The 116858-nt window shown below is 41.2% G+C and overlaps 3 protein-coding genes across 9 annotated transcripts; all 3 read right to left on the reverse strand.

Annotated features, from left to right (window-relative positions):
- Window positions 1–1071: 1071 nt before the first annotated feature.
- On the reverse strand, window positions 1072–30425 carry IMPDH2 (inosine monophosphate dehydrogenase 2). Of its 3 annotated transcripts, none has more exons than XM_039326584.1 (15): window positions 30230–30425; window positions 26290–26338; window positions 25358–25459; window positions 18816–18890; window positions 17749–17955; window positions 16112–16199; window positions 14262–14461; window positions 13560–13650; window positions 11519–11614; window positions 11027–11098; window positions 4450–4593; window positions 3614–3758; window positions 3201–3344; window positions 2864–2947; window positions 1072–1355 (listed from the first exon to the last, which is right to left on the reverse strand). In XM_039326584.1, exons 1-15 carry the CDS (start codon window positions 30325–30327, stop codon window positions 1334–1336), a joined length of 1617 nt encoding a protein of 538 aa, XP_039182518.1. In that variant the 5' UTR covers window positions 30328–30425; the 3' UTR covers window positions 1072–1333. The 3 variants fall into 3 exon arrangements, with proteins under 3 accessions (XP_039182518.1, XP_039182519.1, XP_039182520.1); XM_039326585.1 differs by having other exon boundaries at window positions 2853–2947; window positions 30230–30327; XM_039326586.1 differs by lacking the exon at window positions 11027–11098 and having other exon boundaries at window positions 30230–30327.
- Window positions 30426–33123: 2698 nt separating this feature from the next.
- On the reverse strand, window positions 33124–63673 carry QRICH1 (glutamine rich 1). 5 transcript variants are annotated; one of them, XM_039326600.1, is made up of 11 exons: window positions 63567–63660; window positions 59690–59802; window positions 57941–58273; window positions 54908–55930; window positions 43275–43452; window positions 42114–42268; window positions 40788–40902; window positions 40486–40594; window positions 39557–39708; window positions 39038–39128; window positions 33124–37187 (listed from the first exon to the last, which is right to left on the reverse strand). In XM_039326600.1, the coding sequence occupies exons 3-11, from the start codon at window positions 58250–58252 to the stop codon at window positions 36995–36997; spliced, it is 2328 nt and encodes a 775-aa protein (XP_039182534.1). In that variant the 5' UTR covers window positions 58253–58273; window positions 59690–59802; window positions 63567–63660; the 3' UTR covers window positions 33124–36994. The 5 variants fall into 5 exon arrangements, with proteins under 5 accessions (XP_039182534.1, XP_039182535.1, XP_039182537.1 ...); XM_039326601.1 differs by lacking the exon at window positions 63567–63660 and adding an exon at window positions 63067–63371; XM_039326603.1 differs by lacking the exon at window positions 59690–59802 and having other exon boundaries at window positions 63651–63673.
- Window positions 63674–72616: 8943 nt separating this feature from the next.
- Window positions 72617–105392, reverse strand: QARS1 (glutaminyl-tRNA synthetase 1). The gene is made up of 24 exons (XM_039326669.1): window positions 105199–105392; window positions 102379–102526; window positions 100104–100213; window positions 99008–99083; window positions 97613–97677; window positions 96668–96721; window positions 94805–94862; window positions 92953–93024; window positions 91582–91667; window positions 90483–90569; window positions 87174–87273; window positions 86598–86676; window positions 86279–86387; window positions 85265–85395; window positions 82739–82831; window positions 81319–81456; window positions 81121–81208; window positions 79571–79717; window positions 79370–79474; window positions 76377–76469; window positions 74610–74737; window positions 74012–74078; window positions 73259–73384; window positions 72617–72858 (listed from the first exon to the last, which is right to left on the reverse strand). The coding sequence occupies exons 1-24, from the start codon at window positions 105340–105342 to the stop codon at window positions 72808–72810; spliced, it is 2355 nt and encodes a 784-aa protein (XP_039182603.1). The 5' UTR covers window positions 105343–105392; the 3' UTR covers window positions 72617–72807.
- Between the last annotated feature and the right edge of the window lie 11466 nt (window positions 105393–116858).

The raw sequence follows: 116858 nt of genomic DNA on the forward strand, positions 1-116858 counted from the left end.
TTCCTAAAGTTAGATTGCAAGAGTTGTAGGCTACTATGACAGCAGCCAGATGTCTGTGCATTTCTTACTCTACTGTTTTGTAAAACCGTTAAAAAAGAAACACAGCCCCAACTGTGAAGAATAAAGGACCTGGGTAATGGACCAGAGAAGAAAAACATTATTCCAAGATTTTGAGACTTGAACCTGCTTAGTTCATATTTGATAATATGTAAAAATATACTATATTTACACAATGTTAAGGAATGCTCTTCTGTGTAATAGCAATGATCTGCATAAAAAGTATTTTTAAGGTGTAAGCATCATCTTTTTGTAGGAAGTATTCATGCATTTATTTCGTCATTTTTAGTTAAGTAAATTTAATTTTGCTAATGTTTTCTTGTTTATTAATACCTACCAGTATTCATGTTTGAAGTTACATAAAAGTGTGAGATCTTGCCCACACAAGCAGATAACTAGGCCTAAGAATGTAACATAACCAACAGTCCTCCCACTAACATTGATCTTGGATAGTGATAAATCTTTCTGCTTTGAAACTAGAAAAGAATGTTCTCCTTCATACCTGAACATTGGGTTGGAGCACCAACAGATGCCTTTTTCATATAAATCTGAACATCCGCTATTTTAGACATAGTTTGGGGTGGATAAAACAATCTCTGGAAGCTGGAAACTCTTTGCTTCCAAAAAATAATCTTTCATATGGAGCAAAGCAATAGCTGGAAATGAGTTTAAGAAGAATGTGACAGGGAGTGTGCATGTTGCAACGTTTGCATAGGGCAGGGGTTCTCAACCTTGGCAACTTTAAGACTTGTGAACTTCAACTCCCAGAATTCCTCAGCCAGCAAAGCTGGCTGAGGAATTCTGGGAGTTGAAGTCCACAAGTCTTAAAGTTGCCAAGGTTGAGAACCCCTGGCATAGGGGAATGGGTGAAAATCATTTTTAGGAAGTAAAATGGATGACTCTGTGTATATAGGAAAGGTTTTGTTGACATACGTTGGAGAGTAGCCGATCAAATTCTCCTTTAGAAACTACCAACAGAAAAGACAGGCTAAACTGATCCCCAGATGCACTGGAAAAAGTTAAAAGACTCGTTCCTCAAGTTTTATTGTAAAAATAGTGTAAGAACACAGGTCTACAGGGCTTCCGTCGGTATACAGCACCATCTCTGGAATAAGTTCTCTTCAGCCTTGGTCAGAGCAGCTGATGATTTGGAAAATGGCACGTAGCTCTGTGTCTTTAGCAAAATGGCACTTCTGTGAAGGGAGCAGTTCATGATCGTGGCTGCATGAGCCCCGCATGACAAAAGAGGCTCTGGAAATGCGCAAGGGACCCATCATCAGAAAAGACGCTTCTCGTATCTAGGAAACAAAAGGAATTGTGTTAAGCAATGGCAAAATTTGGCGGAGGGAGGGAGGAAATGGGGTGACAGCTGGTTACTTGGAAATCATCTATCTCTTCCCTTGTTATTTCACATCCAGTTTATGCCGATTTCCTTTCTAACTGAACCTTGGGCAGCAGGAGGACCATATTATGGCCCTAGTAAAAATCCAAATTCATCTCAACAATGAAGGTTGACTTCAGGTAGTGATGATGTCTGGCTGGCTAATGGGATTTTTTTTCTTGACACAGATTTCTCCTTTTCTTGACCCCCATCTGGTAGAAGTTATGGTTATCAAGAATGCAATTTTCCACACTAGAAACTCTAAAGCTGACTTGCACTAGAGTTCAAACAAAACTTGGGTTAGGGCTTAAATCTCGCACGATGGAGAGTGGACAGTCTTAGCAGGGAGCCCATCTCCTTTTGGGAGGGGAGGATGGGCTGAGAGTGGCTGGTAAGACTGAGGAGAGCACTGCAGAAGGTGACTACTAGTATTGGATGCAGTTGGGTAGACCCATAACGGTGGCTCCAGCAATTTTGGTCCCTGTGGGATGGGTGTTCACTATCCAAACAAGTTGTGGACTGACTAGAATTTGTGTGTATTTCCCTAGAGGTCTTTCAGAAGTGGAAGGTTGGGGGAGGGGGAGGAATTCCCTACGGAGACTGCAGTGAATAGAGCAGGGATCCCCAACCCCCAGTCTGTGGAACGGCACTGAGCTGCAGCATGCCAAAAAAACGGGCCACGCAAACAAGCAAGCCCCATCCGTGGGATGTAGGCAGCACACAAAATCAGGCCCCCTCTGGCCTGTGGAAAAATCCCTCTCCACAGAACCAGTCCCTGTTGCCCAAAGGGTTGGGGGGCAGGAGGTGCTGGAACAGAGCACCTAGCACAGCTGGTTTCCATTAACTCCAGTACTCATGCCCACTACATGCCCCAGAGGAACAGCAATGGCTCTCTGGCAGATGTGAGATTTGAGGTCTGTGGCTGGCAAACCAGGGCTGCAACGTTAGCTAGCATCTCCTAAAGATAGAAGAATGGGGAGGCAAAAAGGTAAGCTGATGTGTTGCTGGAAACTGGTCCCACGGCTAAGCCCCAGATATCGAGAAGGCTTCTGACTTATTTATATCACTGCATTGCTGTCGGCTTGCCAATCAGGCAAGAAAACTCACTGTGCTTATGTAAGACAAAGAAGTAGCAAATTAAAAAAAAAAAAAAAGGAAAGTTGGGGATCTGCCATAACTGAGAGAGTCCTTGGCAGAGTGGATGGACATGCTTGATCTCTGGAAGAAGACAGAGCCAGAACAAGGAACGATGTATCTTCTGCCACAAAAAGCAATGCAAGAACCTTCCTAAGGGCTGCTTCAGAACGACTGGAAGAGAGAAAGAGCTAGGGTAGAATGCCCTGCCTCCACTGTAGGATATGTGGCAGAATCCACAATTTGAATTCTCCATTTATTCAAAACGAAAGGTGCGCACGATAAGCTTACGAGTGAAGGCCATGAACCCCTCCTTCCACTTGAGCAGATGTTGTCCTCTTCTCAAATTTCAGCTCTCCGGAATACATCATGGCCCTGGCAATCAAAGGGAGGAAAAAGTAACATTTCCAATTTTGCCACAAAAATCCGCACAGCACAGACGCTACAACTGTGGAGTTGCAGGACAGGCCCGAATCAATTTGTACCAGGAATTGAAGTCTTGCTTCATAGATTTCCAAACACCACTTGCATTCATCACACATGCGTACAGCCAATGCCACCAGCAGCTCCAAAACAATATTTGAGCTACAGAGCAGGGTAATGACGGAGAAACTGTTCTTGCCCTTACCTCAGCTGCGTTAAACTCTTTGAGCCAATGTCTTGGCAGGAATGCTGGATGCCAGCAATCAGGTATGGCACGAACTTATGGATTGAGCCCTTGTCCTGCACAGCCCCAGAGACCCCCTGGGCCACTTTAATTTTATCCGTCTCGCTGAGAAGAACAAACAACAGAAAAGCCTATGAGAACTGCAGAACTGTGATTGTTCAGTCCATTAATTACCTCAAAAAAGAGAACATATTTTAAAGGAGAAAAACTATTAAATACCTGTCCAAATATATTAAATCTATTCAGAAACGCATTCGGACAACCTTCTAGAGGAAGGCAATTCTATTAAGGTGAAACAGTCCTGTAAGTTCAGCTTTGTACATAACTTGCCTTTTCTGCATGGACTTGTTTGCACAGTATTCGATTCCTCTTACCTGAAATATCTGTTCTGGCTGCCTAGGTTCTTGTCCATTGCATCCAGAGAGCCCATGCCACGGTATTTCTTCAGCCTGATCCCATCAGAGAAAAAATACTCCCCGGGGGCTTCTGAGGTAGCAGCTAGAAGGGACCCCATCATCACTAGAATCAGGGAAAACAAATGCAAGCAAGAGTGTGTGAGAGAATGTGGAAAAAAATGAACAGGAAATAGGACAGGAATTTGGGAAAGTAAGTTAACTTAGATATCAGCATCTTAGATAAAGCTCAGATATCAGCAATTTAGATAAAACTTAGATAAATTAGCTTAGATAAAGTTAATTGCATTCATGTATGTACACATAAAACTAGGTAAGCTTATAAAGACACACATATTGTGAAAACCCATCATTTTTTCCCAAAAGTAGATATATGGATGTAATATACTGCATTTTTCTGAAGCTGTAATAACACAGTGCTATCTATATCTCTATAGGTATCTGTAACTGTTCTTCCCAACAAGTTCTGCAATGTAGGCATGGCTTCTAGCCCTGCCTTTGAGCCACAAACATGGTGTATAGTACAATACAAGATCTCTCTATGGCAGGGGTGTCAAACTCGCAACGTCACGTGATGTGTCGCGACGTATCGTGGCTTTTTTCCCATTGCCGGCAATGGGGTGGGCACGGTTTCGGCATGATGCATCCGGCCCGCGAGCTGGCAATTTGACATACCTGCTCTACGGTCTTATATCCACAAACAACTCCACTCCTTTCTAAAGACTATGACTGGAAATTATCATGATCCCATGAGCCGAAAGTACGTATTAGAAAGTAGTTTGTAATTCTAATTTCACCTGTAGAAGCACCAAGTGCAAGGGCCTTGGCAATGTGTCCAACCGTCTGGATGCCTCCATCTGCAATCACTGGCACACCAAATCTTCGAGCATACTCAGATACTTTGTAGACTGCTGTGGCTTGGGGCCTGCCACATGCTAAGACTAAACAGGGCAGATGAAGATAAAAGAAGCAAAAGAAGTCAATTTTATTCTACAGCAGAATACAATGGGGCAAAAAAGTATTTAGTCAGCCACCAATTGTGCAAGTTCTCCCACTTAAAAAGATGAGAGAGGCCTGTAATTGTCATCATAGGTAGACCTCAACTATGAGAGACAAAATGAGAAAACAAATCCAGACAATCACATTGTCTGATTTGGAAAGAATTTATTTGCAAATGATGGTGGAAAATAAGTATTTGGTCAATATCAAATGTTCATCTCAATACTTTGTTATATATCCTTTGTTGGCAATGACAGAAGTCAAACGTTTTCTGTAAGTCTTCACAAGGTTGGCACACATTGTTGTTGGTATGTTGGCCCATTCCTCCATGCAGATCTCCTCTAGAGCAATGTTTTGGGGCTGTCACTGGGCAACACGGACTTTCAACTCCCTCCAAAGGTTTTCTATGGGGTTGAGATCTGGAGACTGGCTAGGCCACTCCAGGACCTTGAAATGCTTTTTACGAAGCCACTCCTTCGTTGCCGGGCGGTGTGTTTGGGATCATTGTCATGCTGAAAGACCCAGCCATGTTTCATCTTCAATGCCCTTGCTGATGGAAGGAGGTTTGCACTCAAAATCTCACAATACATGGCCCCATTCATTGTTTCCTGTACACGGATCAGTCGTCCTGGTCCCTTTGCAGAGAAACAGCCCCAAAGCATGATGTTGCCACCCCCATGCTTCACAGTAGGTATGGTGTTCTTTGGATGCAACTCAGCATTCTCTCTCCTCCAAACACGACGAGTTCTACTTTGGTTTCATCTGACCATAGGACATTCTCCCAATCCTCTTCTGGATCATCCAAATGCTCTCTAGCAAACTTCAGACAGGCCCGGACATGTACTGGCTTAAGCAGGGGGACACGTCTGGCACTGCAGGATCTGAGTCCCTGGCGGCGTAGTGTGCTACTGATGGTTGCCTTTGTTACGTTGGTCCCAGCTCTCTGCAGGTCATTCACTAGGTCCCCCCGTGTGGTTCTGGGATTTTTGCTTACCGTTCTTGTGATCATGTTGACCCCACGAGGTGAGATCTTGCGTGGAACCCCAGATCGAGGGAGATTATCAGTGGTCTTGTATGTCTTCCATTTTCTAATTATTGCTCCCACAGTTGATTTCTTCACACCAAGCCGCTTGCCTATTGCAGATTCAGTTTTCCCAACCTGGTGCAGGTCTACAATTTTGTTTCTGGTGTCCTTCGACAGCTCTTTGGTCTTCACCATAGTGGAGTTTGGAGTGTGACTGTTTGAGGTTGTGGACAGGTGTCTTTTATACTGATAACAAGTTCAAACAGGTGCCATTAATACAGGTAATGAGTGGAGGACAGAGGAGCCTCTTAAAGAAGACGTTACAGGTCTGTGAGAGCCAGAAATCTTGCTTGTTTGTAGGTGACCACATACTTATTTTCCACCATAATTTGCAAATAAATTCTTTCCAAATCAGACAATGTGATTGTCTGGATTTGTTTTCTCATTTTGTCTCTCATAGTTGAGGTCTACCTATGATGACAGTTACAGGCCTCTCTCATCTTTTTAAGTGGGAGAACTTGCACAATTGGTGGCTGACTAAATACTTTTTTGCCCCACTGTATGTATGTATGTATGTATGTATGTATGTATGTATGTATGTATGTATGTGTACACACACACACACACGTCCTCAAAGTGCATGGCATTTTCAGCATGAGCCCAAAATAAATAAATAAATAAAAGTAAATCAATTTTCAGAAAAGACATCCTTCAGCTATTTCTTCCCTGAGTGTATCAAGGGAATTGTATGTCTTTCCAGTTCTGGCAAACCTCGGAGGGTATCGCCCCAGAGGCAGATATAAATCCATGCAAGTATGATGATTAATAGTTGCTTCCAGTCAACCTACTTGCAGATAGCAGTCTCCAGCTATACAGTAATAATCACTATCTCTAATAAAAACTTGATTTTTACTGGATGATCAGAATCCAGTATCTCTCACTGAAAGTTTTCATCAAGCTGGCTACCTCTGGCATGCAGGGTGACTGAAACCAAAACAGGATATCATCTGCATAGAGCTCACAATGAATCGGGAACGGAATAAAAGATCTCCGAAATATATCAGCAAGGGCTCTTTTTCACTTTGCATCAAATTGTGTGCCCTAGATTTTCCATTATGCCCAGATTGTAATTGATACATCATGGATAGCCAAGGCCATGCACAGAGATTGACATAAATACCCCTCCCTCCCTCCCTCCCACTAAATAGGACAATCTCCCCAGTTGGCTTTTAATTTAAAACCTTTTTCACCATTAGTTAGAACAGTGATTCAGATTCATTCAGAACCGTGCAAAATTAGAGTACAAACTTCCTGTTAAATGCAGAGTTTCAGTATTGTCTGCACTGCCAAAGTCAACTCAGTGCTTCTCCAAGAAACTGGTCCCCACACAAATCACTTTTAGACCAACTCAGCTGTTGTGTTTCCTTTCAGTTTCTAGGGCCAAGTACAGGCAACCCAATCAGTTTGACTTTTAACTAACAGCAACTGCATTGAACTGGAATTCAAATCAACCGTGAAATGGGCTGCCAGCAAAATCAAAACAGTGTTAGTCCTAAAGAGACGGTCTCATTTCTGCAAAGGCAACATCAAAGCTAAAAAAAAAATGTTAAAAAGGATTTTTCTATGTTAAGAACTTTTAAAACCTATCAAGCGATGTACATAAACTCACACTTCAAAAATGGTTTGGAATTACTGCTTTAGGTCTTGCTTGAATCCAGTACACTTCTGCTATTCTTTAAAGGAGCCCACACTTTCTTCATGCTTCCATGAGAGCATGAAAAATGATGCAGCTGCTTGCGTCAATAGCAGACAGACATCAGGTCGTGCAAGGCCCGAAGCATTTTTTTTTCCAAATAATTTTTAAAGCATGCAGTTATTCTCTGAAATAGAAAAGCAATCTCTTGAGTAGCTGAGTTTTGCAAGCTGATGTCTATATAATTGTATACTTGAGACCAACCCTTTAAAAATTAGGATATGATACCATGGAGTGAGAGAATTCAGTTCTCAGCTTCATGATTCACACAGGTGGCATTGGCTTCAAAGCAGGGTTTGAAATTTGCTATAGTAATTTGGCACGAAACTGCTTTAACCTTTTACGTTTCCCAAAATAAGAGATACAAAATAGGTAGATGTAGTCTTCTGTTGAACGTAATTGTCTAAAAGGTTACAACAATCCCCTTTAAGGTGAGGCACAGCAATATATAAATAGAACTTGGCTTAATTGGGAAAACAATGGTTTAAGCCAGTGGTGGCGAACCTATGGCACGCCTGCCAGAGGCGGCACTCAGAGCCCTCTCTGTGGCCACCTGTGCCATGCCCCAGAGATGGCAACCGTCCCTCTTCAACCAGCCGCCTGCTAACTCGCCAAGGTCCCACATGGCCGGGTGCATCCCAGCACCCATGCGCTCACTGCCCTCTGTGTGCAGGGGCCGATGGTGTCAGGCAGCAGCCGCCCCGGCCTCACCTTGCCCTGTGACAATGGCTCCCCCGCCTTGCCTTGCCTCACTCCGCAGGACAAGCCTCCTGCCCACCGCCCCACCTGCCACAGACCCCTTGGATCTCCCGCAACCCTGCCCAGTCCCCACAGGCGTCCCTCCCCATGAGCAACATCGAGGTGATCACGCCCACCTTGGCCATACCCACTCAATCTGCCATGACCACCACAGCCATACCCACTCAGTGGACCATGTCCACCTGGCACTCCGGCGATAAATAAGTGGGTTTTGGGTTGTATTTTTTCCAGCCCAGCGTCTCATAATATTTAGGCCTATCCACAGATCAGGCTGAATCATAAAATAATTAACTGGTAAACATGTTATGCATGTGTCATTTACATGGCCTCCAGCTTCTTCTGCACAAGCTTTTGCACATCCCAGTTTGTGATTTGGCAATGATTAAATATGTAATCCGAACCCAAGAAGATGTTACATTACATTACATAATGTAAAACAAAGCTGTTTCAAACCAAAAGAACTTATGATTTGTGGCATGCTTCCTCTATTCATATTTAACCACTGTCAAAGCATGGCTAAAAGTTTGGAAACAGTGTCTCTCCACCCATTCAAAGGATGAGCCAATGGCCCTCCACATGCAGAACATATTCACTCAGTTTAAATCAGGAATTTTGTAAATAAGTGTAATATACGCACATAATTCAGTGGGGGATAGCTGAATCATACTTTGAATTTGTGGGATATTTAGATATTATTAAATAGAGCTTTGAAGTATGGGTAGGCGGGAGAAAATGTAGTACTTGCCTGCAACTTCTTAAACCAAACACATCTCAACTGGTTTAATATACATCCGACATTAAATTCAAAACTAAAAAAATACAGTACCAAGTTAAAAAAAATGTACTGTACCTATCTTACATCACAAGAATCTACAACATTAAAAGCAACTGAACAAGGGGAAGATACATAATTCAGTAATTTAAGAGTTCTTCCCTCCTGGAATTATTTCCACAACTCTCGCATTCTCCAGGGTAGATTTCTAAAATCAGAAGAAAATACGATGCCAGGGTTTAAGAGATCCCATAGTTTCAGCTGTCATCACTCAAACATCACAATCTTTCTACGTGTTTTTAAAGGCTACAAACAGGCTGGGGAATTCTGGGAGTTGAAGTCCACACACAACAGAATAACAGAGTTGGAAGGCATCTTGGATATCTACTCTAACCCGCTGCTCAGGCAGGGACCCCTATAACAGACATGTCAAACTCGCGACGTCACGTGACATGCGCAACATATCGGGACGGTTTTGCCATTGCCCGCAATGGGGTGGGTGCGGCTTCCGGATGACACACCCGGCCCGCGGGCCGGCAGTTTGACATTCCTGCCCTATAACATTAATGGAGCTATCTCAGATAAAGGACAGTTTCAGGAAGTCTTGGAAAAACAAATGACTACTTTTTTCAAGAAGTCTCTTATTGATCAATAAGAAGCATCTATGATGTGATACAGTTCCACTGAAAAATAGGCTGAAACCTTGTTTCATACTGGAAGATAATTTCTTAGAGGAAAATGTATCCTGAATGGGCAACACAAATGTTTAAGGCAGGGGTGTCAAACTCAATTTCACTGAGGGCCGCATCAGCATTGCGGTTGCCCTTGGGGGGGCTGGGTGGGTGTGGCCAGGGTGGGTGTGGCCTACTGGGTAGGCGTGGATAGAGTAGGTGTGGCCTACTGGGTGGGCATGGCCAGCTCTACATCGTTTGCCTCAAGGGTGCCTGTGGGGTCCTGGGCAGGAGTGGGACACATCTGAGGGTCTCTGGCAGAAGGGGGTGGGACTGGGGCAAGCGCCAAGGCATGGTCCATTTCTTCATTCCTCACAAAGGGTGACACCTTCCCAGCATGCGCCCAGGGGGCGGGGCTGACACGACAGGGGCTGGTTCCTCATTGTTTCCGGACAGCCTTGTGGAGCTAAGACTGAATGCGTTTCAGCATAGATGGCCACCACAAAATTGTACATTGGCTCCCGGCCAGCCTGGGCCAGGGCCAAGGCAGCGGGGGCCGTTCCCTACTGTTTCCAGGATGGCTTCGCGGGCCACATGAAACCACTTCGCGGGCCACATCCGGCCCCCGGGCCTTGTGTTTGACATGCCTGGTTTAGGGTATTTCAAATATTGAAAACATTGCCTACAAAGGATTACTTAACTGAATAAGGGTTCATTTGAAATTACAGAGGTAGATATTTAGAGCCATCATTCATCAAAAGTACTCTTCCTGGCAGGCATAAAACACCACTTGTGTAGCTCTAAAAGAAAACAGCAAGATGGGGGCCACTTTTTCCCTTTGGAACTGGCCTGCATAACATACTGGTAATACATATCCAATAATCCTAAACTGTATGTCCATAAATCATATTTTAAACATAAACCTTAGTAGCTGGAGAACTTAGACCAACTCATACTACAGCCAATTTAACATCTGAAAGAGAAAGCACATTACCTATTTTGCATTTCATACAATGAAAATTAAACCCATTTTAACTTTTAGTGTCAAGAGATTCAAATTATCGCTGAACTGTGTGCAAGTAATTATAGAATTTGGCTCTATAAAGAAGAAAAGGAGGAGAGCAAAGGAGCCATTTAAAATTTCAGTTCTGGATTTAAGGAAGGAAATCTTCATTTGATAGCAACGACAACAGTAGAACCCTGCTTTTGGAAAAACTCAGGGAAAAAAACGACAACTCCGCTTTAACCACCAGTGTCCAAAGCCATAAGACCCCGAGTGTGTCTCTAACCAGATTATTCTCAAACAAGCAGAAAGGTAGGAGGAAATAATGGGCAGCCAATCAGAGCCTTCCTCCAAGCCACAAAATTAAGGGGCAGGGAAGGGGCAATGACTTACTATAGGTGCCAGTGACCGCGGAAGGGCTTTTGGGGCTGTGGGACTTTAGGTCTGGAGGGACCTTTGGAGCAGCTAAACAAGACAAAAACACACAGAGTTTAGAGATAAAGAGGGAGGAACAAGCAAACGCTCTCCTGAACAGTGACATTGTGCAGCCAGGCCACACTCCAATTGCTGCAGGATAGGGGGTGGGGCAGGAAACATGTCCAACTATGAAATTGCCCTGACTTTAGCAGCCCACAAGCCTCTCTTTGTTTTTTTTTAATGTGGATTTTACGCACAATTCAACTGCAACGTGTTCACAGGCTGCCTTCTACCTCGGATGCTCAGAGTAATACCTCAGCCGCTACCCCCGGAATCAGGACAGATCAAAATGGATCTAATCACCCATTCGACCGGCACCCCTCCCTTCCCAAAAAGCTGTACGTATTTTTCTCCAGCAATCCATAGGGGTCAGGTCAGATTGAGAGTACGTGCAACGCTATCGTTTACCTTCTTGGGTGATGCAGATGGAGCCGCTGCCCATGCCGACCCTCAGGGCATCGGCCCCGGCGTCAATCAGGTTCTTTGCCTGGGCTGCTGTCACCACTGAGAAAAGGGAGAAAAGATGTCTAAGGGAATTGGCCTCCATTAATGGAGCAGCTATCGTCACTCTATGACAGGGGTCTCCAAACTTGGCAGCTTTAAGACTTGTGGCCTTCAACTCCCAGAATTCCTCAGCCAGCCATGCTGGCTGAGGAATTCTGGGAGTTGAAGGCCACAAGTCTTAAAGCTGTCAAGTTTGGAGACCCCTGCTCTACAGCAAGAAATGGCACCTCCTTTCAAACAAATAGATTTTGTGCAAGGCCATTTTTCAAATTGCATGTGGTCCTTGGCTTATGATTACTCATTTAACAACAGTTCAAAGTTACGACAGCTTTAGAAAAAGTGATTTACAACCTGTGCTTTCACCTACAGCAGTGGTTCTCAACCTGTGGGTCAGGACCCCATTTGGGGTCGAACGACCATTTCACAGGGGTCGCCAAACAACGCAGTCTGCCATTTTTTTCCCTTTTTCCTTAGCTGTGCTACTCCCTTTTATTCTATTGGCTTTTGAAAGCCAATAGAATAGACTCTCTTGAATAGAGTCCAATTCTATTGGCTTTCAAAAGCCAATAGGAATTGTCCAGGCTGTCTCTGCCCTGCTGAGCCCACCAAAAGTCCCATTCTGCAAACGGTGCTGCACCAGTTGAGTAGTCCTCGACTTACGACCGGTTGAGTAGTCCTCGACTTACGATCGGTTGGGGGGGGGTCGCGGCATTAAAAAGGTTGAGAACCACTGACCTACAGCCTTTGCACCTCCTCAGCGATCACAAGATTAAGTGCTTGGCTTACATCTATGACCGGTTGCCACATCCTGCAGTCACACTATTTGCAACCTTTTTTTGCCGGTTTCCAGAAGAAGAAAAAAAACACCCATTGGGAAAGTGCAGGGGTAGGCAACCTCGGCTCTTTTATGACTCGTGGACTTCAACTCCCAGAATTCCTGAGCCAGCATGGCTGAGCTTGGAAACCTCTCCTTTTCCCCTCAGCATGGCTGGCTCAAGAATTCTGACACGACTTCTGGGAGTTGAAGTCCACGAGTCATAAAAGAGCCGAGGTTGCCTACCCCTGGGATAGTGGATTCACTTAACGAACATGGTGATTTGCTTAACAACTGACATAAAATTATCGTAAAATCAGGTCACAACTGCAGTGACTTACACAGAAATTCCGGCTTCAGTTATGTCCATAAGTTAAAGACTTACCTGTAGAGAGGAAGCTATTACATCAGACAAAGCTACAAATGTAGGCTCAAATTTCAATTCTTGCTGGATTGTGTTGGACAAATCTGCTTTAACCACTAAAAATTGGGATGATTGTTACTAGGACAGAGAACTACAGTGGAGCCAAGAATTTTGGTCATAAATCATTGGGATCACAATTGGAGGTACCACATGACTGAACCTGATTTTACAATGGCCATGAAGTAAGCTATTGACATTGTAAAGCAACCTGCATGTCATTAAGTAAATCCATTCTTCTAGAAACTGGCAAAATACACCGCAAGTCACAGTCACATGATTGTGGGACCCTCCGACCCCTTTATAAATGAAGCCGGTAATCAAGAACCTGAAATGCGATCACATGACCACGGGGGGGGGTGTAGCAGTTGTGATGTCAACACTGTTAATATAGGATATTATTGCTTTGACAAAATATACTTATGAGAACGGGTCATAAGTAGCTTTTTAAAAATCTGTTGTCACTTTGAATGGTCAGTTAAATAACTGGTTGTAAGTAAAGGACTGCCTGTACATTAATAAAGAAAAAATACTGATCTTTATTACAGCTACCCTTCAAGATACTGTGATTTTCTATCTTTCATTTATCAAATTTTAGTAATTTTAGGATATAAAGCTATCCATGGCAAACTTTATGAACCCAGCATAATCAGCAAAATGTTCATCAAAACACATACAGGCTTCATTACAAGCCCAAGTTTAATAATTACCGTTGCCTCCAATGACTTGCAGATGAGGATATTTCTCCTTGATGTATTTGATCATGTTGATTTGAAAAATGGAGTTCCCCTGAGATGAGTCCTGAGATTAAAAAGAAGAAAAGAAATTTCTCTATTGCTCCTTAAAAAAAAATTGGTAGGATTGTAATGACAAAGAAATTATTTTAGTGTTAATTTCTTTCTTCTTTTTCTCTTTCTGTTTTTCATACATATTGGAGTTAAAGTACTTAATAATTCGTTTATTGAATGTAATCATATTTGTTTGAGGTTTATTTGAGTTTAAAAGTTTTTCCTTTTAAGTTCTAGTTAATCCTGTATTCAGCTCTGGGAAGAAGGGGGGGGGGGGTTTGGGGAGGGTTGGGAGGGATTGGGGAAGGGGTTTTTTATTGTAAAATTGTAAAAATTTATAATTAAAAAAAAAATTCAAATCCATTTAATTTGGAGTCTAGCGTTCTGCACAAATACTTGCCAAGTTCTTCTTTCCAGCTACTAGTCAGTACTGAATTTAAACTGAAGCAACTCAGCATAACATCTCACTGAATCGATCAGCGACATTCAACAATACAAGCCCTAATCCCCCAGAGCACCTAATTACAGTAATTTCACCTAATTACCAAAGTGTGTCTCACATAAAGTTCACCCACACCGCCCTTGCTACTCTTCGGTGGGATTCCCATTGTCTCTAACACTTACCAATACAATGACATCAACTCCAGCTTGCACCAGCAGATCAAGACGGTACCTATCGTCTTCATGAGTCCCAATTGCTGCCCCACCGAGCAACTGTTTCTTGGCATCCTTTGAAGCCAGCGGATAGTCCCGGTTCTTCTTCAGATCTGTGCGAGCAATTATGGCCACCAACTCTCCTTTTTCATTAACAATTGGCAATTTTCCTTGAAATTTAAAAAACAAACAAACAACCTGCTGTTATTTCCGAGGAACGGTTTTGGTTTTTTTCCCCTCATTATATAGATGGACAATTCCAGTTTTCTTTTCAGTTTAATTGGCTATATTAACATTTTTTCATAACATGGCAACTAAAGTTGCACAGCCTAGTACCTTCATTAAATAGAAATGATTCAAAAACATCCGATTCCTAATCAGCTAAGACTATAGAAGGTAATTAATTAACGAAGGAAAAAAGAAAATATATGCCTATTAGGAGCTGAGACTAAGAATATTTCTTTTTCTTTATAATAGTAGTCATAGGTACAGTGCAACATCATCATTTATTCAGTATGCTTTTCCTTTATTTTGACCTAGATGAACCCAACTGTTATGGTTTAAAGACAGTAGTTTACTATCGAAACATTTCATGATGGCTTATTCAAACCTGGCTTAGCCAAGGGTATGAACCTATTAAAAGTGAGGATTTGACTAGGACTTGGGCACAGAAGCTACATATTTTTTTCCTAAATGGTTAATGGATTTATTTATTTGTTTATTTGTATGTATGTATGTCACCAGTACCAACAATCTAGAGCAGGGCTTTTCAACCAGTGGTAGGGGTACCACCTGTGGTACATTGGCACCTGGCAGATGGTACGCGACTATCCTAGAAAAATGGTAGCGGGGGAGGGGGGGGAATGAGCTGAACCGGTGGCAGCACCGCACAAGCCTGAGTGAGAGATGGCTGGAGCCGCAGGGCTGTCAGGGCTCAGTGGAAGTGCCAGGATCAGTGCCAGGCTCCAGCTGGAGCTTGGCGCTGATCCTGGTGCTTCTGCTGAGCCCTGAAGAAGCACCAATCAGCTGGAAAGCAGCACTGATCCTGGCATTTCTGCTGAGCCCAGAAGAAGCACCGATCAGCTGGAATGTTGCAGCATCCCCAGGGTCTTGTGATTTACATTCAGATGCTTGGCAACTGATACATATTTATTACGGTCATAGTGTCCCAGGGTCATGTGAAGTGACCAAAATTTGCTGCAACTACCCAACAGACGGGGGGGGGGGGAAATAAAAACCAAACACCCCCCCCACCCCATCCCTGCTGCCAATCCTCAACAGAAATGCTCACAACAATGATAATGTCGGACAGGAGGAAGAACGCAACCGGGCGGATAGGCATTTTGCTTGGCTGTGGCTTGGGGGGAGGGGCACTTTTTTCAGTGCCATTGTAACTTCAAACAGTCACTAAGTGAACTGTTGTAAGTCAGGGACTACCTGTACTTTATCACTTTTTCCTTTCTTTTTTCTTTCTTTCTTTCTTTCTTTCTTTCTTTCTTTCTTTCTTTCTTTCTCTTTCTTTTTTTTTTTTTTGGTCAACAAGTTTTTGACACCTTGCTAGGCAACTGGTGGTACTCGGATGTTGCCATATCCTAAAAATGGTACAATGGGTGAAAAGGTTGAAAAGCCCTCATCTAGAGCTATACTAGAAAATGTTGATACTGCACAATGTAGCATATTTACTTATGAAGTTAGCAGGATTCATTATTATTAGAGTGACATCATATTAACAAATTAAGCCCTAAAGTTAAGCGCAGGATGAAAAATATACTAGTGCAATCTCCAACACCTAAAACTATTTTATAGCTATTCTCACATACCTTTTTTACTCCTTTGCAAGATTTCATTTGCTTCTTTTAATGTAACTCCTGCAGGAGCTACAACAAGATCTTCCCGTTTGGTCATGATCTATGAAAAATAAAAAGCTTGAAGTAAGACAGATGCCCTTCCCATTTTGGCTGAGCAAAGAAGCACTGCCTAAGAGGGAAATGTTTGTCAGCCTAGAGTAATCTAATGTATTGTATTTATTATTAGGGAACAAGAAAGATGTTTCAGTCAGACTTGATACAATTAGCTTAATGTGGTAAAGAGCAATTTACCATAATGGAAGGAAAGCAACTTAGTGCCAGACATTATTATTGTCCCCAAATCAGGAATTACACGGCTCAAAGTAATTGTCTCTATCTGGCTTCTCAACTATTGTTAACAATCAGTTTTTAAAGATCGGTTTCAGACGTAACAGTTCAGTTTCCAAATCACAAGTTAAACAAATCTTAAAAATAAAAGAAAATCCATCAGCAGTATTCTTCACTTCCGATGTCCCTCCCAACCTTATGATTCTATCATTATAAACAATATAAACAACATTAGGAAACACTTAGGCTAGTGCTATTATTCTGTATTTATTGCTTACAAATCTTATAGCCTGAAACACTAACAGAGAAAGTGCTAGAATTGGCTTTCCCCTCTGGAATCTATTTTAGATGGGCTATATGTGTCAGTGTGTTAAATAGCAAAGGTTTAATCACAAGTGCCTCCAGCAACGAACTGAAGCAGTATAACCTAGACACGGGCCTACATTCTCATTTGCCTACAGATGCAATGTCAAAGACTGAACGATTAAGATGTCTTGACCTCACAGAAATTCTATCTGGAGCTGTTTCCGGGTAATCAACTGTAGCTTCTCCTTCTCCCTTTTCCATTTTATCAGAAATCCTTTAGTAATGAGTTGTAGGGATTTCTGCCTGAGCTTTAAATCATGCTATTAGCTGATTTTGTCAGCACAAATCTAAAAATAGCCAGATAGGTTGGAAGGCTGCAAGGCTAAAAAACTCCCCACATCCAGTTACGGTTGGCTAAATGCGTGCTAATTCCAGAAGGCTCTCATCAGGTAATGGGAAAATAGTCGGCTGGCTGAACAGGGAAATATTAACAATTGCAAAACAAATGCTGTGCTGCATGCTCTTTGGAAAACAGGGGCAGGTCTCAGAATATATTTTTAGAAAGCAGTTCCTGAGGGAAAAAAATGCCGCAAAACTAAAAAATATGTAATGTTTAATAGTGACCCCTAGGAGGCCTTAGCTCAAATTCAAGACTTCCTCAAAAGCAACTGTCACAAAACATGGCACGGTATCAATAAAGACATCAGAATAAATCCTGTCTTTTATATAGTGCAGGGGTAGGCAACCTTAGCTCTTTTATGACTCGTGGACTTCAACTCCCAGAATTCCTGAGCCAGCCACGCTGAGGGGAAAGGGAGAGGTTTCCAAGCTGAGCCATGCTGGCTCAGGAATTCTGGGTGTTGAAGTCCACGAGTCATAAAAGAGCCAAGGTTGCCTACCCCGATAATCAATGCTGTCTTTTTTTCTTATCAATACATTGTAAATCAAAAAGCTTTTGTGACTCTGGTCGAGGACTAAAAGCCCTTTATTTTCTTTCAAGGAATCCTTTCACTGACCTCACTAAGAGGCAGGTCATGCTCTTCCTCTTTCAGGAAATCAATGTCTCGGGATGAGATAATCCCCATGAGACGGCTACCCATTTTCCCATTGTCTGTTATGGGGATGCCACAGAATCCATGACGGGCTTTTGCTTCAAACACATCTCGGACACGATCACTAGGGCTCAGCACCACCGGATCCGTGATAAATCCTTGTTCATATTTCTGGAATAAGACACATTTAAAAAGGAGAATGAGAGACTTAAGACATGAAAAGAATAGTCGCATCACTCCTAGGAGAGTGAAGTCTACCTACACCAGATCCTCTGAAATTATTTATTTATTAGATGTTTATCATGCCTTTATTACTTCACAAGAGAGTGTGAGTGGCCCAAATTCACCCAGCCAGCTTTCATGCCTAAAACGGGACTAGAACTCACAATCTCCCGGTTTACTAGGCCAGCACCTAAAGCATTACACCAAACTGGCTTTCCAGTTTGAATAATGAATAATGAACAATTATTATTGTAGCACGTGATGCTATGGCTTTGAAGCACAATGGAAGATTCTCCTAAAGTACCAAACACAGATGTACATGTAGGCAAAGTTAAGCAGCCTGCGAATAACAGTGCACAGTATGATTTTAGCTACACAGTATGGGAAACTCCTATCCCTGTGCCTAGGGAGGCATCAAAGAACTATAGTTTATACATCTATCAAATTTAGATACCATGCATCTTACTCTGAAATTGATTCTGGGCAGCTTACAGCTAAAAGGTTACTGTAGAATTATAGTAGTGTACTGTACTATATAAGTTAGTTACTGTAATGCCAGCATAATTAGAATCAGTTAAATACTGTATATCCTGCTTTAGGGCCCACCAGTTGCCAATCTTAACTCTTATCATAAGACTTTAATTAGCTGTAATTAGATGCAGCTACTAAGTATTATAAGCAATTAACTGTCATAAGACAGGGGATATGGGAAGAAGGGAAGAGGAAGTATGCAAACACTTATCAATTCAACTTGTCACCAGATCTTTCATTCTAGCGACAATAACTTGCCCAGACGTTTGCGGTTTTACCTTAACTTTCCGTACTTCGTTGGCTTGGAATTCTGGAGTACAGTTATGATGGATGAATCCTATTCCTCCTGTGAGCTGAGCAAATGCAGAAAGAAAAACATGTTGAAACTAGAGTAAGTTCCTTCATTACCATCTGCCAAGAGGCAACAAGTTCAGCAGGAATGCTTCCCAGATTGATGCAGTTATTTAAGGAGAAGATTCCTTCTTGGAAAGACATAGTGTTCAAGACTGATATGACAGAAATACATACTTTGGAGAATGTGTGTAAAATTCGGCTTTTTAGTTACATATTTCCAAACAGAAATAGTTCATTCCTGGCAGTCAAATTCCCAGGTCTCTGGTAGAAGACCTGAGATTGTGGAAGAACATACCACCCAGAAGGATGGGATGGATAGATAGATAGATAGATAGATAGATAGATAGATAGATAGATAGATAGATAGACAGGAAAAACGGGAAGAAATGTTCAGATCTATAGCATTAATCAAATCATTTTTTTTTTAAAAAAGGCATTTAATTTGTAATTGTGTCACTAAATACTCTACAGATGCTTCCTTCTTTTTCTTGGGACTTTTGTATCCTGAATATTGAACTGCCTTTGAATATGTTCTCAGAAAACCAGGAGATAGGTTGATACAAGGAAAGTGGCATGAAACCTAGACAACCGGGGAGCAGCAAAGGAATGCAAGTAGAAGTAGTGTATACCTTTTTTTAATGAAAATTATCAGCACTTTTCATCAGTGACGTCATCAAAGTAAACAAACCCACGTGCTGATTACGTCAGCAGATCATGGCCCTAAACCAGCGGTTCTCAACCTGTGGGTCGCGACCCTTTTGGGGGTCAAACGATCCTTTCACAGGGGTCGCCTAAGACCATTGGAAAACACATATTCCCGATGGTTTTAGGAACCGAGACACCGCTTCTCTATCTCTCTCCAGGCGAGGGGAGCGGGAGGCGGAGGAAAACCCAAACAGGTAGGGATCTGGCCCAGGGAGGGTGGAGCCGCATTTGGGTGCTGCTTTTGGAGCTCGCTGATGCTGGCCCGGCTCTGGCGTGCTTCAGGGTAGAGGTTGTCTGTTGCGTTGCCGCCGGGAGCCTCAGCTGGCTAAAGCGCCTTTCAGAGAAAGAGCCCTGCTTTCCCCTGCAGGGTGACCCAGCCAGCAGCATCCTACTCTTGTCGTTTCAGGGAGGAGGGAGAGGAAGAAGAAGGCATCCGCCCAGAGGGCTGCTACCTCTGCCTCCTCCTCCCCTGAGACGGAGAAGTGCTTTGAGGCAGATGGCAGGTTATAAAACTGACGCTCGGCTCAAAGCAGGGATGGGCAGGCCTATGAAGCCACTGCTCCTCCATGGGCGGAAGGATAGCTGCACGGCTAGGAAAATTTCCCGACTCTTCTGCTGTGGAGGAAGAAAACCAAGCTTCGAGATCTCGCGAGCAGGTGCACAGACGCGACTGAGCTTGCAAGAAGCCCGGCAAGCTTTACGTTGAGGTGGGTGGTTTATAAAAGGAAGGAGCAGTCTCCTCATGCTCCGGAGTGGGGGAGGAATAGTGGTATGTCCGTTCGCTTCCCAGAAAAAGCTGCTCGGGACATCTCCATTGCTAAAAGATAATGCCCTTGCTTTCCTATGATGTCGAAGGTGTCCTACGTTAGGAAAAAAGCAAAACACAATCCCCAAGCAAAAACAGTCCACCCATGATAATGCAAAACCTAATGAAGAGCGTAGCTGTTTTTATTACTCTTATCACAACTCTGAGAAGTAAGTTGGTGGCAGTTGCTGCACAGGAGTTAACTGAGCTCCCAGATAACCCATCTTCACACAATTGGAAGTTTGCATTAGATCCCCTAAATTCCCAGTGATAGATCACACTGATGATAAATGTGGGAGCTTTGTTCCTACTTATGTGGTGGGCATAAAAGTATAGTAGCTTTTTCCTCTCTTCCCATGGCAGCTGATTTCCTCCCCCCTTGTCCTCTCCTCCTCTGAGATCCCTGCAGCCCTCCATAAGACAGCACATACTTTTTGATTCCTGCTGCTCAATCCCTCCCCCCCCCCCTTGATGGCTTCCTACTTGTGGGATGCAGGGGAAGGGAGCGCCATTTCATTACAGGTGGGAGAAGGAAAACTGGTCTAGGCAGAGAAAAGGGAAGAGATCAAAGGGGGGGAGGGGCTTTGGAGAAGAAAGCTGCTTTGGGTGGATGTTTTGGTCTGCAGCATGTGTTTCCCTTTCCCCTCCTGCCTGCCTTTTCTCTATTTCCTAGTGTGCCTCTGGAAAGCCGGGAAGAGGGGGGGGGGGCAAAATGAATCTGCTCCTAGTGTGGAATCAAGAAGCTCCCAGAGGCCTTTTCTTGCAGTTGCTGCAGTAATGCCCCCCCATTCTTCCTGCCCTGGCTGCTGCACCAAAAGCAGTTGATTATTGCTCAGTGGAACCAGCAGTGGGGTGGGAGGAAGGAATGGATTTCCCTTCTGCTGCCTCTGCCTCAGTGGACAAGACCTCCTTCCAAAAATCTCTAAGATTTTGGCAGGCACAGCTCCAGAATTGAGCTATGCTGGCTCAGGAATTCTGGGAGTTGAAGTCCACGACTCATAAAAGAGCCAAGGTTTCCCTTCTGCCTTCTTCAGAGAGAGAAGCTCTGAAGGTCATTAGGATCAATTGTCCTGGAAGGACAGGGGTCCTCTTCCACACCCTCAGTGAATTTCAGCTGGAGGTAGAAAAACGGGTAGCGGCTCAGGCTGAAGAGGCAAATTGTGTGGGCCACATCACACACATGGACAACAAATGCTTACAAGTATAGCTCCCGTTGAGTATCACCTCAACTAATCCTTATTTTCTCCCACCCCATAAGCACTCCCCCCCCATACACAATCATATTAATTTTTCACAGGTCATGCTTAACCTAATCAGGCCACTTCAAGGGCTCATTTAAAGAAGAGAAAAGGTCAGGTCTCCCTTCAGAGCCATAGGTGGAGCAGCTGAAGGTGTGATTCAGCAGCAATGCTTCAAGACAAAATTTCATTTATTTGTAATTAGAAATAAATATTTCACAATATATAATTACATATTGTCTTTGTGATTAACCATTATGCTTTAATTATGTTCAATTTGTAACAATGAAAATACATCCTGCATATCAGATATTTACATTACAATTCATAACAGTAGCAAAATTACAGTTATGAAGTAGCAACAAAAATAATTTTATGATTGGGGGTCACAACATGAGGAACTGTATTAAAGGGTTTCAGCATTAGGAAGGTTGAGAATCACTGCCCTAAACGGAAGTGACGTACTCAGCCCCCACCCTCTGGATGTGACATGTTGGCCTAATCCCATCAAGATTGGCAGTCAATCTTCTGGGTACATGATTAGGTTAACCCTAGATCAGTGGTTCTCAACCTTTCTAATGCCGTGACCCCATAATACAGTTCCCCATGTTGTGGTGACCCCCAAGTGGATGTGGCCACCAATAAGAGGGAGTAGGACAGCTAGGGAAAAGGGGAAAAATGGCGGACAGCGTGGTTTGGCGACCCCCATGAAATGGTCATTTGACCCCAAATGGGGTCCCGACCCACAGGTTGAGAACCACTGCCCTAGATTAATTCTATGGACATTCAAAACCAAAAAAAGCTAAGTAAAATGAATAATTAGCAGAGGCCTGTGTTTTTGGGAAACAAGCCCTACTTTGGGGAGCTGTGAAATAAAAAATAAAAAAGGCTTTTTATTTCTAATCATTCTAGCCCAGTGGTTCTCAACCTTTCTAATGCCGCGACCCCATAATACAGTTCCCCATGTTATGGTGACCCCTAACCACTTATACATCACCGGGTGCCAGGGGCGTAGCCAAAGAAAAGGGGGAAAAAAGGGTGGACAGGCTTGTTTGGCGACCCCCGTGAAATGATCGTTCGACCCCAAATGGGGTCCCGACCCACAGGTTGAGAACCACTGTTCTAGCCTAACAATGCTTTTAATTTTTGTGGAGTTTTAAATATCAGTACTTCAAATGCTGGGGAAAAAGAAGCCCCTGAAAGGCAGCCAGAGCCTTCATTTAACCCCTTTTTTCTAAAAGGTATTTTTTTCTAAAAGGTTTTATTTCTAGGCAACTTTAAAATCATTTTCTCGAATGCAGGGGAAAAAACAAACAAACCACAGCCCCTTTTAAAACCTAAAGCTGGTTTTTACCTTTGTAAAAATCTTAAAGACACATATTTTGCCATTTGCACCCTGAATAAAATTTATTCTGCCCCCCCCCATAGCAAAAGACAAGCAATATTAACAGGAATTAAAATGCTCACAAGAGGCAAGCAGCCAGGCGGCAAGTAGGGGTTTAAAACTTGTTCAGGCATGTTAGGACCACGATTCCGGGCATGCGTGTTTCTGTCTGCTAGTAAAAAAGGGGGTTAGGCCTTGTTTGGGACATGCCCGGGCATGTCATACTCCCCGTAATCTGGGCATGCGCAATGCTCAAGGGCGTGTCATTGCAAGGGGCAGGGGAGTTTGTGCAGGCAGGCCTGAACAGCTAGCGATTTAATTCCAGCAGTTTTTTGACGATGGTGATGAGAGTTGGACACCCCCTCCCCAGCCCAATTAAGAAATAATCTAGGAACACCCCAACTAAACTGGGTCAACAGCAGCCTGAGGCTAAAACAGCAAACACTTGACACACACAATGAGGAACCAGCTAGCAGCAATCAGGACACAACAATAAAAGTAATTAACACCTTTTAGGCAAGAAAAAGGAACTAACAATAGTCACAAACCAGCAAATCAAGAAAGACAAATTTTAACTCACCAATTAGAAATGGTAAGTTTGTTACCAATCAGAAATGACAAGTTTGGAAACCACAAAAGGGTATAAAAACCCCTGTTTAAAGATCACTCTGTCTAGCTAGCCGGGGACTCGAGCTGAATTGTCACTCAACGCTGATCCTCGAAATAAAACCTCTTTCTGGTAGCTGGCTTCACGATCTATTTCTTCTGCACTGTGCCGTCAAGGAGAATCCCGGCTGGAAGAACCGAACGGGGGAGTTCCTCCCAACAATCGCAACCTCTGATGGAGATTTGTTTGATGTAAATTTGACCCCCAAACCTCCCAAGCGTGGGCACAGAATAAGAACAGGACCTGAGTTATACGGCTTCATTGAAGAGAACAAACTTATAAAGCCTTGTTATTGCAGATTCTGCAAAACATCAAATGATAAGTAAATATAAAAAAATTAAGAAAACAGTATTTTGCTTGGTTGAAACAGCTAGCCTAAATCTATCTTATTTCCTGCTTTAGAAACGGCGGAGTCTCAAAATGTCAGCATGCCTCAGATTCTGAAAGTGTGTATCATTAAAATATTACACCACTGCTTAATGGGATGTCTACAATCAAATGATCATATAGATAATATCGGTGAAACAGAGCTTATTAACAGTTTATGCTTTAGACTTTCTATGCCTCATGTTCTCTGGATCATCATCAGTATTTCTGACAAAACAAATAACTTATATTTCAACCGGGATTCCCTTGGTGACCTCAAGACATTCATACAGTGTATCGAAAAGAGCCGTAAACCACTGTCATTAATGTCAAAGATTGAATTTGAATTGCCATTGTCTCTGAAGAGATTCATATGCCAAAATGTAACAGAAATTAATTACAAGAAGCTGTTAATGCTATGAAATTTATAATAAAATGTGCTTTACAAATCACATGAAAGATATATTATGTTTTTTCTTTTGTTGACCCTTGTTTTAACCTTGGCAGATGTTAAACACAATTTAATCAAAGCTCATGTGATATTATTCAATTGGGTTTTCCTGATGAGGCGGGGCTAGCCAGTTTTGCAAAAGTTGTGAAGAACTCACCAACTCTGATGTCACAAATTAATCACATCAGAGGAAGTGTGTTCTTCACAACTTTTGCAAAGCTGCATTTGAATAGTACCTGATGTTACAAATTAATCACATCAGTGTTGTTTCCCAAAAACACAGGCTTCTGCTAATTATTCACTTTACTTAGCTTTTTTTGGTTTTGAATGTCCATAGAATTAATCTAGGGTTAACCTAATCATGTACCCAGAGGATTGACTGCCAATCTTGATGGGATTAGGCCAACATGTCACATCCGGAGGGTGGGGGCTGAGCACGTCACTTCCATTTAGGGCCATGACCTGCTGACATAATCAGCCCGTGGGTTGGTTTACTTTGATGATGTCACTGATCAAAAGTGCTGATAATTTTCATAAAAAAGGTATATGCTACTTCTACTAACGCAGTACCTAGAAGAACCTTAAATAACAGAAAGTGATAGTCTCCTTCTGCCAGTAAGATTTATATAGCAGTAATTCTAAATTACTAGCACCATCTCTTGTATTTTTCATGAAAAACAAATTCTGCTGAATTTCACAAATCCTAAAGAGCAGCATTTAGAATTGCAGTCCAAATGACAGAAAAGAAAATGCTCTCCGTGGTAACCTATCATAATATCCCTCTGCATTTCCCAAACATAAACAACCCCACTTCAGATTACGTCAGTCCTTCCCTCTCTCCAACACTTACCGCCACTGCAATAGCCATGCTAGCCTCCGTTACAGTGTCCATAGGGGAGGATACCAAGGGTGTTTTCAAGCTTATCTTCTTGGTCAGAGCAGAAGTCAAGTCCTTAAAATAAACAGAATTATTCAATAACAAAAAGTTACATCATTTCAAAGTATTTCAAGATTCTGATTTTGCTAACATGGATACTAGATATTTAATAATAATATAATAATGATAAAGTTAGAAGGGACCTTGGAGGTCATCTAGTCCAACCCCCTACTCAGGCAGGAAACCCTATACCATTTTGGACAAATGGCTGCCCAGTTTCTTCTTAAAAACTTCCAGTGTTGGAGCATTCACCGCTTCTGGAGGCAGGTTGTTCCACTGGTTAATTGTTCTAACTGTCAGGAAGTTTCTCCTTAGTTCTAGGTTGCTTCTCTCTTTGGTTAGTTTCCACCCATTGCTTCTTGCCCTGCCTTCAGGCGCTTTGGAGAATACATCAGCTCTTTTCCAGTCCTCTGGTAGTTCCCCAGTGCTCCAGGATCCTTGAAAAATATAGTTCAGTGGTTCTGAGATCACATCTGCCAGTTCCTTAAGAACCTTGGGGTGTAATCCATCTGGTCCTGGTGAGTTGAACTCGTCTAGGCTGGACAGGTGTTCACTTACCATTTTCTTGCCTATCTTAACTTGTATTTCTATTTTGTTTTTTATGGCACTATTTTTGATAGGTTGGTCTGTTTTTTCCCTTTGTGTAAAGACAGATGCAAAAAACGAGTTAAATAGTTCTGCTTTCTCCTATTTAAAAAATATCTAATTTAACAAGGATTTTAAAAGATTTTTTTTAAAAAGAATCTCTGGGGCTACGAGGCCCTACATTAATATTATTAAAGAAGAAAGCAGTTGATTCAGAACATTCATTTAATATGCTACACAAACTTCAATCCCATACTCACCACTTGGTCTGCAGTAAAATCTATGTAGCCAGGGAGTATAAGGAAGTCACTAAATAATGAAGGGAAAAAATGTTATTGAGCCTGTTGTGATATAAATGCAGTTCTTGTTAACATATAAATATAGCTTCTGTTTTGTGAATCTTTGTAGCATGTTTGAGAAATTGCTTGCTATAATTCATATCCGAGAAATTCTGATGCAAAGGTCCAGACTCAAAATACTGCAACTAGAAAGGTTATTTCTTAAAATGAACAATCTAACAACCCCCATAATAATGACAGAACTTAATCCCATCCCCTCAAAAATGATTTCATGATGACTTGTGTAGCTTATTTTTCTTTTCAATTCCATGAGGGTTTTTTATGGTAATTTTCAAAGAAGATAATGTCACTCCCAGAACTTCAACGTAATATGTAGCTCCATCCTGAGAACTATGCATGTGCATTCAAAGCCAAAACTGCCCAATCTAAAACATGTGAATGTTCAAACTAGAAGGCTTCATCAAATCTCACGCACACCTATGAAGCCATAACGCTTCAGCCATGCTCCTATTCTAACACTACTCTCAAAAGAGAAGGTAAAATGCAAGAACAAAAAATTGAACTATTTTAAAAGATTTTTAAGGATTAAAAACAATTGTATCAGCAAAAGCAAATATTTATCCTTAGCATTTACATAAGCTACAGTTTCACAGGAAGTCAGGAGCAATATATTTTCCAAGAAAATCTCTCTCTGCAATTCAGATATGGGATTTTTTTTTTAGAACCTATTATTTTCCACAGTAGAATTCAGCCCACAGAATTGTTACACAACTAAAACCTCTTTAAAAATACACACACCCAATTAATATAGATTTGGGGTGGCTTCAAACCTATTAAGAGAGAATAGGCTACCTTCATTAATTCCAACTATTTCCAGGACTATACTTTTGTTTTTTCCTTTTCAAAGGAGAGTCTGTAATTATAACTAGCACATATATATGGAGATTAGTCCTTGCTTTGTGGGGGGCAGTGCTGACCAATATTTTATCTCAAGACCCTGAAAACTATCTATCTATCTATCTATCTATCTATCTATCTATCTATCTATCTATCTATCTATCCATCCATCCATCCATCCAGTGCTTTTTTTCTATAAAAAAAAAAAAGGTGCCGGAACTCACACACGTCATACAACCCGCCTTGCCTACCCTACAAGGTTTCATCCAAAAAAGGTGTCGGAACTCCGTTTTGGGCGTTCTATGAGAAAAAAAGCCCTGTATCTATCTATTAATAAAATTTACTGAGTGTCCATCTTACCATAGGGTAACCTAGGGCAACTTACAATCTTAAAAAGATAAAAACTATGCAAAGTTAAAAGACAAATTAAAAAATACTATTTTAAAATACTAAAAGAACCAAATATTTTGGCCTAATTAAAAGATGGGGAAAGTGGGAGCAGGATGGGCGGGAGGTGGGATCTGTTGTCAATCCATTAATCATCTCCACCAGGATGCTCCCCCATTGGAGCCCCAAGCTAACTGACAGCCAGGTTTTTAGGCTCTCACTGAAGATCAGGAGGGTTGTAGCTGATCTCACTCACTACTACCAATCAGGGTGAAAGTACTGAACTAGATGCACCAGTTGTGACAGTAAATATGATCAAGATTTTCCAGTTATAGGGAAACACTTTCAGAAAAGTATGAACATCAGGCAATTAAATTTTGTAAAGTCCCTATAATACGTCTATCTATTGGAGTTTCCTTCTAATCCTTCTATTCCTCACCATTCAGTCCAAACTGAAGAAGATTTTTGGATGAGAAGCAAAATGTTTTCAGGAAAAAAAGAACAAGAAAGTCCAGCTGCCTTTTGAAAAGCACCTTTGGGACAACTATGACCTGGATAATTGAGAATCTCCATACACATTTGGGAGGAAATGCTAGCTAATATTTAACCAAACTATGACTCAAACCTGACCTAAAAAGACCTTCCATTGAACTTCCCATATACACAGATAGCATATCCTGGGTTATGCTGAAAATATAAAATAACTCCTGAGGGATTTAAGCTCTACACACTTTTGTAATCCCAATCTACATTCTATACTATTAATGCTTACAAATAAGTTTTATAATGTTGCCATTTTTACATATAACATTTGTATGAATTTCTTAATCTAACCAGATCCTGCCTGAACTATCTGTACAAACTTTGTGATGGCATTGACAATAATATGTGTAATATACAATTCACTTTCTGCATTACAATGCAATACAATGAGTAGTGCTAATAAGGATATGGATACTTAATGAGAAAAATCTCTTTTGCTATTAGGATTTTACTGTATTTATCAGTAGATAGCAGCTGACACCTATTGCTTATAAAGAATTCAGTGTTTCAGCTGCAAAGCGTATTGCACATAGATATGATTATTTATAGATAGCAGTTTTGTAATGTTGGGATGGGAGTATTTCTGGTAAGAAAAGACAATCAAATTATACTATGGGAGTTGTTTTCAAAGCATTTTCTCAAATTACTTCCAAGACAGAGAAATATACAAAGTACGTATGTAAACATGTGAACTTCCTTAAATGATTTTAGCTATTCTCATGAATTTTTTAACGATTATCATTTTTTACTGATAACTTCCCTAAGTGTGAAAGATAAGACATAAACTATATAAATAAATAGGGCTGTAATAGAGAGGCTTATGGATTATGACCTAAGAACTAAAATTTGTCACATGAAGCAACAGGTGGCTTAGTAATGCATATGCTGTGTCCAAACTCTGTAGAAATACATGTAACCTGAGAAACTATATTAAATGATTCCTTAGGGGGGAACTATCAAATAAAATGGACAGCAATCAATCCAATGGCACAGAGAGTTCACAGCAATCTTTGTGACCACAACATTCAAGAGACACCATTACCTTATAAGCCTGCAAAGTGTAGAATTTTGAGGTATGCAGAATATATGTCAAAATTTAAATATTCAGCATGCCAGGAAACAGAAAGGATAGCTAAAAATGACCAGAGAGGACTCCTCCTTGACCATCAATATGCAATGTAAAGAACGATTCAGCAAATGTTCATTTTGCTCTGAAACAAGTTCTAATCACCCAATGAAAGTAGCGCTATATAGCTGGAAAAGTTCTCTTCCACTACTGCTTAGGAAGAAAGCAAAGCCTATGTTCTCAGGCATGTAACGATAGCGTAATTATTACTACTAGATTATTAGATTATGTCAGGAACTTTTAAATTTAAAAGCTCCTTATTTCATACTATCATTAATATACATTGATCCGATCATTTTATTTCATGCTACAAGTGCGCTTAGTTATAAAAATCCTCCACCAGGGGAAGCTTTCGACGTCTCTCTTCCTTTTACAGACGGCTATAAGGAATCAGAGTAAACGAGAGGACACCAGCCTACACACTATAATAACGCACCACCGGTGATCTTTAAGGAAAAAGCACGGTTTATGTCCCGCGGATTTGGCCTGATGCTTTTTAAAGACTCCGAGGGGCTCCCAAGCTTCCCTTCTGGTCCGCCCACCCTTCAAGCTGGCATCATCCCCGTGTTTCGACGCTTGGCAACTCGAGCAGATCGCCCCAGTCCTGGTCCTGCCCAAGGATCGCACTTCGCAGCAGCTGTCCGCAGCTGCCCCGCCAACCCGTCCCCCCGCCAAAGATCGCAACCGCGCCGCCGTCTTTGACGCCCGGTCCATCTTCACACCTTTCAAACGGTGCTACGGCCACGCAACCTCGGAATGGCGCGAGTGGTGACCACCGCCGGAGTTCCCCGGGTTGGAGAAGCTGGGGCTCGGGAGTCTTCCCCCCACCCCCGTGCGCAGTTCCGTCACCTCCCCGCCGGACCGGGCACCGCGTGGCAAATCGGTTGCCCCGTCGCTGCCACGCTCGTCTGCCTTCCCTCCTCCCCGCTCGCCTCCTCCTCTCCTCACTTGTAAGTCAGTCCGTCCCCAGAGTTCAGCATCTGCTGCGCCGTTAGCCCGTCGTCCGGCACGTAGCCGGTGCCGCCGCTGATCAGGTAATCGGCCATAGCCGGTCGGGTCACCTCCCCTCGACTCGCGGGCCGTCCGCCTGCAGCGCGCACCGCCCAGCTTCCCGCGCCTCCTGGCCTCAGAAAGACTGGGACGTCACCGACGCGAGACAGAAAAGGGGCGCGCGAGGAGCCCCGCCCCTCCGCCCGACGTAGGCCCGGTGACGTCAGTGGAAAGCGGCTTTCTCGGCTCCTGGAGGCGGAGCTGCTCTTCCCTCCCTCCCGCTCTTATTTGAAGCCAAGCTGAAAAGTGAGAAAGGGGCGTGTCTTTTCCTTCCTTCCCTCGCTCGCTCCCCTCCCCCCTTCTGCGCCAGGAGCGTTCTGGTGAGGCGCCCTCGCTCCTTCAGTTTTCCGGGACAGTTGAGCTGTAGGGCACCCATCGACGTGATTTGCCCTATGCAAGTGAATCCTCTGGGCTTAAATAGGAAAAAAGTCTCTTGAGAACCGAAGGTGTATCCCACGAATGGGCTACTTCGGTTTATTTATTTATTGTAAGGCGCGTTCACATCCTATTTCAGTAAAAAGGAACACAGGGGTAAAATATAAAACGTAGAATATAAAATTTGAAATCTGCACAGGAAGATTATAAACGTATTATCTGTTGCAAATTAATTTTTTACTTCATTTGTGGCAGCCAGGAAATCGGCGAAATCTCCATTATGGGTTCTGTTTTGACAAGTCTCTATGCGTTGGATAGTTTATTTTTCAGCCCCGCAGTCACAATTCGGCGATAGTATTTTGCCCCACTTAATAGAGGTGCCAGGAAAAAAAAGCGAGGCTCAGAGAGGGGCTTTTGAAGGTTTTTTTGGGGGGGGGCGCAGAAATAGTAACCAGGTAATATGCGTGAATCGCCGGCACCAGTCTCCTCGGCTTTTCTTTAAGGAGACTGGCAAGGTAGTACTGTGTATATGATTCGCTCCCTCCCCTTTCTGGCGATGGTATCGTCTCCAAAATTTTACGATCCCGTTCAACGGGTGTAATCAACACGCTTAAAGCTGGTTTTCGGTGTAGTTTCCGTCTCCCTCATTTAGAGCCAGAAGGGGGCCTCCGAGTCAACCCTACCGCACCTACGAAGGGAGTCAGGGAAGTTAGCCCAGAGAAGGAAATATTAAAAGGGCAGAAAAATATATTTCTCCTCAAAAGGATTTTTTAAAATGCAGATATAAAACCATCAGAAAGATGAAGCCAGAGCAATCAAAAAGACAAAGAAAATCTGCATGCCCCACCCAAACTCTAGGGAGTCATTAACCCCATCACCTGGGAAGCAGGATATGATAATAGGATTAAACCACAGATATCAAGGCCTAGAAAAACACTCAAAAATAGCCTCAAGGTTCATGCCACAGGAACAGGAAACTATTCCAAACAAGGCTAGAGGGGGTGTAAGAACCTACTGCCCATGTGCTCAATTCCTCTTTCCTCTCCTCTTTCTTGCAAGGACCATCTTTCTGCTTCTTCAATAAACTGTAACCTTCTTCCCAAAGCAGTCGCCATGTTGCTTATTTATCCCCGGCTTGGATGAACCAGGATGAAGACTTACTTCTGATAGGAGTTTTTGTTAACTTTACTGCAGTCCTTTAAAAAAGATCGTAATCCTGGACTACTTTCAGTTGAAAGGGGAAATCAAGCCACCACTTCAGCTTTATAGCTGATGATTAAAATGCTTACCCTTATCAACATTTTGATAAACCAGAGTGTCTCAATTCAAACTTGATATATAGACAATGCAATCTCTTACAAGATCTCAGACTGCTTCAAAAGCTGCTTCCTAAGCTATTTATTTATGAAAATTTGTATTGTTCCTCTGTTTTGTTTTTTAATTCTCCGACCAGTTACGCATTGCCAGATGAGCACAGGATGTAAACTTAGTATTAGGACTGTGTAGTCATCCAGATTCAAACACTTGTACCTTAAAAACAGCTACATTTTTCCCTCAACTTTCCAAACTGGTACATCTGCACCTGAATGTGGTCTAAAATTAGATTCATATTTCATTCCATAAATGGAAAGAATCTACTCTTCACATATACTTCCTTACGAAACAAAAGTTATTCACTTTGAAAAATTTTGCATGAGAAATGCTAGAATACATGAAATTCTGTTAAATAAACTACGTAGTCTATGGTGAAAGTTCAATTTGCCTTTCAAAATGCAACCTTTCTGGCCAGTGACATTTGTGGGAGAGAAACAAGAATACTTTTAAGGCCTTAGAACAGTGGTTGTTAAACTGAAAGTGATAGAGCTATTTCTAATTTGCGTGTATGTGAGTTGAAGATCCCATTTAGGATGACTGCTGCCAAAATACTTGTGCAGAACAGTTTTTGTAGAGATGACATTATTCCCCACTAGGAAAAAGAGAAATTGGGTCAAATGTTTAACAATCATTGCCTTAGAACAGGGGTATCAAACAGATGGCCCGTGGGCCGGTTTTGTCATACTGAAGCCACGCCCACCCCATTGCCAGCAATGCAAAAAGAGTCGCGATATGTTGCGACACGTCACGTGACATGGCAAGTTTGACACCCATGCCTTAGAAGTAAGGGATATTCTGTATGACTCAAAGTACTTAGATCCCTCATATTTTATATCTTAAAAAGAGAACTTAGGCAAACTTTCATAAATAATTTACAAAAGAGCTGGGAGGACATTTCTGAGTAACTTAAAATATTAAATCTACTTAAACACAGAAATGGCATTGATACCAAGGTTGACCATGTATGATACATATATATTCCTTATATTTTTATGTTAAGTTGCACGTATGGACATGTAAAAAAGTGCACGCCTATTAAAATATTTTTCAACATATAGCTGGTCTTCATTTCAACAATATTGTTAAGAGGATATGTTAATATAACCATTTACATTTTGTAATCCATTGCGTAATTTAACTGTAAGTAATCCCCAATTTACAATAATTCATTTAGTGACTATTCAAAGTTACAATGGCACTGGAAAAAAAAGTGACTTACAACTGGCCCTCACACAATCACTGCAGCATCCCTATGGTCACAGGATCATAATTTACGTGCCTGGAAAGTATTTATGATGGTTGCAGCATCCCAGGGTCGTGTGATCATCATTTGCATCCTTCCCAGCTTGCTTCCAAAAAGCAAAGTCAATGGGGGAAATTGGATTCACTTAATTACCATGTGATTAACTTAACTGTCACAAAAAAGGTTGTAAAATCAGGTGCAATTCATTTAGCAACTGCCTTGCTTAGTAACAAATTCTGGTGCCAACTGCAGTAAGTCAAGGACTACCTATAAACAAATTCAAATTTCATATATAGAAAAGCAAATACATCCCTATATTTATCACTATTCAAATATCTAAAACTAGAATCAGGTGCACTAAATCAGGTGCAAATGATTAGAGCATCTTAGAGAGAATCTGGTTGGAACCTGCCTTATTGAAAGTATCCAACTATACCTATTTCAGAATTGTACTTTGATTTGCTCTTTGTTGTTAAAGTGTGTACTGCTACTATGTCTAATAGAAAAAGCTCTCCGAGGCCTTCAGAAAAGTAAGAAATTCCTTAGAGTATGGGAAGAGATTTTAAAAAATTGCCAAACAGACACCAATTATTCCATTGCCTGTAAGATCATCTACAACTAAAGAAGATTTCAAAGAACTGCTAACTTGCCAGGCCAGGTTACCCCATTAAACTCAACCCAAGAGCAGAATGCAAGATGTTGAAGTATGTGAGCCTACTGTTACAAAGCAGTTGCACAAATTAGATCTACATGAGGGGTGTACCAGGATGAAACTTTTGAACACTTAGGCAAAGTCCAAGACCTCTGGTACAATGTGCTTTGGATAGATAAGGCAATGATAGGGGTCATTTGGCAACAGGATCAAAAGACGTATTTTATAAAAATCAAAGAACCTGATACCAACTATAAACCACGTTGGTGGAAATGTTATGGTTTGGGCTGCCTTGCTGCATAACAGCCTGGATAAACCCATCATCACAGAAACTACTATGTGTTCTTCGTTGTACTAGACAGTGCTTGAGGATAATGTGAGGCCATCTGTCAGAAAAAAAGGCTGAACAGAAAGTGGACCTCACAACACAACAACTCTAAACATTCCAGTAAATTAACCAAGGAATGGCTGAAAAAAATAAATTGAGTGTTCTAGAATGGTCAACTCAAATCTGGGATCTAAATCCCATCAAAATGCTGTCAAGTGATTTTAGAACAGGCTATGTATGCAAGAAATTCCTCAAGCATTACATAGCTGAAAAAAAAATCTCCACGAAAGAGTGGGAAAAAATTACTCTCAGTGGATGTCAGAAACTGGGAAATGGTTGTAAGAAACATTTGAGGGTGTTTCTGCCAAAGGAGGCAATACTTGGGATAAGAACCAAGGCTGTTGGGTTCACCCTCCAGAAAGAAATGGCATGTGTTATTTAAATAATTGCCAGCTTTTGCCATCCTTGTTTCACTGGATTGTTCTACACTGTCCATTTTCTGTGAGATACGCTGCTATATAAATTTGATTAATAAAGTCAATTTTTCATTTTTTTGTTCAATTACATCACAATTTGTCTTTATGTATTGTTTGAATGAAGATAAAACACTGGTATGTCCACAAATATTAAAAAAGAAAAAACTTTATATGGGGTGTACTTATTTTTTCACATGATTGTATAATAGGTCGGCATATGTCTGTGTATACACACACTCATGTAAGGAATACCCAAGTACCTATTTGGAACACAGTTGTGGATTGTTATCTGGAGCAGTGTTACATTTCCTTGCCTGAGGGAGAGCACCACTTTTCCTGCAATTCTGCTCCTTTCTTTTTATGCAGAGCTACTTTTCTTCTGAATAGGGATGAATGTACTGATCATAGCTTTAAAAAAACAAAAACAAATAGCACTTTTTCTCATGCAATTTTCAGGAAGGCATCAAGTAATTTTTCATACATATCTTAAGTTACTTGCCCTCTTCTATAATATTGCTGTAATAGTAGGCTTAAATGCAGAAAAATGTGTTCTTCAGAAAACCAATGCAGAATTACACAGACTTTGATTCTAATTTCAATCCAGCTGCTTTATGAGAAAGGAAAAAACGTGTAACGTTAATGCTGAACTGAACAATCACACCAGTTTTAAATTCTAACTGGTGAAAATATGGTGGAAAATCTGAAGTCATCATCACAATATCTTTAAGTAGACAATGGCCCAAAAATAATAAGTAATGCGAAAAAAGCAAAATACTGGGCTTGGTCCCAGCACAACATAGTTCCTATGGTTCAGTTCTTAAAACAAAAAAAAAAACCTGTCGGTTCAAACAAAACAGAGGTCAAACGGATGCATAAATATAATTTAGAAAGCTATAAGGACTGGATGTTTTTGCTTTTCCTCTTTCTACAATCAATGTTACACACAACTGCTGCCAGCTGAGATAATGATGAAGGAATGTTCTTAAATTCTGATGGATTAAAATCAGTTGTCATAAAGTTATGATAATGCTATGTTCAAGAAGAAAGGGATTCTATGCTCTCTAAATCCCAGTACTAATAAACATCTGCAGTAAGTCTCAGACTTTCAGGCAAGTAGGTTAAAAAGAAAAGTCCTGGCCTCAAATACCGGCTATCCCAATTCTAAATTCATTTAATTAAAAATTACAACAAAAGCAACAAGTTAGTATGCTAATAAACAATTTCTCGCACGAATCCCATAGAATCAGGTAACCAGGAAAAAAAAATAACCCTTCTTTAAATAGGCTAGCAAATTTGTAGAGGAATAGTTAAGACATTCTGTATGTTACTAATTATGTCTTTTGCTCCCCCAATAAAGACACATTGTTCAACAGCATGTTCAAAAGACGTGCTTGTCATTCTTAATAAACAACTAGCATAAGAATACATAAGAGAAACAGGGTGGTATCTTTATATGATACACAAGTGTATGTTACAAGAATTCCATTAGGCACAGGAGCCTCAAGGATTTAAGGCCTCAACATCAGGCCAAACAAGAGAGAGAGAGGCAGAGAAACAGAGAGAGAGAGAGAGAGAAAGAGGGGGGGGGGAGAGGGGAGAGAGAGAGAGAGAGAGAGAGAGAGAGAGAGAGAGAGAGAGAGAGAGAGAGAGAGAGAGAGAGAGAGAGAGAAGAGAAGCAAGTGTTGTAGTTTGTACTTAACATCTAAAAATGTCACTTTTAAGGTCTTAATAGAAATTGATTTTCTTCTCCTTATAAATCATAATTGCAGGACATCCCCCTCTAGGACATGTTAGTGTCCAAGCACAAGGAAACTGCAAACCACCTTTTTCTTTAGGTCAGGCAGATATCCACCGTTTTCTGCTTCCAAGTTCATGAGCTTGAATGTAGTGGCCCACCCAGGCCAAGTCCACCAATTAAATTTGTTTTTTTCACATCATAAAAAATCCCAAAGTCAACCTATGGAACTTCACAGCTCCTAAAGAAAGAATGCAGCCTTCAATGTGTCCAGAAAGCTGATGCAAAAGGGTCAGATACACAATGGAAAGGGTCTCTTATTAACCAGAAGAAGCCTAAAAGGGCTTCTTAACTACACCAATTAAAAAAAAAACTTAGGCATCTCCTTTAGTGTAAAAGGCTGTACAATTGATCCTGGCCTCGCTGTCACCCCACCCAGTTCCACCCTGCACCCTTTTTTCTGAACTGGGAGGGATGCCTTTAGTGCATGGTGCTAACATTGGCCACCGCAATAGCTTCTTGAATTTCTCGTATCACCAGAATCCGGGTAAGCATTTGCTCCATTTGCTCTCGACTGATTGGCTGGATGGAATACCAGATGGGGCTATTGGGAGCCACCACTGGTTCAGGAGTCAAATAGAATGTATCATTTCTGCCTTTCACACTTTGCGGGCTACAAAGAGAAAAAAAAACACGTTAGTGTTTGCTTTGGAAATACTATTAACACTATCTTAGGAACAAAGGCTGTTTCCTCTTCCTCTTCATGAAATTAATAGGCAAAATGAAATCTGAAAAGCGCAAATGAATCTGGTCTATTGTATATAATGAAATCAGATTAAGATAATCTGTAATTAGAATAAAATAGGAATAATTCTTATCAATGGAAACTTTAAGCATATGCTATACCAGTGATGGCAAACCTTTTAGAGACCGAGTGCCCAAACTGCAAAACCCACCTATGTATCGCCGAGTGCCAGGTGGGTGTGGCCCACTCGACGGGTGCAGCTACAGTGGGCTTGGCAGACTGGGTGGGCGTGACCACTGGATGGGTGTGGCTGCAGTAGTCATGGCAGATTGGGTGGACATGGCCAGGGTGGGCGTGGCCACCTTGATGTTGCTTATGATGCCACCTTGATGTTGCTTATGTCCCTTATGGGGAGGGACACCTGTGGGAGCCGGGTAGGGTTGGGGGAGATCCAAGGGGTCTCTGGCGGGTGGGATGGTGGACTCCCCAATGGCGGCTCCTGGCTGGCTGGCCTTAGGCCAGTGATGGTAAGCTTTTAGAGACCACGTGTGCTGGGGCGATGGCACATGCCCAGAGAGGGCTGCGCGTGCCATAGGTTTGCAACCACTGTGCTATACCTTTCTTACTGTATTTTTTTTTTTTTGCCTCTTTCTACCTTTTGGTGACTCACTTAAAAGAATTTGAAAAAAATATGGATATAGCATATATACACCATATTTGATATAATCAATTGCCTATGTTTCCTTTGTATCATGTAGCAAGAAATCCCATTTTAGTAACTGGAAGACTGCCAGTTAGCTTGGTGACTTCACAGGACTCTCAAATGAAGCTTACTTAAGAAACATTCCCTACTACAAGCAACTGCTTAAACATATTCAGCGACTTTGTTCAGCAAATTAGTACTGAATTAAGCCCGGACTAATTAGTTTAAGAAATTAGCTAATTAACCAAGAAAATAATTAAGATTACAGGCTTGATATTCCTATTTGCAGGCCTTTAATGTATATTAAGCTTGTTCAAAGACTGTTTGTTTATTCATTACATTTAGAAAATGCTCAGCTCCAGTTTTTTTACCATTTTCCAAAGGCCAGGAGACCAGGGACCCATCTCACCTACTAGGTGGAAAGGTTCCAAAGAGTGAGGGCAACAGGAGGGTAGGCTCCCTTCCTTCTGCAAGTTGGAATTCTTTAACTGACAGGGTCTGCAACATACTTTCCTTGCCACATAGTAAAATATATGAATCAAGCATTTCTGTGATTGCAAGTAGTCCTCACTTAATGACAAGTGGGACTGGAATTTCTGCAACTAAGTGACACAGTCGTAAGTCTGATGTCACGTGACTTTACTGCTTAGCAATGGAAATTCTGACATTCCCAACTGACATAATTAAGTGAATAGCGGTGGGTCATTAAGCAAAGATATCAGGTGTCGCTACTTGTGACCTTCTGCCAACTTCCCCACTTACTTTTCTTGTAGGAAGTTGGCAAAGAAAATCATAAATCATAAATAACAGTAACAGTAACAACAACAACAATAATAAAGTTGGAAGGGACTTTGGAGGTCATCTAGTCCAACCCCCTGCTCAGGCAGGAAACCCTAGACCATTTCAAACAAATGGCCGTCCAGTCCCTTCTTAAAAACTTCCAGTGTTGGAGCATTCACAGCTTCAGGAGGCAGGTAGTTCCACTGATTAATTGTTCTAATTAATTGCTGCAGGACAACCTGTACCAAACTACCTGCCCTTGAAGGTAATGGACAACTGTGATGGGAAAACTCACCATTTGAAGAGGTAGAAGTCGTAGAGTTTTATAGGACACCTCAACGGGTTTTCAGGATTCTCTGTCTGCTCTGCATACATATCATCTGTAACTGCAAATCAACCCCAAGAGATACAGAACCATGAAATACTTTCTTATAGCAGATGAACAGACTGTTGTCAATGTTATTAATGGAACAAAGAACACATATTTTGTAATCTCTGCTATTCTTCATTGTTGCATATACTGCCAAATACTATGTTCCAAAAGAGTTCTTGCAAATAATTGGCCTTCTTAATAAGGCATTGCATGTAAGAGAAATGTAAGTTATGAAAGGCTTGATGAATGACTACCAGAAACACTTAAAGTGAAAGCAGCAATTTCACATATAGCAAGGGGGATATTCATATTTCCAACAGATCACATTCGTGTCTTTACAAGACACTTTATATTCAATTTATTGCACAAAGTCTATGTAGTGGACCTGAAAAAATGAACATAGCTAAGTATTAGAAATTTTCATTTTTTCAGAAATTCTACCTTTTTGGCCTGCCTGGTGGATGCCAAGAGCCTTTAGATATCGGATGCTTGTACTTTTATCTTTAGGATTAGAAGAGTTCTTCTTAGTCTGCCTCAAGACTTTTGAAAAGGCCAGTTTCATATGTTGATCTACTGTTTTCAACAGGAAATATCTGCAGACACAGGAAAAATGCCCATTAAATTATATTCTCTATCCCAAATCTGGGGAAAAAAAAAACATGTCCCCCATATCCATCAATGGTCAAACATTTATGGACTATGGACCTAGGCATGGAGTATCTAGATTTCAATAATCAAGGACATTCGTATATATAGTTAAAAACCTGGTTAAACAAAAGATTGTTGCCATACTATTGTATCTAGATAAAATCATTTTCAGCAAAAAGATATTGATTTATCGCAGCAATTTGGTTCAACAATTAGGGGAAAGATCTATGTTCAAAATAAAGAATTAAGTGCCCTTCAAATGATATAAAAACACTGCAGAAAAAAATATATTCTTAAAGGATTAGGATGGCCTTTTCAGAAAACAGAACGTTGGACTGCAGTCGACATTTCTGAAACATGTGAAGCCACTTGCCATAAAGAGCAAACTTCCATTTCTTACTGATTACAGGCTGATCATCCTGCAGACAGAGGATTGACTTAAAACCACATATGGTTTATGACGAAGCAGAATTTGAACTAGAAAATTACTGGTCCATAATTTCTTTGTAATTGTACTAAACCAACTTTAGATTTAAGTTTAGTCTCTTTGCTTGCTTATTTATTTATTAAACTTTATGTCACACATCCCCCCTACAAGGTAACTCTTCCATATTCTGCTGGAAGTTTGATTTGCTCTTATTAATTCAAAATTCTTGGAAAAAAATAGGATTCTAAAATAATTGGAATGGTTTTATTTAAGTAATGCTTCCATTGGTACATACTTTGTATTAAAAAACATGAGAGTGGTTAACAAGGTAGCAGGAGAGTGAGCTCCCAGCTGTTTACACTCCCACAACATCTCTTCTGTCACATGGCTGGGAAGAACATATCCTGTGCAGATAAAAAGAAAGCATCAATACAGAGATACCAAACTGACACTCCTCAATATTGTAATGTTAACAGAGCAAGAAATAAAATTTCAAAACAAAAACATTTGATTTGTGATAGCAAATTCAACCAATCGTTTAGTTATTGTTAAATATTTATATACTTCTCTCAACTATCTGTTTGAAGATTCTCTTACCCAAAGAAGTGATCCTAGGCTGCACATCCTTGAGAACTTCGTGTAACCATTCAGTGAACCGTATGTAATAGAGATCTGAGAAAATGTCATCAACTCGCCCATTTTCAAATAAGTACTGCAAGAAACAATAACACAAGGGAGAGGGGGAAAAAACTTACCATGATGTTCATTAATGAAATGAAATGACGGGCTGTATGTTTAATTTTATATTCAAAATCCCTACCAGTCTGAAGTAAAAAGTACCTTTAAGTGAAAGCATTTCAGTTCAGATTCAAATAAATTAATTTCAGAAAAATGGACTCAACAAATACATGTCCCCTACTTTCCTCAGACATCCAAACATTTACGTTTAATATAATTTTAACCAGGGCTTTGAAAATCTAAAAAAAATATTTCTACCATATGAAATCAAGAGTATTATTCATCCAAGCAGTCTGCAAGTCTCAGACACTACTTGTCTCAAGCTTGAATTAAACAGGGCTAATACCCTATTCAGCTAAATTTCCAAAATTACATTCACAACGATTAAAGCCAACAGTTGCAGTAATGAAAATTGCCAACATCTGGTATTCATTCAAATATACAGGGACTGTCCTCAACTTAATACCACAACTGAGAATCAAATTTCATCACAAATCAGTAAAGCAAGTCATATGAGCAGACCTGATTTATGACCATTTTTACCATGGTCATTGAATGAATCAGGTGGTTAAGTAAATCATACAATACATGGTTAGCGATTTTGCAATATTTTAGGTGTTTCTCTGAACACCGTTTGAAATACCAATACTCTCTTAACTATAAAAATATAGAAGAACAAGTTTTAAAATACTGACATAAAATTTCAGTAGAATCTAAATTCTGGTATAACAAATACTAATTCACTTAAAACCTAGGTACGTTTATAAGGCATACATCCAGCTAAAGTTAAAGTTTCAGTTAAAGTTTCAATTTCCTTTTCACAATTTGCTTATCTTATTTGCATGCATTTCAAAACATGGATTATGGAATTCTTTCTCTCCCCCCCCCCTCCCCTTCAGCCCCACACATCACTGGAGTCATTCAGGAAAGATTTGAAGTCTTAAACTTAATAAAAATAATATTAAGGGAGTTTTTTTCTGTAAACCTTACTAGCAAAGTTAGATGATAGTTAGGTAAGGATTTTATAATTGTATTTTTTTTAAAGAAAATATAGTAAAGTATCATGGTATATATTGGTTTTATTGCTTTTGTGTAATTTTAAGCCTAGTATTTCCACTCAAAACATGCCTAAAACTATTTGTGGTATTAAAACTATTTGTAGCAAGACTTTCCATGATGGCACACCTTTTGAATGCACAGAAAGATATAGTAAAGAACATCTGGATCATAGGGCTCGCCTTCATTATTGCGAGCTTCACGAGACATTAAGCATAATCCGTAATTTAATTCTGCTACAGCTGAAGATATGAGATCTTCTTGGAATCTCAATAACTGGCGTCCTGCAAACAAGAAGATAAGATCATCAAATGGCATTTAAAATCCCCATTTAAATCTCATTTTTCTTGACTATTTAAATCAACCCATTCTGCTACAAAATCACAACCTCGTCCTCCTTCAGCATACTGGTGAATAAGTAACCAATAAATATTTTAAACCTTGATATTGAAGATACAGCCTGTCCTTATCAAACGTTTTGCTGCTAATAACTGTAACTTTTAGTCTGACAGAATATAAAAGTACATGACAACATCAGTAACACTGTTAGCTACAGTTAATAATTCATTAAGTTAACAAATTTAGTTTTTATCTTGCCCCCATAAAGTTTTGGAGTATAGGCCAATGCAGGTAATCCTCTATTTACAACCACAATTGGGACCAGAACCCCTGTCACTAAGCAATGCTTAGTGAATTGCATCAAATTTTACAACCTTTTTTGATGTGGTCACAAAGTGAATCAAATCATGTTAAGTGAACCCAGCTTCCTCCATTGGCTATGCTTGCTGGAAACCCCATGGCAAGGTTGCAAATGGTGACATGATTCCACAAATATGTGCCAGTTGCCAAGCATCTAAAGTTTGATCACGTGACTGTGGGGACAGTACAATAGTTTTAAGTGGGAGGATTGGTTATATATTACCTTTTGCTGCTGTAAATTCAACTGGTCATACAATGAATAGTTGTAAGTCAAGAACTACCTGTACCTTACATAAAACACCCAGTATGGCCCTCATCCAAAAATACACCCATGTGTTAAAAAAACTGGGGGATGCACATCAAATAATATATCTCCACTCATCACACTGGAGAAAACTGGGGGACGCACATCAAATAAAATATAGCTTTTGAAACAGCATTTAGGTTTTTTTAAGGTGGTAAGGCTCATTTTATAATGCAAGTCTAACAAACATAATTAAGGTTTACTGTGCTATAAAAAAATATCAAAATTACTAAAATCAATGCAATGCAACTGAGAACATGATCAACTGGAAAGTCTAAGGCACTTACTACCAATGGGTGCAAGGCGGTTCTGTGATTCTTTTTCCATCTCTGCATTTTTAGTCTGTGCCCAGCTCTTCCATACTTCTAGTCCTTCCTCTGGCTTGAGAGATTGCGGAAGAAGAAGTTCAGGAGAAGGCTGAGGCTGTGGCTGCTGTTCCACTTCAGCTACCTGAACAGCTTGTGCCTGTGGAAGAAAATCATTTTAGCAACTCCTGCTGGAGTTTCTTTAAAGTAAAAAAAAAAATTCTTCACAAGTTTGGTCTCAGTTTTATATGGTTATGCTTACGAACACATTTGTAATCTCTGCAAATAATTTCTTATTTCCACAACTTATACAGCAGATTTCACTGATAAATTCCTATTTGCTCTGTAATCAAAAAACAAAAATGCAGTGAACTTCACTTTATTGCAAGAGGTATTCAAGATATTTTCAAGTCCAACACAGAGACTGACACTTCCCATAATTATGCTCTAAAGTAAAAATGATTCCCAGTTCCATTAACATAAATTTTACTTCAATTTAGGCACCAGCTAACTCCAAACTGACTCTGGCCAGCTGACAATATAATAAACAATATAATAAACAATAAAAACAGTATAAAACAAGATGACATGCAAAGAAGAGCAACAAAGATGATTAGGGAACTGGAGGCTAAAACATATGAAGAATGGTTGCAGGAACTGGGTATGTCTATAGTTCAATGAAAAGAAAGACTAAGAGTGACATAATAGTAGTGGTTCCAATATCTCAGGGGCTGTCAAAACGAAAGGGGGGGGGTCAACCTATTTTCCAAAGTACCTGAGGACAGAACAAGAAGTAATGGATAGAAACTAATCAAGGAGGGAAGCAACTTAGAATGAGGGAGAAATTTCCTGACAGAACAATTAATCAGTAGAACAACCTGCCTCCAGAAGTTGTGAATGCTCCAACACTGGAAGTTTTTAAGAAGAGATTGGATAACCATTTGTCTGAAATGATATAGGGTTCCCTGCATGAGCAGGGGGTTGGACTACAAGACCTCCAACGCCCCTTCCAACTCTGTTATTCTGTTGCATGCCCTCACTCTATATAAAGGCATAGAAAAAAAGCACATTCACAAGGGGCTCTATCCATCTTAACCCAAGACTTAGGAAATGTTTTCAAGGCCTTACAGAACCCTAACAGTGTAGGGGCCACCGATTTCAGGGGGAATTTTATTCTAGAGAGCAGGCACAATAGAGAAAATATGTTTCCTGGCTTCCAACAGATGCCACTATTTAATTGAAGGAGCCTGGACTGCACCAACTCTGTCATCATGTACCAGGCAGACAGAAACCACTGAAGATAGGCAGTTCCTCAGATAATTTGGCCTTAGGACACACAGTGCTTTAACAAGCAATAACCAACAGCATAAATCACACTTGGAGGCATACTGGAAAACAGCACAATTCATGAAGCAGAGGTGTCACATAAACATACAAGGCATGCCCGTTGCTGCAAATGTTAACCGCATTTTCAACCAGTTGAAGCTTCCAAGTGGCTTTCAAGGGCAGCCCTATTTAGAACACATTGCTATAGTCAAGCCATAAAATGGCTACTCCAGAAAGGGATCCAATTAGTATATCAGGTAGAACTGTGCAAAAGTTCCCTTGGCAACAGCTGCTCTTTTAAGCTTTAAGCAGGAGCTGGAATTACAAAAGGACTCCCAAATTGCGCATGATGTTTAATGGGGAAGCACTACCCCATCCAAGAGTATGGATGAAAACTATTTGGCTCTAATATTCACAGTCATTCAGTCCTGATAGGATCGAATGGAGTTGGTTACCCAGGCCCACACAGTCTCCAGACACTAGAGTAGATCTTTAATAGCCTTACCTGACCGGCCTGGGGATGAAATATATAATTCATCAGCAACGTACTGATACCAAACCCCAAACAGACGATCACAGTCACCAAAACAATTTCATGTGGATGTTACTAGACAGGAGTGAGCAATTAACCCTGTGGCAGCCTATATAAGACAGCTGAAGGTATGACCTCTCCCCTCTGCTAACACTGATTGGAAATGGCCATGAAATGAAGAACACTGCCATAACATTTTGCACCCAATTCCCACCACTGATCCAAAAAATACTATGAGCAATAGTACTGAAGGTTGCTGAAATATTGAAGCCCACACACCATCTCCAGCCAATTCTACACAGGTCATCGGTAAGCATTATTAAAACTGAAACCCAATTGAAACAGATTTTGATAATTTGCTTCCTCCAGGTTCTCTGCAAGCTGACCACAATCTTAATAACTTTCCCTAAAAAGAGAAGATTGCAGGTAGGACAGTAGTTGGGTCCAAGACTGGTCCTCTCGAGGACTCCCTCCAAGACCAAAAGCATGGCCCCCTCCAAGACCAATTAGTTAGCTTCCTGATGACCTTAATAACCCAGGAGGGATCTGGGCCCAATAAAGAGATGGCCGAACTAACAGCATATAGAAACCTATCCATCTCCTCAGGAATCACTGGCTCAAACTAATCCTGGATCACACTACAATACTGAATCTCAGGTAACTTGATCAGACCTCTTCTACAGTTAGGAGTGGATCTGAGTGACCAAGTAGCCATAATATTCTTCACAGTAACTCTGCCTAAGTAAGAAAGGCAGCTGAATGCTATAGGTAGGGGTCCTCAACCCCCGGTCCGTGGACCGGTACCGGGCTGCAGCATGTCAGAAACCAGTCCGCACAAACAAGCAAAGCCCCATCTGTGGGATGCAGGCAGCACACATAACCATGCACTCTCTGGTCCGTGGAAAAATCTTTATCCACGGAACTGGTCCCTGGTGCCCAAAAGGTGGGGACCTCTGCTATATGTGGATACAATGCGCATGACTTCCTCCTCCTCTCATAATACTATCTGCAGTTTCCCAGAGCAGATATTGCCGAAAGTTGATTACTAAGGCCTAAGGCAGGGGTAGGCAACTTTGGCTCTTTTATGACTCGTGGACTTCAACTCCCAGAATTCCTGAGCCAGCATGGCCTAAGGCAATAACTTTCCTAGAGAAAATCTCTTGAGGTCTCCAAGAGTCAATACCAATATGATAGCAGATAATCAAAGGCAATAACTTTAGTACTCTAGATACATTCATTAAAATAATAGGCCAAATTTTTACTGAAACCTAAACCTTGCTTTTTCATTGTACTGTAAAAAAAATATTTTTTTTTACAGATATATCTATTCCTCGGATGGATGCTCTGGAATGACTCAATTTTGACTGAAAGCTCTTACAGCAATTTCCCCTCTTTCCTGCATATGAATTAACTTCCAAGAAAAATACTTTTAAAATTCTATCAGGTGGAAAGCAATTCAAAGCAAATTCCATTTTCCATTAACCTTCTTTTTCAGTAAAAGTTTAGATGCATAAAGGATTTGGCCTGGAAAAATTCATTATCCTTTTGGGCTCTTAAAATTTTAATTCCAGAAATAATGCTGTTTGGGGGGTTGCGAGGTAAAATCAATAAGGACTGAACTTGAGTGGGGAAGGGGTAGCCATTCAACTAAACTGACAAATGTTTTTCAAGCCACAATGGCCTCTGCATTGTCACCTCTTCCTAAAATATCTGTTTAAAAAGATTTTTAAAAGGCCTATATCTATTAATTTTTCTGTTTTCTATTAATGTAGGTACATACATCGATCATTAGGGGGAAAAAATCTATAGGATGCTTGCCTGCCTTTTACTTACCTACCTACTAAAACAGACCAAGTCAAGATTACAAGAAAACTATTATATTCCCTAGATAATAATAATACACCCTAGATTGGATCATAACTGAATCATTACCTAAAACCTTACCTAAAAATATGTCTTTGATTTACCAAATTAAATGACACTTCAGTCTTCTGAATTTACATTCCTGCAACACATGTAAATTTGAAAATAAAAATAAAAACCCTATGTTTCTTGAAATGTATATTCTGTTGAACACTGGATACTTTTATATAACCCCCCTTTCCTCCCCAATTTACATTGTCTAATTATTCATTTTAAGTAGCTACTTTTTTAGCTCAAAAGCTACAGGACAGGAAAAGCTGTTAGTTTTAAATCCAACAAACCAGGGAAATTAAGGATGCCTCGCTGCCAAAGGTAGACATCTCAGTTCTAACATTAATAAGACAAGGCATGCCACTAGAATATAAACTGAGAGCAAACTCCCCTTCCTACTAGCACTGATGATGTTACCTAGTTCGGGTAATGAAACATCTGCAAGAAAACAACCAAGCTCAGAGAGAAGCGAGGACTCCTCCTGAGTAAGTTGCCTTTCATAATGCCTATTTATGAAAAAGTTTCTGAGGTTCTTACCAGGATATAATGTAACAAAAATTTATGTAACATGTAACAAATAAAAAGAAGTTTGTTGCCTGGCTGAATACTAACATATTAAAAGGCACTTTGTAAGTATCCATATGTGCCCACAAAACAAAAGGAATGATTTCCTTCCCCTGATTATAACAGAATAATAGTTGGAAGGGACCTTGGACATCATTCAGTCCAATCCCCTGCTCAGGCAGGAAACTCTATACCATTTCATAACATTTGTGCTGCAAATTAAAATTCTTTGTAAATTTATTTAACTTCACATAAAAATGTTAACCTTTTCTATAAGCATTATAATCTGCCACTCCAGGTTGCCAAATAGGACTACCTGTACAGGTTATCAAATGAAACTTAAGCTTAGGAGATTTCTATTAATGTAGGTATGTACTTTCATTATTAGAAAAAAATTCTATAGGATGCTTGCCTGCCTTTTACTTACCCTTTACTAAAACAGACCAACTCAGAATTAACAGTACAATAAGCACTATGGTGAAGAAACCTACTAAACAGAAAGAATCTAAAATATGAAAACTGCACAAAATGTAAAAGGCTGTAGCCCAGCAGTATGTGGCAGGCCACAAGTTTTCAACCATTATTACAAGGTAGAAACTTTTCAAATGTTAAGTATTATCAAGAAGGGCAAACAGCATATAGAATGTGGCCTTCTAAAAATCAGAGACATAAAAACAACCAAATGGTAGTTCAGTAAACTTTGAGATTATTCTGTTCAAGCCCGGAAACTTCTCTAAATTTAAAACAAAGTATAGGCGTGATTTTTCTGCATGAGGATGCTATGATTTTGATTATTGTCATTGTAGGAACATTATAATGGTAAATAAGGAAATAAGTTTTCATAAATTAACACTAGCCATAATTCAATAAGCTACAGTTAGCATAGATATCAATGGCTTAGTGCACGGGTCGGCAACCTTTGGCTCCGGAGCCACATGCGGCTCTTTGAGCCATCTCCTGCGGCTCCGGAGCCGCTTCCTCCTCCTCCCCCCTCCCCTTTCTTCCTCCTGCTTCCCCCCCCCCCGGCCTCAGTCCCAGCTGGGGCAGCGGGGGCATCGCTTCCTGGGCCGTTGAGCGGGCCACGTGTCTGCCCAGGCCGGGTGGCAGTCCCGGCTGGGGCGGCGGTAGTGGGGGCATCGCTCCCTGGACCGTCCCTGGGCCTCCGAGCTGGCTACGTGTCTCCCTGGGCCAGATGGCAGGGGAGCATCCCTTCCTGTGCCATCCCCAGGCCGTTCCCTGCTGCTGAGTGAACTAGACACATTCCCCTTTAAGAATTAGCTACTGGCTAGAAAGGGAAGTAAGGAGCGCAGCTGATCTACAACTGCTGTGGAAGAAAAAAAAAATGTAAGTGCTGGCTGCCGGCTAAGGCAGCCTCCCCAAATGGTTCCATTCATAAGTAAAGGAATGCTACAGGCAAACTCCATTCAGGAATAAAATACTTCAAAATCCCTTGCAGCAAAACTTACAGCTAACAACAGCAGAGCAATAGAAGTTAACATGAGACATCAGTCAAATAGAAATTGCCAAACACTCCTTAAGAACACAAAGCCCACAATGCACAAATCCCAGAACTTCAAAGTCACAAAAGCACATAAGAATCCTTCCACCCTCCATCTCCCTCCCTCGTGCCTCACCTCCAGCCATTGCTTCCTTTTTTCAGTCCTCTTGGAGGGCGACTCCTCCCCGTTGCATTTCTTGTCTGTTTGCTGCTGCTAGCATAGGTGGCTGCCACAGCAGTTGTAGATCAGCTCATGGCCAGCCTGCTCGATGATGATGATGATGATGATGATGATAAGGATCATCATCATCATCTCCTCCTCCGCCTCCTTCTTTGCAGCTGACTCCACCTCCTTTCAAGGCTGCTGCTTTTTTTCTCTCTCCCTCTCCTGCCCAAACTGCCTCCTTTTATAGCAGCAGTTCTCAACCTGTGGGTTGCGACCCTTTTGGGGGTCGAATGACCCTTTCACAGGGGTCGCCTAAGACCATCGGAAAACACATATTTCTGATGGTCCTAGGAACCAAGACATCGCTCCGCATCCATCTCCGCATGGCCTCCTCCGCCATTTGCAGAGAGAGAGAGAGGCACTTTCGCTTCCCTTCTCTCTCTCTCTCACAGGCGGACTTACCTCCTGCAGGGCTCCTGATTGACCCTGCGCCTGGGTGCCCCACCCCTGGGAGAAGCGCGGCCAGGGCCTTGTGGCCACCCGGGGAAGCCCCGGGATCCCTGTTAGGAGTGGTCCACTGGAGGCTCCACTGAGCGGGTCAGCCCTCCCACAAGCCGCAGCCCAAGGGAGACCAGCCACTGCAATTCCTAGCCAGGCTGACCATTGGACCCACTGGCCAGGAAGGCGTGCCAGAGTCCAGGCTGCTGGGAAGGAAGAAGGAGATTCAGCAAAGATAGGAGAGGAGAGCCGCCCCCTGGGGCCCAGCGCTGGCGGCGGCTTCCTTGCCATCTTCTTCCTCCTCCCCTTCTTCTTACTGCCAAAGTGGCTCGGGCGGGTGCCGGGGCAAGAGGGTTGCCTGGGGGGGGAGCAGCTGGGCTGGCGGGCCGCGCGGCACCAGCCCCCAACGCAACTCCATCGGATGGGTGGAGGGTGAGGGCAGGCAGCGTGGGGGTGGCGGGGACGGCAGGAGCGGTTTTTTCACCCTTCTTCTCTCCTTCCTCCTGCTGCCCCCAAAGCGGCTCGGGCGGGCACCAGGAGGAAGAAGGGTGCCTGGGGGGGAGCAGCCAGGGTGGCGGAGGGGCTGGCGGGCCAAACGGCACCAACCCCCACCACGGCTCCATTGGATGGACGGAGGGCAAGGCCGGGCAGTGGCAGCGGTTTTCTCGCCCTTCTCCTCTCCTTCCTCCTGCTGCCCCCAAAGCGGCTTGGGCGGGCGCCAGGAGGAAGAGGAGTGGCTGGGGGGAAGCAGCCAGGCTGGTGGAGGGGCTGGCGGGCCGTGCGGCACCAGCTCCCACTGCTGCTCCATCAATGGACGGAGGACAAGGCCGGGCAGCGCGGGGGCGACAGGGACCCCCAATGATGCAGTAGTGGCTACCTCCCATCCTGCTCCCCCTCCCCACCCGTTCAGCTGAGGACATGGTGGAGGCCGGGCTGGGGGCGGCGGGGATCCCCGACGATGCTGCCGTAAGAGAGAGAGAAAGAGAGGAAAGAAAGAGAGGAAAAGAGAGGAGAGAAAGAGAGGGAAAAAAGAGAAGGAGGAAACAGAGAAAGACAGAGAGAGAAAGAAAGAGGAAAGAGGAAGAGGAAAGAGAGAAAAAGAGAAGAGAGAGAGAGAAATGGGAGAGGAAAGAAAAAGAGGAAAGAGGGAGAGAAAGAAGAGAGAGAGGAAAGAGAAAGAGAGGAAAAAGAAAGAGAGAAACAGGAAAAGAGGAAAGAGAGAAAGAGAAAAAGGGAGGAAAGAAAGAGAAAGAGGAAAGAGAGAGAAGAGAGGAGAAAGAGAAAGAGAGGAAAGAAAGAAAGAAAGAAAGAAAGAAAGAAAGAAAGAAAGAAAGAAAGAAAGAAAGAAAGAAAGAGGGAGAGGAATGGTGCTTCTCCAATCAGGCTGGGCGGAGCCAGCAGAGCGACCTTCCTGTCCCCCCTCCCCGGCCAGCTGGATGGGGGGTTGGGGGGTCACCACAACATGAGGAACTGTATTAAAGGGTCGCGGCATTAGGAAGGTTGAGAACCACTGTTTTATAGCCTCTCCTGTCTCCGCCCCCCCTCCTTTCTCATGGGGGAGGGTGAGCCAGAAGTGAGCCTGGGGCCTTTGCAGCTCCAGAGGACTCTCTCACTGCAAGTCCTTGCCTGTGCTGGCTCTTTCCTTCCCCCACTGCACTTGTCTAGGTAGGGCTGTGTACCACCTGCCACTCATTATTGTACCACAAGTGGTAAGCATACCACCGGTTGAAAAGCCCTGATTTAAGCAACCAAATCCAACTCTGTGATATGAGCAAGAACCAAAATTAAAGCATCTGTAACAAATGGCAGTCCAGTCTCTCAATATATTGAGTAAACTTCAGACTATCACCTCTCTTGATAATTGATTCCATTGTCAAATTTTCCTTATTATTAGAAATTTTTAGAAAACTTCTATTTTTCAGACCATTAATTTAACTCTTAAAACTTTAATTTACCCTTAGTTGTCTGATAACATAGATAACTTTCATTCATGTATTATTTTGCATGCTTTTTGACATTTCAACAGGGTAGCCAGAAACAGATTATACAGACGAAATATTCGTTCTTTGGTTTTGTTTGAGTATTTCATATTTTTATAAACATTGGAAACACTACTTTTTTTTCTATGCCATGTTCTATATTACTATGGGAAATACCTAGTGCATTCAGAAAATATTCAGACCCCCTTCACTTTTGTCAGTTTTGTTATACTGCACCCGATTCTACAGTTGTTGAAATTTATTTTTTTCATTAATTTATACTCAGTACCCCATAACGACAAAGTGAAAACACGTTTACAAATGTCTGTAAATTTATTAAAAAGAACTGAAATATCACATTGGCATAAGTATTCAGACCCTTAGCAATAATACTTGAAATTTAGCTCAGGTGCTTCCCATTTCCCTTGATCATTGCTGACATGTTTCTATACCTTGGCTGGAATTGACCCGTGGTAAATTAAATTGATTGGACATGATTTGAAAGGCACACACCTCTCTATAGAAGGCCTCACAGCTGACAATGCATACTGTAGCAAAGCAAAAGCCATGAAGTCAAAGGAACTGCCTGCAGAGTTCACAGACAGGATTACTGCAAGGCATAGTTCTGGAGAAGGCTACAATAAAATTTCTGCTGCACTGAAGGTTTCTAGGAGCACAGTGGCCTCCATAATTCTCAAATGGAAGAAGTTTGGCACAACCAGGACTCTTCCAAGAGCTGGTCTCCCGGTCAAATTCAGCAATCGGGTGAGAAGGGTCTTATTAGAGAGGTGACCAAAAACCTGATGGTCACTGTGACTGAGCTCCAGAGATCCTATGTGGAAATGGGACAGAGTTTCAGAAGGACAACCATTACTGCAGCCCTCCACCAATCTGGGTTTTATGGCAGACTGGCTAGACAGAAGCCTCTCCTCAGTGCAAAAAACATGAAAACCCACTTGGAATTTACAAACAAACAAACAAACAAAAACCCCTGAAGGTCTCTCAGACTGTGAGGAACAAGATTCTCTGGTCTGATGAAACCAAGATTGAACTATTTGGCCTCAATTCTAAACATTATGTCTGGAGGAAACCAGACACTGCTCATCATCTGCCCAATACAATCCCAACAGTGTAGCATAGTGATGGCAGCATCATGCTGTGGGAGTGTTTTTCAGCAGTAGGGACTGGGAGACTGATCAGATTTGAGGGAAAGCTGAATGGAGAAAAGTCAATGAAAACTTGTTCTACAATGTTCAGGATCTCACTGGGCTGAAGGTTCACTTTCCAACATGACAGAGATCCTAAGCACACAGCCAAAACAACGCAGCAGTGGCTTAGGGACAACTCTGTGAATGTCCTCAAGTGGCCCAGTCAGAGCCCTGATTTGAACCTTATTGAATGTCTCTGGAGTAACCCGAAAATGGCTGTCCACTGATGGTTGCCATCCAACCTGACTGAGCTTAAGAGGATTTGCAAGGAAGAATGGCAGAAAATCCCCGAATCCAGATGTGCAAAACTTGTCGTGTCATATCAAAAAAGACTTGAGGCTGTAATTACTGCCAAAGGTGCTTCAATAATGTACTGAATGAGGGTCTGAATTCTTATGCCAATGTGATATTTCAGTTTTTTCTTTTTAATACATTTAGATATTTTAAAATTCTGTTTTCATTTTGTCATAATGGGGCACTGAATGTAGATTAATGAGGGAAAATTGAATTTCAACAGCTGAAGAATCAAGCTGCAGCATAACAAAATTGACAAAAGTGAAGGGGGTCTGAATACTTTCTGAATGCACTGTAAGTACTTCCCATAGTAATATAGAACATGGCATAGAAAAAAAAGTAGTGTTTCCAATGTTTATAAAAAAACATGAAGTACTCACACAAAACCCAAAGAACGAATATTGCGTCCCAGCCTCTCAGTGCAGCATTTTTGTTACTTTCTGTCTTCTAAAAGAAGTATGGTTAGCCTGAAAATTGCACAATACTTTATGTCTAGCACAAAATTTCTACTTGACAGTGATTAAAAAAAAATAAGAACATTATACTAATGAAGAATTGTTTATCTTCTGCAATTCTGTAGAATTGGATCTAACAGTCTAGATTACAAAAATCTATGTCTAATATTTCTGCAGAATGCATTGTCAAAAAAAAAAAAAAAAAAGGACCAGGCAATTGTATCACCTTTGGCTAACTGATTTTATATTCTTGACATTCTCATCACATGCCTACTTTCCCATCCAAGGAAACTAAACAATGTGAAAACACCGTAGTACTTGGTTCAGAACAAAGTGTACAATCCAGAGAAATTCATAAGCCATGCTGACTCATACTTACTGATCACAACTATCATTCTAATTCCCAAAACACACTTACAATCTAAGAAGTCACCAAGAGAAGCAAATGATGGTGTAAATGGGTGCTCTCAGCTTACTCCTTTCCTAGCTTTCTTAAATCCTCTACAGTTGGAAAACTTGAAAGACCAGGTGTGGAACAGTGTCATATAGTAAATCTATCTATGTAGTCACTAAGAGTTGACAGGACCTGATGGAACGTAATCAATCAAAGCTATCTAAATTGGCTGTCATTATTAAAGTTTGTGACCCTGAATGCACAAGATATATGTATGTGGTATGGAATGGCACTTCCATCTATCTGTCCTAAATCTCCCACCATTCAGCTTCATTAGATGATCAAGCATTATAAGGGGGAAATTTCCCTCTCCCTCCCCATGTATTTCCTTCGTATCATGTAAAATGGTATATGCTTCAGTAATTTTCCCTGGCCCCATTTATTCCATTTTCCCAAGGCAAAAGTTCTCAACTATTCCAACCTTTCCAATGGACTCCAATTCCTTACTAATTTTGATGTTATTTTTTTCCTGCGGTATTCCAAGCATGGCTGCACAACAATTTGGACAAAAGCATTTCAATAATTATATTCCCATTGACGTTCTTGAAGAACAGCATTTAAAGCTTGGATATAAATATAAAAGCACAGAATGTAAGTATTCAGAATACAATAAGTAGACAAGTCTTCCCTTTAAAACTATTATCTTTTAGAGATATGACAGACAATCCTGCCCGTATTCAGTTATTCAACCCTACAGACACTTGCCTCATAACGACAGCTTACTTACAGAGCAAGTAACTTGCAATTGTTGCTGTTGCTGCTGCTGCTGTGCCTGCTCCTGTGATGTGGACTGCTGCTGCTGTGGGTCCCATATATGAACCGTCTGTGCTGTATTCTGGTAGGTCCCTGCCACTGCTTGCACTGCCACTGGAATGTGGATATTGCCATTCATAAACTGTGCTGGGAAAAGGGAATTGGCAAGAGTTTGCACTACCTCCTCATGAGAGTTTTTCACTACCGATGCACCTCCTATCATCTTATCCTTATCTTCTTCTAGCTTCACAGTGGCCAAAGTTGTTGGGGAGCCACTAACATGGACGGCATTGTAGGCCTCCTGAGGAATGGCAATGTGGGTAATGTTTTGCTGCTGCAGGTCACCACGTGGCTGGGCAGAATAAACCGGGATTGTCCAAGTCTCCCCAGTGGGACTAGTTATGGTCCCAGTGGCACTGTACAGGTGGGCACTATCCACCGTTAACAAGTCCGGCCTTAAGGACACATAACTCTGCTGCTGGCCCTGGGGGATGGTCAGAACTGTAGCCACCGGCTGCCCTGAAATGGCGTATGACACAGTAATAGGCATATCCACTTTGCGCTTCTTTACTGGTTGAAGGACGCTGGCGGTGCTGATCCTTCGTTCGCCTTCCCGTGGTGAACCTTGTTGAGATGGAGGAGGAGAAAGTGCTCCAACTGTCTGAATTTGGATTTGCTGTCCTCCGGCAATAGCCTGTCCTGCCACAAGCTGGGCCTGGATCTGCTGATGCTGTATGTGTTCCTCCTGTATTTCTGCACCCTGGATTTGCTGAGCAGTCTGCACATGCTGCACCTGGATCTGAGCCGCCTGTAACTGAGAAGGGCTGGGACTCTGAAGGGCCTGACCTTGTATTGTCTGGGATGCTTGCTGCTGTGATTGGCCTTGGATCTGCACTTGGACTTGTATTGGCTGCTCTGAGGCCGGGTGAACAGTGAGCTGTGGAGAGAGCTGCTGGGTGGACACAGATTGAGGGGATTGCTGAACTTGAACCTGCACCTGCAAAAGGAACACATGAGCAGTTAGGGCATCAACTCCAAAATCCCTCAGACACTTTGGGGGTTGGAAGCATATCAAGTCAAATAAATGAATAAACCAGGATTAGGACTTAAATAAGCCCCAAATCAGCTGGGCAGCTACATGAGGGTATCCATAATGGAGAAAAAATGGTTAATACATCTTGGTAAAATCTCAAAGGGAAAAAATACAAGACCACCACCACCCCAACCTCAGTGCAAGATGAGCATCTCATTGGCCAAGAATCACAACTCAAAAATAATCCATTTGATCCTTAACATTTAAAATATCACCCCCCAAATTTTTTTTTCTTCAAACACTCATTTGAGGACTTTAAAAACAGTAAGCACTCTGAGCAGAAAACTTATGTTTAGAAATACACCAAAAACACTTGGTTGAATGTGCACAAACATAATTATATTAGAATTGTCTTTGGTAATGTAAAAACTTTGGAGGATTACTGATTTGATCTTAAAAATCACTAGCATTTTTAATAATATTTTAATGTAGATTTATGGAGAATTTTTAAAAAAAGATGTTAATGTTATATTCCCAAACTTTGGAATCTAACTATCTTTGAGAGGTTATGCTTAAATCAGGCATGTGCTGTCACTAAGAAACTGGAAAAACAGTAATATTCTTATTCTTGAGTTTATATATTCAAGGATGGATAACTTATTATTTTATAAAGGCAATTTTATTATTAATCCCAAAATTAATAATGTAATGTAATGTTAGAAAATCATACTTTTTAAAAAACATGTAATTTAGGAACAGTGACATTTGATGAATATGTGATATTTATTTCTAGCTTTATTAAAGCCCTTTCATTTGAATAAAAGGAAACTCAAAGTGAGGTCACTCAATTTTATCCATATCACTCAACTGCAAACTTAAGACAGGACATCTGAAAGGAGCTGTATTTGGTGCCTAAGCTGCATCCATAGGCATCACTAAATCAAAATACTTTGACTTATATTAATAAGACAGTGATAAGCAAAAAAGAAGTATGGCTGAGGACTGTAACTTCCTTAGAAAAACAACTCAACAGTCTTCATTTACATGAATATTAAATAAATCACAAATTAAACTGTTAGGTGTGCAATCTATGGCAGCAGTCCCCAACCTTGGCAGCTTGGCAGCCTGGCTGGGGGGGGGGAGAGGAGACCTGTGCCACCTGAACAACTTGACTTACACAAGTGGCAGGCTGGGGCATATGCGAGTGCCCGCAGGCCCACCGCTCATGCAAATTAAGTTTCAAATAGGCCACTGCCCAGTAGTGAGCCACAGCCCAGGGGTTGGGGACCCCTGATCTATGGCCATTGACAATAAAAGCTAGCTGGCAATAATCAACCCATATGGACCATCCTTATACTCAGTTTGCCACTGGCTGCAAATACAATCTTTACTACTTTTTTCTTTGTACTGTATTATACAGTATTGTACAGCAAAAAAAAACCCTTATATTACTATTATCAATGCTACATAGTAGCTACTTTTCTGGTACTTGAGTAGTATCCAAAAAAGGCAGCACAACTATAATCAGAATTCTCTGTAGTATTGTAGGAAGAATACAAGCAGTGCTATGCCTAGGTATTGTTGGTTTTAAGTAAATGTCAAGGCCACCTACATATTCTGTGATTTCTATTTCTATTGTAAATGTCCTTTGAAGCAAGTTAAATGAAAGCAGTTCTAACACTATCCGGGTAGTAGAAGAACATATTTTCGAATTACAATTCTTATCACTAGCAAACAGAATATTCTCCAACTTACTCATGGTGTCCTATACATAATCCAACTAGAATCTTACAATTTAAAAACCATCACAAAACAATGCTTTATATTTCCGTACTTCTCTCCCTCTCTGAAGAAGCATCTTAAATGAGAAGTGAAATGTTAAGGAAAAAACCAAGAAAGTCTAGAGATGCATCTCTGGGACCACCCTGACCTGGATGATTGAGAATCTCCACAGACATGCAATGTTAACATTACCTGCACTTGTTGGGGTTGTTGCACTTGTATTTGTTGCTCTTGTTGGGTTTGTTGCTGGACACTAGTTGTAACAGGACAGGCAAGTTCAAGCAAAGATCCAGCCACTTCCGTGCTATCTGTATAAATACAGTTGCCTCCCTGTTGATATACCATGGTTGTGGTAGCAGCTGTCTGCTGAAATTCCTGTAGGGCTTCAGGGCCCTTGGAGGCCAGGGAGTCCAGGAATTCCTTCATCCTATGTTGGGGGATCGTTCGTGCTTTCACACGGATGTATTCTTCAAAGGAAATTGTATTCTCCAAAGAATTATTCATATTGCAAAGTCCTCAGGGTTCCTTAGAAGAAAAAGGCAGTCATTTATTAATTCTGAGTTTAAACTCTAGACCACTGGCTTCATACCTCTGTTGTCTTTATAAACCAGTTGAATCTTTCTTCAGATCAGCAGTCCCATACAGCTATTCATTATAACAACCAAGAAATATATTGAATTAATTAATTAATTAATTAATATGTGAAATTAACCATAACCTAAAAACTGTCATCATTCTATTGCCACTGGATGAATAAAACTAAAGCATGTCAAATTAAGCAATTAAAAAAAATTCAACTATTTGAAGAAGTCTCTTTAAACTTCAAAAAAAATTGCCCAGTGAAAGTAATTAATTATAGCAAAATAGCACCTCAGCATTAAATGCCTTGGAAACAATGGTAGATCAATTAAAAGGACTTGCTACATTTCCTTCATATTTTAATTATTCCAAATTCAAAAAGATAAATGTTCTTGACTGTCAATGCCATTCTGATTCAGAAAACAAAAAAAGTGTAAAGCATTACTTAAATCAAGGGATTTTATTTATGGGAATTTCAGAGTGTGTCATTGACTTTTATTATTCAAATCACACTAAATGACTCAGTGGTTCACAAATAAAAAAAATCACACAAATGTAGACAGTTAAACTTAAAAGGATGAATGGAACAACCTCAACCTACCAACCTGCACTGCATTGGTTACTGGTATGTTTTGGGGTGCAATTCAAAGTGCTGGTGGTTACCCACAAAACCCAAATTGGCTTGGGATTGGGGTACCTGAGGGATTGCCTTTTTCCAAGCATCTCTACCCGTCCAACCAGTCAAACAAAATGGGTGTGCTGCAGATTCCATCAGACAAAGAATGTTGGCTGACAGGGACCAGAAGGTGAGCTTTTTCTGCAGTGGCCCTTTCTATGGAACATCCTGCTTTTGGAGATCAGAACTGTCCCAACCCTGCCAGCCTTTTGTAAGGTCCTAAAAACCTGGCTATGTTCCTGAGCCTGGGGCACTAAATGTGCCAAAGGCTCTGTTTCCTGTCTATATTGTTAAATGCCCAAATATCTTGCTCTTATGTGTGTTGAACTGGATGTTTTTAATGTTTTTCACTGGTTTTACTGTTTTTGTTTTAAAATGTTTTAATCATAATATATTTTCTGAATTGTAAACTAGCCAGAGTCATTGACTGTGATGGGGAACCATAGAAATTGAACAAATAAATAAACCACCCCCAGGGGTCACACACCACTACTGGATTTCCATGCTAATTGACAGAACCAGAAGACCCCAAGAAGAATGAGGGTCTGCCTCATCCCAGGGAACAAGACTAACCAAACATACATACTAACCACACAATTAAAAATATTCAACAACCATTTGTGACTTCTGTTCAAGAATTCAGTTTTCTGATATTTAAGCTTCTATTAAAATATAGATGAACACACCATTTAATCCTTTGAAAGAACAGGAAAGGGAGCACCCAGAAAAGCTCATTTAGGGGACGAGTAGGACTTCACTGTTCTATCTAGTTTCATCTTCCTCATTATGACTAGTAGAACTGCAGAAAATTAAATTAATGCAAGTTAATTAACCTACACTGTTTAAACCACAGTATATTCTTCAATGTGGACTATATCCAGGTCTTAAAATTGCAATTACATGCAAGAAGTTGCTTGGCCACTGTTAATCAAAATAAAGTTATAGTAAATAAAGCCTTTTCTGAAAATTCTAAGGCATATAATATTACGTTTCTTCTGACTTGGATAATAACCAGGTAATAAAAAGGATAGAAAGGTTACAACAATTAGTTTTCAGAAGTGATAATGAAACATGTACTCATATACATTTGCATTACATTAAATTTAGTAATCTGCTATTACAGCCTATTCTTATTACATACATTAAAAATCTATTACATTGTTTGATTTGTTTCTCATACTATACCATTTTTAAATTTATTGAGGAATTACTGTATATTGCTATACCTCCTATGTATAGAAACTGTGAGTCATATTAAGCACAGTTCAACTTTTTAAATAATGTCATCCTTTTCATTTTAGCTTAGGAATTGAATAGTAAGGGAATGAATGAATCATCATATTAAAATGTTACTTTATAGGCAATTCATATATCTGATTTACTTATAAAGCAGTAAATGAAATACCAGTTCTATATTTTAGCTGCACATATTAAAATGTTTAATTTTAAAAAAATATTTTCCAAAAATAGTTACAGTTGATAAAGCTTTTTCTTGCAAGTCAAAACTAATGACTCTATTTCCCTAGCTGCTGACCCAGTAAGCACAATTTCCCAAGAGGAATGAAGATTAAGTGTAGTCTATACTTCTGCTTAGAAAAAAAAATAGTGTGTCAAAGGGAAGAGTTGGCAACCCTAACTAAAATAAACCAACTAATAATTTTTAAATATATTTCGACAATTGTATGATGGTTCTTCCAAATAAAAATTTAACTTTAGAAGAAAGCGCTATATTGAATTGGAATAATTATGAATATGAATAATTATTGTATGCTACCCAGAGTCACTTTTTGTGAGATAGGTGGCCAAATAAATTTGAATAAAAGTTTAATAGGATTTACACAGATACCCACAGCAAATTGAGACTGTCTTAAAATAATATGGATAAAGTTGTGTCATGATGCTAACTCTACTCTTACATACTGGAATCCCACTTACAACTATGTATGTCTTAGTATTTTATTCACAGTATGTTTCAAATCTCCACATGCCCCCAAGGCAAATTATAAAATATATGGCTAGGTAGAAGTCTGCTATGACAATTTTTTAGAAATAATCTGATAATTCAAGACTACCTAACCTAAGCAATTTTATCTTCTTGACATCTTCCATTGATCTTTTATCATCAGATAATAGAAACTGAAGGCAGCCTATTTGATCCTATCCCAATCTGATACTATTGTATCTAGATATATCATGTTACATTTCTGGTACTATTGTATCTAGGTATGTTACATTTATCAGCATTTCTAACTGACACAGATAAAAATCAAAACCCCAACATATCAGGAGCTCTGTTCAGGGGTCTCCAAATTTGGCAACTTTAAGACTTGTAGACTTGAACTCCAGAATTCCCCAGTCAGCATGGCTGGCTGAGGAACTAGATAGATAACGTTAGGATGGATAGAAAAAGTAGATTAGCAATCAGTTCAATCAGAAAAGTATGAAGTATATGGGCAATGTAGACTAACCAGACAGCACACTGTACATATTTCTGATATTCATGTCCTAAACTCTGTATGACTCATTACAAAATGGAGAAGACAGAACAAAGAAATATACCTACATTTGTAATGTTAAAAATACATAGTTATGTTATAAGATACTTTATTTAAATAGGCAGGGTTCTAGAGAGTCTCATTTTTCTCCAGCATGAAGTTTCTGAATGAGTAATAAAATTTCTACTGTAATAAAATGAACTAAAAAGAGCCGAGGTGGCGCAGCAGTTAGAGTGCAGTACTGCAGGCCACTTTAGCTGACTGGGTTCAGCAGATCAGCGGTTCAAATCTCACCGGCTCAAGGTTGACTCAGCCTTCCATCCTTCCGGGGTAGGTAAAATGAGGACCCAGATTGTTGGGGGCAATGTAAATATATATATACATTGCTTACTGGTGTACACCGCTTAGAGAGTGCTTGCACTTAAAGCGGTATATAAGTCTCATAAATAAATAAATAAATAAATAAATAAATATATCCAAAGTCATGGTCTTTGTGAGGGAATGTAGTAAAATATAGTAAAATCATTCTGTAGAAATAAATGGGTCCACTCAGTATCTGGGTGAGTTCTCAAAGCTTGAGAAACCTATGCAATCTGACTTTACTTCAACAATATAAAATACTATATGGCTATATTGCTTTACACAATTATATATTAAATTGCAAGATTTCTGGAGCTTTGAATAAGCCAGCAATAATATACCATAGTACTTTCTACAGTACTGCTCTTATAGTAATCTAATTAGGTAACTAAAACAGGTTGCAGGTCTATCTGAGCCAACTCCTTATCCAATTCATTTGCCAAGGCATTTCATGAAACGAGGTGCAAAGCAAGCTGGTACAGTGTTTGTGTACTATAGTGCATTGTGCACCATATATATCTTACCCTCTGAGTCTAACCAAAGAAAGGGCTGACAGGATAAAACTTCATTAAGTTGGCACTTTATAAAATTGAGCACCAAGACATCTTATTTCCTCTTCAAAGTTACACAAGAGGGAGGAATGCCAAAGATACAGGCTCAGACTGAAAGCAAGCAAAAACCTTCAGCAGGTTCTTTCACATGTCTATTATCATTGCGCATAATAAACAAAATACGGGCGGTCAAAGTTGGCCTTCACTCTCAGCGACTTTATATATCCTCTCCAGGTCCAAATTAAGTTACTGAAAATACTGCAACTAGTAGGTTATAGCTAATTAAACGAGACAATAATGCTTGAAACCTGGAGCAAATGTTTTTGGACCGAGATAAAAGTTAGATGTTGAGAGTTAAATAAGATGTTGCTTATTTGAAGCTTTCCATAACATAAATAGTTCATTGTATAATATTCAATACAGCACTTTAAAGTTCCTGACAAATACTATTGGTCCTTGAAACAAGGCCCGGACCTCAGGGGCCCCGCCTTGGTCCGCCTCGCTTTCCTTACTGCAGCCTCCAGGCCAAGGGTGGAGAGAAGCACTCTGCGCTCCACAGCCAGCGCGATGACCGGCGGCAAGGAAATTGGCAGCAGCCGGCACAGCACCACGAGGCTCACCCCCGCCTCCCCGGGGTTCTGCAGCACCAGGGCCTACCGGCCTCATCCTGTAACTTCGCCTATTCCTGCCGCTGCTCCGGAGTCGGCGTCCGGGCGAGAGAAATTCGCGCCCACTCACGCGTCGGTAATTCTTCACCGCGGCTTCCCCAGAGGGTTACAGGCGGCGAGAAGGCCCTCCCCACCTTGGGTGCCAGTGGGCGGGGGCGCGGAGGAAGGCTTGGGAACTCGAGGCGGGGCCCTGCCCGGGGAAACGGTGCAGGCCTCAAGTGGATCCCGCCCTGCCAGCCGCCAATCTCCACGCGTGCACGCGCTGGCGGCGGCGCCACACAACCGCCGGATCCGGGCTCGCGGGAGCGCGCTCCCGTGCCCGCTCTCCCTCCCCCCTCCTATGCCGCTACCGCCGCCACCTCCTCCCGTCGTCGTTCCCCCCCCCCGCCTTTCACCAATCCAAATGTTGCGTTTCCCTCCGGAATACCGCGCCTCACGCTCCCGTAAAGAAGGCTCGACAACCCTCAACTGAGTTCAGCTCCGCCTCACCCCGGCCCCTCTGTCGCCTCGCGCCGTCACCACCTCAGGCCCCGCGTCTTTTTTCCCCTCACAGCTCCCTGGGCGCCATCTTACATTCAACCCGCCGCAACCAATCGGCGCCCGGCTTGAAGCTCGCGACAGCACCGCCTCCAAGCCGCGCGAGACCTACAACCGAGCCACGCCCCTTGCCTTAAAGTGGACGAGAGCCTTCGGTGGGAGGGGGCGAGGGACGTGCACAGAGGAGCGGTAGGGATTAGTTTGAAGAACAAAAAGAGCTTGCGGGAAGGTTATTGTAGTACCTCTCTTACAGATACACATTGGTTCCTCTCGTTTCCCCCTCCCTCTTCGTAAGTCCTAGACTTGCGTGTATTTTACTTCCCGGTGTGGTCAGTTTTTTCTGCCCTAGATGGGCGTCCTCTTCACCCAGTGATTGCTCTCTATATTATAAGAATATTTTCTCGTATATATTGTGAACACTCCTAAAAATAAAATACTACCCCTCGCACAAGAAACTCCACCCTTATTATAAGTGATAGCCTCGGGCAAAGAGAATTTAAAGCGCCGCGAAAACTAAATTTGGGGAGGAGAGATATGTCCCTTTTTCCAGTCCATGGAACATAAAATTGTAATACTTAGAATTTTACAAAACGTTTCTGCAAGACTCTCAAAATGCACACTTGCCGCCATGAAAATTAATAATAAAAGTTGTATAATATGTTTAAGGTCGGGTGATTAGAAGAATCCTAGAAAGAATAACTGTTCCTCTATGGAGAGGATAAACACTGTAGTAGACAGTCTATTACAATCTATTAGTTGAATTGGATTTATTTCTTATGAAAGAGCACTCAGCCTCAGCATCCTGTTTCAGCAACCTGCAACTTCTGGAGTTAAGTTCTAACACCTCTACTAAAAGCTAACAGCTCATAATTTTATCTGTGTCATACTCAATACTTAGAATATTTCTACTCATTTGTCATCCAAGAAAAGCTCCACAATTTGTAACCCATTAGCAAGACACTATATGCATATTAATATTTGTAATGCAATTGCAGAGCAGAGTGATGTTTTCTGTCTGTCCTCTTAAGATGAATTCCCATTTGGAGTGAAGGAAATAATAAGAAATTAGAGTCTGCTGTTCCCACTCTGGACAAATTACCTTTCAGTCAGCCATTTTCACTGAAGTTCTGAAGTATTACAGTGAAGATAATGGATTTCAGCAACACTAAGAAAATAACATTCTACAGGAGTTCAGAGAGAAGTTCTGCTTAGGAAAATTGAAAATAAATCAAAATAGTCACACATTGTCAAAAGTTCTTATTCCCTTTTTTGCCTACTAATGCTAAAATCTGATAACTGATAATAGGGAAATTTGCAAAGGTTTGTGCTTGTTACAGACATAATGTGATATCTTTGTTGTGATGATGATGTGGGTACCTAAATTCACAGGTAATTATCAGGCAGAATAAATGGATGTCATTGATAGGTGCATGAAACTCACTGGGAGTAGAGAGGGAGCAAAAACTTTCTGGTAGGCAAAAAAAGGAACAGCCTTGTCAAAAGGTTTAGAAATATAGTTCTCATCTTTGAGAAACAGTCAATTACTAATTGGAGCAACATAGAGAAGCATCTTAGAAGAGCTATTTCAATGGGCCACATTGCAACTGATTCAGAAATTAAAGGGTACCTGTACCAAAAAAGGAAAACTTTATTTTACAATCTTTTCTGGGAATCTTAATAATATTGCACTTTTCATAAGTGGATGTTTAACATAGCCTATCCCCAAGCTCAACAAAATATACCAATTAATATATTAAAAGACAGTGTGTGATCATCTTTGTTTACATACAATTTAAAAGGTTCCTCACTTTTTCCAATACTATTAGCAGTTAGAGGAAGCCTGCTTGCTCATTTGAAATGCATGCAAATAAAAAGTAGGATATAGCTCATGTTAAATACAAAATACAGTTTATAAAACATCTGGAAAGAGGGGGTGGGTACAATCTTAGCATAGTACCATTTCTCATTAACAGCCTTATTTAATATAGAGGAATAGGGAAATTTGCAAAGTAGCAAAATAAATTCTACATCACAAAGAAATCAACACAGAATTTCTAAGCATTTCCTCTCCCTTTTTTTCTTGCAAAGAAAAACTTCCCCTCAACAAACTTAGCTCAGGGTATCTCCCATGTGAGCCTAATTGAGTCATTTGTGCTGCTAAACTGTAACATTTTCTGAGAAATTTGGGCAGCAATGGAGGCTATTTACCAACTGTTGGAAACAGGCAGGCCCAATTTTATCAAGGCTTAGAGACTGTATTCTGCAGAAAATCAAATCATTAGTAATGTAATCCCCAAAAGACTCAAGCTATCAAATGCAGGAACGCAACCTTATTAAGAAATACATATATGTCCTAGCCCCCAAAGCTGCAGTTCAGATACATAATTGCACCACAGCTGTCTTTCTGGAAGTGTCTTCTCTAAGCAAAATCCAGCTGATTGACCACAGAAAAGAGACCTGATATCAGCACTGAGAAATTGAGAAGCTTGACCAAAGGGTGACCTTTCCATTTAAAAACAATAGTTTAGCCAGTGAACACAAGCCCTCCTTTTCCCCCTTCGGATTAATTTAGTAGCCTTAGGGAGATGGATAATAAAGTATTTTGGAGGAATGCAAATACTCAGAATTACTTTTCATGCAAACTACATTCAGAACTTTTCCTTACTTTGCTAAGGATATCCTCTCAGTGCTGCTATAAAAAGACAAAATAAAGTTATACACAAATTGCAGATTCTACTCTTAAAGAGAAAGTAGTTTTTAAAAAGAATGGATACCTGCTCTGCAGCACACATTGGAACACTGTGTGAGATGATGCTGGCACAGGCTGATGTCGCTGGCAAGAATTCTTAAGATGTTTCACTATCCTGACCCACCAGATTTTTTTCAGGACAAAAGTGGAGGGATGCCAGCAGATGCTCATTGTATACAACAAGAGCAACAAACTTTCTGGCAAGTGAGGAAACTGGTGAAGGAAGGGGTCCCAGGTCTCTTGCCCCCAAGAGACCAGCCTAGCTAAAGGCAACACCAGGCTGCTTTAAAATCCCCATGTGCTCGCTAATAACCTCCCACTTCACAGTACCAACAACTGCTCCTTAAGGTGGCCCTTGTCATCCTTAACAGGTGAGGCTTCACAGGTCGCCCCACCCAGAGACTCTGCTTCAATCCTCTGACCACAACACCATCAGGGCCCCGAGTGAGATTTTGCTTGGATTCGGAGTCTAGTTGGCCAGTACCGATTGGTGCCAAGACAGCCCGGCACTTCCACACTGCTGGCTAGCAACCCTTATCCAGTCCACCTTAAATAGGGCCCAGAGTTACTAACTTTCCGTCTAGACTTTGGTGTTTGTACACAGCAGAAAATGTGCAAGGCGTTAAAGGTGCAGTGACCCGGGCTGGAGCATTGCTGGGAGAAGAGCAGGAGGGCGGGGGAGGAGCGCAAACGAGCAAAAAGCAAGTCAAAGCCTGGGCACCGGCCGCTTCGCGAAAGGGTAAAGGTTAGCTGCGGAAGGACAGACCCTGGCAGCGATCCAGCCTAGAAGAACAGCCGCTCAGACGTGCAGATGGGCTGCCGGGTGTTGTTGCTCATTCCCCCACCTCCACCCTTCTCTGCTTGGAGAAAAAGGTTACTCCGTGTTTCCCAGGGGGAGCCGCGCACCTGATCGCATCTGCTTGAATACACAAAGGAAGACGAAAGAAGAGTGAAATTTGGGGCACCCGAACATCGGTTATGCTTGTAATGTAACATTCTGGTGGGGTATATGCCTACTATTGTTGCTTGCACATTGCGGAGCTTTTTGTTTTGTCCACATGACCATACCCCCCACCTTCCTTACTTCCCACCGTCCTCATAATGATTAGCTGATCTCCTTGGCCTCTGGGGATCCTGGCTTTGTTCATATGATGTACATAGAAGTAGCCTTTTGGTCTCTCTTGGTAGATGAAGTATATAATAATTCCCTCCCCCCCCCCCAATATTACCTCTTAATTTTTTACACTAGTGGAAATTGCCACCCTTTTTGGTTGTGTTTTCTTTTAAAATTATTTTATTGAAGTAAATCACACACAACAATGATCTTTGTTAGAGCCAGGAAGCGGGTGGTGCAATTGCTCTGGCTCTCCTAGATGCTTTGGTGGTTTTCATTGTCACTGATTGGGGTATCACTTTGAATTGGCTATACTATAGGTCGTTATGAATGGGTGGGTAGGCACAGTATTGTGATCATTCTCCTTTCTGTGCAGTTGGTTCAATGTCGATAGGAGGGGAGAGGTCCCACTCAGAAGCCCTTGCCCCCCCCCCATAGCGTCACTCCTCTTTAACATCTGTTTGAGACTCTGAGGCTATTGGGAAGGTTATCCATTAGTTTGGGGATAGGCTTTATCAGTAAGCTGATAAGACAGGTGGAATTATGACCACAATTGAGCCCAAAATTTTCTTTGCTAAGCAAGAGTTTCTTTGCTAAATGAGTTGTGCCCCATTTTATGACCTTTTCCCACTATTGTTAAGCAAATCACTAGTTAACTGAAACATGTGATTGTTAAGCAAAACTGACTTCCCCCATTGACTCTGCTTGTGGGAAGTCCCTAGGAAGGTTCCATATGACAACCGAGAGTAGGGGACCCTGCAACCATCATAGTACAAACCAAAGTTTGATCATGTGACTGTGGGGATTCTGCAACAATCATTAAGTGTGAACCACAGACATTCTGACCTGTTAGAATCCTTTCGTTGTATTAAGTGCTCCTTTTTCCCAAGAGCCGGTCAGCTGAGTTAGAACAAATACAGATAGTCCTTGACTTACAGTCACAACTGAGCCCAAAATTTCTGTTATTAAGTGAGACATTTGTTAAATGAGTTTTGCCCCTTTCGATAACCTTTCTTGCTTCAGCTGTTAAGTCAATCACTGCAATTGATAAGTTAGTAACCCGGTCGTTAAGTGAATCTGGCTTCTCCATTGACTTTGCTTGTCAGAAGGTTGCAAAATGACTTTGGGACAACGGTCATAAATATGAACCAGTTGCCAAGCATCTGAATTTTGATCCCATGATCATGAGGATGCTGCAAAGGTAACTGTGAGAAACAGTTAAGTCACTTTTTTCAGTGCCATTGTAACATAGAATGGTCACTAAATGAACTGTTGTAAGTCGAGGAATATCTGTATAGGAAATGGAAGATGGGGCAAGCAACCTAGCAGCAAATAGCTAATATGGACAATAAGTATGCCAAAGCAGAAAAAGAGCTCAGGAAGCTAAGAACAGCAAGAATGTTTTTTTTGTTATGACATTGGAAGAGGAAGAAAAGAAGAGGTGCTTGACAAAAAAAATTGTAGGATGTTAATGGAGGGAGGACAAGAGACTGTTTTTTTCCCCCAAAAGGGAATTATGTTTGTAGTAAATCTAAACAGGGACTGACACGGAGTGGTAATCCAAAGTAAGAAAGTAGATACGGAGCTTGATTGTTCACCTGCAGGCGTTTCATGACCCAACTAGGTAACATCATCGTGTGCACCAGGGACCCCAGAATGAAAGGATTAGTAATAATTTTTCACGGAGGAATCCTAGTAGAATTCTGACAATGAAAGCCAGACTGAAGGAAGTCAATTTGCATTAAAAATTTAAAAAGACATTGAGGAAAGAAATGGATGAATGGTTGCTGTTGTTTATGGCTGTTTCTAAAAATATTTTTAAAAAGTGGAATTTTTATGATTTTAATTATATAATTTCCAATATTGCCAGAGTGTCTAATTCTTGAATTTAAGTAGCTGGTCCTGTACACTGAGAAAGAGAGAGAGAAGGTAAAGTGTCGGAAAAAAAAGGATAATATATTACATCATACTATATGAAAACTATTTTTAATAAAAAAACATGTAAATGAGGACAGAAAGAAGAGGGTGTCAAGCTATTTTCCAAGGCGCCTGAAGGCAGGACAAGAAGCAACAGATGGAAACTAAGTAAGGAGAGAAGCAACCTAGAACTAAAGAGAAACTTCCTGAGAACTAGAACAATTAATTAGTGGAACAATTTGCCTCCAGAAGCGGTAAATGCTCCAACACTGGAGGTTTTTAAGAAGAGACTGGACATCCATTTGTCCGAAATGGTATAGGGTTTCCTGCCTGAGCAGGGGGTTGGACTAGATGACCTCCAAGGTCCCTTCCAACCTTACTACTACTACTACTACTACTACTACTACTACTACTACTACTACTCCTCCTCCTCTTATTTCCAGTTCTGATGTGCAGTGATCTGGCTGAGGGATCATGGGGCTCCGCACCCCACTGCTGATTTCACCCTGCCAGGGGACCCTAAATGGATCAAAAGTTGCCCCGGAGAGGCGACAAAAAAGGAGGGGCACCCCAAAGATCGCAGAATGATGGTGGTCGATCCGCTCGATCCGGGGGAAGCCCTCCAACCCGACAGAAGAAAGGCTAGCTGCACATCAGTGTCTAGCCCAAGCTACAAGCAGCCAAAGTCCAAAAGCATGAACCAGAACAACAGTGAATTAACTTCTAAGGGAGAAAAAAGTATACTGAAATGAAACTAATAACACTATAGTCTGGATAAATCTGAAAATTAAGAAAACCATTAAGATTTTACACCTAAGGAGTTTCAATGAATTTATAAAAAAATAAAACAATTTTATTGTTTGAAAAAGTTGGAAAATAAATAATTATTGACATCTAGTGGAGAATCAGAGCATAGAACAACAACTCTGACTCAGAAATTGGCAAAAAGCCCAGAAACAAAGATTAATCTGTTCCCTTGAACTTTAATAACCTTCAGCCAAATAGAAAACAGCTTGAGAACAAAGAAAAAAATATATATACTGGGCAATATATAAGGTAAAAAAAAGTGTCTGCAGAAAAAGAAAACTTCAATTGTTGTCTTAAGCTCAAGAATTGTTTTCAGAAAAAGAAATGTTTTGATTCTTGGCTAATCTTCTAGGGGGAACATACTAGAAGGCTTCAAGGTGGCTAAATACTCTGGATTGCAACTCTGACTGGTTGATAACTGACCCCTGAATAGAAGAATTGTTATAAAATACTGCTTTCACAGATACCTTGACAACTAGAAACACATTGGATTACAAAAATCATATATAAAGATAAGAACTATATAAGATTTGGTAGGTTTGGATTTTGAGATTGGCTGGCTCGATAAGGCTAATTACAGAGACTATGGTACTGGTAAAATATTATTTGGGAGAGATGAAATGGATGTTGCATGTTTATCTAAAAGGGACAGAAAACCACACCAAATATTCCCTTCTGAAAGATCTAGCCTGGAACATCAGAGATCTGCAGGAGTAATACTCTAAGATGAGACAGGTACTTTTCAGGAGGAAATGTACACAATGCTACAACAGATTCAACGGACACTGTTTTCAAACCACGATGAGATAAAAAATAACTTTGATGACATAAATGAACACATCTTCAATCTAAGCTTACAATTTAAAAACTCTCAAAAAACAACGATAATGAACAAACAAATCAGATAACAGCACAAACTAGAAGTGACTTAAACAGGGAAGCTACAAATGAAGAGAACTATAACTTAACACAAACAGAAAAAAATCTACAAGATCTTATTACAACAATGAAAATTGAAAAGATATATTATCCGACCGGACGTCAAAACAAATTCGAGGATAAGAAAGAAGATTTAACAAAATGGATTATAGAGCTGCCAGGAAAATCATCAGAGTCTGGGAAACAAAAAGTGTATACCTTATTCAACCTGTCCTTCACACTCCCAATAACACCTACAAAAATACAGTAACTTCCTGGCAAGCGGAACATATTAACTTGGAAAGCTATTTGGTAAAAGAAGAAGGCTAGAGTTAGACTTAAAAGATCTGACCTACCAGATGGAGTACTACATGATTAAACATTTGTTTTTAAAAGAATAGATAATTTTGGATATAAAGGGGCTCTATAGTAAGAGGGATAAGAGCTATAGCTAGTATAGTATTTTTTATAATATATAAGATGTCAAAATACTGGGATGATGTATGTGAATGGAAAGTTTAGACATTTAAAGGTAATTAAATCTGAGAGAATTATGACTGAGAAGAATGATTTGAATACCGAGGGGAAAGTAAGCTTAAATAAGAATTTTGAAAACAGGACATATAGTGACTCAATAAGATGACTTTTATATAGTTGAAATATAAACCACTCAAAAAAGATGTTATATGTGGATGTTATAGGATATATAAATAGTATGGTGTCTTTATAATATATGAAATATGACAATATTGGGATGGGGTATGTAAATGGAAAGTTTGGATATTTAGGTAATTAATTTTGAGAAAACTATGATAACAATAGTTTGAATATTGAGGGGAAATTAAGTTTAAATAAGAACTCTGAAAATAGAACACATGGTGCCCTAACAAGATGACTTTTACAAATACAATTGAAACATAAGTTAATTAGAAAAGATGCTATATATGGATGTTATTGTTATCTGTACAAACACAAAAAATGTTTATATTCAACCTTGTATGTATTGAAAATATTATATTTATCTAATGTTGACAAAGAAGAATAACATTGGAAGAAGGGAAGATCAAGGAAACATACTATTAATTAATATATTGATCATGGAATTATAGAAATTATTATTTTTTTCAAATATATGAACCCAGACAACACGCTGTTTGCTAAGCATTAAAGATTGTTATTACAAAATATCAATAAAATATATTTTAAAAAACCATGTAAATGTATTATAGAAAATGTGAGAAAGGGCTTAATCAAGCTCAGTGTTAAATCTGGCTGGTGGCTTTGCAAGAAGAGATGAGTGTTTCCTTCTTACCTGAAAATAAGAACAAGCTCCTTTTTTGCCACACATGTAGCATAAATGCTCTTTTTTGATTTCTGCCATGCAAAAGTTGACCATGCAAAGGGGAACATCAAAGGATGTCTGAACAACCTTGACTGCTATCCCATTGTCCTTCTTTTTTACCCACAATCTCCCATTCCATCATCATCAACACAGAATTTCTCCAAGCTCATTTTTATTATGATGATTATGTGCTCAATTGTGTATTCGGGATGTGTATTAAGGCAACAGTAGCATTACAGTAGAAAACTATGCTTGGGCTGTATGCCCTCTTCCCCCTCTAGAGAAAGAGGAAGAAATAACCTCCAAGCAATTTTGTCTGTGTTGAGAAATTATTAGGGACACATCATCATGCTTTCCCTGGATCCTCCTTTAAGGTCACTGTCCGATTGAACACCAGCTGTAGAAGAAACAAAGGATATTAGTATCCTCTCCTCCATCTTCATGTCCATTTTAGAGAATGACCCTTCCTTCCTGCTCCTAAAACTTTGTTAACGGGGCCAGCAACCTACAGCCCATGGGCCAGAAGTGGCCTATAACCCATAACAATCTGAACCATGGTCCCAAAAAGAAACATACTGTAGTCAATTGGCCCACAAGAATGAGGGAGAGATGGCTTCACTGGCTGCTTCAGTGTGGGTAAAACAAGTCCCCTGTCCTGTGCTGGTGGGAGCAAGCCATTAGGCCCAGGCCAAATGGCAGTGGCAGCATGGCTTCTGGTTTCTACCCAGAAGAAAGTTGCCAACTTCTGTTTTATAAGAAAGTCTCCCCCCCAGTTCTTGTAACTTCGTGGAACCCACCTTTGCATTTGTGCTGTCAGGATCTACTGAAAAGTACCCCAGCCGCTCAAATTGGAATTTGGTGAATGGCTTGGCTCCATATACAGATCGATCCACCAGAGCCTCTTCAATCACATGAAGAGAGTCCTGGAGTGGAAGAAAAAAGGAAGACAAAGCTGAAGTTACAATAATTTCTTTTTCTTCATTGGCAGATTTACTTAAAGCTCTTCATCCCAACACGTTAAAATCTGCAACTTCTCTAAAGTCTTAACTCTTTATATCCATATTCTTTATATCCGTATTCTGGTATGTCTACACTAGTATTGGTATGTCTGACTTCTCAAGAAAATACACTTTAAATTAGGATGGGTGTAGGAGCAAGCAGACTCATTTTGATCAGTAACACATTCCAATTCATAAATATTTCCAAACTCTACTGTGTATTCCTAGAATGGTTGCTGGCACCCAGTAAGATTCAAATTGCATTTTTCTTCTCTTCTGATTGAGCATGCATTCTCTGCAAATTTTTTGAGTATTATTTTTTTATCAACTCTTTTTGTCTCTACTTTTACATCTGAATCTTGTTTTATTACAAACATAGAGTCCCTTGTTTTTTAACTGTTGCAATGTTCTATTTTTTGAATGACAAAAACCATACTTTTCTTAATTGCAGCTTACTCTCTTCCTCACACTGAGGAATAGCAGTCTAGCTTTATCTTAAGTCTGCCCACCCAAATCCTATGTGTTAACAATTCTTCTTGGCCCAGAACTCACAGGATTGATATCACTCAGGAACCCTCCTGGCACTTCGGTGGAGTCTTCAGGATTCTTATGCAGGAACCTGCAAATCAAAAAGTTAGATCGCTATTAGGATGAGAGCCAGTTTGGTTTAGTGGTGAAGGCACCAGGCTAGAAAGTAGGACACCATGAGTTCAAGTCCTGCCTTAGCCATGAAAGCCAGCTGGGTGACTTTGGGCCAGTCACTCTTTCTGAGCCCAACCCACCTCAGAGGGTGGTTGTTGCTGTGGGAAAAAGAGGAGAAGGAAAATGTGTTGGAAAATGATTTGTAAAAATAATAAGGGCAATATGCAAATAAATAAAAATAAAATATTTTTTAAAAAAATAAAAGAAGAGACTTCTAAGTGATTTGCGTGTGACTATCCTAAGCTTCTAGGGAACAATCCAGGATATATGTAGTTAATTTGGTAAAGAGGAAGACCTGAATGGAGACAAAGAAAAGTTAATTCCTGTGTGATTCCTTCTATTAGAATCTTCAAGGGTAAAATTCAGATAGAATTTCCATACCGTAAGGAAGAGGCTGAGTTTAATATTACATCACCTTCACAAATGAGAACAATTTAACAATACTCACAGCTGCTCATACTGGCGGACTTCACACACAAGAGGATCTGATACCCAGTGGATAAAGGCCTTGGGCTTCTCTGCTTCCTCTGACTTTGTGCAAGTCACTTCTAGCTCTTTTACACGTCCACTGGTGTCCTGGGCATAAACATGGAAGTTGTGATATTCTTGTTTCCATCTCAGGCTCCACAATCTCTCTTCTTCCTGAATGCCTTTGCTACCTACACTCAGCTCTGCCTGTTTTTACTCTGATTTAGAAGTTACATTTCTTGACTTTATATAGCTATTTTTCGGCATCCCCCTTGCTATCCTCTTTAATTTACTATTTGGCAAAATAGTAGTCCTCAACTTATAACCCTTCATTTTAACAATGGTTCAAAGTTACTACGGATGGGAAAAAGTGACTTAAGGCCTGAACTCACATTTATGACTGTCATACCACTCCTGTAATCACATGACTGTAATAGGATCACTTGACAACCAGATCACATTTACAATTGGTTGCAGGGTCCTGACATCACATGATCACCATTTACAATCTTTTTTGCCAATTTCTGGCAAAAATCACCTATTGGAGAACTAGATTTGCTTAACAACTGCATGATTCAGAAAATGCTGTGGTGATTTACCTCAGGACTACCCTAAAAATCATCATAAAATCAAGTCCAAATTGGCTTATGATCACAACGACTTATCATGAAAATTCTGGTCCCAGTTGTGGTCATAAGTTGAGGACTATTTGTATTTTCCCCCTCATTTCTCCCCAACATTTTGGCTGTTCTTTAAAACTGGAGAAAAAGAACTATCATTTATCAGATTGCAGTTACCACCAAGAAAGCCCTACAATATTTTCTTAAAAATAATGTATTGTGTAATTTTTTTTTATGTATTTGAGAAAGCAGTGACAACATCCATTTTCTTTTTTCCATCTTAAACTCAGGGGTAAAATATTCATCGTAAGGAAGGAACATGGAACATAAGTTGGGGTAGCTATCCAAAATTGTAAACATCTAGAGCTGTCATTATTACATAGCCTCTCAAGCACTGAGAATGAATATTCTTTTAGTACAACAGTGGGAATTGTCACTGATTCTATTACTAATATTACTGAGCATTAATAGTGTACACACAAATTTATTTATTCGTTTCACAGATGTAAGCTGCCCAATTCTAAAATTATTCTAAGTAATTTGCACCTAGATTAGACAAATAATACAGATAATCCTGGATTTATGACCATAACCCAATTTGACAACCTTTTTTGTGGCAGTCATTAAGCAAATCACCATGGTTGTTAACCTGTGGTCATTAAGCAAACACCACAGCCATTAAGCTAATTCATTATTCATTATGAGCTATTTTTGCCAAAAACTGGAAGAAAATCTGGTTTTCAGCAAAAACATTGTAAATTATGATCATGTGATGCTGCAAAGGCCGTAAATGCAGGCTGGTTATTCAGCAGCTGAAATATAGTCATGTGGCCATTAGGGTGGGGACAGGAATAAGGTCATAAGTACCTTTGGGGGAGAGGTCCTTCATAACTTTGAACAGTCATTAAATGACCAGTCATAAGTCAAGAACGACCTCTAAAAAGCATCTAAGCATCCAGACAAACCATACATTTGACAGACAACCAGGGTTGGTTTATGCAATTCAAATGCGTATGTGCCCTCTAATCCATTAATGGCCTTCAGGCCAGAAAAGATTTGACCGCTCTGTAGTAGTCTATAGAAATGGAACTGGTGGCCTCTTAGAAGATGCTGTGACCTCTACTCACCTTAATGATATTCTGAACAGCAATGACATAGCCAGAGTGCCTCAAACCCACTGGCTGACCCAGTGCTAAGCGCTTGTAGCCTTTATCTGGAACCTGTCAGAGAAGAAATATTAACATCAGCAGAAAACCAATGAAGATGCCTAGGCCAGAAGAAAGCCTCCCGGTTCGCTTCAGTTGCCCAGAAAATAGCGGATGGTTTAACCCAGGGTTACGCAACCTCAGCTCTTTGATGACTTGTGGACTTCAGCTCCCAGAATTCCTGAGCCAGCCATGCTGAGGGAAAAGGGAGTTTCCAAGCTGAGCCATGCTGGCTCAGGAATTCTGGGAGTTGAAGTCCACGAGTCATAAAAGAGACAAGGTTGCCTACCCCTGGTTTAACCTGTTTAACCACCAGCATTTCCAATGCTTTGAAAGGGCAAATATTGTCTCAGCAGAGGATTTGCCCCATCCTGGAAATCCAGAAAAGTTATTGATTTCTGATAGCATCTGACGGAAGTGAATATGATTAATAGGATGGCAGAAATAGCTGGCTCTTCCCTTGGCAGTGATCAAGAACTTATACAAGTCTGTATTCAAGCTAATACAGCATGCAGTTGCCTTCAGTTTCAAAGGGAGACAGATAAATTTATATCGTGATTTTTATTTTCAAGTGGAAGTTAGAAAAAAAAATTTCCAGAGAAAGAAACCTAAAAGGGAAGGGAGTGAGAAATGGGAGACATCACTTTTTAAATATGTTCTTATAGTAAAGTCACATCCATAAAATGGGCAATGGAATCCCAAGCCTTTTAAAATAAGAGGCTGCAGGACTCCAATTTATCCTTCAGCTCATTAACGATCCAGCATGACTTTGAGAGAAGGAAGTCCAAAGGAGCTATATTTGGGTCACATTCAGCAGGCTTTTTTTTGTTGTGGTTAATATGCATACTTTCACTAAAAGGTAAATAAACAAATAAATAAATGTGAGAATAAGTTGAATCAGAGCAATTATTAGACAATAGAACTGATTTCCTAGGAGGCTTAAATTAGGCCGGAGAACCCTCTATTGGAGATGCTCTAAGTCTGAAATTCTTGCGTGAAGAAGGAAGCAACCCAACAAGGCCTCTTCCAACTCTACGAATCTCGCTGTTCTGGCACCATAAATACTGTCTTTCTTTCAAATATCTGAAAACGGAAACTGCCAGGGCCAGAACAAAGTACACTGCAAATCATAAGAGCCAATATTTCATCAAGCAGAAATAAATTAATCTGCAGTGCAGGCATGGCTCTCATCCAGATACTGCGCAAACTACATACAATATCAAGCAAGAAATAGCAAAGGGGATTTGCACACAGCAGATACAGTAGTGGCCAAAATTGTGGAAACCTTTTGGGAAAAGTGTATTTTTGAGGTTTGATGGCGAATAACACCACTTTTCTTTTGGAGTAGTACCATAAAATTATATATCAATGGAAAGATAATTTAATCAAGAAATTAAGTTTGTTCAATTATCTGTACTGTATTCTATGAAAAGTTATAGCCAAATAACCAGAAAAAGGAAGCACAACTTGCTTAGGTTAATATCAGGTAGCTTTCCTTCATCTGACTGTAGCCAATGAGCATGAGTGTTTAGACAGCCAATCAGGTGTCATCTTGTTTTGGCAATGAGCCAATCAGATCACAGTAGGATTCAGTTATTGATGTCATGTATTGAAGCTGAGAGAAGGACATTTGTCAGTGTGTTATGTGATCGCTATCAAGTTGGTTGGGTTTTTTGTGTTCTTTCATTTAGTGAGCTTGTAAAACGTAATAAAATTAAAGTAATGGTGCAAAGAGTTGACTGGTCACCCAGAAAGCGATGTAAAATAGTATTATTAAGTGAACAAGGCTACAGTTATAAAGAAATTAGAAGAAAAATTGGTGAAAACTTAACCAAAGGTGGCATTTCTACTCTATACTTTTCCCAAAAGGTTTCCACAATTTTGGCCACTACTGTAAATAGCTTTTTAGATGTTCTTCAGGATGCAGGAGGGACTATGAGTGCTGCTACTGTCCCCTGCACTCTCTAGGCATCCCCTTCTTGACATCCCATTTCAGACTTTGAGATGAGAATGAAATTCCACTCATGTTCCTCTTATAAAATTGTGCCTGCGGTTACATGGGAAGCACTACTTTTATTCAGTCGAATACCAGTTGAAATTTTTCCGAGACTTTGCTGCTTAAACAGGTCAAGGTTTGTAAACTGAGAGCATCCCAATGAAGCATTTAAGTGGAGTCCACTCTCCTTTGCGTCCTTAGGAGCTCCAAACAATGCCTGCATGAAGAGGGCTTCAGAGGCTATGGATAAGCTGTGAATGATGATTACTTAAAATACTAACACATTGCTTTTTTATTTTTTTAACTTTCAGATGGCATGTCAAGAGCCATTCCTAAAGTAGGAATGGGTAAGATACGGAAGTGGGAAGGACCAAACTAAGCTATTGATCCAACCCAACTTCTAGCCAATAGGTCAGTGGTGGTGAACCTATGGCATGCGTGCCAGAGGCGGCACTCGGAGCCCTCTCTGTGGGCACACGTGCCGTTGCCCCAGCCTCGCCTTCCCCCATGACTCCCTCCTCACCAGCAGTCCCTCTGGAGGAGAGTCGCCCCCGAGTGTGGCCCACACGGAGCAGCGCAGCCAAGGACATGGCAGCCAGGCAGCATGCCCTGTCATACACAGATGCTGCGGGGCGCAGGTAGAGGGCATGGCCGCCACGGTGTTGCTGGGCTACCTGGGCGATCTGTGGCGGGCCCTGGAGGCGGTGAGTGGTCCTGTGGGCAGGCAGGGCAGGGGACAGGGTGGGGGCGGGGCCAGTTTTTGGGCACTCGGTCTCTAAAAGGTTCGCCATCACTGCAATGGGTGCTAAGCTGGTGAAGATGCCTTCAGTTTTGCAGGATCTCCCCATTCCCAATTCTACATTAAACACAAGCATCCTCCTCTTCCATAACTCTTCTGATGTTTTTCTATTGGGCTCACCTCTCGGAAGTCACTTTGCTCAATATAGAGGGTTGGCTGGAATGGGACTTCATGGAAGCCTTTGGTCTCATCAGCAGGGAAATTGGGCGCAAGGATGCTTAAGGTCTAGAAGGAAGACAGAAGCACTGGGGTAGGTTCCAGGATAGATAGCTCATCTTTTCTTTGTCCATCCCATCCCACCCCAAAAGATCACTGGCTTACTTTGTGTGGTGCTGGAAAATTAGTGATGGTCACCCGTAGTGGTTCCAGGACAGCCATGGCACGAGGCGCCTGTTCATTCAGCACTTCCCGTACACAGGCTTCCAGCATATGGGGCTCCGTGGTGCACTGGGCAACTGTTACACCCACCTGTTGGGGATGCAGAGTCGGCCAAAGAAAGCATCAGGAAATGTACCAACAAGCACGGGGAAGGTTTTCTAGGGGCTACATTTGCAACACGTTCTTGCTGTGGCTTTTATTGTCTCTGCAATAAAGCAACTAATCTGTCTGTATCATATCTGTCTGCTGGAAGTTCCCGAGTATGTGATTTAGTGTTTGGAGAGTCAAAATCTATGACTGAGGCTGACTGAAGTGGGAGGAAGGAAGGAAGGAAGGAAGGAAGGAAGGAAGGAAGGAAGGAAGGAAGGAAGGAAGGAAGGAGGGAGGGAGGGAGGGAGGGGAAAGGAAAGGAAGGGGAAGGGAAGGAAGGAAGGAAGGAAGAAAAGGAAAGAAGGAAGGAAGGAAGGAAGGAAGGAAGGAAGGAAGGAAGGAAGGAAGGAAGGAAGGAAGGAAGGAAGGAAGGAAGGAAGGAAAGCCCTTGTGGCTGCTTAGTAACTTTCAACTGTATCAATCAATTCCAAGTTCTAAAACAGGTTCTCTCTCCCTCCCTCTCCCTCCTCTTTCTAGATCACACTGCCTTGGGCAATTGTCCCTAACCTAATATAATTGACAATGCTAGCCATAGTAGAAGGAACTATAATCTAGAAGATCTGGTAGGCACTAGTTAGAAAAGGCTGTCTATACCAGTAGAAAGAATTTGTTGAAGGTCATAAGGTAGGGATGTGGTCATAGTTTACAGTGGGCATGGACATCACTTCCTTCTTTTCTTCTCCAAGCAGGACAACCAGAAAAGGCGTACAGTTCTATTGTCAGAACAATTTTCTCTTCAATTCAGACCAGATACATGCAGAAGAATCTAGAAATCAGACTACAGATGGCTCTCCCTGTTTCAATGCTATCCACTTTTAGGACATCTAAAAGTAGGAATATTTTCAATGCATCTTGCTGTTCACACTGTATTCTCAGTACAACTGGGTCCCTAGAAGGCAATTAACGAAGGGGCCTACAAAAGACAAGCATGCTAAATACCATCACTGATGGCATAGTTGTGGTCTTTCAAGAACTCAGTCAAGCAGTTAGTGACATAGACAATCCAGGTTGAAATGAGGTCCATTAAATCATGAGGCAAGTGAATGAAGTTCATGAAGCAAATGTGCAATTGAACTATAACAGGGCTAGGCAACCTTGCCTCTTTTATGATTCATGGACTTCAACTCCCAGAATTCCTGAGCCAGCCACGCTGAGGGGAAAGGGAGAGTTTCTGAGCTGTGCCATGCTGCCTCAGGAATTCTGGGAGTTGAAGTCCACGAGTCATAAAAGAGCCAAGGTTGCCTACCTCTGAACTATAAGGATACAGATCAGGGTCTCTCTCTGTATTAATATCCTAGCCCACAGACATCTGACAGACTACTGGCTGAACATGGAAACTTTACCTTTGCACAGAAGTTGTTGATAGCCTCTGGTGGAAAACCTCGGCGCCGAAGAGCAGTCAAAGTAAAAAGTCTTGGGTCATCCCAGTCCCTGGAATGCCAACATCAGCAATGAACGTTAACGACTGGACCTTCTTAATTCTGCTGAATTCTGCCCACTCCACCACAACCCCCCCCCCAGGATCAAACCTGCCCCCTTACCTAACAGCCCCTGCCTCAACCAGGCGGATGATTTTACGCTTCGAGACCACCGTGTAAACGAGATTGAGGCGTCCATATTCCCACTGCACTGGGCAGTAGACATCCAAGGCATTGCAGAGCCAGAAATAGGAAGAACGTCTGTCAGGAAAGAGGAGAATGATGTGTATGAGGTCACATTCAAGAAGTAGGATTGATTCCTTTCTCAGGCGAACGTGAGCAATGCAGTTTTGTGATTTCAGTTTTGTGAATTTTGTTTAGGCTTCTGGCTGAGGAATTCTGGGAGTTGAAGTCCACAAGTCTTAAAGTGGCCAAGGTTGAGGACTCCTGTTCTATGGTACAAGTTAAGAACATCAACTCACAGACAATCCCTACTTACAAACAGGCTGCCTGTCATTAAAAATGATGGATGGCTTTGTCCTTCCTTGAGCCAATGAACTGCCGAAGCTACACCATGTTTGCATGAACTGCTGAAGCCATGCATATTTAATATGCAGGCTGTTTTCAGTGGTTCACCGAAACGTTGAGTAATTTGTTGGCTCAAGGAAGGAGAACATTGTCCACCATTGTTATAGTTGGCACTGCATTGGTGTGTACAAGGTCCAACTTACATACAAAATGACTTAAAGAGAGTTAGGACTGGAACTCACTCTTAACCTGGGCACTGTCTGTATATGTTTTCAAACAAGAGCATTTTCTTTTGAAGAGCCCAGGAGCAAAAACTCAAAAAAGGGAAGTTGAGACCTAGACAATTGTTTAAGGCTCATTAAAGGTAAGAAATAGAATTCTCCAGATAAGGAACATTAAATGGTAAATTCTGCTTATGTTCAGGGAACTCAAAGAATCTATATGCATAAGATGGAAACCTCCTAAATCTTTGGCATACTTGTGTCTATAGGAAAAGGCGGGAAAGAAGAGAAGTGACAGGGGAAGCACAATTCTCTTCGTCTTTCAACATGAGCCATGCTGCTATCTCAGTGGTTCTCAACCTGTGGGTCGGGACCCCATTTGGGGTCGAACGACCATTTCACAGGGGTCGCCAAACAACGCAGTCCACCATTTTTTTCCCCTTTTCCTTAGCTGTGCTACTCCCTTTTATTCTATCGGCTTTTGAAAGCCAATAGAATAGACTCTCTTGAATAGAGTCTAATTCTATTGGCTTTCAAAAGCCAATAGGAATTGTCCAGGCTGTCTCTGCCCTGCTGAGCCCGCCAAAAGTCCCATTCTGCAAACGGTGCTGCACCAGTTGAGTAGTCCTCGACTTACGACCGGTTGAGTAGTCTTCGACTTACGACCGGTTGGGGGTCGCGGCATTAAAAAGGTTGAGAACCACTGGGTTCCGATAGAAGATGAACAATATCTGAAGGGAACTAGATTCCCTAACCCTTGAGATAAGGGATCTTTCCCAAAAACACAGTCTTACCTGGCCTGAAATTCTTTGGTGCAGAGTGAGTGAGTGATGTTCTCCAGTGAATCACAGAGGCAGTGTGTATAGTCATAGGTGGGATAAATGCACCTGTGATGCCAGAGAAAACCAAAAGCTCACTTCCAAAACTCTCAGTGGCTTCCACAGTCATCATATCCTCCTAGGAATACTTTTTTTTAGCATTGTTGGTCATTGACTTACAATAATTCATTTAGTGACTGTTCGAAGTTACAACAAAAAAGTGATTTATGACCATTTTTCACACTTACAACCTTTGCAGCATCCCCACAATCACTCGATCAAAATTCAGATGTTTGGCAACCGGCTCGTATTTATGACCGTTGCAGTGTTCATGTCATCACCTTTTGCGACCTTCTGACAAGCAAAGTCATTTGGGAAGCCAGATTCGCTTAACAACTGTGTTACTAATTTAACAACTGCAGCGATTGGCTCAATTTAACAAATAGAGATATTCTTGTTCTTGAAGGGTGGGATTTATTATATGGTTGGCATGCATATTTAATTTTTGATAAGAAAGTAGATTTGGTCTTTAAGTCACATATTTTAAGATATGCTTTACTTCGAGTTTGGAAAAAATATTATTATAAGTTAAATTATAAAATACCTATTTGGGGGATCCCTGGACAAGCAATCCAGGGGGTTTCTAAGGGGGTGAATTTTGACAACATTTCATACAAAGAATTACTTACTTGGTCAGGTACTGATTGGCAATTAAAGTCTTCTGATGTGTTAAGGCAAGAAAACATTTTACAATCGTGGTTTCAATATTTGCAAATTGTGCAGAGATGGACTTTGGATAAGAAAGTGGGAATTACTTTAGTAGATGAAAATTTGGTAATTCAGATCAAGGATCAGAAATGTGCCCATATTAAAAGAATTTATAATGAGTTAATAAAATTGGATTCAGAAACAGAGTTAGTTAAAGATTGTATGATTAAATGGGCCCAGAATATTCAAGAACCGATCTCGTTGGACTTATGGGAGGTAATTTGGACTAGAAATGTTAAATTTACGCAGGCCCAGAATTTGAGGGAAAATTTTTACAAAATGTTTTATAGATGGCATTTGGATCCTAAAAAGTTGTCCTGTATGTACCCGAACCTGCAACCTAAATGTTGGAGATGTGGTTGCTTGGATGCAACCTATTTTCATGTTTGGTGGACTTGTAAAGTTATTAAAGCCTTCTGGATTATGATTTGGTGGAACATTCAAAAGGTTTTTAAAAGGAAGATTAAGTTTACTCCCCAACTGTTTCTTTTGGGAATTTTCGTGGACTTTAATGTTAAAGAAACTATCTTAATGTTGAATTTAATAACAGCAGTAAGATTACTGGTGGGTCAATATTGGAAGAAGGATACTCTGCCTTCTTTAGAAAAATGGGTATTTAAGGTTTCTAATTTAGCAGAAATGGCTAAAATTTCTGCTTATTTAAAGGACCATTCACAAGAGAGATATTTTAATGTATGGAGAAGGTGGATAGAATATGTTCAGAAGAAATATGGAACTACAAAGTTTCACTTATTCTATGAGTAATGATTTTGTTTATAAACTTATGATGTTAAAGTTTGAAGAGAGTTAAGGGTTTTTATGATTTTGTTCATTGTATAATTAGTAAACTTAAATAGATTATGTTTAATATGTTTGCATAATCCTGTATTTTGCTCTGGGAAGTTGGGGGTGGGGGGTGGATGGGTTGAAGTTTAAGTAGTTCAGATAAAGTAGAAATAGTTTTATTGTATATAATATTAATGTTTTAATTTTGAGAGAGGAACTGCTCGGGCATTTCCCCTGGACCGCATCAAGAGGGAGGAGAAGAAGGTGAGAAGTATGTAGGAAGGCTGAGGTGAAGGAGGAGAGGGGGTGAGTGAAGAAAAAGAGGGAAAGAAGTAAGTTGATTTGAGGTGGGATGTGGTTTGGGGGGAAATGGGCGGGCAAGACCGAATGTGGTGTGTATCAATTTGTTTTATTTTTTATCTGAAGTATTTGTAAGATTGTTATGTATTGTAAAGTTGAAAATAAAAATTTTTACAAAAAAAAAAAAACAACTGCAATGATTCACTTAACTTGCCACTTAATTGTGGCAAGAAAGGTTGTAAAATGGGGCAAAACCCACTTAACAACTATCTCACTTAGCAAAAGAAAACTTTAGCTCAATTGTGGTCATAGGTTGAGGACTTCCTGTATTGTCCCTTAAAATGCTTTCATATACTTTCTTTCCTGCAATTTTAATTGTTTATGTGCAAAAATTGCACTTATCCTGAAGATGGTGGTGGGAGGCTATGCTCTATCTGAGAAGACCCAAAGACATTGGGGGAATAATTCCAGACTCCAGCAGTAACATCAAAGGCTTAATACCTCTGAAGCCACAGCCCAGGATTAAGCACTGGAGCACATCCAACCCAGTGAGAACAACTGCCTTACTTCACTAGTCAGAAAGAAAACTTCCACACTACCCAATCCCAGTCTCAACAATGATCACACTAGACATCTAACCCCACATACCATTTGTCACCACTACGGTGGTGTGGTGTATATTTAATGCGATAAGCAACAGGATCCATTTTTCCATCCTCCATCACCATCTTCATGCGCAACGTAGCCTCTCCCTCTGCAAACTTTCCTTTGCGCATGTCCTGAAGAAACGTAATACAGTTTCAAATCACTCAGATAGGAAAACCTTCTATAAAGCAGTATTGCAAGTTTTTACTAAAGAAGACGCACATTAGACAGATGTCTAATGAACGTGATGTACAGTGAGGGAAAAAATTATTTGATTCCCTGCTGATTTTGTATGTTTGCCCACTAACAAAGAAATGATCAGTCTATAATTTTAATGGTAGGTTTATTTTAACAGTGAGAGACAGAATAACAACAACAACAACAACACAAATCCAGAAAAATGCATTTCAAAATGATTTCTGAAAAAAACTGGCTCAATTTTTTCTGAGTCTTCATCAGACAGTACAGCATAATGGTTGTGAAAAATAGTTGTGAAACAGTGTTCCTTCAAATATTGTTAGCTCCAAATTGTGAAGATTCCCCAACTAGGAGTCAGTTTGGTCTGGTGATTGAGGCACCAGGCTAGAACCCGGAGACAAGAGTTCTAATCCTGCTTTAGGCATGAAAGTTGACTGCTGACTTTGGGCCAATCACCAGGAGACTTAGTCTGCCTTAGGCATGAAAGCCGACTGAGTGATTTTTGGCCAGTCCTTCCCTCTCAGCACAACTCACCTAACCAGAGGAGTTGCTGTTGTGGGGAAAATAGGAGGAAGAAGTAATAGGTATATTCGCCATCTTTGAGTTATTTATAAAAAAAATAAAATAAAGGCAGGATAATATATAAACAGGAGGGTCAGAAATACGAGGTTATAAAAGATGAATAACAAAGAAGTTGATAACGCAGCCCTAATTCCTGCAAACAATATTGAACCACCTTAGACCCATTCTGAGGAGCCCTGGACACTCCCATGCTTTTTCTTGACGGACAGGCCATCTTAGTGGACGCACACACCCTACCTCAAAAAGAAGGAGGGACTCTTCAATTGGCCGGTCTCGCCATGGAGAAAGGGGAGGACTGTGTCCTTTGATTTCTTCCACTTTCTGGTGACAAATATAAGCATGGCCTCTGGGAAAGGGAAAAAAAAAAAAAAGACATCAACTACAGAGACAAGGAGTATGATCTGGGCAGGAAGGAACGACCGCGCATTACAGTCAGACTTTTCTAATCCCCACTGTAAAAAAAAGGAAGATTAGAACAAAGGACACTTTGGGGGAGTACACGAACAAGTTAATGGACACTTTTGCAGCATTTTTGAGGCTACCTGGGTCTTCTCACCTTTTAATGAGGTCCACTGCCAAGGCATACAACTCATCAAAGTAGTCAGAGGCATGTGTCACTGCATACGGAGTGTATCCTAAGGGAAAACAATACCAAAATGTGATAAGGCCGTATTTGATCAGTCCCGTTGTCATAGAAAAAGGCAAATTCAAGGCTTTTCAAGATATTGCTACACCCCCCCCCCAAAGGACTCCCATGAAAAGGCCACCAGCACAAAAGGAGTCTCCCAATTGCTACACATAAGCCGGAAGGCCTGGTGTAAAATAGGGGTGGGGAATTATGGCCTTTTTATACTTGTGGACTTCAACTCCCAGAATTCCTGAGCCAGCGTGGCTCAGCTTGGAAACCTCTCCCTTTCCGCTCAGCATGGCTGGCTCAGGAATTCTGGGAGCTGAAGTCCATAAGTCATAAAAGGGCCATAGCTCTCCATCTCTGGTGTAAAACATGGCAGCTTTCCTCAGCCTGTGGAAAAGCCAAGAGGTTTCCTTGCCATTTCAACCTCAGGCCCATTCAGCAAATATAGCCTTTCCTCCCGCTGAGCATCTCTACCTCCCTTGCCCTGAGTTTCCATACCTAGCCACTCCACTATGTCTAGGATGCCCGTAAAATACTTCTCCTCTTCTTTTTCGGGGTTTGTGTCATCATAACGCAGGAAGCAAATTCCACCGTTTGCCTGGTTGGGGGAGTGTAGGAATTAAACAGCACAGTCAACCAGTTCCCTGGTTCATCAAAAAAACTTGTTTTTCTTCCCAAATGACAGCAAAATTAGAGCACCATCAGAAAAACAATACTTCAATAAAAATCACCAAACAATAAAATTGCCAAAAGATATGGGGTCAAAATAGCTAATAATAATAATAATAATAATATCATCATCCCAGGTCCAGGGTAAGGACTCGATAGGTAGACAAAATACCAAATCCAGTCTGAACATCTGGCTGACTGTGTGATGATTAATAATAATAATAATAATAATAATAATAATAATAATAATAATAAGTTGGAAGGAACCTTGAAGGTCATCTAGTCCAACCCCCCTGCTCAGGCAGGTAACCCTATACCATTTCGGACAAATGGTTGTCCAGTCTGGTCTTAAAAACTTCCAGTGTTGGAGCATTCACCGCTTCTAGAGGCAGGTTGTTCCACTGCTTAATTGTTCTGTCAGGAAGTTTCTCCTTAGTTCTAGGTTAAAATCCATTCACTCTTCCAGAAAAACCATCAGCCACTATTCCTTCAAGCTATCTTCCAAGATGCTTTACTGAACTTTTGTGAGCTCAAAGAAAGTTGAATTCATCCCATTCCCCCCCCCGCAGAAAAAATTACTCAACATCCAACCTTAATTTGCATGTTTCCTGCATTGTGGTTGTGTAACTATTAACTGTGAATTAAAAGAAAGTCTTGTGATTTAAACACATCAGCAAAACAATCCAGGACTTTTCATTAGCATTTGTTGCTTTTAAAAGTTGCTAAACTGTGCGTAATAAGAAGATGGAACTGGAAAAAAGTTAAATTAAACCTTGGTAACATTTTCTTCCCGATAAAAAAAGAAGGAAATGTATAAGGACCAGGCCTCCTGTAAGCTTATCAAGATGGCACTAAAGATTTGCTTAGCTTTACGTGTGAAGCTTTATTTATTATGTATTTATTAAATTTATATTTCATCCATCCCTCTGTTACAGCAATTCTGGGCATTTTTGTGTAATTTATCTGAAATCTTTAGGTTTAATTAGTCTCCTTTGGGATTAGTAGATATTAGCAACTATATAATATAGTGCAGGCCAAATACTGGTACACACCTAGTTACAGTGGTGGGATTCAAATATGTGAACAACCAGTTCTTTGTGTGGATGCCACTTCCAGAAGTCCGTTCTGGGCCTGGGCAACAAAAAATTAGCTACCAGTTCTGCCGAAGTGATGCATACTGACTGAATCCCACCACTGCCTACTTACATGTAAGACCTGTTGAATTCAATAGGCCTTCTTTAAGTAAAAATTGCAACCAACTAGCATTTCTATTTTTTTAAAAAAATAAAATTGGAAATTCAGGCAAATGCTCAAAATACAGTTATACGTATAACTGTTTGACTCATGATTCAGAACAGAAACTTAAATAAGTAGTATTTATGAGATATACAATTATATCACTCTACCTCCACTATTGCTGTTAATTAGCACACCAAGGCTATTTAGGAGATAATGGAAGTTGTAATCCAACACTCCCAGATGACATGAAGTCAGGGTGTAAATAACTGTTACTCAAAGTTTTCTTACTCTGCTGCAAACATATTTATGTTGAAAGCTCATTCCTAGTCCTTCCCTGGGAAGCTGCTCAGAGTTGATTTGGATAGAGAAATGGTGGTATATAAATTTAAATCCTTCCATTCCCTACCATCCAGTGAGCTGAAGAAGCTTACAGTGTTTCTCAACCTTGACAATTTTAAGGCATGTGGACTTCAACTCCCAGAATTCCACAGCCAGCATTCTGGGAGTTGAAGTCCACATGCCTTAAAATTGTCAAGGTTGAGCAACACTGTAATCTAGGATGAGAAGTGAAACGTCTTCAAAGAAAAACAAGAAAGTCCAGTTGCCTTTTGATAAACCATCTTTGTGACAACTATGACCTGGATGACTGAGAAGCTCCATAGACATTTAACAGAAGCATCCATTAATCAGCTGCACTGACATATAAAGCACTACTGATTGGAGCCACTTGAGATGTATATCTTGAGAAAATATTATCTTTTAGGAAGAAAACAGGTGTGAAGCACAGAAGCTAGACATGCGAAAAATATCCATATTAGGCTTTGGATACAAATCAAGCAATTTCTACAAAGTCCACTGTTGTACTCAGTTCCCTCTAACAGTCGTCCAAGTCTTTAAGCCTGGGTTTTTGGGGGTCTTTTCCCAGTGGAGGTGCCAAAGATTTAACCTGGATTTACATCTAGCAAAGATTACCTTCCTTCTACTATTGAGATATGATTTGCTCACATTTCTGGGAAAGTAACATTACATCACTGAGGTGGTCATGAGCCTCTGTCGGGATAAATCCCACCCTCCAACTCAAGAGGAAGAGAAAAAAGTAAGGTTCTACATTTAGGCAAGAAAAACCAAATGCACAGGTATACTACAGATGGTACCTTGCTCAATAGTAGCAACTGTGAGACGGATCTCGGAGTCCTAGTGGACAATCACTTAAATATGAGCCAGAAGTGTGCTGCAGCTGCCAAAAAGGTCAACACAGTGCTAGGCTGCATTAACAGAGGGATAGAATCAAGATCACGTGAAGTGTTAATACCACTTTACAATGCCTTGGTAAGGCCACACTTGGAATACTGCATCCAGTTTTGGTCACCACGATGTAAAAAAGATGTTAAGACTCTAGAAGGAGTACAGAGAATAGCAACAAACATGATTAGGGGGCTGGAAGCTGAAACATATAAGGAACGGTTGCTGGAATTGGGTATGTCTAGCTTAATGAAGAGAAGGACTAGGGGTGACATGATAGCAGTATTCCAATATCTCAAGGGTTGCCACAAAGAAGAGGGAGTCAAGCTATTCTCCAAAGCACCTGAAAACAGGACAAGAAGCAATGGATGGAAACTAACCAGAGAGAGAAGCAACCTAGAACTAAGGAGAAATTTTCTGACAGAACAATTAATCAGTGGAACAACCTGCTTCCAGAAGTGATGAATGCTCCAACACTGGAAGTTTTTAAAAAGAGACTGGACAGCCATTTGTCCGAAATGATATAGAGTTTTCTGTCTGAGCAGGGGGTTGGACTAGATGACCTCCAAGGTCCCTTCCAACAACAACAACAATAATAATAATAATATTCAAACCCACCACGAAATCAGAGTGTGCAATGAGGTTCAAGCATCTCACCTTGGCATAGCCAAAATTGAAATTGATAGCTTTGGCATGACCGATGTGCAGAATGCCATTGGGTTCAGGAGGGAATCGTGTGCGGACCTAGGCAAACACATTTAGATCATGTCAACAAAGATTCTCTTCAACAGATCCCATGCCTGCTCACCATGCCAAATTTATTTATAACTACAGCATCTCTTTAGGCTAAAGATCACCAGTAATACAGTACAACTGAACTGTTCCAAGCAACTTATACTGATTCATTCTACAGGTGACAGCATAACAGAAAAATCATATTCATTAGTTACATATGTTCTAGAGGATTCAGTGAACATGAATCCCACTTTAATAAATTATTGGCACTACACTTTACAGCTCTTCCCAATTTATTTTAAATATGCACATAGGTTTTTGTGAACTCCTTCTAACCAGTTTTTTTTTTTTTTTTTAATTCCTGGCACCTTCCTGGACAACTCCCTAAAGTTTTCTTGGCAAGGTTTTTTTGGAAGTGGTTTGCACTTGTCCTCTTCCTAGGGCTGAGAGTGAAGGATTGGCCCAAGGTTTCCCAGTTGGCTTTGTGCCTAAGGTGGGACTAGAACTCAGTTTCCCACCTGATGTCTTAACCACGATCCCAAACTGACTTAGTTGGGGAATCTTCATTAATTTGGGGCCATAATATCTGAAGGAACACTGTTTCACAACCATTTTTCCCCTCCAAAGCTGACAATCAATCCAGCTGCTTACCCTCCATGCTGACAAATAGAAAGGTGTTGCCCCCCCCTTTCTCCCAAAAGCTCAGTTTGAGAAGTACAGTATGCTTATTCCTTTTAGTTTTTTCTGTCTAATTATCTTATGGGAATGGGATTCATCTTAAATCCAGGACTCTTGCTTTAAATACACTTTATTAATATATAATTCATTATCTGCAATGAAGCTATTTAATTGACATTTTAATATGGTTTTACTTTTTAGCACTTAGACTTGACAAAGGTTAAAACTTTTAGCTCCTTTTTTAAGCTTTCATTTTTAGACTGTGAGTTTAAGTTACGCAGGTCAGTGATTGCACAAAATCAGCCTCTCCAGTTTAGAGGATCTCGGTCTGCCCATCACTCACCTGTCCACCTGTGATCTCTAAATGCTTCTTCAATAGATCCATGGTGTTAGGTGTGATGATGTAGCCTTCAGTTTTATAGTTCTCACCTGGAAAGGCAGAGAACGCAGCTCAACTCAGGAAAGTAAAACATGGTCAGTGAACACAGGATTTCTTTGCAATAAATGTAACTGTGCTCAAATAAATACAGCTGGGACAATTTTCTCCTAAACTACCTATCCAATGTCCATATTTAATCCACTCAAATTTTTGGCTGACTGCTATAATCAAGGGCTTCACAGTGACTAGATGCCAACTCTTCAAGGTAGTCCAGGCAGGAAACCAAAACCATAAATACCAATACTACTACTTTTATTGTAAGATTAGAACAAAATCTTGCAAGTCTGTAAGCACTTTGCCCTTCACTGCCTTTACTTTCAGATAACTGGACAGCCGTTTGTCTGAAATGATATAGGGTTTCCTGCCTGAGCAAGGGGTTGGACTAGATGACCTCCAAGATCCCTTCCAACTTTATTATTATTATAACTTTTTGAGACTTTCCCCACCCCATCCCTCCTCTGGAATCAGATTCCTCCTATCAGAGTGTTGTCTAGTCTGTGGCTCTTCCTCCTGTCTTCCAAGGTTATTCTCACAACCCACTACATCAGGGTTTCTTAAGTCAGATTTACTGGCATCCTGTCCGATGGAGCCCTGCGTTACAAGAGGCTATTTAGTAGCAGCAGGAGTGAACTCAGTGTACAAAATAGCATCAATATCTGATGGCTGAGCAATCTTTTCCATCCTATGGCCCACAGAGTGGTTTTATGCCCAACCTATGACATCAGCAAAATGTACAGGCAGAGCTCTTTAAAAAAAAAAATCTTATTTCAAAGGGGGTGTATGTTAATGAGTATGCAGTAGCAATAGTGCCGTAAGCTCTAGTCCTTAAATTGGTCCCCAAACAGGGAAAATTAGATGTATTAGTGCATCTAATACACTAAGGGGGTGTATTAGATGCCTTAGTTTAAGGCAGTGTTTCTCAACCTTGACAATTTTAAAGCATGTGGACTTCAATTCCCAGAATTCCACAGCCAGAAATGCTGGCTGTGGAATTCTGGGAGTTGAAGTCCACATGCCTTAAAATTGTCAAGGTTGAGAAACACTGGTTTAAGGCATCAGCATTGTGAATTTAAATCTCCCAACTCCATGTAAATGGGATTGAACATGCACTTTGTTGGCAAACAATTCTAGTGAGCCACAACTGAAATGCTGGAAGCTGACTGTGACCTCCTGGTTGCCTATCATGTGTGCTAAATGCTAACATTTAACCCATCAGAGCTTCTCTGATCTGTAATTTATCCAAAAGTAGATTGCAAGAAGTCCAAGGCAGCTTACCTGGCTTGTGGAATTTAAGTGCTTCCCCTCTCAACTGCTCCAGGAGTGATTTTGTCTCTTGGTGTGGTTCCCCTAAAGAGCATTGGTTTGGATATTGTTTATTTATTTATTAAATTGATACGCCACGCATCTCATTATCCAAAGCAACTCTGGCATAAAACCCAGAGAGTTAAATATCAGGCATTCCAAAGCATTCCCATTTATAATAGCCACTATCATTATAGTTATTCTTCCCTGTCCACTACTTTTAACGGTGGCCTTCTTTCCTGGTTGCCTTTCTATTTTTTTCTATATCTAGCCTGAATCAGGACTTCTTCTTACTCGTATTTTACTTGTAATATGAAGGGCCGTCTACCACTATGAAATACAGTTAGTATTAATAGGAGTTAACAGAAGAAGAAGCAATATTAAATATTGCAGAACATTCATCACAGGAAGAAGCTGCCAGAACTAAAGATGTAATGTCTAGTACAGTGGTTCTCAACCTATGGGTTGCGACCCCATTTGGGGTCGATTGACCATTTCACGGGGGTCGCCAAGCAAGGCTGTCTGCCATTTTTTCCCCTTTTCCGGCAGGTGCCTTACCTCCCTTGGGCTGGCCCTTGGGCTGGGCCAGCTGGTGGCCCAGCCGGTGGTCGGCCTGCTCCGTCTCTGCCGCTGGCCAGCTACGCCTCGGTCGGCGCAGGGGGCGGCACCACACATGTGGCGCTCCCAGGCAGGGAAAGTCCTCAACTTACAAGCGGTTGGGTAGTCCTTGACTTACGACCGGTTTAGTCCTCGACTTATGACCGGTTTAGTCCTCGACTTATGACCGGTTGGGGGTCGCGGCATTAAAAAGGTTGAGAACCACTGGTCTAGTAGGAATGGTAACCAATTTTCTGGTTACCATTAAAGTCATAATCTGGACATAGTCTCAATTTGCAGGAACCCAAATGCTAGGCAGCCTCTGCCAAAATGGCCAACAGTTACAATGCAACCAACAGAAGATCAACAGTAGGCCACGCATTATGTACTAATGTTTTAGATTGGAATTTTGAAGACATACAAGGCATTAAATTGTTAATAAAAGTTGAATCTTCTTCATGCTCAAATAGAATGGATCTCACTGCATGGGAAGCTATAAAAGCTATGGCAATAATCTAACTAGCTGGTACTGTTCAAAGTGGAAGCAATTCTGCAGGATTTCAGACTGCACCCCTTCCTAATCTTCCTAGAAATAGGAAAAAGGCTGAATCTAGAACCTCTTGCATACCAAAAATGTACATAACCATGAGTGGCAACTTTTCCTAAGAAACCTTTGAGTAAGTTACCTACAGCTCCCGCAACATTACAGAAGACACAAATAATCTTGTATTGTGCACAGCTGCACAGCCTCAGATATTGGCTGTGGCTCAGTTTCCCTCCACAGATGTTGGATGAAAAGTCTCAGAATTCCCAACCAGTTGTGTTCCCAGATGCCTGGGAATTTTGGAAGGCTAGGTACCAGATAGTTGTGGAGAACTCCAAGTTGGAAGAGATTCTCAGTGGTTAATTGGAAGACCCTTGTTCTCCAAAACTGCACTAGAGGGCAGTCCTGACCTTAGCAGAAGCTGAACATTTCTTAACTGGCAAAAATAATTTTCCAAGGCAGAACTTAAAAAAAAAAAAAAAAAAAAGCAAGCACTGTTAATGACTACCCTGCTAATTCTCTATGTCCTTTACTGACAGGGCAGGTGGACGTTGAAAGGTTGCAAAGTCCTGTGGCTACAAGTGCCAGAGAGGGTCCACCATGGAGACAGAGCATTCCAGAACTTAATTGCAATAGACAGCTAGATGCGTACAAAGCAAAGCAGCCAGTCAACAAAGGCCTTACCATTTTCCACCACCACTGATTTCCCCTTCTCTGGCTCAGTATTACGGGCCTTCGGGGCCTGAGAAGATAAGACAAACAAGAAATAACCACTGGGTATCATCCAATCTGGCCTCAGTAGTTAACAGAAGACATGTTCCTAACAGGACCACCACAGGCAGAAATCTAGCAGCTAAAGTTTTCTCCTAGAACAATGATGGCGAACCTTTTAGAAATCGAGTGCCCAAATTGCAACCCAAAACCCACTTATTTATTGCCGGGTGCCAAGTGGGCGTGGGCCACTGGGTAGGCGGGGCTGTGGTGGTCATGGCAGATTGGGTGGGTGTGGCCAAGGTGGCCATGGTCACCTCAATGTTCTTGTGAGGAGGGATGCCTGTGAGGGTGGGCAGGGTTGGGGGAGATCCAGGGGGTCTCTGGCAGGTGGAGCAGTAGGCAAGAGGCTCGTCTTGCGGGGTGAGGCGAGGCAGGATGGGGGTGCCATTGCCATGGGGCAAGGCAGGGGGGGGGTGGCTGCTGCCTGACACCATTGGCCCCCGCATACAGAGGCCAGTGAGTGCATGGGGGCCGATGGTGTCCATCAGCAGCCATAGCCTGCCAGCCCCTTGACCGGCGCACTCTGGGGCTCCGCAGCCCACCGCCAGCAGTTCAAAGAAGCTGCCTCTGAGCTGGATGGCCGGCTGACAGCTGAGGAGGCGATGCAATGGGTCATGCCCGGAAAAGTAGAGCATGCGAGGCCAGGAGGGACGGGATGGTGGGGGGAGGGAAACCAGCCGTGTCAGGATGCATCTGGCCAAATGGAACCTCGGTGAGTTAGCAGGCGGCTGCTTGAAGAGGAACAGTTGCCATCTCCGGGGCATGGCGCGTGTGCCCACAGAGAGGGCTCTGAGTGCCGCCTCTGGCACGCGTGCCATAGGTTCGCCACCACTGTCCTAGAATAAGAAGAGGATGCTGGGAAAACTTTCCTGCCTCCTGGCAGGAAACAAACAGGGGAAAGGAAAGACAGCTACATTTCCAGCTAAGGGAGGATGGTGTTCTGACAGGCTCCAGCAACAAAAAGGCTTTTTAAGCATTTAGCTTTGCCAGAGAGAAGTTTCACTGGCCATTTAAATCCATCCCTAAGCACTTTAATTAAGGGCATGATCATCCTAAAGCATTTATGCATATGCCAGCACAGGATCGCCTGGCCCCAGAACCTTACTAACCTTTGGAAAAGCTCTAAAATCCCGGCTTTTCAAATATGCCCGAAGGCTAGGTGATTTGTGCTCTCAGTTAGTGGAGGATGGATGACTGGTATTTATGGATATTTTTCTCTCCCGTGTTCTATATTTGCCTATGTCAGGGGTAGGCAACCTTGGCTCTTTTATGACTCGTGAATTTCAACTCCCAGAATTCCTGAGCCAGCCATGCTGAGGGGAAAGGGAGAGGTTTCCAAGCTGAGCCATGCTGGCTGAGGAATTCTGGGAGTTGAAGTCCATGAGTCGTAAAAGAGCCAAGGTTGCCTACCCCTGTCCTATGTGGTTTTACATAATTTTTAATGCAGTTCTGACTCTGTATGCTGCCTGGAGTCTTTGGATTGGGTGACCTAAATGATAAATTAATAATATTTTTATTAGGTATATTTATTAATACCTAAATAATAAATGTACCTCAATAAAGAGCAGGGTCAGAGAGCATCATACCGTCCCTCTCTAGTAACTGTTCCTGCCTCCTTAGGAATGACCATCTAAAAAGCTCTGAGACCATCTGTGGCAAATTGTCCCCATCTCCAACCCCTCATCCCAAGATGACAAATGTTTGTGGATCACAATAAATGTGAGCTCGCCAATAAATGTGTGCTGGGGGGCAAGAAACAGCCAACTAAACTACCTTGGATTTCTTTTCCAGGTCAGCTTCTGTCTTTGGGCCTAATAAGTTTAGAACCTGCATGAGAAAGACAAAAATAATGTTAAAAACAGGGAAAGGAACGGGATGGCTTATATCAAATTTAACTTCATTTCTTCAGCCAACAGACAAAACCTCTTTTTTCAGTGGCCTCGAGGTAGGGTTCTTCTTACACAAGAGGCAGGCAATATGCAGTCAGAGATTGCACTATGGAAATCTGGGGACAACGTGACCAAATTTTAGAGAGGCACTTTCAATTTGAAAACCAAAGGTGGAACGCAGACTCCCTGTGATTACTCCCGTCCTTAAAATCCACCAACCTCCTGAAAAACACAGTGAAACCGTATTGCCAAAAATCTAGTAGCGAAGTGTCCAAATTTCAACAGAATCTTTTTGGTTTTTCCTTGGTTTATGGGGGATGGAGTTAAAAGGGTGGGAATAATAGTGGTGGGCCTCTGGCAGGTGAAACATTCCCAGTTCCATCACTAAAATCTGCTCCCAAAACAAAAAACAGTCCCCTTGGCTGAACTGAAGCCCTTGTCCCATTATAAGCTGTCGTCCCTGTTGTTATCAAGCCAAAATTACACCACAAATGTCCTAGCTACCTTAGTAGCCTGTAGATACTACAAGATTCAGGACAATATTGCAACTATCTTTCCAAAGTTGAATTCATGCTAAAAGATGATGCTGTGGCTCAAATCGCAGACATGACTAATAGCACAGCAGCCTTTTAGCATCTATTCCAGGCCACCAAAGGAAAAGGTTCCCGGAATGGGCAATCAAAATGATTTGCAAGAGCAGCTCCCATTTGGAAAAAAAATATAATAGTTTAAATGCATATCCTTCATTTTTGGTCAATTCTCGTATGTATATTTTTCCATGTGACGCGTTCAAGTACACGATCCAAAAATGGTAGGTCCAACTATATACCTGTAGGTCCACTTCATTTTTAATTATTTTGCCATCTGCCCATTTCAACTTGCTCCGTGCCTCACCTGCAAGAGAATAAAAGTACATAAGGGCTGAAGAGGCCTTTTTTTCCCCCAAAAAAACCTGGTACTTAAGACAGACAGCTATCTGGGAGTCTTAGTATGGGGTAGGGAAGGATATGATGTGGGACAAGACCTGACACGAGTGCCTGAAATGTGTGAATTTATACTACCTCCATCACTGGAGACAGTGTGCCACTAATTTCTTGGAAAAAGCAGCAGAAAAGAATTACAGATAGTTCTCGACATATAACACTTCATTTAGTGACCATTCAGTTGGCATTGAAAAAAAGTGACTTCTGACCGTTTTTCACACTTACAACCACTGCAGCATCCCCATGGTTACGTGATCAAAATTCAGATGTTTGGCAACTGACTCATATTTATGACAGTTGCAGTGTGTACTGGGGTCATGTGACCACCTTTTGTGACCTTCTGACAAACAAAATCAATGGGGAAGCCAGATTCACTTTACAATTGTGTTACTAACTTAGCAACTGCAGTGGTTCACTTAACAATTGTGGCAAGAAACGTCATAAAATGGGGCAAAACTCACTTAACAAATGTCTCATTTAACAACAGAAATATTGGGTTCAATTGTGGTTGTAAGTTGAGGACTACCTTATTGCTTCATCAGATTTTTCAGGTACTGGGTAACCGTTTTTATTTAAAAACAAACGAAAATCTCACAAGGTTTTCAAGATTTCAGTGAGTCAGGATCAGGAGTAGCAAAATATTTTGAATCTGAAACCCCCTCTTCAGTTGAAAACACGCAGTTCTGATCATCCCAACAGTGCTCTCGGCTTGAAGCAACCCCTTTGACCTTGAAATAACTATTTCAAATTCAAAACACATCAATTTCAAGCTCAAATGGTTGGAACAGATTGTTTCAAGCACAAGTCTTACCAATTTCAAAACACTATGAATTCCAAACATCTCTTTTACCCCTTGATCTGAAGTCCATCTCATTTCATGCAAGAATGATATAATTGTGCAAACATTGGTGTGTATCTGGCTTTTTAAAAAGCATTTAAATTTTTAAAAGTTGTATGGATTATAGGTAAAAGCTCCCAGGAAAACTGATTTTCTCTCTTTGCTCCACTTTACTGTATGAAACAGAACACTGGAGAAGTCAGAGCTCTTGTTATGCTCGTGTATTCTCATTTATTCCTCCAAAGAATTTGCTGGTGACATTTTCAGAGGCAGGAAATAGGAGAAAAGAGCCAAGTTTGAAAAGGGCACATGACAGGGACAGGAATAGTGCCTCCAACATTAAGGAAAGATCCCACCACTGCAATGAATGTGAACTCCTTGGAACATGCCACATTCCACTCACCCATCAGAACCCCCGTATTAAAATGATAACGCTCTGAAAGGAGCCGAGTTCTATGTTTGCAGATGGCAGCTTCCACCTAGACATAAAGAGAGGAAGAAAAGTTCTGATTTAAGAAAAGAAGGAAGGAATCAAAATGATTTCCAGACAAGGATGAATATAAGATGCTAAGCACTCTTATCTAGAGAAATGCAAGATTTTAGCATATGGGTGCAAAACTGTGTCTGTATATTTGTGTGTATAAAAGAGAAAGAGACAAAATTATCATTCTTTGTTCTATAAAATTCCCTAATGGTATTGCATATTCACTGTCATCAGTTTAAAAAATGGCAACATGAAGTCATGAACTACGTAGGGAACCATCGTATGTAATGTGGTCATTTTTAAGGAGCTAAAATGGCTAAGTGTTCTGTGAAAAGGACTCACTGTGGATTTTACTTCGCTAGTCGTTGCCAACTACAGGAGGCAGTGATCATCTCCCTTTCAAGGCCATTGAAAAGGAAATATTAAATGGATCTTTTACAATATTACTTGCAAGCCAGAATTCTAGCATAGCATAAAAACAGCATGTCTATTAAACTGCTCTTTCTAGTGTCCACCCATGATCTGTTTACCATTACAGGTAGTCCTCAACTAACAAGTAGAATTGGGATCAGAATTTCTGTTGCTAAACAAGGCAGTTGTTAAGTGAATCACACAGTCCTTAAGTGAATCTGTCTTCCCTCGCTGACTTTGCTCGTCAGAAGCCAGCTGGGAAGGTTGCAAATGAAGATCATGTGACCCCGGGATGCTGTTGTAAATATATGCCAGATGCCAAGTGTCCACATTTTGATCATGTGACCATGGGGATGCTGTGACAGCCATATGTGCAAGGACAGGATGTAAGTCACTTTTTTCAGTGCCACTGTAATTCTGAACAGCCACTAAATGAATGGTTGTAAGTTGAGGACTATCTGTACCTTAAGCCAGGAGCCTTGGCTTATTCGTCTCTTACCATGTCAGGAGCATATGGCACAGGGTTTGTTAGGAATGGCCTTGTTAGGAATAATTCACCTGGAGATGGTTTTACTTTTGGCTTCCGTATGGGGCTGAAACTTACTGCCTCTTCAATCTGTTCTGGTGTGATGACCACGCCAACGCCGCACTCTCTGTCAAAGTCGGCTGTATTAATGGGATCCACAGGGTGACTTTTAAAGTATTCCAGAGCAGCTGCAGGTATAAAAATACAAATGGGTTAGAAAGGGCGGTAGGCTGCAGTGGGTAGCCTGTTTAACCAGGACCTGGATGATTTCGATTCAAATCTTCATTCAGCTATAATATAGCTGGTGATCCTGGAATTGTCATTCCCTTACATTCTAGCTCCTTCACCAATTGGAGGAGGCATCATCAGTATTTCTCACTCTTGGCAGTATGAAGATGGTGAAAAAAGTAAGGCTCTACATTTAGGCAAGAAAAACCAAATGCACAGGTATACTACAGGTGATACCTTGCTCAATAGTAGCAACTGTGAGAGGGATCTCGGAGTCCTAGTGGACAATCATTTAAATATGAGCCAGCAGTGTGCTGCAGCTGCCAACAAAGCCAACACAGTGCTAGGCTGCATTAATAGAGGGATAGAATCAAGGTCACATGAAGTGATAATATTACTTCACAATGCCTTGGTAAGGCCACACTTGGAATACTGCATCCAGTTTTGGTCACCACGACGCAAAAAAGATGTTGGGACTCTAGAAACAGTACAGAGAAGAGCAACAAAGATGATTAGGGGACTGGAGGCTAAAACATATAAGGAACGGTTGCTGGAATTGGGTATGTCTAGTTTAATGAACAGAAGGACGAGGGATGACATGATAGCAATTTCCCAATATCTAAGGAGTTGCCACAAAGAAGAGGGAGTCAAGCTATTCTCCAAAGCACCTGAAAACAGGACAAGAAGCAATGGATGGAAACTAACCAAAGAGAGAAGCAACCTAGAACTAAGGAGAAACTTCCTGACAGTTAGAACAATTAATCAGTGGAACAACCTGCCTCCAGAAGCTGTGAATGCTGCATCACTGGAAGTCTTTAAGAAGAGATTAGACAGCCATTTGTCTGAAATGGTATAGCGTTTCCTGCCTGGTCAGGGGGTTGGACTAGATAACCTCCAAGGTATCTTCCAACTTTATTATTATTGTTGTTGTTGTTGTTATGTGTGGACTTCAACTCCCAGAATACCTTAGCCAGCTATGCTGGCTAAAGAATTCTGGAAGTTCAATACATCTTCAAACCGCCAAAGGTGAGAAACAGTGAACACCATTTGACACACTGTGAAGAATGGGAAGGTAAAAATAAATCAGAGTGATGACAGAGGGAAATTTCAAAAACAAATAGGCCAGGCTCCAGTGAGGTTTTCAGAGCAGAACCCATGACATTTTCCAGATTTCAAGATAAAGCCTCCCAGTTCTATCATGGGGCTGAACTGTGGAGTGGTCTCTAACCACTTGCTATGAAAACTCACAACACTTGGGCCCTCCTGTAATTATTATCTGGGTGATTCTTTATATGCTGTTTCTTTCTGTGGTCTCTGAAATATGTTATTCTTCCGAAAGGCATGGGCCAAATGTTCTTGCTCAACAAATGCTCTTCCATTATCATTGCCAACTCATACATCCCATATAATGTTTAAGAGTTTAAAATGGCAAGGAGTAATTGTCAACCTTGGTATACTCCACCCACCCAAGATGCCTCTCTTCCTGCCTCGAGCAGGAAGGTTCCTGTAGGGCAGACATGTCAAACACAAGGCCCAGGGGCCGGATGCAGCCCGTGAATTGGTTTCATGTGGCCCGCGAAGCCATCCTGGAAACAGTGAGGGGACGGCCTCCTCTGCCCAGGCCAGCCGAGAGCCAATGTACAATTTTGTGGTGGCCATCTATGCTGAAATGCATTAAGTCTTAGCTCCATAAGCCTGAGAGGAACAGTGAGGCTCCTCCAGTGGACCATGCCTTGGCACTTGCCCCGGTCCTACTCCCTTCTGCCAGAGACCCTCAGATCTGTCCCACTCCTGCCCAGGCCCCCACAGGCACCCTTGTTGCAAACGATGTACAGCTGGCCACACCCACCCAGTAGGCTGCACCCACCCAGTGGGCCGCACTCACCCGGCCCCTGAGGGAAACCGCAATGCTGATGCGGCCCTCAATGAAATTGAGTTTGACACCCCTGCTGTAGGGGAAAAACTTCCTCTTTCTCAAGCTCTGATCACAGATTTCATCCAGTCCATCGTGGTGTAAGAGGACATGCAATAAGGCCTTTGGGGCCAGATCCAATCATCAGTGATCATAAAAAACAGACGGACTCTTGGCTCCAAAGCCTGTGAAATTCCCAAGTACCGTATGTACCATTGAGCTGCAGATCTGTGATGATCTTTTTGGTAGCAATGTAGTCAACAAGGTCACCAAGGCGCTTTGGGTCCTTAAGCCGGGAAGCCACATTGTACAACAGGGTGCCAACTGTCTTGTCAATCACTGGACCCAGTATTCCTTGTGCCTAAGAGGAGTCAAAGGGGGAAACTGAAAGTCAGGATAACAGCAAGAATATTATTAGGAAGAGGCAATACGTCTCTTAAAAATTGAGCTTTTCTCAATTTTCTCTTTTCTAGCTTCTCTCTCACACAACAGAAAGACATGTAGCTACCAGGTAAATCCAGACAGATTTTCCACTCTGATCTTTCCAACTGGAGAACGAACACTACAGAATTGTTCCAATCCAACAGTCCAATGATTAGCATCCATACAGGTAATCCTCGACTTACAACCATAAGGGAGTCTGCCCATTATAGTTGTAAGTTGTGAGGTCATAAAGTGGGTCAATTTTACAACCTGTTTTGGGGTGGTTGTAAAGCAAACACTAAGATCTATGCGGCATTTTGCAGAAAACCAGAAGTAAATGCCAGTTTTTGGTAAAACGTTGTAAATCAGTCATTTGACCATGGGAGGCTACAAATGGCCATAAATGCAGGCTGGTTGCTGAGTGCCCAATATGTCACTATGTGACCATGGCGGGGGGCCGGGAGGGGGCAGACAAGACTGCTGTCAGAACTTCAAAACCAATTGTAAGTATCTTTGGGGGAGGGTCCATTGGAACTTTGAATAGTTGCTAAGTGATTAGTGGTAAGTTGAGTAGTACTTGTAGTTCATTTAGCTGTTGTATTTGCATGTATGAATATAAATAACGGCACAATAGCCAAACTGATTATTATTATTATTTTTGCGTCTACAAGAACCTGAGTCAATTCAGTTCTTATTCTTTAGATCTATAAAACAACTTTTAAATTTGTCTATTATTAAGCTGGGCTAATCACATGATTTGGGGGAATTATAATGTATAATGGCCTCTTTTTTAACAATAGAAGAATACGGGTTAAATCTGTCCCACCCAATGACTTCATCCTCTTCAAAAGAAAAAAAAAGAAAAACATATATTGAAAAACAATAGCCTGGTTTCTTTTTCATTTGCTGTTTATATTCAGGCAGACTCTGTACTGTTACACTTTCAGTTCTAGAGAGGTACATAAAGGAAGGAAATTCCAGTGCAGAAAAATGGTTAGGGAGATACAGCTTTAATATCCCAGAGACATTTCTATAGGCTTTTTTATGATAGCAGTGCTGAAACTTGGACCGCATTACTTTAATACATTTGAACTCAGCTAATGTTGGCACTGAAATGGCTATTCAGCGAACATCTTCAATATGAATCAAACACATTACTAGCATTCTTTCAAACATTATCACAAACTGAAGCTTTACCTAACGGCAAAAAAAAAAAAATCTTTTAAATCTTTACTATTTGTATTTATAATAGAACAGAAGACAGGACTCAAATTAAATTTGTAAGCAGCCTACAAGAGACACTGATCTATCTCTACGAAAATTCCAGGAGATCTTATATCTGAATGTCTTTTATTGCAGCACCCTAAGAATCACCCCCATTAACCACTGGCATTCCTGGAACGAGGGTAGGTTCCAAAAACCAATTCCTTACTCAACATATGGCAAGTGTTGGACATAGATTGGGAACTTAATTAAATAAATGGTCCATTTAAATCATTTTAGGTTTAAGGCAGCATGATTAACCTGTTCCATTGATCTCAACATGACTAAGTCTAATCCAGCCCACTGACAGATTTTAGGATTGTTTAAATTACAGGTATAACTAGTTTCAGCATTCACTGAAAGAATAAACTGAGCAGAATCTACACATAACCAGATAGAAATGGACAGCAAAATATATTAGGAAAAGTGAGGCACAGATTTCCAAGAACCTGTCTACTCAGTAGCAGTTTATTTCAATGGGCTTTATACCCATGTGTAGGTTTGTATGAACAGCAAAACTGCTGTTCATACAAACCTATGCATGGGTACAAAGCCCATTGAAATAAACTGCTGATTCAAATTTGACAAACATCTCTCTAAAATTACATAATGTAAAAGCAGAAGCCATATCTGGGAACAATATACTCCTTTTAAAGTCTCCTAAAAGCCAATGCAATACATTTTGCTTAAAATCAACACATCTTTTTATTTTAGCAGTTTTGAATAAATCTGTCTTTGCTGCCCAGTGGCTGTGTTCACACAATATGCAGCTATATTTACGCTAAGCTACATTTTGCTCATTCATTGTATAAACCACAGTTGGCTAGATTCCCATATTAAGTTGCTGGTTTTTTAATTGTATATTATACATCTTATTGTTTTTAAAATATTCTATTATAAACCAGCCGGTGTCACTTATGCGAGAAGGGTGGTTATATAAAACAAATAAAATTACCAATACATTAGTTCCACAAACAAGCCATCAGCTAGCTTAATACATTACATAAACCCAACTATGAATTGGTCGGTAGGATCAGTCGAAACGCTGCGTAAGAAAGAGGCAAATACTTGGAAGTGAATTAATAACACAAAAGTGGTTGGGAACACGGGACAGAGTTTCAATCGTTTTAAAGAAAAAGTGGTTTTCTGATGAGCAGAAATAGCTTTTTTTGGGGGGGGGAAACATAAGTTGGAAATATAAGGACGAAGAAAGCTTTCGCCCTTTTAATTTCTTCTTAAAGGGCAGGGTCACTACCGAAAGGGGTGCAAAAAACGTGGCAAGCCTACCCCGCATAGATGGGGAAACCGTAAAGGGGCTACAAAAGAAAAGAGGGCAGCTACTGAGACCTGTACGACTGCCTCGCGGAGCAACGCAGTGAGCGCCTCGTTCCGAAGAGTCTCGCGAGCCTTGCTCTCGGTTAGCCCGATGCTAACGAAGAGCCGCAACGGGTCCGATTCATCAGCCGCCATGCTGCCGCCTGCCCCGGCCATCACGCCTACTTCCGCCCGCAGTAGGGCACGGGCTTCTCTGCGCTAGCCATCCACGCGAGTGAGCGCAGCGATAAAATGAAAAACCAATCAGAATCTGCGATCCTCCTCCTGACCAATGAGAAACACTTTCATAGATGCACGCCTTAACGGATTCTCCGACAAATCGGAAAGAAGCAAACCTGACAGGAGGTGGGACTAGAGTTGCAGCAGGTTGCATCAGAGAAGATATATAGCATGCCTGGCTGAGGAATTCTGGGAGTTGAAGTCCATAAGTCATAAAAGGGCCAAGTTTGAAGAGCCCTGCTCCAAAAGAAGACAAATGACCAGCTGTCTGGAAGGAATATAAATCCTTCCATTCCCCACCATCCAGTCAGAGCTGAAGAAGCTTCTTGGATGAGAGGCGAAACGTCTTCAAAAAGAAAAAAGAAAGTCCAGTTTCCTTGGGAAAAAGCACCTTTGGGATAACCATGACTTGGATGACAAGAGAATTTCCATAGACATAATAGTGCAATCCAACACACACTATTCAGAAAGATTTTCCATTTATGAACTGCCCTATTTTGACCTGAAGGATCTGGAAAAGTACAAGTCTTGGTTTAATTTTTTGTTTGGGGAAAAGAAAAAGAATGGTAGGAGGTTTTGACTGTTTATACAAAAAAATCCTTACAGATCACCTTTGTAAGAATGATGTGAAGTATATATATATATTCTTATCAAAATATAGTATATAAGCTCCACTAGTAAAATTGTTTTTCTCAGGACTTAATTTGTAAACTTCTAGGCTGAATGCAGCTCACCAATGATTCAGTAAAGCTAATTTTGTTGCAAGGTTAAAACCTTAATCCGGGTGGGGCCACAAAACTTGTCAAAAAAGACATGATGAAGAAAAAATGCTGTAACCCGCATACTTTCCTGGAAGTAAATGTTGAATGCAATGAGGCTTTCTTCCAAATAGGCCAGCGAGAGTTCACAGTTAAATCATAAACCAAAGAGAAAATAATGTGGGCCAATCATGCATTATAGATAGCCCTTAATTTACAACTCTTTGTTCAGTTATAATGGCACTGAAAAAGTGATGACCAGTCCTCATGACAATTGCAGCATCCCCACAGTCACATGGTCAAAATTCAGGCACTTGACAATTGATACATATTTACAATGATTGCAGCAGCCTGGGACCCCATAATTGCCATTCGCAATGGGGGAAGCAGAATTTGCTTAGCCACCCCTTGATTCACTTAACAACTGCAGTAATTCACTTAACAACTGTGGCAAATAGATCATAAAATTGGATGTGACTCACTTAAGGGCCGCTTTGCCTAGCAATGAAAAGTCTGATCCCAATTATGGTCATAAGTTGAGGACTACCTGTATTATGTACTATAGGAAGTATAGAAACAATAAAACATTTACTAAACTTTGTGAAATCAGATAAAGCATTTAAATTAAGATGTGATTAATTTTGCAGTTTTCTGATCAAGAAGGACACACAGCTAAGCTATTATATAAAATTCTGAGTAATCTTGGAGTAAGTGATGAATAAGCCTAATTCTACTGAAATATGTGGTGCAGTACAGGTGGTCCACAAGTTACGACCACAATTGAATCCAAAATTTCTGTTGCTAAGTGAAACATTTGTTAAGTGAGTTTTGCCCCATTTTACGACCTTTCTTGCCACAGTTGTTAAGCGAATCACTGCAGTTGTTAACTTAATAACAAGGTTGTTAAGTGAGTCTGGTTTCACCATATACTTTGCTGGTAAGAAGATCGCAGAAGCTGATCACATGGTCGCAAGGCACTGCAACCATCATCAATTTGAGTCAGTTGCCAACTGGCTGAATTTTGATTACGTGACTATGGAGATCCTGCCAATACTGTAAATATAAAAAATGGTCATAACTCATGTCACTTTTTTCAGTATATCAGAATAGAGCTGGAAGGAACCTTGGAGTCCCATCTCCTGCTCCAGCAGGAGACCCTATACCATTTCAGACCTGTGACTGTCCAGTCTTTTCTTAAAAACCTTCAGTGATGGAGCACCTACAACTTCTGAAGGCAAGCTGTTTCAGTGGTTATTTGTCTTCACTATTAGGAAATTTCTCCTTAATTCCAAATTGCTTTTCTCCTTGATTAGTTTCCATCCATTATTTCTTGTCTTGCCTTCTGATGCTTTGGAAATAAGTTGACCCCCTCTTCTTTGTGGCAGCCTCTCAAATACTGGAATTCTGCTATCGTGTCACCCCGGTCCTTCTTTTCTCTAGACTGGCCATACCCAATCCCTGCAACCGTTCTTCATATGTTTTTGTCTCCAGCCCTTAATCATCTTAGTTGCTCTTCTTTGCACTTTTTCCAAAGTCTCAACATCTTTTTTGTAATGTGATGACCAACACTGGATGCAGTGTTCCATGTCTGGTCTTCTTAGTAAGGATTTATAAAGTAGTACTACTACTTCATGTGATTTTGATTCTATGCCTCTGTTTATATAACTATTGTGTAGTGGGTTTTGAAGGCAATAATCAGACCGGCATTATGCAAAAAGTGTTTATTCAACCAAGAACAGAACTCTGAAACACTGGCAACATGCCTGCTATTTATACATTTCACCTCTAGGGCGTCAACCAATCACAATGCTAGCTTGATCCCGTTCAAACTTGAATCTTTTGACGTTTCCCTCCAAAACTGTTGGAGGTACCCTAGCTTTACAGCACCATAATATCAGTATTAATACATAACAATAACCAAGAATTGTGTTAGCTTTTTTTGGCTGCTGCCGCACGCTGCTAGCTCATGTTTAAGTGACTGTCCGCTTATTAGGACTTCAAGGTCCCTCTCATAGTTACTGTTTTTGAGCCAAGTTTCGCCTAATCTGTACTTGTACCTTTGGTTTTTCCTGCCTAGGTATAAAACCTTGCTTTTCTCCACATTAAATTTCATGTTGTTGGATATGGCCCATTGTTCAAATCTGTCAATATCTTTTGGGATCCTGAGCTTGTCTTCTGGGGTGTTGGCTATTTCTGCCAGCTTAGTGTCATCTACACATTTGATGACTTGTAACTTTGAACTATTGTAAATAAAGGACTGCCTGTACTATTATACTCCAAAATATATAGATTGTAATAAGAACAACTATGGAACACTTATGATATATATCCACATGTATATGTATTGATAGGAAGTCCCATCTGTGTCAATCAATATTGCAAATACTGCACATCTCACAGTTAGCTGTCATATAGACAGTTCACCCCATTTAGTAGTTCAGATATATGGCTAATGAATTAGATGCTCAGAAAGCAAAACAAATTGTCCAATTAACAAGTAATTCAGGTTAGGTTATTTGCACAGAGTCCTCCTGGAGTAATTTTATAATTCATCTTGCACGAACACTGACATATATAAATACATATCTATATATTCTGGTATCTTTTTCTGCAAAGGCATTCAAAGCCAACTGTGTTTATCTGTTATTGCCTAATATCTGATTTAAACCCAGGATATTTTGAGAAACTGTTTATCAGCAAAATAGCTTCTGAGGCAAAAGAGGCAAATTGAAAATCTACATTTTTCTGAAGGAGACCTACATATCTGATGAAGTTGTTTTTGATGGGGACAGATTCTTTTAATCAGTGTTTTTTAACATTGGCAATGCTAAGGTGTGTGGATTTCAAGTTCACACTTAGTGGTGTCGGAATTGAGAGACACTGCTTTAAAAACACCAAGGTATGATATAGAGCTGATCAGGAAGTATTATTTGATCATGTGTCATCAAGTTGTTATCAACTCTTGGCAATCACATGATAGAATTTCTCCAGGATGATCTGTCCCAAACTTGGTCCTTCAGCCCTTCTGAAAGTGTGCTTGTCACTGCTGTAATTGAGTCCATCCACCTTGGTGATGGATATTCTCTCATTCTTTTTCTTTCCACTTTGTCCAGTCCATGTTGAACCCAGCCCATGGAATGTTATATGGGAAACTATTGCCTACATCAGGGATCTTCAAACTTGGCCTTGTTATGACTTATGGACTTCAACTCCCAGAATTCCTCAGCCAGACATGTTGAAGTCCACAAGTCATAAAAGGGCCAAGTTTGAAGATACCTGACCCCTGGCCTACATCATTCTGATCTTTGTAGGTATTGACACATCCTGGCATTTGAGTATCTTTTCTATGCCTTTCATTGCTACTTTACCATCACTAGTCTCTGATAAGTATCTGGTATGTATCCTTTACTGTTGATAATCAGTCTTAAAAAGCAAAAGCTATTTATCACTTCTATTATTTTCACTGAATTCTAAAACATTAGTATAGGGGCTTCTGTTTGCTTCCAGTGTTGCTACTACAATTGGGCCTTGTTATGGTATGCAGTCTGATTTTTCTTTAGTGTCTTTGGAAGTTAATTGAAGTTAATGGGTGGGGTTTTAAAATAACAAATTAATCATGTTTTATCTTTGTGTCCTTTTATAAGAGTGCTAATTATAATAATTGAATGCCTAAAGCAAAGGACTGAACAGAACATATTGAACTGAACAGACCATAGTGGGCATTGCCTAAATAGTTCATAAACAAATATGACCTAGTTAAAACCTGGAAATTTGCTGAATTGCAGAAGACTACAAATGACTGCATTTAAGTTTGGCTACAAAAACTGCTGTTCAGCCCAATATTCAATATCATATTTTAATGATATAATGATTGCTACCATAATGATTATGGTATCGATAATCAGTCCTGTGATTGGATTGCTCTGTGTTGGCAATTGTTTCTGAGTGTTTAGATTCTAGATCAGTGATGGTGAACCTATGGCACGCGTGCCAGAGGCAGCACTCAGTGCCCTCTCTGTGGGCACACCTGCTGCCACCGCTGCCAGCTAACGCAGGTCCATTAGACCGCCAGTGGCACCCGGAGCAGCAGCCCCACCCAGCACAAAGGAGGCGAAGCAGAGGTGGTAGAGCATGCCCCAATGTGCTCTCTGGCCTCTGTGTGCGGGGGCTGATGGTGTCAGGCAGCAGCTGCCCCTGCCTCGCTTTGCCCCGAAGCAATGGCACGCGTCCTACCCCCTGCCTCACCTTGCAGGATGAGCCTCCTGCCCACCACCCCACCCACCAGAGGCCCCCTGGATCTCCCCCAATCCTGCCAAGCCCCCACAGCCTTCCCCCCCCCACGAGCAACATCAAGGTGACCACGCCCACCTCGGCCATGCCCACTCAGTCTGCCGTGACCACCACAGCCACGCCCACCAGTGGGCCACGCCCCCCCTTGAGGGCACCACAATGCTGATGTGGCCCTGGCACTTTGCGATAAATAAGTGGGTTTTGGGTTGCGGTTTGGGCACTCGGTTTCTAAAAAGTTCGCCATCACTGCTCTAGATTATTCACGTTGCTGAAGTTTTTTTTTCTAGTTCCTAGTTTCTGATTTGCACAACACTTTGAACAAGCTATCTTTCAGTATGATGCTGCAGCTAAACTTAAGAATAGAGGTTTCCCATGTTGTACATCCCTCTAACTAGGATACTGTACACCACCTTCAAAGGAAGCAATAATGTTTTTTTAAAAATAAAACCATAACATTTGCATAAAAAGAAGTACACAGTTAATCCTATACACATCATGCCAGACAGGAAAGCACTAGCATCTACCACCTGGAGTTGAACGTTATATCTGAGCAATTACTTCCCATGAAAAGACATCAAATTGCCTAATAGCTCTCCTAGGCTTAAAGTGAATTAAACGCTCTTTGCATAAATGTGCATATGAAAAAAGGAGGTCATCCAAGACTGGGTACATTTGGAAAACATCCCAGGAGGATAGCTTTTGGTTTATTTAATGGGACATAGAGAAGGAGGTGACTCTCAGCTTAACCTGGGTAGCTAAAGTTCAACAACAACAACCTAAGCCTGGTGAGACTAGTTTGTACTGATCTGGTACTAGTTCTGATGCCACTAAGAAATCCCAGGAATATAAGCTAGACTGGGAAGTTGAAAAAAAAAACTTTCTGGAAAAAAAAAAAGCAATTGCAAACAGTGTATGTCAGGGGTGTCAAACTCAATTTCATTGAGGGCTGCATCAGCATTGCGGTTGCCCTCGGGTTGTGTATGTGTGTATGTGTGGCCAGGGTGGGTGCAGCCTACTGGGTGGGCGTAGATGGAGTGGGTGTGACCTACTGGGTGGGCATGGCCAACTCTACATCGTTCATGTCAAGGGTGCTTGTGGGGGCCTGGGCAGGAGTGGGACAGATCTGAGGGTCTCTGGCAGAAGGTGGGACTGGGGCAAGCGCCAAGGCATGGTCCATTTCTTCATTCCTCACAAAGGGTGATACCTCCTCAGCATGCACCCAGGGGGTGAGGCCGACATGGCAGGGGCTGGTTCCTCGCTGTTTCTAGAGGGCCTTGTGGAGCTAAGAGTGAATGTGTTTCAGCATAGATGGCCACCACAAAATTGTACATTGGCTCCCAGCTGGCCTGGGCCAAGGTAGTGGGGGCTGTTCCCTCACTGTTTCTAGGATGGCTTACGTCGTGGGCCGCATCTGGCCCCCGGGCCTTGTGTTTGACATGTCTGGTGTATGTAATTGATTCAAGGCTACCATTATTTTAAACACCCCTGAAACGACAATGAATAATTTAAAATAAATAAGGAAAAGATTGAAATCTGCAACGTTTAAATACTGGATGGCGCCTCCGTTATAGCTGTTGCTTTTTATTATTTTTTTTGCTGATTTTAAATTATTAATGTAAACATCAAACAGCCTCTCTGTGAGCTTTGTGACACAGAGAAATATCTTGCAATTTAATCAAGGATTTGACGATCCCCCTGGTGGATGTCTGGCTCATCCTCTTGGTTGGGGTTAGTTATTTTTAGAGTTCTGCTCCCTCCCTGCCACCTAACCCTCTTTTTATTTATTTTCTTAGCTTGGTTTTCAGACTGAACCTTAGCATTAGGTAAAGGGTGGATTTGACCTTTTCACAAGGTCTGGCAAGCTTTTTTTGCACACCTAATTGGTTTGCAAACAGATAATCTCCATGAGATCACAAATGGGGAGGAGGGCAGTAGCCTTCCTCCCCCCCCCCCCAGGCTGTCATTTTTGTGAAATTCTTTTCCCCCTGTTGCTTCAGCAGATGGCAGCAGCTTGCAACCTTGGTAGTGTAGAATTCTGACTGCAGCAAAGTCACACCTGGTTAATATTTGCATGGAATTCTGTCCTATTCCCTGGAAAATACAGAACAGGCTAGAAAGGGCCGCTTACATAACATCGTCCCCCAACAGTTCATTCACGGGATCTCAGAGTCCTAGTGGACAATCACTTAAATATGAGCCAGCAGTGTGCTGCAGCTGCCAAAAAAGCCAACTCAGTGCTGGGCTGCATTAACAATGGGATAGAATCAAGATCACGTGAAGTATTAATACCACTTTACAATTCCTTAGTAAGGCTACACTTGGAATACTGCATCCAGTTTTGGTCACCACGATGTAAAAAAGATGCTGAGACTCGAGAAAGAGTACAGAGAAGAGCAACAAAGATGATTAGGGGACTGGAGGCTAAAACATATAAGGAACGGTTGCTGGAATTGAGTATGTCTAGTTTAATGAAGAGAAGGACGAGGGGGGACATGATAGCAGTGTTCCAGTATCTCAGGGGCTGCCACAAAGAAGAGGGAGTCAAGCTATTCTCCAAAGTGCCTGAGGGCAGGACAAGAAGCAATGGATGGAAACTAACCAAGGAGAGAAACAACCTAGAACTAAGGAGAAACTTCCTGACAGTTAGAACAATTAACCAGTGGAACAACCTGCCTCCAGAAGTGGTGAATGCTCCAACACTGGAAGTTTTTAAGAAGAACCTGGACAGCCATTTGTCTGAAATGGTGTAGGATTTCCTGCCTGAATAGGGGGTTGGACTCGATGACCTCCAAGGTCCCTTCCAACATTATTATTATGGATCATCGCACAGTCAGCCAGATGTTCAGACTGGATTTGGCATTTTGTCTACCTATCGAGTCCTTACCCAGGACCTGGGATAGGCAGATGTGGATGTTTGATGGTATTACAGGTATCATCGCAGAATGGAAGCAGTTCCTAGCAAGGCCACCTTTTGCAATTGACTAATAGCGAATTTGTCAATGCCAATGGTATTCAAGTGGTGCTCCAGTTGTTTTGGGATTGCACCCAAGGAGCCTATTACTGTTGGTACTACCCTTGCTTGCTTTTGCCACAGTCTTTCTATTTCTATTTGTAGGTCTTTGTATTTTGTTATCTTCTCCAGTTCTTTCTCGTCTATTCTGCTATCTCCAGGCACTGCCACGTCCACTATCCAGACTTTTTTGTCTTTCTTATCGACAATTGTTAAGTCTGGGGTGTTATGTTGCAGGTGCTTGTCTGTTTGAATTCTGAAGTCCCAGAGCAGTTTAATTTTATCATTTTCTATGACTTTCTCTATTTTATGATCCCACCAGTTTTTGCTTACAGGCAAATGATATTTTTTGCAGATCTTCCAATGCATCATTGTTGCTACTAATTGGTTCAGCTTGAGTGAGTGAGTGAGTACTTTTGGTAAGTTCACTCTGTGCCCTCTAGGGGATGTTGGTAGCTTGGGATAACTACTTCTTCTTCTTCTTCTTCTTCTTCTTCTTCTTCTTCTTCTTCTTCTTCTTCTTCTTCTTCTTCTTCTTCTTCTTCTTCTTCTTCTTCTTCTTCTTCTTCTTCTTCTTCTTCTTCTTCTTATTATTATTATTATTATTATTATTATGCTGACATAAGGTCAACATTGCCTTTACCTTTTTGACTGCATGCTACAGTTTGCTTTTGGGAGGAAAAAAAACAAAACAAGAATTGCCGGATTGGAAAGTGGTCAATAGGGAAATGCCTCAGGTTAAACACTGAAGATGCAACAGCCTTGGATGCAGCCTTTAGGACCGCAGTTCCCTATTTGTGTTATTCATTTTTCTATATTTACATTTATTTTTGTAAGTTTGATATCTCAGGTGAACAATAGTGGGTTGGAATGATAAACACGACAATAGGAAACCATCAAGATGATTTTAAAAAAACACAACAGTAATAACAAATTGGCCCTTCTCCACCAACATGTATGCTAATAAAATGTAGCTAAGGAATTAAAATTGTCTCTATCTTCTAAAAAACATGAAGGATGGGAAGGATGGAGAATCTTTTGATGGTTAAGAATTATCCATCATTTGTTTGGGAGGGTGAAGCTGCAGATCACAAAGTGGAGAATGGCTACATTTTAGGTTGTATTACAGGCAGTCCTCAACTTACGACCGGCTGCTTAGACATTTACTTCCAATTTTTTTAAAAAAGGCCCAAAGCAAAGAATAGGTTCGCTTTACGACTGCTGTCTTCGCTTAATGACCACCACAAAAAAGTTCATAAAGTCTTTTTTTTACAGTTGTAAAAGATCTGCTTTATAACCGTCATGACTTATGGCCATGATGGGCAAACTCCATTATTGTCATAAGCTGAGGATTAACTGTATGTGGTCTTTGTTTTTTAACTATGCTATTCATTTGTATCCTGCCTTTATTTTTTACGAACAACTCAAGGTAACAAACATATCCAACACGGCTCCCCCATTCCTGTTTTCCCCATAAGAACATCCCTGTAAGATGGGTTGAACTGAGAGATAATCTGTTTCAATGCTTGCAGTATCATTTTCATGGGTTTCCCACTTTAAAATATCAGTAAACTAGGCGGTTCGCTTTCAACAATCATAGCTAGTGGTTGTTCCAAGTGCTGCTGTCACGACACCCTGAGGCTAGAGATTGCCTAGCCCAGGGGTCGGGAACCTTGGCTCTTTTATAACTTGTGGACTTCAATACCCAGAATTCCTGAACCAGCCAAGCTGACTCAGGAATTCTGGGAGTTGAAGTCCACAAGTGATAAAAGAGCCAAGATTCCTTACCCTGGCCTAGCCTGTCTTATATTAAAGCAGATGAGTACTCCACTGTACTCTGGCCTTCCCTCTTCCAGATCGGGCCTATGACAACTCGCCACGGCCCAATCACCATGGCCAACTCGCCACAGCCAACTTGCCATGGCCAATTTGCCATGATCAATTTACTGTTGGACAACTCACTGCAGGACAACAGTTATACTAATATCAAAGAAATGGTGGAACAGAATCATTAAAGAAAGGATGAGAGTTGGCCATAGCAACTTGGTTGCAGCGAATTGTCCCGTTCCATCCAGAACTTAGATAGTGCTTTGCTTTTCCTTTCTCAGTGCTTTGCTTTTCCTTCTGCCCACCATCCAAGAGTTTTACCATCTAGGTGATCTTTCACATATTGGAGATGTGTTGCCTACCAACTCCTCAAATCCCTATTTAGCATAGCCAGTTTTTGTGCTAGGTAAGGACCAGGAGTTGGTTCAACAGATCTAACAGGTATCAGCTGAAAGAATGATTTAGGTTAATTATGACTACACAGATGGAAGTCTATGGAGATTCTCAACCATCCAGGTCATAGCTGTCCCAAAGATGCTTTTTCATGAGGCAACTGGACTTTCCTGTTTACACTGATGGAAACAACCCTCCATAATGTTGGGGGGGGCAAGAATTTAGATAACAGGAGAGAGGATCAAAAAGACAACATAATGACTGTTACTTCATATTTCAGCACACCATCTTGGCTTTTTAAAAATTATCTTCTGCAGATGCACCTGAACCTGGACAGAAAGTGTCTTCCCTTAGCATTGCTTTTGGCATACTATTTTCCCCATCCCCATCCTCTGATTAAAATTGATATAGGTGGCTTCTTCCATTTCTCTGCAGGTACATATTTGCGCATTCTTTCTAGTTAATTCAGAAGACCTTAGTGCTTCTCCCCCACACTAGTAAACATCAGCTTGGCTTAGGACAAAAGTCCTAGTGCCCACCTCACTACAGAAATTTTAATTACATACCCTCTTGGGATCAAAGGGCTGTTCCAGAACATTTAACTGGGTAAAAGGTTCCAACTCTGACAAGTCTAGGGAATCAGTGACCGATAGCTCTGAGTCACCTAGTGGTGAGTCAAAGCGGGTCCAAAGAACAGAGAGGAACCAAACATTTGGAGCCACCATTTCCCATTTCCCCCTCCCTGCTTATTTAATGGATAACTCAAGAGCTACAAGGAAGAGGATTCTGAAGAGCAAAGGCTTCTCTGCTCCAATGATAGCTCTGCAGTTTAATAGAAATTGGTGCGATGTAATTGATGGCAATCCGAAAAAGGTCACATTAGCAAGATACTAGACCAGGGGTCTTCAAACCTGGCCCTTTTATGATTTATGGACTTCAACTCCCAGAATTCCTCAGCCAGTGTGCCTGGCTGAGGAATTTTGGGAGTTGAAGTCCACAAGTTGTAAAAGGGCCAAGTTTGAAGACCCCCTGTGCTAGATAAAGGTTAAGAAAAGCCAACAGGCTATCCAGGGAAGGGGCCATCAGGTTGCCCACAAAAGCAAGAATTCCTACGTGTGCACTTGACCTCACTAGGCTGCCAAGCAAAATCACACAATGTACTCACAATGTGTACA

The sequence above is a fragment of the Crotalus tigris genome, unplaced genomic scaffold, assembly GCF_016545835.1.
Source record: "Crotalus tigris isolate CLP2741 ecotype Arizona unplaced genomic scaffold, ASM1654583v1 scf7180000024342.5246164, whole genome shotgun sequence".
Classification (NCBI taxonomy): Eukaryota; Metazoa; Chordata; class Lepidosauria; order Squamata; family Viperidae; genus Crotalus; species Crotalus tigris.

What these genes read in the sequence shown, in the direction of transcription:
- QRICH1 (XM_039326603.1), bottom strand. Translation starts at nt 58,252, where the DNA reads ATGAATAATTCTTTGGAGAATACAATTTCCTTTGAAGAATACATCCGT. An exon ending in AATTGCAAGTTACTTGCTCT is followed by an intron (nt 43,453 to 54,907) that starts GTAAGTAAGCTG and finishes TTTCTTCCACAG; the next exon opens with GCACAAGCTGTTCAGGTAGC. An exon ending in CTCATGTTTTTTAATACAAA is followed by an intron (nt 39,709 to 40,485) that starts GTATGTACCAAT and finishes CTGTGTCTGCAG; the next exon opens with ATATTTCCTGTTGAAAACAG.
- QARS1 (XM_039326669.1), bottom strand. Translation starts at nt 105,342, where the DNA reads ATGGCCGGGGCAGGCGGCAGCATGGCGGCTGATGAATCGGACCCGTTG. An exon ending in TAGAGATCACAGGTGGACAG is followed by an intron (nt 90,570 to 91,581) that starts GTGAGTGATGGG and finishes GTGTTTGCCTAG; the next exon opens with GTCCGCACACGATTCCCTCC. An exon ending in CTGACAGCACAAATGCAAAG is followed by an intron (nt 72,859 to 73,258) that starts GTGGGTTCCACG and finishes TTTCTTCTACAG; the next exon opens with CTGGTGTTCAATCGGACAGT.
- IMPDH2 (XM_039326584.1), bottom strand. Translation starts at nt 30,327, where the DNA reads ATGGCCGATTACCTGATCAGCGGCGGCACCGGCTACGTGCCGGACGAC. An exon ending in ATGACCTGCCTCTTAGTGAG is followed by an intron (nt 16,200 to 17,748) that starts GTCAGTGAAAGG and finishes TATTTTTCATAG; the next exon opens with ATCATGACCAAACGGGAAGA. An exon ending in GAGTTGATGTCATTGTATTG is followed by an intron (nt 13,651 to 14,261) that starts GTAAGTGTTAGA and finishes TTTTAATCTCAG; the next exon opens with GACTCATCTCAGGGGAACTC.